This window comes from Lissotriton helveticus, chromosome 2_1, assembly GCF_964261635.1.
Source record: "Lissotriton helveticus chromosome 2_1, aLisHel1.1, whole genome shotgun sequence".
Lineage (NCBI taxonomy): Eukaryota > Metazoa > Chordata > Amphibia > Caudata > Salamandridae > Lissotriton > Lissotriton helveticus.
In genome coordinates, this window is record NC_136059.1 from 1,115,070,484 (window position 1) to 1,115,214,662 (window position 144,179).

The following is a 144,179-nucleotide window of genomic DNA, read 5'->3' on the forward strand; positions in this document are numbered from 1 at the left end:
TCACTGGGATGCATCAACCCTAACATGAAGGCAGACACTTCTAACCAATCTCCACCACAAAATGCTTCTTTAAAAAGCTTAAAACAAGCCTATCGTTGACAGGTAACAGAAGATGCATGCAAATCTAAAGTATTGTATTAAGGGCAAAAGAATGCAAAATGCAACATTTTTCAAAGGGTCACACACAATAATGTCCTCGGAGGATCTTGCCCATAAAAACATATTTTGGAATGACGCTAAGTGTTGTCCCAGGGTGCAAAAGACCAGCAAATGAACACGTGTTCTACAAAGAAATCATTTTTTTGTAAAAGGTTTTGACAAAGAAAAGTTAAGTCATGGGTATTGAAAGATAGGAAAGATTTCATCAAACGCTTTTCACACAGAAAAAAGAAACACGTACAACCAAAGGTGCCGATGTTTCAGTTTTGTAATTGGAAGTGTTCATTTCAAGACACTGATCATCAATATGTGTCCAAACAATAGGTGCTCCAAGGGAGAGCGCAGTGAGAAGTGAAAATTAGTGAGTCTTGAAAAATATTAGAAAATGGTACAAGGACAGATAAATATTTACAATACTACAAAGGGCCAATACCGATGGAGTTTAAGATTGAAACAATTACAAACACAATGATATGAGCATTTGAGTTTGGAAATCCAACAATCAATGATATGAGTAGGTCCATGCGATGCCGATGTTTTGACCCCTAATTAGATAAATCATCTGGGGTATTCATCAGGATAGACATTTGGTAGACACCTAGCCCAATCAATCTGGGGCAAGTTCAAATAAAAGAGGCTACTAAAAGTTTCTTTCAATTATGAACTGTTGGAACAATTGGCTAACTGGTCACTGCGTGCTTCATGCTTATTGCTGTATCTGCGACCATTCGTGTCATGTCCATGTATGAAATTTAATTCGATTTAATTTCATACTTGGTGTATTCGGTTGTAGATGCAGCGAGATGCATGCAGTGACTGGTCAGCCAATTATTCCAACAGGTCATAATTGAAAGAAACTTGGAGCAATGTAAATTGAACTACGGTATATTGGGTTGAGTGGGGTAGACTGGAGTGGAGTAGATTGGGGTAGAGTGGAGTAGATTGGGGTAGATTAGAGTGGGGTAGATTGGAGTGGGGTAGATAGGGGTAAGGTAGATTGGGGTATAGAGGAGTGGGATACATTGGGTGTGAGAAGTTGACCTGGCATATGATGTCCACTATTCTAGTGGGCACCTTGCACCAGTCCAAACATCCCTTATTGATGGTAGGTTTAAGACAACCTTTATAGAAAGCTATACTAGTGGTAGCTGTGGAGAGCAGCTTTCAGGCTAAGTCTTGAAGGAATATTAAGCAGCTTGTTTTACCAGTCTATAATCTCTTGAATGATCAAATGAAAGAGCACCACACCAGGTATATATATAAGATATATGTATTTATTCTAAATACAACCCCTCTAGTCTCTTTATGAGGCTAGAGGCAAAAGTACAATACAAGAACTTAAATAGCACACAGTAAACTAGCACAGTATACGTTTTGCCCTAGGGGCCTTACACACCATGTACTTAAAAAGTGGTATAAGAACCACGTGAGGGACAGAAGTGAGGCCTATGGCCTGTAGAACTGCTGGGGCAGCCAGGAACCACCGAAGATAGGGAAGCAGGAGACCCACGGGGGACGCATGCAGTGTCTAAACACAGCCGCGAACCACCATTGACTTCTATGGAAAAAGTTTAAGTTACAAAGTTACAGTTTAAGGACACTTAGGAGCAGCGGCGGTTTCTTCATTAGGGCGGCAGGGCTCCGCCCCCACTTCAATGTCTGCATCAATTGCCTTCTTATTTATTTATTTTTAACAAACAGTTAATCCGTTAAACTTAAAAAGAGTGTGACGAGGGTCAGGCAAACTCGGGTACTTTCAATATAGACACATGTGCTAAAGCGCATGTGCCGTCGCAGGATTTGGAGGGCTTACCTGGTTTCAGCCCTGATCCTCGGTGGCGGATAACACTGTGAGCCACTGCCCCCTTATGACGCACTACAGCCTCGCTGATTGAAAACAGCCTGGGCGCTTTAAGCAAAAGCCCTGGGTTTCGAAGTCTGTTTGTCAATCAGCGAGGGTGTAGCACTGCACCCCACCCATTTGGGGTGGGAACAAGCCTCCATGACCCCACCCCACTCTGGAAGAGGTTTGCAGTGAACACGAGGCTGGCTGTCCACGAAGTGACCTGTCTGCATGATAAAAGGAAACAGGTTGCTGCGAACCTCAGAGTCCCCGCAGAAATCGATTCTGACTACTTCTCTTCACGTCATTTGTGTCTACCATACCAAGACTCAGGTAACAAGTAAAAAAAAAAAATGAAAATAGCCATCACGTTACCACTGATTAATGCGCAATGTACATTTGTGGTCACATACAATCTTCGTTTGTAGAACAATAGTGAAGCTCCTTTAGGAAAGCGCCCTTTGTATATTGAAGAAACTCCTTCTCCAATGAGGTGCCGTGCGTGGACGTCATGCGTGCATAAATGCGGTTATTAGACAGGAAATGGCGGTCCGGTGTTTGGAGTTGTGTGCTTTATTAACGGTGAAGCGTGTCTTCTATACTCTTCAGAGTAGTGTGTCCATGTCGTTGGTTAACGTTTGTGAACCATGTTAGTCCTGCTGTCCTGTCTGCACTGGTGGTTTTGTTGTCAGACAGTGCACGTTTACTGTTGTGCTGGGCAGATGAACCGATCCTGGGTGTACGTGGAGGAAAGAACCAGTGTACAAGGCGGGAACACCATGTGTTCTCTATCTGCTGCTCTGCTGCACTGCAGAGTGCTGTCTGCCCAGGAAGCACCCTACTGAGTCCCTGTCTGTCCCTCCGACAGTGCTGCTTGACACATAATCCAGCTCACGGCACCCCCAAAAACCACAGGCAGACTTCAGCCATCTGAAGTGACTCCCCTACCTCACGTGCTGTCTCATCACCAAGTGCTGCCAAGAGGATTGAATCGGTGCGTAAAGCAGGTACTTTTCAGAGCAGTCAGGTCTCCAAGCTTGGGCCTAGTGCATGCTGCAATCGGCACTGCCCTGAATGTACATGGTGTTTGGGGCATCATTGTTCATGTTTAAAATGTTGTATTAACTTTCACAGAAAATGAAACCGCCACATTCTCATTTTATTTGCCTACGCCAGGGTCCACTATACAGTACCCTGTGAGCTACTGTTTTGAGGTTGTAGCATAAAAAATAATGTTCTGAGGTTTGCCTAAAGCGCTACAGTTGTTTGTGATTTTTTAAATCGTTTATGTTGGTGCACTATAAAAAGACAAAAAAGCAGTGTTTTGGAAAACTTCAGGTCATTATTTTCATAGCGCCGCCCATGACTGTGAGACTGTTCTGAAGCGGCAAAATGAATGGGCAGCTAATCACAACGGAAGGCTGCCTCAGGAGACAGTTGTTTGTCTGCACCTACCTCAGTGGACCACTAGGCTCCCTAAAGCATCCCGCAAGCTAAATCCCTGCCCTGCCAAATCATGTGTATTGTAAAGCAGGGTCGGATTTAGGGTTGTGCTACTGCTGCTGCCAAATGTTGATTGGGGTAAAAGAGGGGGAGCTATTTTTTCTCTGACCTTTCAGTATTAGCAGTATGGAATATGTGTTTATATGTTATTTCACATATGAATATTTGGAATCCCTCAACTCCCATTTAAACACCAAATCCCAAATGAGATACAAAGTGCCAGAGCTGCCTTCAACCAGATTCGAGTCCTTGCGACTGCTCAGCCTGTGATTCTGGGAAAATCACTTAATCTCCTGTATCCACCCCACACCCCCCCAAGAGAAACAAATACAACCTTGAGTGTTACTGCCAGGGTGCCCATGTAAAGTATATGTATATATAAATAGAAACTGCCTGCACTGGTGCAGCCATGTAACAAACATGCTCCAACACTGTGCGCTGCACAGCAGATAGCTCTCAGGCACTTCAAAGTCATGCAAGAGCAGCTCGCCAAGTTTTGGTGTTTTGTTGCACAGTTCTATACTTATACTTGCAGTTCTGCTATTAAAAAAGTCCAAATATATTTTCCAGCACACAACATATAGACTACAGCAACATCTACCTGCAAGAGGTGACGATTGGGGACTTCTACTGCTACTAATCTAATGGTATCTTCTATGATGGCAAGAAGCCCATAACTGCAGCAGGTGCAGTGGCACCAGGGCCCAAAAACCTGAAGGTCCGCTATGCCAGCCCCACCACTTATAAAATCCACCAGCCGCCACTGCTTAGGAGTGGACTAAGGTAAACCCTTTTCAGTACTGGACACTTCGAGAGTCAAGACCCATGGGAGCACCGAAGTACTCGTGTTACCTCACCCAGGGAAGCCGGGTGCATAGGTGTCTTTTCCTGTCTGGTTTCGTCATCGATTCCAATGGAAAGCTGCAAAGAAGTGCTGCAGGCGTCCAGGAGAAGAGTGTCCGGATGGATCCAAGGGTGGATCGGAGATCTGAAGAACCTGAAAGCAGAGGGGACAGAGTCTAGGTCATTAGCCAGTGAACAGGATGGCGACAGGAAGATGCCAGCCAATGTCGGGTGCTTTAAAGTGAATTAGGTGAAGCTTGACTCTTCAGCCAAGAGGTCCAGGAGGCGTCGATGTCAACCAGGAGCTGGATTCGAGCTGTCGCACGTCTGATGTTGAGTGCTGCAGTGTCGGTATCCGGATTGGACCCAACAAGCCTTGGCAACAGCAACCCACGCAAGATGACAAGATTGGCTTTGGTGCAGACCAGCAAGGTCTGAGGGATTCACCCTTTGGAGGGGAGTCCGGGCACATCCTGAGCAATCAGTAAAGCTCAAGAATCAAAGGATTGTCCTTTGTGGGGACCCACCAGATGACAGACTAGGGATCGCGAAGGCGCCTTGAGCGGAAATGCTGAAAGCGGGCCCACAGAACACTCGTGGAGTGTAGGCCCACAATCTTCGAGGCAAAAGGTGCTCAGGGCTTGGACCACAAGTAGCCCAATGCACAACTTCGGGAAAACTCGTGAAGTCGATGCACTAGCAAATGTGCAGGATGTCCAGGAGTTCCGGTCCCACGTTTCTCGTGATAGCTACAGGTCTCAGCTTTGCTGGGGACTCGTTTCAGCCTCGGAGATGTCTGGAAGTCTGTGTCCTGTGTCGCAGATTCTTCGGGATCCGTCTGGAACCTTGAAAATACAGACCAGCAAGATGCTTCTTTGGTGCCTGTTTGAAGAGGGGAGTCTCTCCTTGACCCTAAGGGAGATTTCTTCCGTCTTCCAGTCGATATGGAATGTCGAAGGTCCAAGATTTATGTTTCAGAGTTTCTTCCAGGGTAATCTAAAGTCTCAGTGACTGGGTTCCTATACTTATACTAAGTTTAGGGGTTGGACTAACTCTAGGGTTCCACCTATGGGAGAACCTGGGGAGGCGGTGGTTACACCCCTTCCCCTTTGTCCAGTTTTGGGCAACCGGTTTGAACTGGGAAATGCATGGGACACCTTATGTGCCCCAGGCAGTGTCTGAAAAGCATTCACTGTATCAACCCACCCATCCCCAATGCACTTAAGCCTGTCTGGGGAGGTGCTGGCACCTCCCTGGACAGGAAACCTATTGTCCAGTCCTCCCCTGCCAGAGTTTCGTCCAGCAGCAGGAGGTCAGACTCATGTCTGTGGCAGCAGCATCCATTTTGTGATGCTGAGGCTCTTTTAAACATTTCCTGGGTAAGTGTGTACATGTCTTCTCCCTCTAGAAGGGTGGAATTCTACCCCCGCCGCCAGAACTGGTGGGGGGGGGGTAGAATTCCAAAGTGTTTCACACCAATACGACATATTTTGATAAAGCCATTCCAAAGTTAGCATTAACCGCGAGGATTATAATGCACTTAAGAGTATACGGTATGGCTATATCATAGAACGGCTGTGGAGAAGCGTGGCTCAATGGTTAGAGCGGCAGACCCTGATGCAGAGGTCCGGCCCGGGACCAGGGTTCAATTGGACTCAATCTCCCTGGACCTGATAATTCTCGCCTCGGTGCCTAGTCTAATCATGGGTCCCACTCCGTGACTCTGGGCAATAGCTTGCTTAATCTCCACAACGGCCCCAGCAGTGCTTGGATGCCTGGCTTCACCTTGGGGGTGCCCAGGAGTGGACATTTCACATGGAAAAGCCAGGAAGGGTTCCACAGCGGTATGAGTGCAGCGCCGGTATGCCCCGTCACGTGGGCAGCCGTGCGCTTTACAAAAAACAACATTTTTTTTACAACATAAGGAAGGGATTCCGATAGCTGCAGAGTGGCTCAGCTCATGCTAGGGCACCCTCTCACACAAAACGAAGCACTCTGCCTTCATGATTTTTAAGGCCTGCCATAGGAGTGACTTATAGGTTAATATGTGTCTATATATATAGGTGGATATAGGTATACTTATCTAAGTAAGGGGTGTTTACACCACCTTACCCAGGCTGCAAGTGCAGACCTGTGGTGCCATTTTGGAAGGCTTCCCAGGGGTGGCATAATACATGCTTCAGCCCCTGGTAGGCCTCTGGGGTACCTATGCCTAAGGTACCATATACTAGGGACTCACAGGGGTAACCCAGTAACCAATCTGGAGTGTACCTAATGTACATGCAATCAATTAAGAGAGAGAACAGCTAGGCTGTGGTCCTGATTAGCAGGGCCACAGCCAGACTAAAGTTGAAAAACCAGTGAAACACAGCAAAAAGGGGGGGTAACCATAGGAAGCAGATCCTACTCTCCTACATTGGGGTAGAGTGGAGTGGGATATATTGATGTAAATTGCAGTGGAGTGGGGTTTATTGGAGTGAGGTGGATTGGGGAAGATTGGAGTTGGGTTGATTGGAGTGGAGTGGGGTAGATTGGAGTGAGGAAGCCTACGTGGATTATAGTAGGGTTGAATGGAATGAAGTGGGGGTAGATTGGGGTAATTTTGAGTAGAGTAGAATGGATTAGGGTAGTTTGAGGTGGGGTGAGTTTGGGTAGACTGGATTATGGTTGATTGGGGTGGAGTGGATTAAATTGGACTGGAGTGGGGTAATTTGAGTGGTAATTTAGCGTGAAGTGGAGTGAGGTAGATTGGATGGAGTGGAATGGAGTGTGATAGATTGGGGTAGAGTGGAGTGGGGTAGAGTGGAGCAGGTTGAGGTAGATTGTAGGGGAGAGGAGTGGGGTAGATTGGGGTACATTGGAGTGGAGTGGAATGGGTTAGATTGGTGTGGGGTGGAGTGGGGTAAGTGGTGTGGAGTGGAGGGGCGTAGAGTGGAGTGGTGTGTTGTTTCATGGAGTGAGTGGCACAGATTGGAGTGGCATGGAGTCAAGCAGCATGGCGTGATGTAGAATGTCAGGGTGGAGGGGCGTGGAGTGGAGTAGCATATCATAGAGTGGAGTGGAGTCACGTATAATGGAATTTCATGACATAGAGTGGATTACATTTGCACGGAAATACGGTTTTACTACACACAAACAATAATATGTGCAAATGTTATCACCTAGTGTATTGATGTGTTTTGATAGTATTCAGATATTTGTTTCCACCACACTTCAGAATAACATTTAAAAAATGTGCTTCATTTGAACTAAGTCTGATATATTCTGAAATATCAGCATAGTCTGGGCCGGCTATAGGGAGGTGCGATCGGTGCAACCGCACAGGACGTTGACTTGAGGTGGGGGCGTCATTTTTTAAAATGTGTATCATCATTTTAAAAGCACCTGCTGCCTCCTTCCTGGCCTCCAGCAACTTTCTGACATCAATTAAAATGTCAAGAGAAATCCTGTGATTAAGTGTCTTCCTCGAAAGAGACCAGAGGTTTGTCTATTGGAAATTTTGACTCATCCTAAGGTAGCGCAGAGGGTTAAAATGGCTGCTGCTAAGAAAGTGAACCATGCAGATAATGAAGTGCATATAATGTAAATAGGTCAGTGGGTTACTGCTTCTGTAGAGAGCTCCTTTTGTTACTTGTTTCTAAGTCAAAATCCTAATATAGAACCTTTGGCTATTAACTGTCACCCCGGAGATGCTGCAAACTACAAGGTATATATCAGAGCAATTTTTTTTGCCAAGTCTTTCATTATCCTAATCTTCTGTAAAGGGTATATTTGGGTAGAAAACAATTTTTATTATGAAAGAGAACCCTTAACAATGATGTTGTGTTTTAAATTCTGAAATTGTGCCTTTCCTGAATAAGAACTTTGACTATATTGCCTACCAGTATCGAATACATGCCACTCCTACACTACACCTTGTAGTACTGTCTGGTGTAACATTTCCTATACATTGATTTACACACATAGGATTGTCTTCCCGCAATGTGTGTGTGGTATAAAGTGCTCTGACACCTTACACTGGTATGAGTGGTGCTATAAAACTAAATGAATCTGAGAGACAGTGGTTATGGAGACTTGTGAAGCACTGTTATAGGGTGCTAGTGAGAGAATCCGTGGCAGAGGTGGTCATTGGAGGGGCGCCAACAAACATTGTCACACAGGGCGCCACCAGCGCTAAAGCCGGCCCTGCGCACAGTTCTTTTTTGTTGTTGTGTACTAGAAAAAAAAATCTTACACCCTCTACTCTTACATGGGTACTCAGCAGGATAGTCACAACATTCCTCTCACTTTGAAATAAGAGAACAAAAAGTAAACACCAAGCTCCTTTTGAAGAGACAGCTTGATAGAACACGATAAGAACAAGATTTAGAGGCCTGTTTACAGAAAGCGAGTTTGAGGAAGAATACAGTAAACAACATTTGGGCAAAGGGAGGGATGAACTCAAGCTGGACAACCTAAAACAAATAAAGCCAGCAAATAGAAAGCCAGAAAATGTCAGTTACAAATCAGAAAGCCAATAGTCAAAAATGGAATGCACTCCTAGGTCAATTTTATGCATGTCCCCAAGATGTCTTTAGCAAACTAGCTGTCTGATAGTCTTGGACCTAAAAAGAAGTTTGCAGCAAAAAGGTGGCTGAAATTATCATCTGTGGTGCTTTCTCATGAACACTGGTATGAAAGACGAAATATTTAGCGTAAGTTTGGAAATTTGCAATATAGAGGAGTTCTTGCTATAGTTTTATCTCATCATCTATGACAGTCTTTCGAGACTCCAGAAGGTATTTTGAATACAGTACGAAGGAAGCGCTTGTCAGTCCTGTCTTCACTCCAAATGCTCGTAGCATGCTCACCTGGGATCAACTGTGTTGTCTGCCCTCTACCATTATTTTTTTTAGAGTTTTATATAGCGCAAACTAGACCCGAGAAATCAGGTATCAGAGCCCTTTACATTAGCACCAGTTTCGTTACAGATGGACACATTCAGTTTTGTTAGGCACGGGGAGATTACGTGATTTGCCCAGAATCACAGGATGTTAAGCGTTTTTGCTGAGACTCGAACGCGGTTCCCCAGCTTCGAGGTCGACCGCTCTAGCCATAAGGCTGCATCCTCTGCCCTCTACCTTTGTTTACAGTGTCTATTAGGCAGGTTTTGATGCTACACAAAGCACAGGGCAACATGGGTGGTAGCCAGCGTCGGATTGGCAAGGCAGGCAATTGGGCATTGCCCGAGGGGCCTAAGGCCAGCTGGTGGGCAGGTTTTTCACATGGAGATAATATCACATTTGCCTGCCCATGGACTGCTGTAGCCTTAGAGGGAAGATTGGAGCCCATTACAACAAAGTGCAGACACTGTCTGGCTCATTGTCTTATGCAGTAGGACAGACATCTTCAAACTGTGGGGGTGCGCCCCCCTGGGGGTCCGTGGCGGCATTCTCAGGGGGGCGCAAATGTCTCAGACAAGAAGTGTAAATGAAGATGGCCTGGAAGCGTTAACTTATTTATTTGTCCCGTTTCCAGGCTATCTTCATTTACATGCAGCCAAAGGGCTTTAAAAAAGCATAGGGACTGTGATTTTAATTGGCATGGGGCAGAGGTCAGTCGGTGTGCTGCCAGGGTCAATCACAGGCCTACAAAGAACAAAACAACTTCACCTTAACTGCATTTAAAATAATGAACACACAAATTAATTAGTGGGAAATCTCAATTGGTTACTGCAATTGCTGCAGATGTGAGTGTGAAAGTCAGAAAATTTAATCCGGCTTGGTGCAGTGGGGAATAGTGACTTTTAAAACAAATAATGTTACATGGTCCCTGTTTTTGGCAGAAAGCACTGTGAATGTGTCATTATCTGAAAAGTTTACTACACACAGCTTAAGACAGGCTGCATCAGTGATTTAGGCTCAGATTTACAAAGACTTTGCGCAAAGTTTGTGTTACTTTTTTAAACAAACCTGACACAAAGTGTTTTGGTATTAACAATCCAGTGCAAATCACAATTTGCACTGGATTGTACCCAAATGTAATACAAGGATGTGCAGTGCCACTGTAGGGACAAGATTTACGAATGATTTGCAACAGGTTTGCATTACTTTTGGAATGCAAACCTGATTCAAAGTGTTATCCTAGGATTTTCTATCCAAAGCAAGTCAGAATTTGCATTGGATAGTTTCCCAAAGTAACACAACGTTTTGCTACATGCTGCCTTGCATTACTTTGCATCAAGGGCGCGTTTCATGGGTTGCACATGAGTGTCTTTGCAAAAGAGACATCAGGGCTTAAGGGGAGAGGTGTGGCGCCGCGGCCAGGGCGACTGACGCTGGAATCTGGGGATCACGGTTCGATCCCCGGCTCCGGCGGCAGGTTAGCCCAGCACCATGTGACTCTGGGCAATAGCTCGCTTAATCTTCCCGACGGCCCCCAGCGCCTAGAGACCCTTACGGGTGATTGTGCGCTTTACAAATGTGGATTTATTTATATTTCTTGGTAGCATTAGAGCACAGGCATCCCTTACTGCAGAAGGGACACCGTGTGGGAGCTATTTTTTCTGAAAGGTCTGGAGAGCCTATGTCAAGACTGGAGTGATGGCCAGGCACAGTGGGAAAAAGGGTGAAAGAGGTACATCCGTCGGCTTGCTACTAAGGAATGCATATTTCATTAGAGAAGAATTTTGTGTTGTACTGGGGCCCAGGAGTGTGAGGAGCTCACAACTCCCCCAACTATGGGGAGCAGTGTTTGTTGATCAATTTCTGTTTTTGTTTCAAGCATTTACTCTTTTATAAGTCTCACATTACTGTGGGTTATAAGCTACAGAAAAAGTACCCCTGAAATGGTGTTATAAGCTCAAACCTCTGTGCTAAGTCTTGTTCCTCCAGCTTTTCCAGTCCGTGCCATAAAGTTTTGGAGGGGGGCCTGACTTCAAAATATTTAGCTTAGGGGGGGCTCAGCGCAACAAAGTTTGAAGACCTCTGCAGTAGGACAATGAGCGAAACTGAGCAGGCACTGCATGTGGTGGGTTCCTCCTGTCCCGAGTTTCTCAGCATGACAGTGAGGCAATTGGGAGTGGATGTGCTCAGGCACAAAAGATGCACATGGTTCTCTGACTCATGGCCTGATATAATACAGGATATTCAGGAATCTTTGGGGGTGGGGGGAACACTGACTAAGGGACCAATAGGTGACTAACACATTCAGGCACCCAAAGTAGAGAAATGTATAGGCCTGAAGATCAGGTGAGACCTGTGGGTGAGTTGCAGTGGAATAATGGTGTGTCTAGTGGTTCGTCTAGCCTTGGCCAATGCTACTGACCCCACGAGTTTAGAACGCTTAATTTATCACAGATTACTCCTGATACTAAACACCGTTTCATGAAACATCATTGTCCACAAATGTGGGTCACTTTTTCCTTCGGTGACCGGGCCTAATTCTGTTCCCAATCCGTCCCTAGTGGTAGAAGGACGGGATACTGAGTGACCACCAAAAACAGATTAGGGATGGGCAAAATCTGTTTTTCCAATTTAGGAAATGAAGTAATTCCTGAGTTTGGATCAACGCGCAGGAATTTTGCACACATCTTTCTGGAAGCTGCTAAGCACTCTAGGCGCCTTGCAGTCCGCTGCCACATTTTCTGTGTTGATAAGCATCCTTTTTTCAGGCTTAGTTTAATTGATAAATTGAGAAAGTTTGGGTTGCTATGTTTGCTAGCCCGGCCTTCTTTTGCGGAGAGTGAATTTTATGTAACAGCTAGAGCGTGGTAAAGTCAAATCTATCGGAACTCATTTACTTGTTGAATAAAGTGCCTTCTGCCATTAAAACCGAATTATATAGGAATTTGCTCAAACGTGATAGATTTGCTGTCTGCACAAGGAGATTGAGGTAGACTTGAGCAACTCCTGTGGAGAGGCTTCCCCTGCACTCTCTCCGCCATCCTCAACTTCTGCTCAACTCTACTCTGAGAGAAGCTAACGTTAACCAACTAGCCAGCATTGGAAATAAAGTCGACGAAAGCAAAGGTAGTCGGCTGTTATTATTTAATATTGATTTATACTGTAGCACCTTTGGTTTCTAACTTAGAAGGTTCTAATCATTATGTTTTGAAACACTAAGGTGCTTTAGTGGTCATTCATGCACTCTATAAGTATTTCACAGTCAACAAGTAGATATACATATATATTGAGTTTAAATATGAATGCATACTTTGTTTACATTTGTTTACATTCAAAGATTTCATAGATACTATCATATACTTCAGCCGGTCTCGGCAATATAGAATTAGTCGCAAGTGGCAGCCATCATAAGCCCTACTGCATGCATGGGCGGACGGGCAGCTGCAAGCAGACAGCAGCGCTAAAAGAGAGAGAGCCCTGTGCCACCCACACTAGTGAGCTCCAACAGTGCCAGCTTTTCTCTCAAACTTCCCACTGTGCTGTATCAGGAGGACGTTGTAGTGAGCCACCCGGCCGCTGCAATTCTTTGTATCACAGTCAACTCCCTGGGCCAGGCTCGGACTGGGGAGTATATAATAAAGGGTGACGTCAGTGCAGTTGGCTGGCGGCACGAACTGAGCACTGGAGTAGGAGTCCTTTATTATCGCTCCGCCGTTAGCAGTTAGGCCCTTCCAGCACCACCTCCACTAGAAGACGGTTGAAGCCCCGACCGCACTCCCAGGGCCCTCCCAGTGTTAATCCCCCTAGACTGCGTGCGTCTAGCACGAGTTCTACAGACGTGACGTCTGTAACCGAGGCGCGATGGTCAATTGTATTTGAACAACGTGTCTGGGCCCTGCCCTGAGGTCAGGTTGTCTGACTGAGAGTCGTGCCGCGCCACGGAATCACCACATTAAGATAGATTGTGGCAATTGAGCCTGCCAGCGGTGCCTTAGCTCAGCTAAGAGCGCGCACACGCTGCAGCCACGGGCCGCGCTCTGCCACACACTTATATCTTCAGCCTTCACAGTGACAGCTCACAGACATATAGAAAATATGCGTGACAATGCATTTCAGTGCAGTGATGCGGAGCACCGCACTTAAATGCGTTAGTCTAACGCGTGATGCGTGGTGCTTGGCAGGACTGCGCCTGAGCATCCTGTGATTCTGGGCAAATCACTTAATCTCTAACAAGAAATGAATGTATCCTTGTGTAATGTAACTGGTGCACATGTAAAGCTCTCCAACACCTTCGGGTCGAGTTCGCGCTATATAAATTTGCACACAAAAAAAACCAGTAGGCAGCTAGGAAAAATTGTATGTCAAGAGAGAGGGTGTAAATATTACACGCAGTTTAGCAATTTCTAAACCGAGGCTGATTTGGCGCTGTTATTACTTCCCTTACTCGAACCCATCTGACGACCTCGTTTGTCACTTGTCTTCTCAAGAGTACTCACAGCTTACACCTACAGCAATCACTTTTCAATTTCTTTTGCAGTCTCACTGGATCTAACGCTGCAGTTTTCTTTCTATATGCACAGGATGCCACTAATTTGCTTGAAAAGACTGGGTTATTCCTGAGGCTCCCAGACAACCGGTCAGTCCGCGGCTCGCGTGCAGGTTTTTCAGGTACTCCGCACGCGATGCTTTTCCCCTGTATTTTACACGCAATGGGCGTGGCCAGTGTGCGGAATTGTGTTCGAGTGAATGAGGATAGGGAGGGGCCGCAGGACGAAGGGATCAGTTTCTCATACTACTGCCACTTTAGTTTTCTCACTGGGAGAGAGTAGCCAGCCTCTCCCGCCCTTCTTGACTGAAGCAACGCGGCTTTTCTCGAAGCAGAACTGATCAAAGTCCTAGACGCTTCAGGATGGCGGACTCAGCCCACGGGAAGGCCTCCCCCCAGGAGTTGCTCTTCACATACAAGGGAATTTCATACCCTAAAATGAGATGCAGCTCGGACACCTTCCAAGCCCTGCAAGACTTTGTTTCCAGGAGGGATGACTTGATGCTGGTTTCCTACCCGAAATGCGGTAAGTGAATAGGTAGGTGTGCCACAGTGCTGTCAAAGGACCCTGGCCTGAGCCATGGGCGACTCGTCTTTGAAAGACAGCCATGGTTTCTAGCCTAAATCCGTTTTTACGACACTCGTAGAAAGACATGCGTTTCGACCTTAAAGCATTTCCCAGAATGCAAAGCGCTAATAATGGATGATAGAGAGGGCTGGAAGAAGGTGTCACACATAGCAGGGAACCACGTGGCAGCCATGATGATGGTATGAGCGCAGAACCTCGGAATGTAAAAGTAGAATACATTTGTAGTTTTATGAGCATAAATGGCATCTATACAAGGAATGGGAGGCAACACTTCATGTCATGCAGTGTATACAGGGTGGCAACAGCAATTCCTACAGAGCACAGAAGGATTTATTGTGCAAAGGCCACCTGCTGATACATAGGGGGTGTGAATTTCAGATAGCTTGCCTGATGCTTCTTTGGCTACTTAATTGGTGTAACTTTGTTGCCATATAGGTGGCAGTGTCCCGCATACACATTTTTATTTCAAGCATGGCACTGCAAATACAGCAAAGGCACAACGGCGTGAGTGACAAAATAGCTGCTTCAATTCTACGGCACACAGCCACTGGTTCACTTCTTATTGCATTACTTCTGGCCGGGTGGGCCAAGCTTTCACTGTGCGTCCTGTTGCAGACTTCAGCCATTTGTGGAACTGCCCCGCTAGTCCACTATTAGCCTCGGCAGCGTTAGAAATAGATCTATAAAACAAAGATGCCCTCAAACTGACGCACCCCTGGCAAGTAACCTACTGAGTAACACGTTCTTTATTGAACTTTAAAGCATGCATACTCCCTGTAGTTGGGGTTTCTAATAAAGTTTGTTTTCTATTATAATTCCTGAGCAACAAAATGCAGAATTCAAATTGAAACCAGCGATGGACAAGCTACTCACACTACAAGTTACTCATTCTACAGATTGCAAATGCTGTATCTTTCCTGGCATTTCGTAAACTGTGAAAATCAAGTAGGTCTCAGAGCAGTGCAGTATGTAAGTCGTAGAAAGGGACAAAGCGATCGGTGCGCATTGCGCAATAGGTAGTTTCAGCGGGTGACACTGTCAATGGGAAGGGCCTCATAAGGAAATCTTTGGGCCCAGGCAGTTTTTGTGTTTTTATTAAGCACTGTCTGAAATATGCCTAGAGTGTTGTCTTAAGTCTTGGCTCCTCTAATTATTCTGGGGGCATTATTACTTCTAGCACCTACGCTGTTGCTGCTCTGGTGAACACTCTTGGGGGCTCCATTACCTTCCCGTGACACGCCGGATCCCGCTGCTGCTGCTGCCCTTCCAGTGGTCTCCCCCTGCCGCCGCTACTTATTGCCATCTTAGCGCGGCCGCAGTACGGGAGGGGACCACAACGTCCAAGTGCCTTTGGGAGGGAGGGCGAGGGGTGAGGGAGAAAAGTAGACCAGAATATTTGAGTGTGAAAAAGGCCGCTTTATTAGGAAACAGGTGCACATTACAATATTTAAAACCTGGCAAAGCCTGACAAACTAGACCTCACTAAATAAATAAATAACTTCAAGCCCCCGCCCCCACCCCCTCCCCTAAATTTCTTTGACCCCTCCCCCACCCAACAATACAGCATTAAACATTACAATAACATTATAAACATAATATCATGAATAAAGCATTACATCATCCATTAAATTATAACGTCATCACTTAACATATTACGTCATCAACAATCCCCATCACATAATGAAAACCAGGCCCTCTATAACCAAAAGCCTGCCTGACCCTTCACCCCTGTCAATACCCCCCAAAACCTGAACGGTCAAGCAATGACCAACTTCCCCTTTACCTGTCAATCAATGAATCAGACCAATACTCACCAAAACTTTACAATAAACAGCAGCGAAACAACAAAACCCCGCACCGCACCTGTTCCTAGCGACAATACAAATCAGAACCCCCTGTACACCTGTCACCCAGAAAAACAGCCTTTGGACAAAAAACAGAAATTAGAAAAAGAACCAGCTTTCGAAAACTATCAAAAATAATGGAGACGGAAAAAATTCTCCAAAACCAGTAAAAATTCCTAAATGGGCGGGAGGGAGGGACAAAAAACGCTAACAGCCCTCCTAGCCACCAGGTCACCAAACCTAAAATGGTGGCTAGGGGGTGGAGTCACCTAAATTTATATTTGGGCTGGTCGAAACCTACTAGACCAGCCCAATTCTCGAATGTTCTACTCCTTTCTAGATGGGCCCCTCGCAGCCCTCCCAAAACGCCCGGGGGAGGGGACCTCCCTTCGGTCAGCTCCCTCCCCCAAGCCCCCCTTGGGAGGGAGGGCGAGGGGTGAGGGAGAAAAGTAGACCAGAATATTTGAGTGTGAAAAAGGCCGCTTTATTAGGAAACAGGTGCACATTACAATATTTAAAACCTGGCAAAGCCTGACAAACTAGACCTCACTAAATAAGTAAATAACTTCAAGCCCCCGCCCCCACCCCCTCCCCTAAATTTCTTTGACCCCTCCCCCACCCAACAATACAGCATTAAACATTACAATAACATTATAAACATAATATCATGAATAAAGCATTACATCACCCATTAAATTATAACGTCATCACTTAACATATTACGTCATCAACAATCCCCATCACATAATGAAAACCAGGCCCTCTATAACCAAAAGCCTGCCTGACCCTTCACCCCTGTCAATACCCCCCAAAACCTGAACGGTCAAGCAATGACCAACTTCCCCTTTACCTGTCAATCAATGAATCAGACCAATACTCACCAAAACTTTACAATAAACAGCAGCGAAACAACAAAACCCCGCCACCCAGAAAGGCAGGGGGGGGGAGGAAAACTACACCACCACCCTTTCTGCCCCCCCAACTAGGAAAATAGAAGCAGAAACTAAGAAAAGTTAACGTTGCATCGACAGCGATCGTGCCAAAACTTCATGCAGCTCCAACAAATATAGGTCCATCCCAATTTTAGGAAGAGGAACCCCATCATCCCTGAAAAACCCCACTGTCTCAAAGCGTATCTCTCTATGAGAAATCCTGCTGAAACCAAGCGACCTGCAACATCTAGAAACCTCGGAATTCACTTTTTCCTGGCTCTGTCTACAGCTCTGGGGTTTACCGCTCCTCTCCAGATCCTACGCGGAATTAGTTCAGTCCAAAAAACGTGGCAACCAGCCCAACATTCTTTAAGTAAGCCCAAATCTTTTTTGATAGCCCGCAACAACGCAACACCCTTCGTGGTACAGAGGTCGTTCTCTCCTAAATGAATCACCAAAATGTCAGGACAAAGCCCACCCACCATATTGTTGTTGAGACATGGAATTAACTCTCTCCAGAGCATACCACCTTTCCCCTTCCAAACGATGTTAAACATTTGAGCATTAAAACCCAAAAGCTCTCCGAAGTAACTCTGCGCCGCCTGAACTCGGGCCCATTTCACGAAGGAATGTCCAACTATCCAGACCGTCACCACTGGAGAACGGGGCCCAGCGACAGATCCTATAAAAGAAAACACAGTTAATGCCTATGAAAAGGAAGATGACGCAAGCGCCTCCTCTGCCTGGCTTCTCACGTAACGCTGAAAACAGTTAGAAGACCAACGCCCCAACCTCATGATGTCCCTTGGCGTCCATCCTCTATTAAAAGCTTCAGTTGCAGCACCAATTCGAAAAGAATGTGTACCATATAAATTCCCATCCAGACCCAAGTGTTGTAGTGCCTTGCGCAGAACCATGCGCAATTGGTTTGCTGTAACAGGAGTGTTATTAATATGCTGGAAAACAAGAGCCCCATCACCACCCCCTGATAAAGAGCGCCAGCGCCGGGCCAACAGCAAAGGGCAAGTGATTATAGGAGAGCGCGCTTCTAACCACACTCCTTTCCCCAACTGCTTCTGATCGGTTTTGGAACTAGCTAACCAAACATGTACCCCCTCATCAGAACAAAAACATCACGCCAACAAATTCCAGGCTTACATTTGGATCCCAACAACTCCGACACCCTGAAAGCTCCAAAAAACATAAATGCCATTAACATAGAGAACAAGCAAGACTCAAAACCGAAGGCAAAATAGCTATCAACCGAGCCAGCATCTGCAAAGATAACGGGGCCCTTGCTCTGCTGGAATGACCTTGCTCCCTGGCCCATCCCTCAAGCATTCTCCTGCCAATCTCACCCGCCGAAGGAGAATAACCCCACACCAACTTACCCATGAAAGCTATTCCCGCCAGTTTTCCAGCAATAGTTACTCTAGTCAGGCCTTTATCCATGAGATCTAGAATAAATTTCACCACATCCTCAGAACGACGCCAAACCTCCTCACGCCTGCAAGCGCCGGACTCCAGAAATTCCCTCCAAGCCAGAGAATATGCTGAACGTGTAGACACAGATAGAGAACCTACCACCAATTGAAAGACCGACGTTGCCTACGTGCCACAGATGATCCGGCATCGGTGTTGGTGATCTGTCCGCCTCCCTGGCCAGTCCACGGAATCTTCCCCCACTGTGAACGAGACAAAGCATCCGCAATGTCATTGTCCACCCCAGGAATGTGCAAAGCACGAAAGTGAATGTCGTGTCTCAAACAGCCCAGCACGAAGACTCTCATGAGCTTTAACACCTGTTCATCTCTAGCAGACTGTCGATTAACAATTTCCACCACAGCCATGTTGTCCACACGAAACAGCACCTTTTTGTGTGCCAAGGCCTCCCCCCACAGAGACAAAGCCACTAGTAAAGGGAAAAGCTCCAAAAAGGTTATGCTCCGACCACCATTCAACCACTCATCCGGCCACTGTTCTGCACACCATCTGCCATTCCAGTACAAGCCAAATCCCTCACTACCTGCCGCATCAGAAAACATTTGTACATCCTACTGGAAATCAACATCCCGAACCAAAGGTACCCCATTAAAAGAAGAGAGAAAAAACTTCCACATTCTCAAATCCTCTTTGACACCAGCAGACAAGCGAACACGGTGGTGAGGCAAATGTTGGCCTGCAAGGGCCCTACCTAATCTGCGACAAAAAGTTCTCCCTGCTCTCACCACCCTGCACGCGAAATTGAGGTGACCTAGCAGCACCTGAATATCTCTCACCATTACTTTCCGTTTTGACAACATGTTTTCAAGCAACTCCAGCATCTTTACTTTCTTGTCTTCTGGCAAGCGAGCCCGCATTGCCACTGAATCTATTTCAATTCCCAAAAAGGACAAGACAGTAGCAGGACCCACAGTTTTCTCGGGAGCCAAAGGAACTCCCAGATCCTCCATAAGCCCTTGGAAGGTGTCCAGAGCAGACTGGCACTCCGTGGAGCCCGGGGACCCGACAAAGAAAAAGTCATCTAGGTAGTGCGTTACCAATGAGTGACCAGACCGATGAGTAAAGTACCATTGTAGAAAGGTGCTGAAACGCTCAAAAAGAGCACAGGATATGGAGCAACCCATCGGCAATGCCTTATCCACATACCATTTTCCTGAAAATTGTATGCCCAGCAGACACCAGTCATCTGGATGGACAGGCAGCAGCCGGAAGGCAGACTTAATGTCACACTTAGACATCTCAGCAGCTGCGCCCCCGGTCACAACAAGTGACATGGCCACGTCAACTGAGGAATAAGAGACCGAAGTAGAATCAGGGTCAATAAAATCGTTCACAGACGACCCCTCCGGCCATGACAAGTGCTGAATAAGCCTAAATTGTCCCGGATCTTTTTTAGGGACTACTCCAACCGGTGATATTATCAAATTGTGGATCGGCCAATCATGAAAAGGGCCTGCCATCCTTCCTTCACGTACTTCTTTGTTTAATTTGTCTTGTACCACTGCGCCATACTCAGACGCTGATTTCAAATTAGCAGACCATCTCCTTTGTCTGGAACCCATGTAACCCAAACGAAATCCAAATTCAAAACCTTCCAACAATTCCCCTTTCACAGCTTCATCATCATAATCCTGAAGTGCAAGGCGCAGCTTTTCCAAGTTAACCGGTGTTTGAGCCCTTGGGCCCAGCACCCCGATTACCTCTAAATCCCCTACCCCCCGAAGACTGTTGGGTCGTCCCCGAACCCCCTGCACCTGACTGTGCCCCCTGTTGACCTCCTGCTGGCTGGTTCTCCCAGCATCTCGACAAGGGGTGTCTCTTACCACAACCTGAGCATTCATGCCTGAATTTACAGTACTCTCTAGTACAGAACCCTTTATTAAACTCCCAGCACGTGCCAACTGCAGGCTGTGTGTTTGAGCTACTTCCCACCCCTCCCCTGGTGGGCTTGCCCTGAAAGGGCCGGTAAATTAAGGGGAGACCACTGGCTGTAAAAATCGTGTTACCCCCCGAAGCCGACCCCATAGTGTGCTGCCATAAATCAGTGTCCAGCTCCCCCCACTTGGCCTCCGGATCCCAAGCCATCCTGGCCCTGAACTCCTCATCATATTGGGACCAAGCAAACCCCCCCCAGTAAGCTGCGCCTTGCGTATAACATCCATGTATTTAAAAAGAGACACGCTGCGCTCTGGGAATTTTTCACAATACACACTCGCATATATAAGGAATGCAGCTGTCCAATTCTCAATGGTTAGGGGAACTCTAGGTCGTTTTGCAAGCTCAAATTCTTCTTCTTTGGACCCTTCTTTGGACCGGACTCTTCTGTGTAGCAACTTAAGAAGTTCAACATATTCACCCTTCCAAATTCTTTCTTTTGTACTCAACATTAAATGGGCACCCAAAGGCTTCGTGAGTCCCATGTATGGCAATTTTTTAATTTTCAATTCCTTGCTAGCCAATGGCTCTTTTCCGCCACCTGAGGCCTCTGTGCCAGTACTACTTTCCACTTTACCTGTAATGTCCAGAACCTCATCAGTGCCCACAGCAGTGTCTTTCACATAACGTCCCTTCAACAACCGCCCTTCCCCAACCCCAACCGCCTCGTTCCCACCTGTGCCCACAGACACCATAGTTGGTCTGGCCTGTGTAGCTAACTGCTCACCTGGTAACAAAGAGACCACTCTCGCAGGCCCAGCCTGTGGTGCCGATCCCAATGTATCTCGTCTTGGAGGCGCCCTGACTGACGGGCCGCGTTCTCGTCTCTCCTTTACTTGTCTATGCACCGCTGGAGCCTGCAAAACACTACCAGAAACATGAGAGGGTACCCCCCCCTCCACATCCCGTAACTCTCCTTCTTCGGGACTATCTTCATCATAATCCAGTACCACTGAATCGAGTTCAGCAGGAAACACCACACTACGGGTCTTACCTAACCCGGCATCAGCAACATTACATTTTAATTGTGGTAAAGAAAATCCATGAGGGGGAGCAGGCTGTACGCGCCCGTCCCCCCCTTGGCGCTGACTCTGTGGCTCCATAGCCGCCGGTAAGGCAGACCACCTATACCTGCTATTCGTCGGGGCCAGCGGGGCCACGCCGGACCCTCGTGTGCTGACCGCGTCGGGTTCCCTCGGTGGAACAGAGAGGGCCGCGCTAGGCATTCTCCTCACTTCACCTTGGCGAAATTGGACTGGACCACGCCCTACCAAGTCTGGACCGGCACACCTATCCCTGTCCTGAAAAGAAAAAGTTTGGACTGGTGTACTAGTATCCCTGGCTACAACACCTGACGCAGACCTCACCCCTCGCCTATTAGCACCCACAACCTCACCTTGCAACCTATCCAAAGAACGCCCTCTAATACTCCTCGCAGGCACCTCCCTGACCGGAGATTCGGCTATCACTTCATCATCCTCACTGCAATCTAAATTACCAACCGCCACCGCTGAAGAAGAAACCCGAAGAGGAAATCTCGCAGCCAAACCTTGACCCTCACCCTCCTTCTGTAAAACGCGCTGAGCCACACTTACAGTACCAAAATGCTCCCAACCAGGTGAGCCATACATAAAAGAGGGGCCTCCTGCACCCCCTGACCAATATGGAACAGTATCCATATGCCTCCTCACATGCCCACCACCTACCTGTCCCACACCCACATCATATTGTGATGTGGAGGCGGGAACCCCAGCCCCCAACATACCCCCTGAAACCCCCCCACCCACACCTGCAGCTGCGCCCACACCCTGCCCTGCCCTGCAAAACTCCTGAACTGCCCTGCACCACTACTATAGCAAGGAAAAGCTCCATGACCCACATGCAACACACTCCTCTCCTCCCTTTGCAAACGCTCATCCACCGACAAAAACCCCAAAGACCCAGCAGCCTCTGACCGAGACGCATCCAAACCAAAGGCAATTCCAGAACCTGTACCCCCTTCCCCCATTTGAGCCCACTCACCCTCGCCCCTGGAACTCCCCACAACAGACAATGCATCACCCACAGAAGAACCAGGGTTAGAAAATAACAAGGGACTACCAACATTACCCTCCACATCACGATAAACCAAACCCACATTGGCATCAGAAAAAACCTGACCCACCTGAGGTCCCAAACCCCCTTTATTCGTAAATATATGTGCAGACAACCTGTCAGTATCCGGTCCTACAACAAATTGAGTCCCTGCTACTGCATCTCTAGAAGGGGTTATTGAAAAACCAGTGTTTGAGTCCTGGGCCAACTGTGTCTCATTCACCACGGGCCCAAAAGGGGTTAATAATGCCTCCACCGGTTCCCCAGGAGCCTGCCCCACCCCCTGCAAGACATTAAACTGCAGAGAGCCTCTGCGCACACCTCGCGCTGCTACCGCGGTCCCAGTCTCAGGCCGACGCTCTCTCACTGGGTCCGACGCGGAGCGCTTCTTACTCCCCCTCCGCCCCCCCTCCCCCGCCTGCCCGCCGAAGCAAAATCTGAAGCGAACGCTTCAACAGAATGGACACCTCCCGCTCGAACCGCCGAAGGGACCAACAGCGAGGCTCCTGCCTCACCCGCCTGCCCGGACATAAGGCCAGAAACCGCCGGAGCTCCTTGCGCCCCAACCGCCACACGCGCTCGCGCAGCAGGGGCCGAGAGCGCCTCAGACGCGCACAGAAAGGGAGCGCCAGACGCCGCCGGAGCTCCCCCCACCCTGCCCTCCGCTCGCGCAAGCACCTGAGGGGCCGGTTTCCTCGTACGGGACCGGCCCCTTTCGCTTACCTGGCCTGAACGCCTCTTCTTAGGCGATGAACACGCCAGAACAGCAGCGGACACACCGGCGGAGGCCTGGCGCTGGGGGCGCGCCGGCCCCCCTCCCACCAACAAGTCCATGCGACCTGCTTCCGACAGCAACCTCATGGCCTCCAAAACACGATAGTCCTCCATTATATCAATATAAACAGCCACAGGAAACACTAATGAAAATACCTAAAAGCACCTAATAACTCACCAGACACAAAAAACGCTAACAGCCCTCCTAGCCACCAGGTCACCAAACCTAAAATGGTGGCTAGGGGGCGGAGTCACCTACATTTATATTTGGGCTGGTCGAAACCTACTAGACCAGCCCAATTCTCGAATGTTCTACTCCTTTCTAGATGGGCCCCTCGCAGCCCTCCCAAAACGCCCGGGGGAGGGGACCTCCCTTCGGTCAGCTCCCTCCCCCAAGCCCCCCTTGCGGCAGGAAGCCGCCGCCCTCAACATTGCGCCAGGAGGCGCTTTAAATTGCGGACAAGCCCGGTGGAGCGGGTGCTCCTCTAATTATTCTGGGGGCATTATTACTTCTAGCAGCTACGCTGTTGCTGCTCTGGTGAACACTCTTGGGGCTCCATTACCTTCCCGTGACACGCCGGATCCCGCTGCTGCTGCTGCCCTTCCAGTGGTCTCCCCCTGCCGCCGCTGCTTATTGCCATCTTAGCGCGGCTGCAGTACGGGAGGGGACCACAACGTCCAAGTGCCTTTGCGGCAGGAAGCCGCCGCCCTCAACATTGCGCCAGGAGGCGCTTTAAATAGTGGACAAGCCCCGTGTCGCAGGACGAGCCGGGCAAAGGGCGGGCCGTCTGTGGCCGTCCGAGGCCGGGCCGGGCAATACCCCCTGGCCCCACTGACTTGGACGTAAAGTAAGAGACTTCCATCTGCCCTGTAGGCTTTACTAACATCATTCCAACTGTACCATCTGTTTTATACACCACAGGTTCACGGGACACTTTGATAACAATATGTCTAAGGGCTCAAGTTCACTCAGGAACTCTCTGGTGGGCGTGACCTTTAGAGGGACTATAGACCATTTCCTAACAAAGGCTGCCAATAAGTTAGATCATGAGATAGCAGCCGCAGAACACCGTCTGTCCCTAGAGTTCCACTCTAACAAGCGTTCGTCCCTGGGCTCTATTCAAAGTGTACCACTCAACCTACATGCAACAACACCTTAAATGACCCGGGGATCCCCGACTTCTACAGGACCCCCCGGTAACATTACATCCCTCTAAGGGGGGACCCACTGTGACGGTAAATATGGATTCCTCTTTAGATTCCACACGCAAGGATTCTCACTCTTTGCTGGCAATTACCTCCAAAGTAGGGAACAAGAAAAATCTGGAGCAGCCAGTACATCTATCACAGGGGCCCTCTTCAAAGAGAAAGCGGCATGGGGATATTCATAAGGGTTGGCATGCAAAGATACCCAGACCTCGGTCACATCCCTCAAAGAAGAAAGATACTCCGGCCCCATACCCTGTGCATAAGACCCTAACCCCGCTCTAAACTCCAATGAAGCGGTATTAGAGAGTATGGAACAACTTGTAAGATCTCTCCTACTTCCACTCATAGAGAGAGTTAGGAGGCTGGGCGAACAAATGTCCCTTTTATTGGAAACAACCCATTCAAACGGTGAGGCTTTAAAGAAAAGAAACTGGCACCATCTAGTGTACCGCAAGGCCCACTAGCCACTGCAACAGATATCACAGGGGAACCACCATTATTGACACTTAATGCAATACCAGCTCCTGCTCTTAAAGAGCAACCCACAATTCCATCTAGGGAGCCGGGATTAGGGGGCACTACCAACGCGCCCAAAACTAATAATATAACATCTAGGAGGGCATGCCCCCCGTTAAGGACTCCATTAGTGCTGGCCACACATAGATTTACCACCAGAGGCAGCCCCCTATGTCATCATTCTCACCGGGGTCCCAGAGATAGGAGAAGGGAGGACAGAAGGCCACACAGATCTTAAAAATAAAGTCATTCATTGGCTTTGTAACCATAGACCTATGCCCCCTAACATCAACGGGGAAATAGTCTTTGTGAGAAGATTAACTTGGGTGGGGCCAAGACCCAAAGATATCCAGGGGGATGTGATAACCATTAACTTTAGGGATCGGAGGGTGGTCACTCATATTGTCTATTGGTATCTGGACAGGGTAGAGGGGGGCATATCCACCCGTGACCTGAGCTATTTTTACCCCCAATCCCTACTGGCCGCTCTGAATTCTACACCTATCATCGCCCCCGTGTTGCTCTTCAAAATCTTAACTGTAACTCCCGAGCTTATAACTTCAGACCCCTTTATCCTAGGGCCCCCCTCATCAATCATGGCCTTATATGGACTGACTGCCATTCCACCACTATGGCAGACAACATCAGCCAGTCCTTAACCAAAGATGGCGCATTCCCCTGGGTAATCGCTTTGAGTCCCTGGCAGGGTTAGACGAATTAGACTGACAGAAGATAGCTGCCCAGATGGGGAAGATGCAAACCCAATCCCTCAAGCCCCCTCTACATCAAATTAGTATTCAGAGCAACTTACTCCCAGTTGGAGCCCTGAACACAATCACACATAGGGAACTAATGGACCAGGGGGTCCCAGACCTCACGGCCGAGAAGAAAATGGTTAAACCTTCGTTGGACTCTAGGGCATCACTTGAATGCCAACCTATGACATTTTTATCTTGTCCCAGGGTAGCGTCAGTCAGTGAATTAGCTAAAAACACTCTTTCCAATCCGACAAATCTTATCCACAAAATCCTCTCTTGGAATGTGGCTGGCCTGGCAAACAAAGTGTGCCAACAAACATGGCTTGACCTAGTTGCCAAGTACAATATTCTTTGTTTCCAGGAAACTTGGGCACTGGACCCAGTTCACTTGTTGGGATTCCAGACCTTTCATACACCCGCTCTAACAAGCTCCCACAGCAGAAACAAAGGAGGTTTATGTATCTATGTCTCCACTACGGGTGGGATCAAAGCATTAAGGCATTTCTCCACTGATCACTACCAGATTCTTACCTTAAGGTGGGGTAATGCCAAGACCATGATTTTAGTCAATTTTTATAATAATGTGCCTTTAAATACTTTGGAAAATGTTATCCACAATTTAATGCATAGCGTCACTTCCATAAAGGACCAAACAGGAGGTGGGACACTTTTGACCTGGGTTGGTGCCTTTAATTGTACTATCTGCCCTAATAGCCCCAAGGGCATCTGTGGCCTAGGTGAGCATAAGGACGATAATACGACCCATTTCACTCACTCCAATCTGGGTGACATATTGAAAAATATGATCTTCCATTTTAACCTATCTTAGATTAATGAGCTATGCTCCCCACCCATCCAGTTCCAGCAAACTTTTCATGGGAGGGGGTGCGACTCAATTATAGATTTTACTCTTTTCTCTAAAAACAACGCCAGGCTTGTAACATCCTGGGAAACACTGCATGTTATTTACGGTGATCACTACCCGATCTCTTTTTGTGTAAAAACTGAAGGGCACGATCAAACCCGGGGGGGACACATTTTTATATCATCCAGTGATCAACTTAGCAAGAAGTAACGGATACTCTATCAAGTGGGATAAGGTGGACCCAGTGGGCCTGCTAAAAAAACTTAGTATTAACATCCAGGGAAGAAATTGATACCTGTCTGTCTCTCACACAAGAGCCATATAAAATCATCAACTCCTTTTTAAAAATTCAGGTAAAATTAAAAAAGCTTTTGACTAGGCATTTCCGCCCAGAACCTAACCGTCCAAATGGCTGGTTCGATAACAACTGCACTAAAGCGCTTAAAGTCTTAAAAAAGGCACTTCATGCCTCTCCGAGATCTCTGACGGAGATACGACGAGCCAGAAACCTATATTATACAGCTGTTAAAATTAGGAAAAAATCCCTGAAGTCAGAGGCCTGGTCGGCTCTGATTACTGCTTCAAAAAGCAGGGATACGACCGCTTTTTGGAAGGCGGTCAATGACCCCTACTTGTAGATCAAAGAGACGGACGTTATGGACATTGCTATTAATGGGGAAACCTGGGTTACTCATTTTCAACATCTTCATGACAATGTAAACCCGTCCGACCATGTAATTTCCACATCTGTAATCCTGCCAGGCCACCATGACAATAACTCCTTGAATGCATTCCCGCTGGGTATTACCTTTACTTACGAAGAGATCATAGCGGCACTCAAAGAAAGTCCCTCAGGCAAAGCTCCTGGCCCGGATGGAGTCCCAATAGATGTTTTTAAAAGCGAGATCAATCTATGGGCTCCATGTTAACCAACGTTATGAATAGTGCAAACTTCCATGGGTTCTTACCAACTTGGACTGAAGCCATAGTTGTTCCCATTTTTAAAAAAGGAGACAGGAATAACCCCACCTGCTACCGACCAATCCCGCTCCTGGATGCTTTAATAAAGGTAGCAGGTCGCATAATTTTAAATTGAATTCAATTATGGGCAGAGGAGGGTGACATCATTTCTAGCCTTCAATACGGATTCAGAGCAGGCAAGGGTACAGTAGAGCAGGGATTGAACCTGTCCCTTGTAATATCAAAGTATACTCAGGCCAAGAAAGGTAATCTTTTTATTACCTTCGTGGACCTGAGTTCGGCCTTTGATTGCATCGACCATAACACTTTAAGGTCCACCCTGTCCGACCTGGGCATTGATGATCAAATTCTTGTATTGATCAGGGAACTTTACAGAGGAGCAGGCGCCAGGGTACGCTATGGCCGACTGGGAGAATGTTCGGCCAAGTTCCCCATTAGGAGGGATGTGAGACAGGGGTGCATTTTAGCACCCCTTCTCTTCACCCTATATATAAACTCTATTGGCATTCATCTTAAGGAGTCCCAGTATGACTATCCGTCATTCAGGGGGCAACCGATGCCAATTCTTTTATATGCAGATGATGCTGCCATCTTGTCACGCACCAGGCTCGGCCTACAGAGGGCTGTCTTGAAATTCTCAAACTATATGAAAGACAGGGGGTTAAAAGTTAATACTCTGAAAACCTATACGATGTCCTGTGGGCATGGCACCAAGAAAGTTCCCTGTCCAATATTCCTTGAGCGTAGTAGGATTGAGACAACTGACCAATTCTCCTACCTTGGAATACATTTTGATAGGAAAGGCACCTGGCACACAGCAGTTAGGGCTAGAAATCCAGCATTCTACCGGGCAATAGGAGCCTTAAATAACTTTGCAGCCAAACTAGGGGGCAGACCCGTGAAGGAACTAACCCTAATTTACAAGGCCAAATGTATTTCTACGGCCATATATGGATCAGGAATTTGGGGAATAGAAAATGCACTGCCAATCCAATTAACTGAGAACCATTATCTCAGATATTTGCTAGGGGCCCCTAAAACAACAGCAACCTACCTTACACACATCGAATTGGGTTTATCTTACATATTAGATGCTATTAAAATTGCGCCCATATTACTCTGGCATAAGGTGTGGGTTACTCCTGAGACCTCTCTAAACCATAGTTTAATTTCTGATTGCCTAACTCTTGATGGAGTCAGCAACATTAAATGGTTGGCCTATGTTAAAGCACTGTTGACTGAGATTGGCCACCCGGAGTACTTTACGAGACCATCTAGTATGGAGGTGGTTGCAAGAAAGACACTGAAAAAAATTGCTCTGGACCATTTAGCCATCAAGAGATGGGCCTTGGAAAAACTCAAGAAGTCTGTCACTGACTTCCAGCAAATCACTGTTAACCAAGGGCCCCAATTGTATCTTGTAAGCGATTTAAATAGTTTTTCTAGAATGCTACTAACCCGCTTAAGGTTTGGTTCCTTTTTCCGCTTAATCCCCTTCCCAGCCTGTAACAACTGGTCAAGGGAGAAGCTTATTTGCCCGTGTGACAATATTTCCGCCCAATCCAACATTCATTGCATTCTTTTTTGCAAATTTTATACAGTACCTAGGGCGGTAATTTTAAAACCTATCTTGAGGGCATGGGGTCACCGTTCCTGTAGCACCGCTTTCGTTAGGTTGCAACAGTTAGAAAATGATACTGTTGCGCATGCTGTTTCCAATTTTTTTAAATTATTGTTCAAGTTCAGGAACTCCATGTAAAACTATGCAAATCAAATGTATCTTCAGACTTTCATGTACTCATCGGCACTAATTGATTTTTAATGTTGCTGTTTTTAATGTTGTTGATTGTAATAACTTGTATAACTTATAATTAATGTGTTATTCACTTTTTTAAACGTATGCTTTTATGATCTCACTTCTGAAGTTCGAAAAAAGCTTTTTGAAACGAAAGTCTCGGCTATTGCTTTCAGGAACCAACTGGTGCCTACAGATATTAAATAATTTGGCAGCTACAGTTTCAGGCAGTGAAGAAATTAAACCAAACTTTGACATTCTCGAATTTGGAGCTGCAGACAAATATAAGGTAGGAATGTTTACATGATTTTATCATTACAAGCAGGTTTGATTTTGTTGAAAATTGTGATTATGAAAAAAACATTCATGGGGTGTAAAATGCAATACAATGATAGCACAATTTCTTCAGGAATTTGTGTCCTAGGTAAGTAGCCAGTGCCACTGGAAGTATGCAGCAATAAACAATTCAGCTGTATATTAGTGTCAGCCAAATTATATAACAAGAGAAAGGTGTATTACGTGGCAATGAATTCACATGTACTTTTTGAGATGTCAAAGGCAAATTATATGTCACATTCTGTGCAACTGACATTTTGAAACACTTTGATACAAACGGATCCCACTATTGAAGCACAAACATAGATTTCTTTAGAAAGAAAACGAATTAAATGTAACATATCCTCTTCAAAATGTTATTCATCAAAAAGTTTCGCATGAAAGCCCTGTTTATTCTACTTTCCAGAGTAAAATAATTTATGTAAAATATACACCAATTTGCACTCGGTTGAAATTAATTAAGCATGCATCTGTACCCTACTTGTAATAAAAGGTGTCTATTTTTTATTCAGTGCATCACAGGTATGTTTAAAACTTGTCTTCAGTGTCAGTTTTGACCCACCTAGAAAGTAAAAAGTGGGGCAAACATCAATTGATGGCACCCACCCCAACCCAGCATTCTTGCATTGCTTTTGAGATGCCCCCCTGCAGAGGGTAGCGGGACTGAGCAAAAATCCATGTATTGCATGCCACAAGCTTGTAACACTGCCCAGATAATACCTTGGGTTCCTCTTGTGGGTGCTGCGCAGCTGTAACCAGTGGGTATCCTGTTCACCGCTTGGGCAGAGAGGCTTAGAAGATGTGTGTAATACGTAGCGAAAAAGGCAGACGTGAAACAGGCCAACACGAACTTGGAAAACTTGTCCTCGCTTACAACAGACTCTGGAGAAACTCCTTGTTGACCATGCTCCCACTTGAGTGCCAATCTGGCTAGGGTAAACGTTAACACCCTTATACATTATCTCTTCTAATTTTGCAAGGTCAGTCTGAAATCACTAAAATCACTAATGAGCATGACGTTAATCAGATGGAGGATGAGTTTTCTGGCATCTCTAGCTTCATAGAGAATGACTATCCATTGGTAATGCTACATTCCAACACAAAGTCACGTACAGGGACCCTCTGGAAACCCAGAAGGAAGGGTAATCACGTTAAAAATGCCAGTCTACCATTTTCAAACTTGGAAACCTGAGTGCCTAAGTAAATCATATTCCGCTTACATTTAAGGAGTCCTACTAGAGATACAGGCAAACATCTTCTGTCTCGTCTAAGACCCATATTGATAGATTCAGGATTTTTACTTCACCTGTCACCTACAGAATGGTCCAGTGGGTCATAGTGTAACAGAGTGGGAATGGGATCTCTTCCAAAAGCGCTCCTCGGGAGTTCATACACCAATCTTGGTTTATCACACCACACACACTTCTAACCACTTATTTTAAAGGTCATGTTGTTCAATATGAGTCGCAGGGAGCTCTCAGTTAAAGACATGCTAATGGCGAAGGAAGCCAGAGATAACAATGGGAAAGACACCCCAAGTTTTAGAAGTCGTCCCCAGAGCAACAGCCCAAGGCTTCAACCATGCTTTCAATAACTCAGGAATGTCTTTCTGGTGGAAGGATATTTAGAGGTCACCACCTTTAGGCAAGACTTTTTGTCTATAAGAACTCAACATGGGTATCCACGTTCTTGAGAATAGGATGAGCACATTTCTGAAGAAGGTGGATGATAGAGCAGAAGAACAGCACTATTTGGGTCCCCACATAGTCTCACCAGAACAAAAGATGGTAGATCTAATACTTTCATGTGGGGTAATCTGAAAGCCATAAAATGATATCACCCATAATGCTATGTCTTATATGCCATTGCCTAGTAATATAGAAATGGGTGAGGCCCTGTTGTGACTAGATTGAGGCGGGCCTAATGCACAGTGTTAGTAAAGTGATATGTATGGATGCCGATTTATGTATCATCTATAGATACTTTTTAGAATAGACATGGTCTAATTGTGATTATAGGGCGCTTGTTTAATCGCTCATGTTTAGGAAACAAACATTCCTAGCCTTAAAGAAAGAATACGAGACCTGGCACAAGAAGAGAAGAGAAGAGACTTTGTAACATAGGGGTTTTCATATACAAATATATATGTAAATAGATGTGTTTAAAAACTAGTGCCTTAGGACCACGAGTAGACCATGTTTCATCTAAACGTAACTCTATGTGACCAGTGAGTAGTGAGGCATATCTATGTATTCACATGATATCCCATTGCTGTCATCCCAACCCCACTACCATAGAACAGAAAATTATCAGAGCAATATTTATATTTATGGACATGAAAACCTTGCTCAGCCTTTATAGATGTACATAACCTGAAAAACCTAGGTCAGGAGAACGCTTAATATCTAACATGCTCACTTCTTAACAATTCCCTGGTATCGGGGACGGTTCCTAATGCTTTTAAATCTGCTGTTGTTTCGCCTATCCTTAAAAAACCTGGGGCTGACCCCCAGGTTCTGAGTAACTTCCGCCCAATATCTTTGCTCCCTTTCTTGGGTAAACTTCTGGAAGCCTATGTAACGGGCTGTCTTGGTTCTTTTGTAGAAAATTCTCAGTTCCTTGATCAACATCAGGCTGGTTTCAGACCACGTCATTCTACTAAGGCCGTAATGGTGGCAGTCCATGACGAACTGAGAAAGGGGGCGGACAATAACATCTCTCAAGCTTTGGTGCTCCTTGATTTGTCGGCTGCTTTCGACACCGTTGACCATACCATTCTTCCTCAACGGGTCGAGAGCGCCGGCATCAGGGGCTCTTCGCTGAGTTGGCTCTCCTCCTTTCTACAGGATCGTGAGCAAGCTGTTCGCCTCCGTCCGTTTACATCTGAACCCAAGAATTTGACTTGTGGGGTCCCGCAGGGTTCTTCTCTTTCCCCGTTATTATTTAATCTTTATATTTCCCCCCTTATTTCTAAGTTGCGTAAGCTACCAGGGGTCGTCTTCAATTACGCAGACGACCTCCAGCTCATTTTTGATATTGATTCCTCCCCCACCTCTATTGAAAGATTCCAATCCACCATGGTGTTCATCGGTAACTGGATGAATGCAAACCAACTCAAGCTGAACCCTGGAAAGACCGAGATTGTACTGACTGGGCCTTCGGCCAATCCTTGGAGTTCCAACTTTTGGCCGCCTTCGCTGGGCAGTGCTCCACGCCCTGCGAGCTCAGTCAAGAACCTTGGAGTTACCATCAGTGAGGACCTGACTATGAAACCACAAATTAAATCGGTGCTCCCAGCCTGCTTTTTCCATCTCCGCCGCATCAGGAAGATCAGCAGGTTCCTCACTCATGAGGCCCTGGTTCAGATCATGCTTGGACTGGTCATGTCCCGTATTGACTACGGAAATGCGCTTTATGTGGGGATTCCCTTCTATCAATCCCGCCAGCTCCAGCTGATCCAGAACCAAGCGGCCAGGCTGGTTTTTCGCCAGCCCAGGACAAGCTCAGCGAAGCCCCTTCTGAGGAGCTTGCACTGGCTCCCTGTGATCCAGCGCTGTCTCTTCAAGTTGGGTTGCCTTACTCACCAAGCCTCGCTCAACAAGGCCCAGCCTTTATTTTTAGTCGTCTCGACCGATACATTCCATCTCGAGTCCTGCGCTCCTCGAGCGCTAATCTTTTATCGTCATGTCCATTTAAACGGAAAAGACTGGGTGGACTGAGATTCTCTTTTCAAGCTCCCCTTTTTTGGAATTCTTTGTCCCCTGATCTTCGTCTTATTCCCTCATATCTCAACTTTAGAAAGGCTCTGAAAACTTGGTTATTTTCTCAAGCCTTTGATTAGTTGTTTTCAGCTCTATCCCCTTCTATTCCAACTTTAGAGAGCCTCGCACAATTTTTTTGTTTCCCGGAGCCCTCTATTAGTTGGTTTTCTGTTTGGGTTACTAATGAACAGCTGCCCTTCTGCTATCCGTAGCGCCAAGAAGTCGTTGGTGTACGAGCGCTTAATACATTTCTTTTTTCATTTCATTTCATTTCAATGTTTATAGTTCAAACAAAGCATTCACCTAATTCAGAGGCCACATATATATATATTTTTTAAAATATTTTTATTTGCATTTTTGTATTCAAAACTCAACAATACAGTCGTGAAAAGCACAGCACATACACTTCTACTCCCCCCCCCACCTCAAAGCTCAAAGGTTGTGTCACAGTACACAGCTTCAGGAACGCAACTCCCTCCCGCCTCATTGTGATGTTCATAACATTTCTCCTTGTCGATATTACCATCAGCTCTCCAGAGTGGGTCCATCCAGCCCCCAGATTTCCACCCCTCACAATCCCCCATCCAACCCATGGTACTGTCTCCATTTGGTCCATACTTTTCGGAAGTTTTTCGGGCACCCCCTTGCTTTATAAGTCACTCTTTCGGCCGCCATGTATAAGTCCAATCCCCTCCTCCATTCCTCTATTCCAGGTGGTTCCGCAGACCCCCAATACTTTGCTATGTCCCTTTTAGCTACTACTAATGTAAGGACCAGAAATGTGAGGAGTGGGCGTGTTAGATCCACCTCGTTTGTCATACCCAACAAGGCCAGCTTGGGTTCTTGTGGTAGGGTGACCCCCAGGACCTCCCCCAGTTCCTTGAATATGTGTGTCCAGTACGTTTGTATTTTGTCGCATGGCCAAATAGTGTGGTAGAAATCCCCTTCAAGTTGGCGGCATCTAAGACAATATGGATCGTCTCCCTTCCCCATTTTAAGGAGTCGTACCCTATCATAATAGGTCCTATGTAATACATTAAGTTGAATGAGGCGTAGTCTCGACTTAATCGCCACCTCCCGGGGGTGTATCAGTACAATCTCCCAGTCTATGTCTTCCATTTCTCCCACCTCTTCCTCCCACACCCTCCTGAGCTTCGCCAGGTCGCCTAGCATATTATTTGTTAATGTTTTGTAGGTGAGGGAGACTGCCTGTCCCATTATCTGCTCCTGAAGGAGCCTGCCTTCTAGTGGCGCATACTCCGGTATGTCCGTTAGCGGGATATTTTGGGCTCGCCACGCATGCCGCAGCTGTGTGTATTTGAAGAGTTGTGAGCGGTGCAGTCCAAATTCCGTCCTAAGTATCTGGAAGGACTTTAGCTCCCCTTTGGCGATCACATCCCCAATATTCGAGATGCCTATATCGTCCCACCTCCGGAAGCCGCGCAGTTTATTAAGTTCCTTTAACCACTGACAGTGCCATAACGGCGTCTGCCGGGTAGGCCTTTTCTCCCATCCCATGCGCCTCATCGCCTTAGTCCGCGCATTCAGAGTGAGTGCGGTTGCCGGGAGGAGAGGTGCTTGTCTAGAGGTAGTACAATAGGTTTTTGGCTGACATTTTAAGCCGTTCTAGTGCATAGGTCGGGTGGTCCGCCGGTGCGTGCAGCCAGTCATTTATCGGCGTCAAGTTTTCCGCCCAGTAGTAGGCCTCTAGGTTGGGGAGTGAGAGTCCCCCGCTATACTGATGCCGTTGGAGTGTTGAGAGGGCCACCCGTGGTTGCTTACCTAACCACAGGAACGTTCGAAGGTCAGCGTGAATTTTGGCGATTGTCATTCAGAGGCCACATATAACCTACTAGGGTTCAGGTTTCGTTTTATATTGGTTACACATATAATATCTCAAATATTAGCAATATTGGTAACTATAAGTCACAAAGAATCCCCATTGATTGCTGGAACAAAAAATACTTGTCTCGTTTTAGAAGTACCTCATAACACTGGAAATCTGAATTATTAACTCAATATTACTGTACAAAAAACCCTGTGCGAGACAAAAGCCCATTGAATTATACAAACAGCTGTCCCAAATCCATTTGAAACAAACAAAAAGGTGATGGAATCAATGTTTTAATTAATCTCAACCACTGGTGATTGATTGATTGAGGCTGCATTCCATACCATTGTTTGTCGCCCATCCAGTCACTCTAGACAAAGACTTCCCATATGTGAATCAATCTTGATCTAATAGGAACAGTACAGTCCAAACTGCTAAGCTAGGTTTCCTACAGACAGGAGCACAAGCAACCCAGAACACATTTTACCCACTTAGGTCTCATCTCTGAGGTATAGCTTGCATCTTGTGGCCCAGTGAGCAGAAAGAGCAATCTGTTATGTACCTAAAAATAAGAAAGAGACAAAATAGGAGATAAAAGACAGAAGAACAAAATTAAATAATATAAATTGAAGAAGCCAGCGTCCACAGTACCATTCTCAGCTCGTCTCAAGAGGGTATCTGCAGAGCACACAAGATGTGTCCTACCACTGCAGACCCCCGGGTGGACACTTGTTGAAGAGCCACTCAGAAATACTTGCACCAGGCAAATGTACCTCAGTCACCTACATGAAACAGAACTTCGTACCCCCATTGCCTGCCCTAAACTTCAGAGGGTAGCCAAGGGCCCTTGTAATCTGAAATAGGTGTAAACTTTTCTTGGTCTTTCGAAGTGCCTTTTCCTCACCAGGTTTTTTTGCATGAGGCAGTCTATCCTGTATGATATACTCCTATCATCTTTCTACCTCTCACTAGTAGTATTCTGTCCTGAAGTTTGGATGTTTATACAGGCCCGGCTCCATACTCAGAGGACTTGCTCCCTTTAGTGGGACTCTGGATGTCATACCAATATGTGTCTCCTTTCCGCAGTGTCCCAATCCACTCAAACATAAATAGCACCAGTTCCTTAAATTACCAGAGTTTTGTCTCAGGTATGGATGGCGGAACCCTGAGCAATCTCAATTGTGAGCCTCTCCTCAAATATTCCAAGATCTACAATTGTGAGTCAATTTTTGGAAGACTCCCAACTGCACATTATTGTGAATTCCTCAGTGCCCTCAAAAGCCCTTTACATTCTACACACTGTTGCTTCATTGATCCCTTTTCCGCTCCTGAAGTCCTGCCAACAAATTATTCAATTTTTGCCTTCAATCCTCACTACTAAGATTTTTAGAGTTTAACATTGAGGGTACTCCATCACAAATGCAACAGTCTAACCTGCCTGCCAAAACTTCGGTTCGCCTGCCTCACTTAAAGACATGTATTCAAAGAAATATGCCAGCAAGGGATTTTGTTTGAAAATTGTGAATTTGGGCCACAGTAGGAAGTGAATGAATCAATTACCCACACTAATATCAATTGGTGGCTGAGTTTGAATTGAAATTAGAACAAAGTCAATATTGTTACCACACTAACAATACAAATAAATACAAAAACCAGGGTTTCAGTCAAAAAATTATTATTTTCTTTACAGTGAGTAAAAAGGGTACTAGAAAATGCATTTGGGATAGACGAGGAGCATCCTATATACTCCTACTATAAATCTCCCAAAAAAGTCAAAACTGCTAAATATTGTTAATACAATGATTTCAAATCAACAAGATAAATGAAAATCAATGATGATAGATTAAAATCAGGCAGAATTAGACTTTGTAGTCGAGTTGGGAATGATTTCATAAGACCGTCATCAGGACTTCATTATTGTGCATCAAGAGTGATGACCCTAAAGAAAGATGCAAGATACACTGCCTAACGGTCAGTGATGCTGGTCGAAGTCTATCAACAAGGTACTACGGAACAATTGAATCCAGGCATTCAGACTGTATTTAGGCACTTGTATAGATGGTATTTGAATATAGTTATTGAAATCCAAATATCGACTGCCGATTTAGTTCCAGAAGGTGCAAGTAATCTTAACACGATTTGGACAATTTTGTAAACCGGCACGACTCGCGTTAGCAGCGTCAGGGCGACAGCAATGTGCTTACACATTGCTGTCGCCCTGACGCTGATAACGCGAGTCGTGCCGGTTTACAAAATTGTCCAAATCGATTTAGTTCCAGAAAGTGCAAGTAATCTTAACACGATTTGGACAATTTTGTAAACCGGCACGACTCGCGTTAGCAGCGTCAGGGCGACAGCAATGTGCTTACACAAAGGATGTGGGGGTCATTAGTTTTTTGATTTTTCTAAATCAAACTCCCACTTTAGGAATTTGTTTTCAACGACAAAAAAGTTAAAAATGTTTGATGTACATCTGTCAAACACCATAGTGGAATTAGACCAATCGTTTTGTAGTTTGAAAGGAACCTCTATAACAGTAGTTTTTCCAACGTACAAAGTTGTCTGCGGGACCGTCAGTGAGTTAGTAGTTGAGGACCCTGTCAGTGGCAGAGCTTCAGGTCTGCCTGTCACACAGAGGGAGAATGGTGATTCTTTATTACTAGAGGAGAATCAAGATTTAATTAAAGACACAGAGGCTAACATTATGCAATCACATCTTTTAATTGCCACTCCTGCAGAACCTTTAAAGAACCATATTACTACAATACAACAATCCAGATATGAACGCCATCAACCCGTAAATTATCCCCACCTACAATGTTCCTCCTCTTTTAAATGAACAAGAAACTCCAAGTTCCATCCACATAAACACTTCGTCTCCAAAACACACTCCAAATCGTCTTCTGTTGCTCTTTTTTCAGAATGAACATCTAAAGAGAAAAACCAAATCATATTTTAAATTCCATAGAAAACAATATATCAATTCCTTGCTGAAAATGTAACTCTTATACTTCAAAGTATTAATTCCTTAACAAACTTACTAACCTCCCTTCTCTTTCTCACCGCCTCTCTTTGTTTTTGCAATTAAACAAGCATTGGCATAGCCAATAGATCTTGCCTTTTTGACTGCATAAGTGTTTAGACATGCTGCACATTATTCTGGGTGCTGTGCCACCAGGAATTGAAGAGCTATATACTTACTACACACTGGGTCAGGCAGTCTGATTCAGAAATACATGATTGCCTCAGGAAACATTTATGAACACATTCCAAGGCTTTTTTAAGGAACAGATAGGAAGACAAGTGCCTCGATGAAAGTCAACATCACTATAACATTCAATGTGGACTGCCTCACTAGAGTATTGAACATCCTGAAGAATCAGCATCCAGGCCACTTATAAACATATTAGATGGTAAAGTAATATCTCAAGAAATGGGTGAGGATGTGGCCAGGGCTGCTGACTTGAAAAAAACATTTTTTTGATGCCTTGTGCTGCTTGCTTATCTCACCTTGTGAAGGTGACCCTCATCTACTTTTGGAATAATAGCACAGCTCAAAATAATGTATTTCCAATGAAAAATATGTACACACCCTATAACTCTATAGAGCCCCTCCATTGAAGGGCACTGATCTTATGTTTATTTTGATCCAACACAACTATTTTCCTGATGTGACCACCCTAAATGCTCAGTCCAATACATTTCAGTAGAAAGAAAAATATGCATTCTGACTTCCCAACACACTCATTACTACTTTGACAGGTTGAGTTTTGTATCGAACACATCTATCCATCTCTTCACTCTGGAGTGATACTGAAACCACAAACATTACCCAAAACATTTGAATAAACATTTGAGAAAAAGTAGCATTGGACCCGGCTTACAACATGATATCAGACGTTAGAGAAAGCCAGACATGCCATGGGATCACACAGATTGTAAAGAAAAATAAGTTTTGCCTTTCATCATGCAAAGGGCCAACGGAATTATGTGACTAGGGAGGGTCAAGTTATGTGGCAAGAAAAAAGGCAACTGATGTGGTATAATGCACATTTTTTCTAAAGCATGATCGATTTTGTTATTTTTACATATTACCAACTCACTGGGGAAATGTTTTCACCCCCCATTAGTATCAGTTTAGCACCCAAATACAGCAATAAGCAACTAAAAGGTGTTCAGTCCGCCTCTGCCAAGGGCCTTCCACTTCATGACAACATATCATCATCTTTTTTGTAAAGTTTGATCCTAGCTGGAGCTAGAAGCAAGCATTTTATTTTGTTAAAATCTGCAAATTAGGAAGCTGATAATGGATTTTGAGGCAAATCCATATCTATGCGTCAAACACTAAAGCCGCAGAATCACATAATTCGGGTGGATGATGATACTACAAGTTACGCTAAAGTTACATGGACTTAACCGCATGCGCGCTAGCGGTTTTCCCGCTGCGCGCTGCGATTTTAAAAATCCCGCGTTACGTGACAAGGTCAGCTCGTCATCCGCGTAGCGCAGGTTACGCCCATGACGAGCTGAGCTCGTCATGAGCGTAGAAGGGGTTAAAAGAGTCCTCCTTATGGCCACGGAAATGCTCGCTGTTTTGCAATGTCATATGCTGAGCCTAATTACATTAATATTAATAACAACACTAATGGGAATAACAACTATTATTTTTATCAACAGCATCAATTACATTGTTGTTGATAATTCCAAAAGTGTTTACACTGTGCAATTGACCATGGGAGATGGTTTCATAACGCATATTACAGGGGGAGGTCCACAAAATGAGTTTGGATTTACTGACATGAATATGGCTCAGTGGGTCCAGCACGCACTGCAGAAATCTGTGAAGTGTTCCACATTATCCTGGCTATTGTTTGTTAAAATAAATCATGCAATCAGCGTAGTATAAATAATCTAGGTCCATGCAGAGGACCAAATTATGGTGCAGCGTTTACTGATTAAGTGTCTTGTATTTTCTTTTATATAGCTTCTCTCCTGCCCCTTGTGAGGCTCAAAGCGCTTTAATTATGCATCAAATAAGAGCTAATTATGTGACAGAAGATGCCATTAACAATACATTTACCATATTCTCTGGCAACAATAGCAGGGGCTTATGCATGGGACATGCATAAGTTTTATAATTTTTATTAAGCAAGTATATTTCCGCATAGATCCCAATTTTTGAGCTACCAATGTATTGTGCAGTTGCTTGATTTCCTCACAGTTATGTCAACCACATACATTGTCTCTCAGGAGAGGTTGGTTTGAGCAGAAATGTCACATAACAATAACAGCTACGAGGGAAGGGTGTGTAAAATCATTTCTGCTTTAGTGTTGTTTTTTAATTTCTTAGGGGCAACTTCTTTTCTGTGGATTTTCTCACTAGTAAAGTGCGCTAGAAGCTCCATACTGCCCTCGTTTTCGTTTTTGTTGTAACTTTAAAGCCCTTGCTCAGTGTAAGCTAAGAGTTTGTTTTGTCAGACTGTTCAACTGCATGCAATGTAGCAACATCGTGTGCTTTCTTCCTTTCACCACTAGATGTCCCTGTGGGGTAACATTTTGCAGACTGTGACCACAGGCTACAAAGTACCATAATTATGTGCCTGAAAAACCAGTGTTGAATATGAACGTATGTAATGCAACTATTGCTCATGTAAAGCCTTCACCGAGAAGCAGATCACCCTCGTCGCACCAGCTCATCTTTTCTGGCTACGGGCAACTAGGAAATGAAAAGGGGCAGAGTTAAAGGCGAAGCGGAACATGAGGATTGTTAACCTCTTCAGTGCTCGTGACGGAACAACTCCGTCACCAGCCATGGACGTGCTGTGCTGGTGACGGAGTAGTTCCTTCACGGCGCGGCCGCCCCGCCCACGCTGCAGGAATTCCGCGCCTGCGCGGACGTTCTATTGAGCGGGCGGGGCCGTGACGGAACCACTCCGTCACAAGCACAGCGCGCCCATGGCTCGTGACGGAGTGGTTCCATCACGAGCATGGCGGCGCCGCGCGGACCCCCCTCCCCCAGCGCCGCGGCGGAATTACTGCCGTGGCCAAGGGGTTAAAGGAGCAAGCACTAGCAGGAAACAAAGGCAAGAAAAGTGCGAGGGGCTTGGGGGACGGGGAAATCCTCTCTCTTTAAATTCAGAGAAAGAAAATTACTTTGTGTATGGCATTTGATCTCCATCTTTGAATGCACAGCACATTTAAGGAGATAACAAGATTACAGCCCTGTTTACTTAAACAAAAGTCGGAGCATAAGGCAAACAGTAACACGAGCAGGGAAACATCGATATGGTCAAATGTTCTTAGAAAAAAAGGGAAAAGTAGTCCCTAAACAGATGTTACAATGAGGCGAGTAGAAGGGTACAAGTACTGGGGGATTGCTAAGTGGATTGAAAAGGAGGGACAAATAGGAAAGATTGACCACTAGCAAGCAAGGATTTTTAAAGGACACTGACCAATGAAAAGCAGTAAGCTCACAGAGAAATATACACTACTGTATATGAAGTATATGCTAAAATAAATACAAGAGGTCTTGAAAGCTCGACCCTAAAATGGGGAGAGGTGAGAGTTTAGTGTTAGTCTCTGTGTCTGTAATGAAATCTTGTCTCTCCTCTCATAATATTCAGAGAATCGCCATTACAAGACTTGAGGCTACCGTTATGCACGTTGAAAGCCCTTCAACACCACACTTGCTATATGCTCGATTGGCCTAAAGAAGTGCTTCAAAAATGTACTTGAATTAGTCCAATCAGCTGTTTTCAGGATCTCTTCCAATCTCTCAAAAAACCAATAAGCATCACTAGCGCTAGCACCTCTTATTGAATGTGCTTTAAATATGTCCACCCTTATGCCTGCTTGTTCCATTACGGATTTAACCCATCTAGAAATTTTAGCAGTACTCACTGCGCCATAAGGCTTAACATATGATAACAACAAATGATTTTCACCATCTTTCCTTAACTCCAGAACCCTGCTCTCATGCGCCATCAAACATTCATTCACACATAATCTCTGATACTCATCAAACCTAGAGTAAACTACTGAATAGGAGATCGTTTTGGTTATTTTCAAAATCTCAACCAATACTCCATCTGCCCCATAGATCCTATCACTTACCTCCAAAGCCTACACATCCCAAACCCTTTGACGAGAAATCAAACATAGTAATGCAGCTAACCTGAATGAAACCCTTTTAAAATACAAACACTTGTTAACCGGCCAAAACTGAAACAAACTCAACACCAGAATCATATCCCACAAGACATCATATTTCACTTTAGGTGGTCTCCTTAACCTCATACTCATCATAACCCATTTACACCATAGTATGTCATAGTATGTCATCCTACTGACGGTTGTATGACATTACAACGCGGGCTTTTACCCCGCGTGCCATTACAACGCTGTTTTTACAACGCAAGTCGTTACAACGACTTGCGCTGGATAGTGGAATAGTTTAATTTTCTATTCCAACTCCAGCCCACGTTACAGTAGGGAAGGTGTTGCAATAGAAAATTAAACTATTCCCTATCCAACAGCGCCATCCAGCGCAAGTCGTTGTAACGACTTGCGTTGTAAAAGCAGCGTTGTAATAGCAGCGCGGGGTAATGCCCGTGTTGGAATGGCTGTTTACCCCTACTGACTGCCCACAAACCCTGCAGAGACTGTTGTCTTTTTGCATGTGGAGTTCTCTGCAGTTGAAAAGATACTACATGTAAAACTACACTCATAATTTGTGAATAATGAAATAAATAGTAAACTTACATCAAAAGTGTAAGCTTCTCTTTGTGAATAAGGCCCGTAGAGTCCTCGGCAGGAAGCTGTAATGCTATATTAAGACATTCTTTTATAACACCATCCCAAGAGCCTTCAGTACCTGTGCAGATCTGACATCCGCTCCGCAGCCATTTTGTTTCTTGATCTTCAAAGATTATGGCTAGCTCTCTTAAAATCTATACAGCTAGTCAGTTGACCTAATCCAGAAGTACAGGCATCCAAAAACTGGGACTAATCAAGATCACTACATCATCATAGGTTTTTAGGGCTCGCCTGGCATTGCAGCGCAAAGCGCTGCCGCTAGCGAGCCTTATTGTCATTGTGTTGCCTCCCCAGGTGGTACAGGCCGGTGCACGAGCAGACATCGGTCTGTGAACGCGCGAGCCGCAGGGAACGCCAACGTGCACACTCACGGCGTCACGCTCCTGCCCTCCCGCGTCTCTTCCAAGGCGCGCTCCAGGCCGACTTGTTTGTCTAGCGTGATGTTTGCTATGCTATCCTCGAGGTCAGGAATGCGCTCAATCGCAGTGCGCATGAAAATGAAAGCTGCAGCACAGTGCTTTAAGATTTTAGGCACCCATCGGACTGCATTTTCGGAAAATCTCTTTGCTTTACTCTAAGCGTCCGCGCTGGAACTGCCGTTACACGCCTGGCAGACCTTCTGCTGGCAGCACGACAAGAGTCGGGGCGAACACCAAAAGCTTTTCCAGGTCAGTGTCGACGCTCTGTGCCTCTCTATCCCGTACTGGATATGGAAGTTGATCTCTTTGCTAGTAAACAATAACTCAAATTCCCTCGGAACCCGCCATCCACCCTCGCGATTTCCTGTTTATCGGCCTGTGCAGTCCATGTTGCCGGGGCTCGGGCGCTGTAATGGTTGTTGTTGTGTATGTGGGTTTATGGTTGTGTATGCGGGTTGCAGGGGAAGCGTGACATGATCCGCCGATGGTTGGCAAAAAAAGCGGCCTAGCGTGGCGCAGGCTCAAGGTGCCTTTTTTCTCGGCAACAGAGGATATTTTGGGGTGCTAATTTGGGCGAATTGCATAAGAGTGCCTTTTGTATAAGTCTGTGGGGTCACTTTGCTACTATAAGTCTGTGGGGTCACTTTGCTACAGATGGAAAAGTGACGATTGATAGCAACAATCAAGCTCCATTGGGGCGGGAGTGACGTACATAATGTAGAACTCCGAGATCAAAGATGCTGACCAGACTCGATTCAGGCGGGATGCTCGTGTTTGTGAAAAGATCATATGGTTTTCAATTAGCTTCATTCTAGCTAAAGTTGAACTCACCACAGTCCTAGCCAGTGTAAAAAACACCTCCCACTCTGTTATGTTTTTCAAAATTACACTACAGTTTTTAGGTCTCCCCACACCCCTTGTCCCGCCCACATATGGAGATTCTCAACTACAGCACTACCGTGATCAGGCCTCCTGCGAGAATGTCGGCACGGGGCTAGTATGGCGACCAGAGGCAGCTTCTAGGAGGCAATGGGCACTGCTGCCCTGTCGGGAAGCTTCGTAACAGCCCAAGAAACGGAATCTGTAAGGAGAACAAAGTACTGAAGGTAAAAGTGCCTACAAGCTAGAGCTCCCTAAAGGTTTATTATTATGCTAAGGGGCTGTCTACTGGCGGAGCAAAAGAGGCACAGGGTCCCACACAGGTAGGTGATGGTGAAAGTAGTGGTGTGCCTGCCTGACCTCTTCTAACTTTTACACACTATAAAGCACTTTGTTAAAATAATTGTGTTCATTTTCATGTTTAATGTATGTTGTCCAAATGATTGTTTTATTTTGAGTTACGTTTTACAGAAATTTGCTGAATGCTTTTTGTGTATTTTTGTTGCTAACCTGTGTAAGTCCACCTATTCTCACACAAATAGGATTGCTGCCATGGTGACCCCTAATAGCTTTTAGATTAAGTAATTTTTTAAAACATAACTTAAACAGATTGGCAGTGCCAATAGCTCTGGCTAAACACTTACAAGGTCCCAAAGGCGAGACTGATTGCATTGCAAATGCTTGTTAATTTCTCCAACCATTCCTCCCTGGTCCATGCTTCGTTTATTGTTGAGATCGGCTATCTTTGCCTTGGAGGAGGATTAAGGCCCCCTGACCTCATGGTCTTTATGAAAATGGATGTGTTTTATTTTATTGTGTTCATAAGCAATGCTCAAGTACTTGATTGTTCTGTGTCTCTCCATCTCTTCTTGCAAATATGAGTATGCTTCCCTTCGACTATAAATTAACTCATTTAATTTTCCGAATAGGGTTACGTTCTTGTAAGGCTGTGCTGGCTAGCCTTTCTGTAATGGGTAGAGGACCAGACACTACACAATCCCATTATAAATGAGTATTGTAGGGTCCAACAGAAGGCCTTTGGGTGGGATGTATGACAGTACAACGCGTACCGTTACAACACGTACCTTTACGACGCAGGTTTAACAACGCAAGTCGTTACAACGACTTGCGTTGGGGGGCGCTGGATAGTGAATAGTTGAATTTACTATTCCAACTCCAGTCCCCGTGGATAGTAGGGTAGGTGTTGGATAGTAAATTAAACTATCCCCTATCCTAGAGCGCCCTCCAGCGAAAGTCGTTGTAACGACTTTCGTTGTAAATCCTGCGTTGTAACGGTACCGCGTTCTAACGGTTCCGTTGTAAAGGATGTTTCCCTGTGGGTGTATAGAAGCCATGCAACATTCGCCAAAGGCACAATATGGGAATTGTTGTAATGCACTGATGTACTTTTCCCTTAAAGCATGCTTGCTTTGAAAGTTGCCAGTGACGTTAAAAGTGTCTTTAAAATGTTAAAATGTGGACTGTTTCTTTCCTTTTTAGAAAATGGAAACACTTCCTTCTCCAAGGGTTTATGCAACACATTTTCATCACGATAATTTGCCTAAGGCTGTCATCCAGAATGGAACAAAGGTATACAGTGGGCTTACTTCATCTTGTTTTCTATGTGCTGAGAGGATGGAATGGTTCATAAGTATAGTGGTGGTTAGTGCATTTTATCAGCAAGGGTGCCAGTTCCAAAATGGTGTTCTCGTCACTCAGCAGCGACTTTTGTGAAACTTGTTCCTGAGCCTGTAGAGTGGGTTAAATGATCATTGTAATGAAGATTAACAGTGCATTTCTAGACCTTTAGCACTGTGTCCCTCTTTCTTGTATAAGGCATCATAGTAAAGGATAAACCAAACAGTGTTACCTCTTTGACTGGTATGTCCTGCAGACACTCAAAAGTCATGTGTCATCCATGACCCACTATGGTACCATATCAGGCACAGGAAAGCAAGTGACTTGTTGATGAATCACAACAAAACACCCAAAGTAGAACTGTCACAGAGAAGCCATACAATGTTCCCACAGTACTGAAAACTCACAGGAGAACAGTGTTGCAGTGAAGGTGAGAACTAAAAACACATGAAAGACAATATAATCAATTTTAGGAATGAACGTTGTGGAGTTTTGGCCAAGGTGGTATCTAAACATTAACTAGGTATGTGGAGCTCAGACTGGGGTTAGTTCCTTCAAAAAATCTCAAGGGAGTTATAAATCACACTTTCATCCTGAGGCAGCACTGGGTCTGTGGAGCTGTAGAGGAGTAGAGCACTCACCTTGTGGGAGGGCCACAAATTCAAGGACTGTTGAGGTGAACGAAGAAGTCCAGAGTTGAGTGATGAGGAGGGACCTAGAGCCTCTGAATGGATGGAGGCGTTAGCTGGACTTTATGGTCCACTCACATTGACCACAGCAATCCATGTGCGCAGAGGAGACAGCACGACACAAATATCACAAACCAGCTGGATAACAATATATAGTGGAAAGGACTAACAATAGTGAAGGAAGTGGTCATCTCAAAAGTGAAATCAGCGGGAATACAGGCTTTGCTCACCAGAAATCCACATTATTGCCACACGAAAAATATCCTTCTCCAATACATCTCTCTAGAATAAGAAGGAAGAAAGTTATTTTATTTCTGCCTGAGGCTCAAAGGCAGATGTGAGGAGAGTGACTTTAGGGAACTTTTGCTGAACTTACTCTCACTGAACTATTCACCCGGTAGGTTAGGGACAATGGAAATTCTGCAGTGAATTGACAAAAATATCTAAATGCTAAACACTAAGGGACCTATTCACAAATTGCTCTTTGTAGTGCATTTATTAGTAGTAGAGTAGTACAACTTGTAGCGCCCTCCCCAGCCCGGTAGCATGCACATGACTACGCCACAGACTGAGCTCAGTAGAGCACATCTTTATTCTTCAGAGTGCAACTGTGAACTGTACACACTGTGTCATGAACTTTATTAACCACACCCAGACACACCCAAATGATTATGTCATTCTCCTGTTGAGTCCATCAGGGACCAGAAGGGTCTCGATATTCATATTTACAAGACACTACAGCTCCCCCTTTGTTAAATAAAAAGTACAAATATTAGATATATACATCACAGTTTCTCAAGGAGTCGTCACTGTACTTGAACTAGACATCCAGACCTAGTCATGTGAGGTTGACGAGATGGTGGAGCAGGGTTTACCTCGGGTACTAGGGATGCAGAGGTAAGGGTAGGAGTTGGGCTGTCCGGACTCTCAGGTGGGCAGGTTGCACTTCGGACATCTGTAGCCGACGAACATGGAGGCAGGTGCTTGAAGTTTGACGAGTTCTCTTGTGATGGACTTTCTTGGACGTTGAACGTTCAACATATGTCCTTTGCCCGTCACTACTCTCAGGGGTTCAGGTTCAAATGGAACATCAGACTCACGTTTCTGTTTTTCTTGACCTGGACCCAGCCTCTTTCCTTGAAAATTGTGTCCCAAATACATCAGAGTTTATCAGCATAGGTCTTCATTCTGGAGTTGTGAAAGGAATTCGTGGTACGTATCTCGCCCGCATCAGTCAACCTAAGAGTGGTCCATTGCGACAGTTTGTACCCATGGCTTGCACAAACATCAACGTGGCAGGGCTTTTACCTGTATTAGAACGGGGAGTTGATCTGTAAGCACGATGGCTGAACATTGAGCTGATTTGAGATTACCTCCATCTAGCACAGCACTCTGAACTACTCTCTTTAGGGTGCCTATGAAGCATTTGACAACACCATTGGCCTGTGGCCAGAGACGGGTACATTTCTGAAGTTTAACAATCATGTTAGTGAGAATATCTTTAAACTCTTGGCGATTAAACGTTGGGCCAATGACAAGCTTGAGAATGGAGGCGACACCCCATGTTGCAAAATGTAATTTAATGCCCCAATTACTCATGTCATGTGTAGTTGACGACAGGTTTTTCACAGGGGGAAATTGTGAGTACTCATCAAGAACTACCATGAGATAATGTCTATTGTTAAGGAGTCCAAAGAAATCAATTGCAATCCTTTTTCACACCTGATTCAGTAGGTCAGACATAACGTATGGGTGCTGGGTTGTTTTGGGAGATAAGCAGTTGCACAAATCTCAGGCCTTTATTTCTCTTTATCGAGGCGAGAAAACCACATTCGGGCTCGAAGAGCTCTCTTGGTGGCAACAATGCCACAATCACCCTCATGGGCTAGTTCAATTACTTATTGTCGCAGACTCTCTGCAATGACAATTCAAGAACCTCATAATATAATGCCTCTTGTCCCCTTGTTGGATATTTTTGCGCCCCTAGGAGGTAGAATCGATATGGTGGCATGTTGAATCTCTGCCTAGAGTGGCCGTTCATGTGTCACTTCTTTTTGCCATAGCAGACTCTACCGCAACCAATACCTGCGGCCAGTTCTTGATCTGGGACGATATTGTATTCCTGCTGTGCTGGTGCTCAGCTCGACGCAATTCTGTTTTCGGGGCTCGTAGGGCCTCTGGCAGTGGTTTGCAGACTTGTCAAGTGTTACCTCCCCGCAGTGCCCTGCTTATTTTGAATCTTGCCGGGGGGGTGGGGGGGGTTCCCTAGGGCTTTGCCCCTCTTTTGACCATTGGTATGTAGCCGGTGCTGGGTTTGACAGCCTGTTCCTAGGCCGCAAGGCCTTTCCTGGGGCGGGGTGCTGATGTTAGTCTGAGTCTTCCTTTCCTCCGGATCAGTCCCGGAGCTACCCTCGTGTCCACAGCCCCTGGGGTTGTTTGTAGGCTTTTAGAGGCCCCCTACGCCATTCCCTGAGTGCCTCCCTTCACTCCGAGCTCAGGCCCTCGCAAGATGGTATGGTAGGGCCTGCCTGGGGTGCCAGATTTGCTTCTCCGCTGACAAATTCACCCCACTCGCCCCTCTCGCTCACTGGCTGGGCAATGTTATCTCTCATGCTGGGGGGGAGAAACCACCACTGCCCGGTCCAGTCTCATCCTCTCCTCTACTCCACCCTTAGGCCCGGGCGGCCCTCCAACCTATCCGGGTTTTCGGCAGTCTGGCCTTTCGGTGTTTTCAAGGACACTGCATAGTGGTTGACCTTTTGTGGGGTAGGTAATTCTCAAGGGCTGGGGTATTTCTTCACTGGATTCCGCAGCGGCCCGGGCGAGCCTCTGACCTCCTCTCGTCTTTACCTCCAGGTGGCCCGGTTGAGCCCCAGCCCTCTCACAGCCCCCTGCAGTTCGGGTCACTAATGGAGGCCAGGGTGCCGCGGGGAGTGTCAAGAGTCACCCCCTCGGCCTCCGACACTTTTTCGTCTGGGCTCGTTGTTTCCTGGTCGGGTTGTTGGTCTCTGCTCATCCCCTCTGGTGAGCTCCAGGCGGGTCCCTTGGCCGATCAAAGCCCAGCTTCTTGGTGGCGTTCAGGCCTCGGTGTTTCTCTGCTAGGGCCCGCTGTGGTTTTTCTTTGCAAGGGCCCACTGTGGCCGGGTCAGATTTCATTCCTCCTCTCGACCTCGCCTCTAGGCCCGGATGGCTCTCAGCCCGATCACAGCCCGCCTGCAAACTGGTCCACCGACAAAAATCAGGGCACCGCTGGGTGTTTGTCGTCCATGAGGAGAGATGTCAAGAGTCATCCCCTCGTCCACAGGCTCTTCTTCGCCGGAGCTCATTGTACCGCGGTCGGGTCGTCAGCCTCTGCTCGTTCACACCTCCAGACGGGCTCTCTGTCCGATCGGAGCATCCGGCCTCACGACTCTCCGCCGACGTTGCAGGCACCACTGTGTGCTCGTCTTCTGCGAGGGGGGGGAATCGAGAGTCTCTCCCTCAATCTCTGTTATTTCTTTGGGCTTTCTAGCTAGTCCTCTGCCCGCAGGTCTTACTTACTCAGTGCGACTGCTTGGGTTTACAATATGCCACCATGTTGTCTCGAGTAGTCTCTCTCCCTCTTCCCTCCGCATTCTCGTAAGATGCAGCCTGTTTCAGATTTATAAACAGGGATAACCGCTCTGCGTTGGCTGTCGGGTCTCGGGCGTAGGCCTCTGGAGACAGTATTGCTTCTGGAGGAAAGGATTTCAACAGGATTATTGGTGGGCCATCGGTCATGGAAGACAGTCACCCACGCACTCATCACCAGCCGACTGGACTATGGTAACGCACTCTACGCCGGCATAGACAAGTCCCTACTCCGTAAACTTCAGACGATACAGAACACCGCCGCCAGACTCGTCCTCTGCATTCCTTGGTACAAGCACATCAGCCAACACCTACGAACGCTCCACTGGCTCCCCGTGGAGAAAAGAGCCACTTTCAAATTCCTCACCCATGCCTACAAATGCCTACACAACACCGGACCCAAATACCTCAACGACAGAGTCATCTTTCACGTACCCAAAAGTCACCTCCGATCAGCCAACCTCGCACTGGCCGAAACCCTGCGCATCCACAAAGCCAGAGCAGGCGGAAGACCCTTCTCCTACATCACTGTTAAAACCTGCAACGAGTTACCGGCAGACATCAGATGCACCCCCTCCTTGAACACCTTCAAGAAGACCCTCAAGCCCTGGCTCTTCGGCTAAGCAGATCGGTAGACCCCCCAGCCCACAGCGCCTTGAGACCCTCATGGGTGAGTAGCGCACTTACAATTCCCTGATTGATTGATTGATTGATCAGTGCGCCGGTCAGACACGTCTAGTCCGCCATGCTGCTGGCCACGCCCCCTCTGAGGTTTTTCATCTTTGAACACCTACAGCTTGTATGGGGGAAGCTACTTTCAGTGTAATACACACAACATGCAATGAGTAAGACAAAACTAAAGGTATTGATGACTACCAAAGTGTGAAGAACAGGAGGGTTAATGGAGTACTATGCATAATAATTCCGAGGTTCAGTCCCATAGTGTATGTGAGAAGGATGTTCTTCATTGCGATCTTCTCCCGTTCTTCTTGTAATACTATTATAAGAAATGCTAATAAAATGTACATTAAGAAATTAATGCAAAGTGTAGAAAATCTGACGAACTGCTAAATCTAGAAATAAACATGCCGAAAAATACCATATTATCGGTGCAAAAGCAGCATTTGCCAGTATACCACTACAAGACCCACAACAAGAAAAGAAATGACATCTGCTAGCAGTGCAGCAACCTGGGGAAGAACAGACAGAGAACACAGCCTCTCACACCTTACAGCCATAAAATAAGATAGCTGACTCAATGTCATAATGTAGCCTTCTACAGACTCCAGCACGACTACAGGCAGTATAGAGTTGTCACTTGGCTCACAGAGAAAAATGAATTAATTAGACTGCAAACCATGCTTACTGCATACCATGACCAAGCACATAATGATCTGATAGTGATTCAACAAAACTCAACTGATCAGACACAGAACTGATGCTTATCATACAGGCCAGACCTGGACTCATTTGAATGGCACAATCCCTGGTAGCTCATAGTTGAGCATGTGAGACACAAATTGCCAGGAAGAAGAAACACCAAAGCATGCTGCATTCAATCACTGTTGGAAACAGCCGATTTGCAGGAGATATGGAAACAGAGAATTCATAATACCTGTGCACAATTTTTCTCATGCTTAAAAGGCCAAAAGAGGAGGGAGAGAAGCATACAAAGAAGAAGTTTATACCTATGCACATCGTCTATAGAGATAAAACACTGAGCCCCTGGAGTGGACGAAACATATCCACCAGCCGAAAGTAGGCAGGAGCAACTCCTTCCATAGTCCTGACATGTCTCGGTATGCCAGGCATGGACCTTGTGTTTACTTCGCCACTGAAACCAAGCTGCACACGACTGAAGAGCCCCAACTATGGCAAAAACGGTCTTCGTTGGCTTGTGCTGCAGTTGACAGAGGGGACCTGGTTTTGCAGTTCAGTTTGGACTGTTCCTATTGTAGGCTGATTTGCATATGGCTGTGTTTAATCTGAGGTGGCAAAAAAACAAAGGACTGGGATGCAGCCCGAGTAATGTTTTGTTTACTTCAGTGTGACACGCTATTTGCGAAGGGAATGTCCAGATGTGGGTCTAGTGCTCACTTCGCCACTAAAACCAAGCTGTACCCAATTGAGGAGACCCAACAAGGGCACAACCAGTCTTTGGTTCCCTGCATTTCAGTTCAGAGGACCTGGGTTGGCGGTTCAGGCTGGTCTGGACTGTTGTAGGAGGATCAAGGCTGATTTTCACATGGTTGCGTCTAATCTGAAGTGACATTGAGGGCAAAACAACTGATGGACTGAAATGCGGCCCGAGTATTTACCAGTGGCTGAGATTAATTCAAGCTATCCACCCATCACATTTTTGTTTACTTGAATTCCTGAAAACCAACCACACTCAGAACACCGGAGATGATGATTAACCTATGTTTCAGAGGACTTCGCTAGCCTGCTTAAAAGTTACAGGTCTGTGACATTCTGAGGTAGTCTTCTATGGTCCAAATGACAAATCTAGAGGCCTGATTCACAGAACTAATTTAAGACAAAATCCTAAACTTACTACCCTTCCTTCTGTGATTACAGAAAGTCTTAAAGTTAGGATTTTTCTCGGTTTAGGAGTCCTAAAGTTAGGAGTCCTAACTTTACTACTCCTAAACTGAGAAAAATCCTAACTTTAAGACTTTTGGTATTCACAGAAGGCATTTAGGAGTCCTAAAGTTAGGAGTCCTAACTTTACTACTCCTAAACTGAGAAAAATCCTAACTTTAAGACTTTCTGTATTCACAGAAGGCATTTAGGAGACCTAAAGTTAGGACTCCTAACTTCTGTGAATACCGAAATGAGTAAGTGCCTTCTGTGAATACCAAAATGAGTAAGTGCCTTCTGTGATGGGGAAAACAGGGACACTCCCCATCCTAAATGCACCTCCTACCCTCACCATTTTCAGGTGTAAGTTTAAAAGTTTAGTTTCATGGGCAATGTTTTGCTAATGTTTGAGAGCACCTTGAACATTAGGGTAGATTTAATGTGTACCTTCAAAGAATCATTGCTCCTGTGAATTAGTCTGTCATTTGCGGGCACCATTTTCTGCACACCTTTATTTCACTTTTGAGCACAAAAGGTGTAGATAATTGGCCTCTTAGTACCAGTTGTACATGTCACTTAATGAAACCTTTCGTAGCCTATATAAAAGGACCAATGTTTGCCTATTAAAATCATGGATATTGAAAAAAAATCAAATCAGACTAATTGACACAAAAAGGAAAAATCATGTTTCTGTCTAAAATGTAATAATTGTACACATGTATAAAAGAAGTTGTTATATCCCATGTATATTCTGTGGGAAATATACATTTACAAGATTTTATAACATGTAACTTCATTTTGGATATATGCAATCAGTTGTGGTTGCAGACTGCATTATGCAGGCATGACCGAAAGACCCTTAAAACGGGGGTGGAATGAGCGTAGAGACAACGTCTGTGCTAATAGCCAAACGTCTTCAAATGCACCTCATTTCACAACAGAGAGACTCAGTAAGAACTAGATTAAATGCATTGTTTATCAAAAAATAAAGGACATGTTAAGCAGGGCCGGACTGGCTACCGGGCAGTTGTGTGTGCTGCCGAGCAGGGGGAGGATTTCTCCGTGGTGTGAGCTCATTTCGTTGATGGGGACCTGCGTGCGATTTGAAATAAAAAAAGCAAAACGAATTTCGTTTTGCACACACAGGTCCCCATCAACGAAATGACCCCCCTGCTTGTCAGTACACACAACTGCTCGGTAGCCAGTCCGGCCCTGATGTTAAGGGGTAGAAGCACCCACAACAGTGGCACAACAGGAAATGCTTCAGTTAATTGGCCCCAAGGAGGTCAAAATAAAGAGCAACATCTCATGTGTTTTGTTTAATATAAACAATAAAATAAAATGTGATAAATAAGTATGTGAAGAATAAGTAGTATATGGAGATTAGATAAGATCTCGTTTTTATCAGCAATATCATTTGTTGATCATTAATAGATATTTATAATTACTGTAGAGGATTAACTGTTTTAATGAAACTACATTTTGAGAAAGCAGCAAAAAAGAAATGCAAAAAAGCGAATATGTTTACATAACAATGGATACAAGTTTGATTCCCAGCTGCAACATTTTATTTGGCTGTTCTAACAATGATATGGACTTAACTAGCTATATTTTATAATACAAGAAGGAATTAATTTTATTCTTAAAAAATGTGTACAACAGAAATACTGAAAGAACATTAGTATTGAAGTATTGTAGGATAATCTTGGAAAAGGGACTACGTAAAGGATGTATGTTCACAATTCACTGAAATCATAATCAATGAAATAGCTGAAAAATGTATTGGCGCCACCTTTGTAAGACACCAAACACTGTGGGGCAGTAAAACTACTACTAGCAGGGCCGGACTGGCTACCGAGCAGTTGTGTGTACTGCTGAGCAGGGGGGTCATTTCGTTGATGGGGACCTGTGTGTGCAAAACGAAATTCGTTTTGCTTTTTTTATTTCAAATCGCACGCAGGTCCCCATCAACGAAATGAGCTCACACCACGGAGAAATCCTCCCCCTGCTCGGCAGCACACACAACTGCCCGGTAGCCAGTCCGGCCCTGACTACTAGTAAAATTCCTAGTAGTAACTCTCCTTTGTGAATACAGAAAAGTAATAAAGTTAGACTTTTGGTCTAACTTCACCTTTGTAAATCAAGCCCTAACTTTAGACCTAAAGTCTAAGTTTAGACCTAAGATCTAACTTTAGACCAGAGGTTTACATTTTGATTTGAAGTCTAAGGGCCTTATTCACAAAGGTAAACATAACCTGAAGTCTCAGTTTAGACCTGAAATCTAACTTTAGCCATGAAGTCTAACTTTAGACCTGAAGTCTAACTTTAGACTTCAGGTCTAAACTTGGACTTCATGTCGAAACTTAAACTTCAGTTCTAAGTTTACCTTTGTGAATCAGGCCCAAAGTTTAGATTTCAGATCCAAACTTAGACTTCACGTCTGAAGTTGGACCTTCGGTATAAACATAGACTTAAAGTCTAAATGTAGATTTCAGGTCTAAATATACCTTTGAGAATCAGGCCCTATGTTTACACCTAAAGACCTGAGGTCTAACTTTGGACCTGAAGTCTAAGTTTAGACTTCAGTTCTAAAGTTAGACTTTGGAAGTAAACTTAGACATCAGGTCTAAACTTAGACTTCAGGTCTAAGTTTACCTTTGTGAGGGGAGCGTGGCCACGGAGGCGACCAAGATGTCCGCCTCCGCCTGAAGCTCCACCGACCGGACACCCGCATCCTGCTATAATCATGTAGTTTCTTTTTTTTGATACGGACACGAGATATCATCCTGCAGCCGATCAATTGCTGCATCTGTGGGCGAAGTCTTGGCGCCTGAGGCTGCGGAGAAGTGGAGATTGGGCGGAGGGGAGCGAGGGCCTGGTGCCCTCGCGGAGGACCTCCCTGACTGCGCCCGGCTGGTGAGTGGGTTGCCGCGCTTGCTGTCCCCCTGTCGCTTGCTGTGCCGTTTGCGGCGCTTGGCACGCCCTGCTCTGTGCCCTTGTCCCTACTCCCCCCCTCTCCCCCCCCCGGTGCTGCAGCGTCGCTGTTGCGGGTCCCTCGGGCGTGCTATCGGCCCTCGGGCCTGGGGCGGCGCTGCGGGCCGGGGCCTCGGTTGCGGCCGTGTTCGCTGGGGCTCGGGTGCTGTGCTGGGCGCTCCGTGTGCTGCTCGGGTGGCCTGGGAGTGGCGATGGGCGCCGCGGGTGTCGGCGCCCCCCCCAGCGCTAAGGCGGCCCCGCCCAGATGTCGGCCTGATCCCACTATCACTGGGGGCCTGGAGTTAGAGCGTGATTTGCGACATTTCCTGCGGCCAACTACTGGAGGGTGATTAACACGCAGGCGCTGAAGCCCTGATTGAGCACACATCCCGCCTGACCCCACCATCGCGCTGCCACCCCCGGGCGCAGTTCTGGGAGCCTCGCCTCATGCCTGCTCTTTCTCTGCGGCACCATTTTGGTACCCGGGGCTACTTTTCACGACATAGCCTAAGGGCCTTTACAAGCAGCTACCCTCCCCAACAGGTGACCTTGTGGCCGGGGTGGCTCCTATCAGGCTGTGCAAAGGGGCCCACAACCTTCTCGCTGAGTGCTCACTGGGATTTGCGGGCATCCACCAGTAGCTGCTATGACTATCCCGCGTCAGCGACGCCCCGTCGCGAGTTTCATAGCACCAGTGCACCTCTTCCACTGCTGTCAGTCCTTTCCTAGTTGACTGGTAAACTTGCCCATTGCCTCGTTGCCAACTACACGCCGCTTGCCCACCTGCTTGCCCGCCATGGGAAAAAGGGACCCTAACCAACGTAAACTTAGCTTTGATAAGGCATCCCTCCTGCCCACGGACCCTCCCCCGGGCTCCTCCTTGGGCGCAATGGAGGCCACGGATCGCAACGACACCACCTCCTTGGTCACGGCCATGATGACGGAAATGAGAGAGAGCTTTAAGTCATTGGACAGCCGTTTTGAGAGCCTTGAACAGAAAATGGCGGACATGGGTTCCAAGATTCAGGCCCACGACCGTCGGCTGGACTTGGTGGAGTCCAGGGTCTCCGACATTGAAGATAATTCATCCAAGACACTGAAGCGGCTCGAACGTGTTGAAAAGATCCTTAAGGAGGTGGCCGTGAAGAACGATGACCTCGAGGCGCGTAGTCGAAGAAACAACATACGTATCCTTGGCATTGCGGAGACGACATCGATGGGACGGATGGATCTGTTCGTGAAAAAACTACTGGTCGAACTGTTTGGCAGAGAGGTGTTCAGGCAGGGGTTTGTTGTAGAGCATGCCCATGGATCCCTGGGTCCTCGGCCTCGCCCTTGTCTGCCTCCTCGCCCCATCATCGCCCGCCTCATGAACTTCAGAGATCGAGATACTGCCCTCAAGGCGGCACGTGAGAAGGGGGAGATAAAATGGCAGGGCAGCACCTTGTCATTTTTCCCGGACTTTACCTTTATGGTCCAGGAGGCGCGTAGGAAGTATAATGGTGTCAAGGCGGCGCTTCGAAACCTAGGTCTCAAGTACGGTATGCTTTACCCAGCGCGCCTCAAAGTAGACGTGGCCGGCAGATTCCGAATCTTCGAGACGTCTGCTGAGGCCCAAGAATTCTGCCAACAATACAAGAAACAGGGTTCCAGAGCGGTTTCTGCATCTGGCTCGTTTTCTCCAGCTCATGGTGATTCACAAAACAGTGTCGAACTCTTTACAGAACTTGGATCTGGCTGAAGTTCCATCATTGTAGATCCTTTTGTCTTTTTCTTAAAAGTGCATGATTAGAAATGCTATTTGTATTTGTATATTTTGATTAACGGATTGTCCGCTTGGCGCAGCGTTGCTTCCCCCATGGCGGATGCGGTTGTATCTTTGCTTCCTGGGGCTTTTTTGATTACGCTGTATCTTTCCTCTGCTAATTCAGCGACGAGTACTCTATCTATTACGGTGTTGCAATCATTAGGGGAGTGCCTCTATGGGGTTGAAGTGAGGCTGGGTGGGGGGTGGTGGGAGAGGTTTGTTTTGTTTATTGATATTGGTCATTGTTAGAGTTCGCATTATGCATCTGAGTTCTGCAAGGTTGGCACGCGATCTAAAACAGAAGATTCCCCAGATGGCCAGACTAGGTCTCCAGACTGGCCCATCGGGGCTGTCCTTGATGTCCTGGAACGTAAGAGGGCTGAACGATAATAGGAAACGCAGACAGGTCTTAAATTACATCTCTAGGCACGGGGTTGATGTTGTTTTTTTGCAGGAAACGCATTTGGCCCCTTCTGATTCATCGTCACTTGCCAGGAGTTGGGGCTCACATCGGTTTTGTTCGCACTACAGCAAATATTCCAGAGGGGTAGCAATTCTTATTCATAAGAGTGTACCATTTGCTTTATCCTCTACTATAGCGGATAGTGAGGGCCGATACCTGATTGTTTCGGGCTTCCTCTTAGGACACAGGATCACCTTAGTAGGAGTCTATGGTCCCAACGTTGACCCTCCCTCCTTCTTTCAAGACCTCCAAGTGAAACTCCTTACACTTGACCCTGGCTTGCTGATTATCGGTGGTGACTTCAACCTTTTACTGAATCCGTCCAGGGATAGTACCTCCTCCTCCCCTGACATGAAAGCTCGCTCACGTCCCATTCTACTTGATTTATGCACTCACTTTTCCCTCATTGATATCGAAGCACGATTGCACCACAACTCCCAGAGTACACGCACCACTCCGGATTCCACAACACCTGGACCAGAATTGACTATTGGCTCATTGCCCCTGGGGTCGCAGGTTGGATCGAGAACCTTCTTACCCTCCCGCGCACGCTCTAAGATCATTCTCCTATAATACTGAAATTAAAGATTTCCCGGCTGGGTGGGTACGAAAGGCAGTGGCGCTTCCCTGGGAGAGCACTGACTGACCCAGTGTTCACAGAGACAATCCGACAGGCAATAGAGGACTATTTCGAACTAAACACAGGGTCTGTGGAGTCTTGGGCAACTTTGTGGGAAGGGTTCAAAGCGACAATTTGCGGTGTTTGTATTGCCACACATGTGGGAGCATGGAGGGAGATCAGGTCCACGCTGTCCCGCATTGAAAAAGACATTTCAGCCCTAGACGACGAGCTGTTACATAACCCATCCAGAGATAGTGAGACTAGGCACCTGGCATTATTAGTAAAATTCTGTGAAGAAGCTGAAAGGGAGCTAAGGTTTTTGACCAGACAAGACACGGCGAGGCAGTACGGAGAGGGGGATGGACCCGATAAATTATTGGCACAATTACTTCGGCCCCCACACCACCCGTCTTATATCACAGAAATTGTGGGTCAGCAGGGAGAGGTGCTCCGCTCCACACCAGAGATATGCAACACATTTTTATCCTACTACAAGAGTCTATACACGTCTACCTTGTCTGGAGATCTGGGAGACCAGGGCGCATACCTAAATGAGATAGCTATGGTGTACCTCGAAAAGCATATGCAGGAGTTCTTGGCCTTACCTATTACCCCTGATAGTATAATTGAAGCCATTGATGCACTTAGGGGCTCGTCGGCTCCCGGCCTTGACAGCTTTTCCGACGACTTTTACAAGGCTTATAGAGAAGAACTTGTTTCCCGTTTGGTAGAGGCATATGAGGAGGTGCTTGAATTGGGATGTCTTCCGCCTACTTTCAGAGAGGCGGTCATAATTCTCCTTCCCAAGCCGGGGAGGGACGCCACTTTGTGTAGCTCATACAGGCCCCTTTCTCTATTGAATCTTGACTATAAGATCTTGGCCAAGGTAATTGCCATTCGGCTTTCTCTAGTCATGGAGTACATAATATCTCCTGCACAGTCAGGGTTTGTCCCACATCGCTCCACATCCCTGAATTTACGGACCTTGTTTTCGGTTTTGCACCGCATACACCCCGCTACCACGGCTGCTGCTATTCTCCTGGACGCCGAGAAGGCATTTGATTCATTAGAATGGCCATTTTTTCTTTCCATCATGAGGCGTATGGGTATGCCAGAATGCTTTGTGTCCACAGTTGCCTTATTGTATACTTTACCCACGGCCAGGTCAGCCTGAATGGCACCATAGCGGAGCAATTTATTTTAACACGCGGCACATGACAGGGGTGCCCGCTGTCCCCGTTACTTTTTATCCTGGCGATGGACCCATTGGTCCGCCACTTCCAGGAAAAACACTTATTCCGAGGCCTCCAATTTTGTACTGGCCCACTTTTGATATCGTTATTCGCAGATGACACGATTCTTTATGTCAGAATGCCCCACATCAATCTGGAACCTCTTCTTTTGGAAATAACCAGATTTGGCAAATTTTCTGGACTCCGCATAAACTGGCATAAGTCTCTTATTTTTCCACTTACCCCTGGTACCACTGAGTGAGACTGCCCGTTCCCAATAGAATGGTGCAGCGACTCGGTCAAATATCTAGGGATACATGTACACCTTGACACTGTGGCCATCATTAGACTGAACTATGGCAATGCATTGGACTTCCTGGAAGGCCAGATTGACCGCTGGATACGCCTCCCGATATCTATGGCCGGAAGGATTGCCATCATCAAAACGATTGTGCTTCCTCGCTTTTATACCTTTTTAACATCATTCCGATACCTCTCACTAAGATATTTTTCTCTCAGCTGCGTTCGCTGCTCCTGCGGTTGGTTTGGGGAGACAAGAATCCACGGGTGTCATGGCGGGTGCTCACTCTCCCATACGAAAGGGGTGGCTTAGGTGTTCCCGATTTTTACCTGTATTTCTTAGTGGCACAATGTTCGTTTGCATATTCCTGGTTCCACCCGGATGCCCGCATATTATATCTAAAACCCGAGACCGACCTGGTCCTACCCGGATCGCTATCTACGGTGCTGCCTAGAGGGTTCCCCCGAGACCCACAGGACATACAAACCGTCTCATCTACCTGTTGGGCGTGGGATAGGGTACGCAGACTTCTTGGCGTGGACCTACTGTATTCACCCTCCCTTCCTTTACCCAATGCACATTGGCTCCCTATTACCGGGGAGACAGTGGTCAAACACACTTTAACTAAATTCAACATTTGCTCTGTTGGCGAACTCTTCCCTGACGGACTTGCTTTCTCCATAGCAGATGACCCTCGTTTTTCTGACCGCTCCTTCATGAACTCCTTTGTGCTGACCAGACTGCGATCCATGATGCATGCGACTTTTTCCACATTTCCACTCGCCCCTGAAGAGGCCCCCCCCTCACACTCATAATTCAGCACCCTTTGGGAACACATCTGGTAGGTAGATTATACAGATTGTGCGGCGCTTCACTTCCTGCTCTAGACACCAAGGTTCGCACAGCTTGGGAGAACGATCTGGGGAAACCTATATCAGACGACCAGTGGGCTCAGTGCTGTAAAGTTACACGAGAAGCCTCTATAAATAGTAGGCATAAACTCATCCACTTTAAGTTCCTGCGTAGACTATATCACACCCCAGCACTAGCTCACAGGATTGACTCTGATCGGCCCCATCAGTGCCCCAAATGCACGGCCCCTCACGCCGACTTTGCCCACCTATCTTGGACCTGCCCTCTGTTACATGAATATTGGTCCCAGGTACATCAAACCTTTAGTGAAATACTGGGTGTTTACCTGACCCCCAACCCCGAAATAGCACTGTTGGGTTACGTCTCCAACTTTCCACTTAAGATTCGTAAGCTTGCGGCATTGAGTTTCCTATTCGCTAAAAGGGAGGTTGCATTGCTCTGGTGCGCCAGACAATCCCCTAGCTTGAAGTCCTGGCTTAGGGGTATGGCCTTTTGTAATATTAACTGTGTGGAGTATTCAAAGATGGTCCCTACCCCTTCCCGCCCCGTGGATATTTGGGGTCCCTACTGCGCCTACATTGATAGGATCACAGCTGATCAGCAGTCCCGGTAAGAGGGCCATATAGTTCCAACAGGAGTGGGCTGAGGGGAGATGTTTGCCTATAACATCGCGTGCATGTTCATGGATCGCTGTTGAGTCTGTACGCGACCCCATGGTCCTTCCTGATTGTATGTCGGAAGTTTGTGCACGAACACTCCACTGTAACCGTTTGGCTCTCAACCCTTTCTTTTGTTTCCTCATTTGTTGTTTGGTCCAGTCAATGTCCCTCATCATGCCCAGTCATTTTCTTTTATGGGGGTCCCAATGAGATGCAATGCTATTTGTAGTTCCTTTTCGTCATGATGCCTTTTGTTGATATGATATGTGTGCCTCCTCATACTAACGATACTATGTCCATGTTTTATTGGATAACTCATGATGCAACTGTGATCTTTCATTGTTTTTTGTCTCTTAATTTGGAAAATGATAAAGTTTAAAAAAAAATTAAAATAAGTTTACCTTTGTGAATTGGGCTCTGTGTATGGTAAGAGTAGTGGATGGATCACATATTACTATTCATGCTGAGCCATTTATGGATGAATGTGACCAGCAGATAATGTCTTGGATGCGAGCGGGCTTCGCTTTTACTAGTTGTTGATTATCTGAAAATTGAAATACTGCAAGTGAGAAATATTTAAAGGGGAATTTAATGTTGGAGAAATAAAAGTGTAAATAATACTGCTCATGAGTGTTTTTATCACAGGATAAACATCCGAAGAAGGGTTTTCAGTAACCCTAATGCATTCATTTTGATATTCAGTGAAGCACATTTTTCGTTTTTACTTTGAGAAATTCAGAATACACAATACATTTTTGTTTAATGAAATTTGTAAATGGAACAATGAATGCATGATTTCTAAATTGAATAATTGAATAAAACAAAAGATGATATTTTGAATTCTATTCAAACTCATTCGTGTTTTTGGCTTGCAAAAGTGTGATTATTGTGTAATGAAAACACAATTTATTTGATAATTTAATCACAGGAAACCAAAAGCTAGCGATATTCAGAAATAGATAAGCATTTGATTGGATTCCACTATGGGCCAATGATATATATCTGCATTAATTATCAGTTAAAAATGTACACTAATTGCCTTCCTCTCTATTTTAACAGATATTGGTGATATTTCGTAATCCGAAGGACACTGCAGTATCACTGTTTCATTTTCATGCCAAAAATCCAGCAGTGCACACCTATAATGACTGGGATGACTACTTCCGTGACTTCATAAGTGGGAATGGTACAGTGGACGCTACTCTTGTGTGAACTCCTTGTCATGCTTTTAACATCAATTCCTCATTTTCAAAGTTGGACAAATGTATTTGAAGGAGGCTGACGGACCACATGCTTGGTGGGCAGGGTCCACTATTGCTTTTGTGATGGAGTATCCTGTCTGCCAAACTCTAAATCAAACCCTCGGTCTTTCTTTGACTGAGTAAATCTGAAGACCCTTCCCTCATGATTCTCCCTCAGCCTCAACCAAAAGTATATGGAGGCTTCATCCCTTCTAGAATACTATTTTGTGATAATCTGCCATTCCTGCCTGCACAGTTTCGTCACTCAACACAAACCTGTGAAAACATGGACTCACTGGCTAAATAAACACCAACCCTGTATTTTTTTTTAGCTGTTGCTCTTGTGATCCACTCCTTGTGCTTCACATTCCACAGCTCTACCAACAGCGTACCCGACTCTGCCTCACTATTTGGAGGGCCCTTTGTAGGAAGTCTGATGAGTTTAATTATCTCACTCTTGCAGGAGGGTTCAGGTTGTACCCCTTTATCCTGCAACGGTCTGCTTGTATACACCCAATATTTGAAAATATGTACTTCTTGCCATGCTCTCCTGTAATTCCACATTATTCTAAAGCAAACTCAGTGATTTGATGTTTTTTTGTATCACCCACCTTCTCCAAGGCCAGAACGCACTGATCAAGGCAGCTCATATCTCACTTTTTTTTGGTCATCTGGGTCTTGAATTCCTCTACCATCCCCTCCCTGGTGATTGGATTCCTGTAAAACTCACAACATTTCTAACATCATAACCTCCCCAAGGGAAAATACTGCTTCTGCAGATGTTGTCCCTTCTCGTGTGCATCCAAGTCTCCTTTTCGAAGTTGACGGCTTCTGCGCAAAATAATTTTGATTGTAAGACAAACTATGTTCCTGGAAACCCATGGTCATTCACCAAGTACACTTTCACTTTCTCCAGGTACTCACCAGCACTGAGTTCCCATCCAACCCCTGCACACAATGGAAACTTTGGGAGTGAGCCACGCCAGAACACTCGCGAAAGTTGTACATCTCTCTGCCAAGCTGGTATCTATCCCCTAACCACTTTTTAAATCACCCATACATTTTTTCTTTGTGCCTGATTTTATTTTTGTATTGGGGGATAGCAAAACTACATAGCAACAAAGACAGAAGCCTGTGAAAGGTGATACATTTTACAGAAGCCTTAAAGGCTGGGTTGTACAGGTAGCTATCAAAAGAGCAAGCGGCACTGTTGGCACAGTGAGGTACTGTTTGAACTTCTCAGTTGAGCTTCTAGCTGAGTCATGAAGTGGGCACAAATACAGTGAATCTGTGTAGATTGTCACCCTGCATGAGCCACTCTGTTACAGAATCATTGATCTCTCCTATTGTGTGAGTGCACACTCTGCAGTCTGCTGGTTATTTGACTGAATGTGGCAGGCAGAGTTTCAAACACACAAAAGACAGATGGTAAACACATGTGTGAGAAGGAATGGCGAGAAGGTATGGCCCCATGCTCAGAAGGTAAAAAAAAAATAGTTTCTGCTATGATATTGGGATGTGGAGGTTAAAGGACCTTACATGAAGACACAGAAGTCAGAGGACAGATTTATATGCAGGAGACACATCCTAAATGCTTTACAAGATTTGTCTTCCTAAATACAGAGAAGTGTGGAGAGCTGATTCATACATCAAGTGGATCCAGTATACGTTATTTATGGTTAACACAGACATCACCACCCGTGCCTTCTGAGGCCTCAATTAGAATTCAAGCAGAGTAGAACTCCAGTGTAGAGTTCTCTTCTGCTCAATCATTTGCAGGCCATTTTTCTCACACCCGGATTTACCGGGTATAAGAACAAGACTCAATTATATTGGCAGGAAAACCCAGCAGTTTAAAAAATGGGAATGGGCTGCAATGCAGCCTGACACCATTTCCCTGCCTCCGCGCCGACACACTTCCAAGAGACAGGGAGAGCATGTAATTCTCCCCTTCCCAAGCAATGTCCTCTCCTTCCCTCTTCCACCCTCTACACCCCCACCCCCACTTACATTTACACCTACTTAGAGCAATTCCATTTGCTATTTTGCCATTGATATCTATGCAATTTCGCTTTAGATGCCAACCATCCATATATAACATGACCAAATTACCTCCCATTAATAATGTACAATTAATTGTTGTGGTTTCTATGTCCACCTCCACATGTCGAATGTCTTTCCTTTCGGCCTGTATAGTGATAACGAAGGGAGTTAAGATTAATAGAGTGTTGTGGAGTATAGGAGAGATCCTCAAATATGCCTTTGAGGATTTAGTAAGACCGTGAACATCTTTGTTAATTTGGACAGAACCAATTTAGCTGATAGTTACATCTACCATCTATGTTGAGTCCTAGGAGACTTACCGTTGCTGCTTAATAAGGAAGCTATCAATTTATTCATTGTGTTTCTTTATATTTGGATCCCAGTCCAAGCAATCTAACTATTATGCATATTTTTGAATGCTTTCAGTTGTCTGGGGATCCTACTTCGACCATGCAATGATCTGGAACAAGCACATAGAAGATGAAAATGTTATGCTTATAACATATGAAGACCTGAAGGAGGTAAATCACCAACAGATATTCATTGCTTTGTCCTGACCCTCAACATAAAGCTTGAGTTAATTGCCTGTCATATTGCACTGATAACACTTGACATTTGTGAAGGATTCTTGAAAAACAGTTTAAAAAGAAGTATTCTTGGAAAAAAAAGTTTAGAAAGAAAGACAGAATGGGGAGGCTAGTAGTGTCACAGCCCGTGGTAACTTTGGTGTGAACATGAGTCCTTGCTGCTGCCTAGATCAGTCATGATCTTGGAGAATGTGAGGTGGCCAACAACCGCAGCAGTAGATTTGTACGGGATGATGGTGCCTTCATGGCTTTTTCCTGAAAACAGCTTTTTCACCCCAGGATATTGCAGTGTGGTTTAAAGTGTCTCACATGTCTTGGAAGAGGAACTTTGGGTAAGGTTGGTAAGTGTGAATGAGTGGATGTCTGTGGACAATACCTGAGTTACGTGGAAATACACTCACCTTACATAAAAGTATCAGATGAAACCAATGAACTATAAAATTAATTAATATACAAAAGAAAATGCAAATAACCTTTTTACACATATTTAAAGCACCTTGAACTAAGGTGAATAAGTACACAAATGATGCTATAGACAGCTTCTTGGCTTCTCAGCAGAACTCGAATATGAAACTCAGTTCATTTGATGTCCTCCGGTCCTCTCTGGAGTACACCCCAAGTCCATGCCTTGCTTCAAGAGTGTACATTGATGTTGAGTTCAAGAGTGGTGTCCTCTCTGGTGCAGTTTGTTACTGGCAAATTAAGGTAATTAACAGGGTGACAGAATGTAATTTGTTCGGCAGCAATAATGATGCCATACTGCCTGTAAGTGTAGGGTCTCTGATGCCCCTTGGACACTTTTTGTTTCATAGGACTTTCAAGATCGCATGCAGCAAAGCAGCACTTTGTCTACTACCTCTGAAAGTTGACTCTTCCCCTCATTATAAGAGTGGATTCTACTTGGGCCTAGATGTTTTCTGGCTGATATTTATTTTGATAGCAATATCAGACCTTTCTATAGAGTCTTTCTTTAGTCATTCTACACCTTGACTTTGACCCTAACAAAGTTCCTCCTGAATGTTCCTTGAGTCTTGTCTTGTCCTGAATATTGACAAATCAAGTACAAGTGCCTTTTCTTCTGATCTCAAGGAGCGCCTTTCAAGTAAATGTGTTTCAGACTATGGGAGTGAGGAAAAATATTTCTCCTAGATATGTACTTTCTTTTTACTCTCAAAGTACAGTCTGAGAAGTGAGTCTGAGTTTGTCCTAATTTTCCATGATTCTTTCCAGCACACTATATGTTTAGTTGCATTATCATACTTAAAGTGTGTGGTATCAGAGTTAGCTGCTTCTAAGACGTCTCTAATTACAAATACCAGTACTACCAGTTGGGAAGACATTACCCCTCAGGCCCACATCTTTGGACACCTTGGAAAGACCCACTGAGGAGCTTATTTCATGAACTACAAATAGATGTTAAGGCTTTACATTACACTAGGAAAAAGTGGCAGGTTTGACCTATATACCTTCTTTATAATCCTATTCTGCCCTGCTTACACCTCTCTCTGTAATATCTATTCCTCTAAACGCCATTACTGTGCAGTGCCTTGTAGTTAGGTTCTCGCCACCATATAAATACCATACATAACTATGTTCATACCGCCTATGCAAAACATTATGTGCGTGATCCCAAAGATTATCTTTAATTTTAGATGTAATGTCTGTGGGATTACAATGGCATTCCGCACATTTACTATAGTGGGACAGCACATGTAACTTTAGTTTTGACAAATTTTAGTGAAACTCTCCTGAGCTACACTTTTCAGAAAAAAGACCATATTTTCGATGTATGATTTATTTCAAACATGTTTAATCAGAGTTATTGAAACAGTTCCTCATCAGTGGATTAGCATATAATGAGCAAAGTCCATATGATTTAATTCATATTTAGCACATTTCAGACAACTGCCAGCTGCAACATATTGCTGTAATACATAATGTTAAATTGCTGAAGACTGAAGGAATATTTTAAAACTGTGGTAATACAATATGCAAATGTATACACCTTCTCACAAAATCCTCACCTTATGATTCTTCTTCTAGACTTCAGACTGATCTAGAAATATTTCTCTAGACATGTCCCTACAGTCCCACCGGGTGGCGCCATATGGCTCCAGACTCGTTTCCGCATCCGGACATGATGACACCACAGTACGATAATGCCAACTGGTGCTCTGATGATCGTTCATGTTTTTCCACACCACTGAACGTGGGTCCAGAACTCTTTCAGTGTCTTACTGACAGCATTATGCCAGCGACTAGGTGAAAGGTCTTCCCTGAAGGTTTCAGTATTCAAGTCATTTTGCTGGTGCTGGAGGTAGATGTCTCTGTTACATCCACACATTATCTGCATGATAATTCAGACGTGTGCCTCTATGCATTCAATGGGCCATCATGGAGTGGAATGGCCAATTTATTTTTGGCTATGGACCTCAAGGAGATACCCAGGCACCCAACTTCAAGTAATGGTAAGACTCTCTTCAGGGAGCATTTTCCTAAGAGATCTTGTGAAAATAAACACAAGAAACGACATAGAAAGTCAAAGTCCTCTTTTTCTTTGAAGAAGAAATGGTCATGCAACCATTTCCATTCAGAGTTTAAGTGCTATTCCATGATGCCAAACTCTATATCATCATCGGGCAAAAAGCCAGCGCCCAAAAAAGATGAGACCAGAGTTTCTGGTCCATCAGCCTTCCCCGAGAAGGTAAAGTCCTTCCTGATGACTATGCTGGATATTTTCAGGACAGCTCCATCACCCACGGGCCTCTCCCCAAGCTGGGGCTTTTTTCTTGTATGCTTGGTGGTTCTGACTCTGACACATCCCAGTGCCTATATTGAAGTTGCAGCAGGCTAATTCACTCTCCCCTGTTTGTTTGAAACCTACTTCGGCGCCAGAGCTGAACATGACGCCCACCACATAGTTATTAGAAGACATTACCCATGTAGTGAGAGACAAAGTTAAGTCAACCTTAAAGGGTAATCCCTTCACTGAGCTCCTCCACATGGCCCAGAAATTGCCTGAATAGAAGAAATGTTTATCTACGAGAAGGTGATATTCCCTACCCACTGGAACCGTTTCAGAAGAGGTTTGCTCATTTAGAACTGTGTTTTTGAAAGTCTTAGAGGCCATAGACCTGACTTTGTCTTCTGCAGAACTAAAGTCTAGCATTCTAACAGAAAGTTTGTAATCGTTGTCAACAGGAACGCCATTATTACCATTTAATGATCCCCTTTTACATCCAGTTGTGGCTGCATGGGAGAAACCTTTTCTGGGCCCTGCAGGCCATAGGCAGGCTACCAGACTCCGTAGGCCCACTCTACCTACTTTTTGTCTTCCCTCCAATCACTGAAAAGTCTGGTTTCCAAACATCTTTCAACCTTAATCCCAGTGCCTTTCATATGGCTCCTCCTGAAAAAGAGTCAAAGAAACTTGATAATTTGGATCTCAAGGTTTTTCCTTCCAGCAACCTGAACTTTTGCGCTGCGAATATGACTTGTATTCCAGGCTGATTAATGCATGCAGTGTGAGAATTGACAACGTTTATTGTGATCAGCTTGCCTAACCATATCAAAGAGCACTTTTCTGACCTTGTTAATGTTGGAATGAATGCATTAAAGCAGATCCTAAACTGAGGACTAGACTCCGTGGACAACATTGATTGTTCTATGGGAATAGCAGTTGCAGTGCTCTGGCACACCTGGATGTGCTTCACTTCCTCCTCAGGAAACATCCAAGCTATGATTATAAACATGCCCTTTGATGGCGAGTTGATGTTCAGAGAGAAAACCATCTCCTCCTTGGAACACTTTAAGAACAGTAGAGATATGACCTGTACACTGGCCAGAGCCTCCCAAGTACAGCAGTTTCACCAATTTAACCAAATGGTCTGCGGCTAATCCAGAGCAGAACAGCCTTAACAGAGGCAACCTTTTCAACCCATTTGAACTCCCAGCAGCTATAGTGCTCCTTTTGAGGCAGGGGTGGATGTAAGAGACTGTGTCCCTGGCAGAAGCCGATTCAATCCCCACCTACCTCGGCAGGCTCTGTCGCTTCCAAACCTCACAACATCATCTTCTTTATCTTTTACACCAAATGGGAGTCACTCTTTAGATCATCAGTATTGTTCATTTTCTAGAAGGTTTGTTTTCCTTGTTTCCTCCTACTCCACTTGTGTTCTTCACTGGGATTTTAATCTTGTATTGTCCTTCTTGTTGGTGTCCCTGTTGAAACCAATGCACTGTTGCCTGGTTAGGTTTCTTAACCTGAAGACAGTTTTGTATGTTGCTATTAATGTAGCACATAGGGTCAGAGACAGTAAAGAAGGGTGGTTTCTGAAAATGGAGGAATGGAAAGTTGAGATCCAAGGTGAACATTGGAATTAGCAAGTCTGAAGTGCAAGAGTGAAGTTCACTAACTACACACCTCAGTACCTAGCTTTCTGTTGGGTCAAATCAAGTACAGAGCTCCTACCTCTGTATAGCGCTCCCTGCTCTGACCTGTACAGTGCTGATTGCTCAATATCAAGCTACTAGCTCAGCACAGATCACTGCTTTGTGCAGGACCCCAGCTCAGTAGAGTTTTCGTTGCTGAATATGAAGCTCCTCGTCAGTATAGGATTACCTTCTCAGAACAAAGCCCACTACACAGACCTTTTTCTGCTTTTGCTGGTTGCCTCATCATTTCATTTTATTGATAGTCATTAAGAACGTTTCTATGATGTTGGAGAGATTCAGATGAAAAAACAACAAAGCACTGCACTTAAGGGACTTTCAGACACCCGGGATCTACTATTCATCTGGCATGAAATGCAAGACTAATCTGCAAGAACATATACACATTCATACACTGACAATGAAGCACACACACACAAGAACAGGCATACAAACACAAAAGCACAAAGCTACACAGAAGCACACTCATACATGCAAATAATGGCTTATGCACTGATGGCAGGGTGTGTCTTTCAGGGGAGAGGAATTTCTAGCAGAGGAGACAGGAGACTGTTGGGGCCTGTATGAGATGGGAGACTGGGACAGGGAGCATCTGTCTAGCAATATAGTCTGTGTGTCCATAGAGATAGTTCATCACTCAAAGATTTTAGGCAACTACAGCGTCTGTCAGCAGGGCACCTTTGTGAAGAGGCAGAAGCAGCACGACTAGAGAGAGGGCGCTTAGGACAATAGAGCATCAACTACAGAAGACGGGTAATTACAGTGTCTGCCTTTGTGGGTTTAGGGACAGAGAGTGTGTGTCCATCAAGAGAGAATGTATCCTTTCAGTGACAGAATGGTTAAAGGAAGTGAAGACAAACAAACAGTAGAAGAGATACAGAATGTTCAATGAGAGACGCATTGTGAGGAAAGGACCTGGAACATTTCAGGCAATCACCTCCAGTCACAGATTTGGGTTGAATCCATCATCGTTCTTTAGCTCACTTCACCACCTCACTTCAGACCCAGCTATATGCAAATTCGTCTTGACCCTGTGCCTCATTGAATAATCCAGCCCGAACTGCCAAGCCAGGTCTTTCCTGAACCAGAAACAAGCATCCTAGGACCGGTTTTGGGGTAACACCCCTCATCAGCCAGTCTAGCTTAAATCCAGTGGCAAAGCGAGCAAGAGACCCATGTCTGGGCATACCCTGCAAGCTTCAGGCGAACAAAGCAAACACAAGGAGATGATGGACGGGCCGCTGAAACATTTCAGACAATCACCTCCAGTCACAGATCTGGGTTGAATCCATCATCGTTCTTTAGCTCACTTTGCCACCTCATTTCAGACCCAGCTGTGCCTCATGGGAACAGTCCAGCCTGAACTGCCAATAGACACAACAACAATTTATTAAAGAGAGTATGTGTATGAATGTATGAGACCTTGTTCATCAAAATCCACTGCAAGGTTTCTAAGATACAGATTTTACAAGTTTTTATCCCTTTTAAATGCAACTGCAAAGAAGCTTTGGTCAACAGAAAGTTTGTAAACTTTTCAAACGTTTGAAAGAGTTAGTGTGAATTCTCTGGCCCAGGTTGGGTGACCAAATTCGACTAGGGGGCCAGAGAGGATACTTAAGACAGTTGTCTGGCCACCAGAGCATTTTTAAAGCAAGTTCCAAACTTAATAGGACGACTGCCATAGAGATCAATGAAGCGATCTTGATGCTGAGGATACAGGTCGATGGGGGTGTCTCTGTGATTGTCCGTCGGTCCACAAGTGAAGAGGGGCAACTTATGCTACGTAGATAGGGGTCTCGCGAAGTCCTCTACACTGCAATAGTCAATCAGATGATGCTGCCCTACTCGACACTTTGCACTACAGTTGGGACAAAATCCTCAGGTGGTAGCTGGTGTCCCTTGAGTAAGATGAATCCGGTCTAAGATAGCACTCATGGTTCTGGCAGACATAGGTGCAACTTATGGCTATCTTTGATTTGTTCTTTTGTGCACCTGGCTGTAATTACGAGGGACTAACAAAGCTATTAACTAATCAGAGGCCAGCATTTACAAAGGACAATGACTCAAACCAAAAAAATATGAGCGGAGCTTCAAGTCCATACTCCAATACAGCATGCCTCGCAGAGCAGCACATGTGCTGCCCAGGCTCAACCTAAAAATGTGGAGGTAAACATGCAAAAAGAGGCATTTCATTAAATTTTATTTCTCTATTTTTCTCATCTAGTGTGGGGTCCTTTTTATGTGTGTTTTTCACTTTATCACTGTTTGAAGTGTTGCACAAATACTTTACGCATTGCCTCTGAATTAAACCTGACTGCTCTGTGCCAATCTCTACCAGAAAGTTGAGTACAGGTTAAAAGAGGGTTGGCTTGCGCCTCACCCTGTCAAGGATTTTGGTTGCCGCTTGACCAGGGCTCTCACCGCAGTCAACCAATAACCCAATTCCTCACACCCTGGGTACCCCTCGTACAATATACCAGGGACTTGTAAGTAATTTGTCCTATGCCATTTGAGTATAAGTCAATCAAACATGTACTTTTAAGGGTTGGAGCACTGGCACTGATGTCCGGTTAGCCGGCCTCAATACACTCTGGTAGTGATCATGCAAAAAAGACATTTCATTATACGACCCTTCTTCAGATGAAAGGTTATAGGCAACTATCCTACACTCTGGTAGTTCTCATCATCTATGTGAAAGAACCTGGAAAGGTCATCTGCATTGGCATGGTAAGTCCCAGGGCTGTGTTCCACAGTAAATCCATACCCAGTAGGGAAATGGACCACCCCAATAATTTAGGGTTCTCTCCTCTTATCTGCTTAAGCCACCTGAGAGGCCTGTGGTCAATTTGAATTCTGAAGCGAGTACCACACACACAGGGTATTAGCTTCTTCAGGGATCAAAACTCAGCAAAGGCTTTCCTGTCAATTGCACTCCAAAGCTGCTCTCTGGGGAGGAGTCATCTACTGATCAAGGCACCAGGTTGATTGTGGCCCTCATCATTTATCTGTGACAGAACTGCCCCAATCCCATGTTCAGAAGCATCTGTCTGGACAATAAACTATTTACTAAAATCAGGGGCCTTTCAGACAAGTGCTGAGCACAAGCTTCCTTGAGAGCTTCATGGTTCTTTTGACACTTTTAAGTCAAAATAACGTTTCTGGGCTGTTTATTAGAAGTACGCTCTGTCAATGGTGCCACAAAGCTACTATAAGCCTAAACAAAGCCTCTCTGAAATTATCTCCTTAGGAATTCCACCCTGGTGAAGATTCCAAGGAGGGCCCTAGCTACTTCAGGGGCAGTAACTGTCCTAATAGGTATAGCTTGTGGATACCTAGTGGTATAGCCTACCACCACTACCACCAGCTGTTTCCAGATGCTGCTTATTGGTCTAGGGGACCAACAGTGTCAATCCCCACCCCCTCAAAGGAAGTGCCCTACTACAAGTAGTGGTATCAGGGGAGACTTTGGCTTGCCACCTGTCTTGTCACTGGCTTGACCGATGATCACAGAAGCAACATAATGCCTTCACTTTCTCAGACATCTGAGAGAAAAACAAATGTTTGACTAACTATTGCCAGGTCTTGGACTGCCCCTCCAAATGTCCTGCTAAGGAGATGTCATGGGCCAGTTTGAGGAGCAACACTCTGTAATGTTGGAGGAACACCACTCTCCTGGTTGCCCCTGGTTTGGAGTCCCTTGCCTCCTTGTAAGGGATTCCTTCCTCCCAGTATACTTTATGGTTACCACTGACATCACCTTGGTTTTGCTTGATAGCCAAATGTGTCAGGCCTTCAAAAGTTGGGCAAGTCTTCTGTCCCTGGCATAAATGATCTCTGGGAGGACCTCCTGCTCCATGAAGCTCTGCCAGCTCTGGAAATTTTGCCAAAGAAGCAGGCTCCTCTTCAGGCACGAGGCCTTCCGCCTTGGGGTTAGGCTTCTTCTGGGCCTGAGGGCTTTTGGAAGTTGGCTCACCAGCCTTCCTGTACTTTATCTTGTTCCTAGGGACTTGGCCCCTTGAGTTTCCGTCAAGGCCTATGTTTGCTCTAGTGGAGACACACACACACACACACTTTGAGAGACCCAGCATTTCTGCATGAGTACCTCTCTCCACCTCTGCCTAGGCAGAAGATACAAGGTGCTTTCCCAGAAGACACTCTGCTGGAATGGCAGGGACACCGCTACCTTCTTGGACCAGCAACCACTCCCCACTCAAAGTCTGCCATAGCTATGGGACAGGACCTTCTAATATTGTCAGAGTTGGCAATCTAGTGCACCTCACCTGGGATTATTTGGTCTGAAGAAACCAGCTTAACCATGACCATGATTATGCTGATACCTATATACCACAGAGCCTGTACCTCAACCTATTTGATTTTTGGCCGCTGCCTATACTTTTCCATACTTCAAGGCCAGTGAGTCAAGGTTCAATATCCTCTCCACCTAGGGAAAGTAAGGCAACCTCTGTGTAACCTTTGGAATTCTTGAGGAACAATTTTCACCCCACCCCTACAATAACAATGCCTTTTGGGACGGTTAAATGTGGGTGACATTTTGGTGCATTCAGCATCTCTCTTCTTGTACCCTGGTTGCCAAACGTCAAAGCACACCCCAGCCTTCGAAGAGTTCGAATTCCTTCCCAGGTACACTTTTTCTTTTAATCGGGAGCTCCCACCCTTGGGCATTCTTTTGGGGCTCCATAGGAATTTCCACTCTGAAGGGGGCCTGTCCTCTTTCTTAGGCTCACCTCCATAGGACTTCTTGGGCACTGTAGTGCGTACCCATTCATCAGCTATCTTATCCAGCTCTGTAGAACTGGATAGCTAGGAATCTACTAGGTGCTGATTAACTTCCCTTAGGAACAGTTAGTTTAGTATGTGCTGCTTCACTATCAAATTGTAGAGCCCTTCAGTAGTGCACACTCTGTTACCCTTGATCCAACCTCCCAGTGATTTTACAGAAGCATCTGCAAAGTCAACCCATGTCTGTGATGCCCCCTTTTTATGTGTTCCTAAAATTGTGTATGCACGCTTCAGGACTGAGACTAAAGAGCTCAATGAGCCCCTCTTTCATGTGTGAATAGGACTCAGCCACCTCCTCTTCAGGTTTTAAGAGTCTGCCCCTCCGTACCACTGAAACAAGTTCCCACAACAAGGACCCCCTGTTTTTGGCACCCTCCGTCCTCATCCCTGGAGCCCTCTCATAATATGCTAGCCATTTGTAAATGTCATCCTCCTCAACATATTTAGAAACAATACCCTTGGGCAACCTCGGATTATAGGCTTCCCATGCAATTACCTTTGTGTCTTTGTTGCTGCCACCATGTCCTTGGGACATTAAGCCAATCATGATCCTTTTCTCCTCAAAGGCCAGTCTGTCTTGGACAACCAAAATGCACTCCACTAACTCTCCCGTGTCCAGCAGACTTGGATGCAACTTTAGAGCATCAGGATTTGGTCTCTCAGGCTGCACGGTGGGGGTCATTGGCAATCAAGCAATTGTGGCTACTGACTAGCGAAGGCGGGCTTCATCAGGTTTTGTGGTTGGTCCTGAAGCTGTAACAGGAAGTCAGTCAACTGACTCTTGGAGTTCATCTCTTCTGTCTGGGACTCTGGAGCGACTTATCCTCAAGCCTAGCACCACAGGCCTCTCTTTGTTAACCCAAGGATTACCAGGTGCAGTTCGGTCTTTAGTGCAGCCTGTCTTGTCTGGTCCAGGAAACTATTGTGATATACACTTCCAGGTGATACATTGGAAAGTAAAGGGTCTGCTGTTAGAAGCAAGTGCCCTCACTAACCAGAAGGTGGCATCCTTCATCGGGCCTTCTCCTCGTTGGGCTAGTGCTGCAATGCCTAATAGGCCCACCGAGGCCCCTCTGGTTTATTGGTAAACTTGCACTCCTACGAGTAGGTTCATAGTATTAGTGACCCTCCTATAGTAAGGATAGGGTCCCTTGGAGGTCGAAGACGTAACGCGCTCCATTATAAATTGTTCTACTTTATAGGAGACGGTATGCAGGACCGCCAAACCTCCTTGTCCCCCTATGTTGATGATATTTTAGAATGTTCGCCACCATCCATGATCCCATATAGGTTGCTCAAGAATTACTCCACTTAGTATGACAACACGTTTGTTAAGTTCAAGTCTTAAGATGTGAATTTCGCACACAGAAGTAGGATGTGTTTGGATGCATTCTCTCCTGAAGGTATATATATGTCTCCCATCTATGCATTAAGTGCTTTTGGTTTCCTCTAAGACTGGTGCTCCTCCTCTGAGAAGCCCAAATGTGTACATAGGATTCTTAATCTGTATGTGAGCCTAATTTGGGGAACAGCTCTCACACCTGTCTCTTAAAGAATTTGCTGCTAGTTGCGCCTGGAGTTCCATCCACAACTGATCACCAGCCAAACACTCTCAACAAGTCATGCCACCAGTAACATCAGCTGTGCTCTCATACACACAACACAAAGCACAGGCCTTCACCCCCTAATGTATGGGGTTTCTTAACCATGGAAAAACTAATCTGGGCGAAATTCACATACCATATGATACTAATAAAACATTCACTGAACATTGATTTTGCATACGTTTCCACCTCTTGGTAACTTTATTTTCACACATTTTCTTGTTCACGACATGAATGCTACAACTAATCCACCTCCCCAATGTATTCTCCAGTTATACTTCTTTAGCAAATGGTTGTAAAGTGGAATCCCTTTCATGAGAAAAAGGCCTATGTATTGTTTAGAATTTATTTTTGCCCTACCTTACTGACTTTGTCAATGAAATAATATGTACCGTGTCTTCCTATTTCTAGAACCTTGCTGGAGGAGTCCAAAAAATAGCTGAATTTTTTAGTCTTTCTGCAACTGAAGAACAAATCCGGCTTATTGCAGAAAGAGCCACATTTGATGCAATGAAGGCAAGGTCCCAGGAAACACATGGTGGCTTCGGCAATGCTCTTTTCAGAAAAGGTAATTGCACATGCTCTAGGGTGGGGTTGTCTGGAAGCACTATCCAGTTAAAAACATTGTGTCCTGGGGGCAGATAACACAATCCTGTGAGAAAAGTATAGTTCAATTTCATTATTTAGAGAAAAAATGTTGTAAGATTATCTCTAATATACACTACATTAGTTAGTAATTTTTTCATAAACACATTCTTTTTATTCACTCTTCACATCTTTAATCAGCACTATATTAAAATATATATATATATACATATATATACACATATATATATATATACATATATATACATATATATATATATCTATATATATATCTATATTCACTGAAAAAAACATAGGTTTTACACACGTTATAGTTAGGAACTAGCATTTACAAAACCTATGAAATTCACTGAAAAAACCATAGGTTTGACACCAGTTATAGTTAGCTGGAAATTTTATTGATATAAAACCAATGAAATTCCACGTTATAGTTAGTTGGACTCACTATAACTTGCGTGTGTAATGCACTGCTGATGACGTCACATATTACATCACTCATGACATCACTGATGACACCATCCAGTGAATGTGTGTCTTTCTGAAAAATAAATATGTATTATATATGTATATATTATTGAATATCTTAGTGAATACATATATTAGTGAGCAAAGCTTAAATATTTAAATATATGTATTAGTGTTTCACTTTGTGTATAAGTGGCTGCATGGGTTGATGAGTAGGTACATGTGTATGTATATAGGTTATTAGATGTTTTTCTTAGTATCAGTATAAGTGTTTGCATGGTTTGGTGGGGGTATTACTTACTACATAGATGCAAGAATGACTGAGTCTCTGTTTGTATGTGTTTTGAAGACAGCATATGTGCAGGACTGTATGGGTGGATTAGTGTGCATATGTCTGTGTTAGTGAGTGAATGTCTGTCTTTTTAGTGTTTTTATCAGTAACTACATTTGATTTAATGTAGTATATGTGAATATTGGTGTATATAAGTGACTATATGTGAGAGTGAAGGATTATAAGAGTTCCTCTTTAAATTAGTATGTGTTTCTATAAGTGATTTTTTAAGAGAGTAAGTATGTGTAAGTTTCCTTAGAAGTAAAGTAATAGTGTGTGTGTATAACTGTTTATTTTCAATAGTTTATTTGCATGTGTGAGTATGTGTGTGAATAATTTTTGGATGACTTTCGGTGTGTAACAGGATGTGTAGGTGTATCACTACATATGATTACTGAATATATGTATGAGTGAATATATAGAACTGTTGGTGAATTAGTGCATGTGTATATAGATGGTGGAATTATTGAATTGGTTGTTGTAACTGGTATGAGTATCTCCATTTTTTTGAACATTTTAGTTTCTATTTTTGAATATGCGTTTCAAGGGTTAGATTACAGTGAAAGGAGGTCTGTCACTGTGTCACAAGGATGGTGTCATCAGTGATGTCATGAGTGATGTAATATGTGACGTCATCAGCAGTGCATTACTCGCGCAAGTTATAGTGAGTCCAACTAACTATAACGTGGAATTTCATTGGTTTTATATCAATAAAATTTCCAGCTAACTATAACTGGTGTCAAACCTATGGTTTTTTCAGTGAATTTCATAGGTTTTGTAAATGCTAGTTCCTAACTATAACGTGTGTAAAACCTATGGTTTTTTCAGTGAATTTCATTGGTTTTTAAAATGCTAATTCCTAACTATCTCGTGTATACAACCTATACTTTTGTCAATAAAGTTCTGGCAATATTTTTTTCGAAAACAAGCCGTTTTCTTCACTGTTCAAGTTGCATAGAGACTCCTTGTAAAGCGATACAGAATTAGAAAGTCTGTACCTTGCCTTTTTTTCAACGCATTAAAATTTGTCTGTAAATAAAAATAGCCTTTCTAAACTTTCGTGCGCGACCCGGTGTGCGCACTCTCGGCAACAGTTCTCAATAAAATGGATAGCGCATTTCCAAGCTTTCGTGCGCGACCGACTGCGCGCACCCACCTATATATTTCGTGAAAACTTTGCAATTTGAACTTATTGAATTTCTTCATAGACCCATCAAAGAACTTAAAATACGTCAGAGACTAAACCTAGGCTTCTTTTTTAATATTATGAAAATTTTCATTAAATGGAGCCGAATGTCCTTTTAAACTTTTGTGCGTGACCAAATGTACACACCTTGGTATTAAAAAAAATATATAAAAGGTTTTATAGTTCAACAATTGTATGCTTGAATCAAGCTCAAAAGATATATTAAATCCGAATATGTTTGAATTTACTTCTTTTCACGTTTTGAAACTTCGCTTGTTGAAAATGGCAATGTATATACACATAAGCGGCGTTCATTTGTGTTCACTGTACCCCTTGTTGTAAGCAGAACGGATATCGCGAAACACTGACTGTGTTATCCCGCCAGCATAGACCCATGCACACACGTACACGACAGCCATTTTAGGCACCATGGCCTCTCTGCCCGTTTGTTAAACCCCCGGCACCCCTCCCCGCGCGCACTGCTCATGCATCGGCCATAAAACCCTCTCCCTCTGCGTGACCCTACTCTCGAAGTAACCCTCCTGCTCGACCCACACCCCCCCATTTCCTCCCAAGAACACCCTTCCCCTCAGCTGACGAGCCCCCCCCAGCTGCACTTGGCCTTTCGACCCGGTCCCAAGTCCTAAGACCAAGCCTCGTGGATGTACACCCCCCCTTTTTTTCTGCCCAGCATAACGAAACCGTGATACACCAACCGAAGTGCCCGATCTTATCGCCTGCCCAACCTTTGATCTGATCATCCCCTCCTGCCCTCGTGTCCTGTAGGAATGTCCGGCTGAGAGATCACAATCTCTTGTTACATTCAGGAGGGGAGGATGACATCTGAGCGACTGGTATGGGAATAGGCCTGAAGCTGGGATTCCAAGCATGCTTTTTCCTACTTCAAAGCGTCTTTATTGCAATAAGGAATGTTTGTGCATCATAAACATGTGTATAAAAGACGAAGCCTCAGAGAAACTTGTTAGAGCACCTCCTGAAGACACTATGCGAGTGTCCGAAATGACAGGCTCTCCTCATGAGAAATAAAACTCTGTTCTTGTTTTCCTGCTTCCAGCGCCCGTCTCTTTATTTGGTAATTGTTCAAGATGGGAACTAAGAGGCGTCCTGCGCCAGCAGCCTGGGCATCAGGTGCGTTATGGGCTGACTTTTCCACAATTGGCGTCCCAACGCGGGGTCCATCAGCGACATAAGGTCCGGTAAGAGAGGTCCAGACGATGGGGTGAACATCTAAACGATTGGAGTATACCTGCCTTGAGAGGGCCCTCGTCCGGCTGCTGATTGAATGAGCTTCACCGATTCCGAACGGATCTCTCTCAAGTGACCTACTGTCCTGACTGGAATCCCACAAAAATGTTGCGGTAAAAACATGGAGAAAGAGAACGATTGGGCGCTGGAAAAGGGAAGGCGAAGAATTGCCCACACGGTCCGCTCCGGGTAAGGTTAAGTAGGACGTCTTTACGTCCGATTGGTAGGATGGTTTTATCCATCTGATTGATTGATTGATTGTACTTGAAGTATTGGTTCTCTTTGAGACATTTTCTATTTGCAAACAGCGATGAATAGGAACGTTCCTCTCTCTTTGCAAATAGTGAAGGATAGGTAATGCAGACGTTTGTCCCCCATTGTAATCCGTCATGCCTATCTTTCTCCCCACTGATTGTTTGTTATCGATTTTTATCGATTATTGCTCTTTGAGATATTCCCTGTCTACAAACAGAGAAGAATAGAAATATTCTGCCCCCCTTTGCAGATAGTGAAGGATAGGTAATGCAGATTTTTGTCCCCTATTGTAATCCGTCATGCCCATTTTTTCTCCCCACTGATTGATTAATTACTTGGACATTTTATTGTTCAAGGAATAGTTCGTTCGAGGCATTCCCTGTTTGCAAATAACGCAGAAAAGAAATATTCTGTCTAATCTTTGCAAGTAGTGAAGGGTAGGTAATGTGGACCTTTGTCCCCCGTTGTAATCTCTCGTGCCTATCTACTCCCCACTGATTGGTAAACTAGTTCCACCCGGACCATTTATTAGAGGTAGGTCATCTGGCTCGACCTGAGGGCACCCCTAATAAAAAGGACATATGCAACAATAACGAAGTAATCACCGTATCCTGTTAACAGAAACTTTAGCATGAAATACGCTAGAAAGGAAAAAAAAAAAAAAGAGAGAAAGAAATAAGAAAGCAAAATCAGTAGGCCACTGATGAGTTTTTCATTTCGCTACAAATAGGAAAACGCTAGAAATAGCTCACGATAAAACACATGATTTCGCTAGAAATAAGAAACGTTAGAAATAAGCCCGTAATAAGAAACATGAAAATGGTGAGAGAAGCCAAGCTTGACATCGCGACGGCCACGAGGCAACTAGGCTTCGCCACCCCTCACTGCTCCAAACATGTCTGTCCCACCGCCTGCCACGACCCAATAACGGTAACATGAGAAAGATACACACAGCAGATACCTACCCCCATTCTGGAAACTCCCGAAGTGCAACAGGTCCGCGGCTACGCCCATCCGGAAGACGAGATCTTCGGCATGTGTAGGGCGGGTCCTGCTGCCAGCCGTCGGCCGGGGAGGTCGTCGCATAAGGTGGGCCAGAAGAGGAGCCGAGGCCGACGGGATCCGGGCGTCCCCTCCTCTTCTTTCTTCAATAATGGCTGCGACAACACGGGGGGGGGATGTCTTGCTCATGCCGTCGACCCCCCCCGTATCTCCTGGTCCAGCCCCGGCTTGGTATGAGCTCCCCGTTCGGCCCTGAAGCGGCACCTTGCAGGCCACCGGGGGGGGATGTCTTGCCTATGCCTCCGACCCCCCCCCTCTCTCATCGCCTGGTCCGGCCATCATGAATATTAACGGCGAGAAAAACGGCATGGGGTGCACTGGGAGGGAGAGGCGGCGCGAACGAGCCTCTCCCACCTCCCCAGGTGGAGGCCCTCCAGTGGCACCCCCGACGCTCCACTCACCCGACAAGGGTTCGTCTACTCTTGTGATGCAGTGACTGCTGGAACTCGTAAAATGGCGGTCGACCCTGCAGGAGCGGGCCCGGCGTGAAGGGATGGCCCGGTTGCTTGTTAGTTAAGAAATGAGTCCCACAATCAGAAGTGTTCTCCTCGACTTTGAAGATTCTATAAGAGCCACGGGGGCCCCCGACCCCCGCAAGCACCCCCGATTGGGAATGACTGCCATGATTGCCTGCGGAACGATGAAAATGTAGCCGCGAGACGTCGGCGCTCCCATGCTGGCGCCAGCCTCAGTTTGAATGACTAAAATCCTGCAGACTACAGTTCGGATCAGTTGCGGTGAAAACCCAGTATGACCCGGTAGAAAAAAATTGTTGCCTCCCTCCCCCTTTGACTGATGGTTCATACCGCCGATCCTTTCTGTTGCCCTTTAACGGAACTTTTGGACTGCCGAAAGAGGCTCTGGGCCAACCACGAGTTGGTGGAGATTTTGACTATGCCTGGATCTGCCTGGCTGCACCCAAAATGGCGCTGATACAAATGAATCTTTCAACTCCTTGTTGTACCCCGATTGCTCAGCCTTGGTGTCATGAGATATGTATGCAGTTTTTTTTTTTAAACACAATGAATTGATATGGGATGGGTACTGATTATGTGTTCGGACAATGAATTGACATGAGATGGGTACTGATTGAACATTCGGACAATGAATTGTTGTTAAGTTTTGGCGCATCATGATTATTGAAAGTTCGAATTTCAACACTTATGATACTCGCTCACACTGAAGTTTTAATATGATTTTATTGCACTTGTCGCACTTTTTATTATGAAATCAACGACCACCGACTCCATTAGGTTTTCCACTAATAAGTATCTCCACGTGTACAGTTCCAGCCTGCTCCGTGGCCGGCCCACGGGGTTGTAGGCCCGTATTTGTGCACCGACATTCTTATTAAAGATTTTTGAAAGCAAACGTAGTTGTCACGTGTAGATTGGTAAGGTTCGAATAAAAGACCACTATTTCCGATATAACTAAAATACAGGTGAAATGGCTCAGCTCGATTAGTTAAGGGTTAAAAGGTATAGTACGCAGAAATATTGCAACGGTCCAGGTTTTTGTTGTATATGTTTTTCATTTTTTGTACAGCCTAAAGCACATATGTTAATATTTTACTCCTTTTCACGTTTTGAAACTTCGCTGAATTAGACCGCTACTTCCAAATGGCGTACGTGACCAGATACTGAAGGAATGCGTCTTGAAAGTGGCTGACTGTAATGTATGATATTTCACTCAGTGACTTTCAGGCCCAGGTTGTATGTTCAGAGGAACACTTACCGTTTATTAGAGGTAGATCGTCCGACTCCACCGGAGGACACCCCTAATAAAAAAGACATATATATAAAATGCGGACTAGCCGCTGTATCGTACTAGCAAAGTTTAACTTAAAAATCGTTAGAGAAAACAAAAAGAATCGAGCAAAATCAGTAGGCCACTGATAGGATCTCTTTTTGACCTCGCTAAAATAGAAACATTAGGAACAACCCCTCATGAGAAATATGAAACTAGTGAGAGAAACCGAGCTCGACGCCATGATGGCTGCAACATAGCTCGGCGCCGCCACCCACCCCGCCCAAAATAACGACAAACCCTATGCAAATATTATAAATAAATAGAACACACCAGCAAAGTAACAGAGTAAAACGTTTTATTAAATAACTATTTACATGCCAGCCTGCTGCAATATGAAAACAACACTTCCAAAATGATCGACTACCTTTAAGAAGAAAAAAAGAATCTTTCATCTGGCAATTTTTCACTTATCCTGAAGATCAAAAGAAAGTAAATGCATCAAAAGTAACCTGCACGATATTTGACTCGTTTCTCTCAAGAAGAAATCCAACAAAAAAATATTCCTTTTCCATACATACCATGGTGCGCCATGTCAAACAAATGCACCCTGTGCAATTTGCAGAGGCATCGACAAAAGCCCTGGCCACGCTATTACCATTAGAGGTGGCCAGCACATTTTCTGATCGACGACCTGTATCTCCATCGAGTGCACAGAAGGACTTGAGATATTTAACTCTATATGGTCTATAACGCCGAAACGCGTCTGTTGCGAACTCTAAAATAAATATCTTAGAGCTACCCCGGAGTGCGTGGTTTCTTTGGTTGAAGCTTTGTGGAAACCGTGAGCTGGATATTTATGCGGATCCTGCGACCGCATCACGCACCCGTCTGAGAGTGCTCTCGGAACTTGCAGGAAATGGAGCTGGATGGTCTATAACTTATGGTTTTTTCAGTGAATTTGCTCCGCCAGCCACCCCGCCCAAAATAACCACAAACCCTATGCAAATATTAAAAATATATACAACACACCAACAAAGTAACAGGGTAAAACGTTTCATTAAATAACTATTTACATGTCAGCCTGCTGCAACATCGATCCAAATGCATGACACTGTTCCTGTCAAGGTAGCATAGCTGGCGGCCTAGGGGTGGAGGACCGTTGTGCGAATACCCCGGGGAGGACTCCGGATATGCTTGATCCCAGAGATTCTTTGATGTAACTGCCTTCCACAAATGGCATAAGTCCTGGATGTTCGGTGCCATACTTGAAGGTTTGACCTAAAGACACGTCCTGCGGTGCCCTAGTCCAACCATCACATATACCTCCGCCAGGAGACGGCGTGGGGTGCACTGGAAGGGAGAGGCGGCGCGAACGAGCCTCCCCGGGTGGAGGTTTCTCAGCTGCACCCCAGCGCTTCACTCGACAAGCTGAGTTGCGCCCGCTCCTGCAGCACATTGCCTCGCTCGGCCAGCTCAATTACGCCTGCTCTTGCTATTACAGCGTCTCACCCGCCATCCGGCTGAATTGCATCCACTCTTGCGGTACACCGACAGGCGGCTGCCACAGAGCTCAGGAAATGGCGGTCGGCTCCACAGACTTGGGCCTGGCCTGCAAGGATGGCTGTGGACAACCCTGGAACTCGGACCCTTCACTGCTACGGCATGGGCCCCATTCCCAAAAGCGTCCCATCAGCCTTGAAGATTCTACAAGAGTCACCGGGGCGCCCGACTCCCGCAGAGTTCCGGTGGGGAGCTTCTGCCATGATTGCTCGCAGAATGGCCACGACGTAGCCACGGGGTGCTCTCATGCTAATGCCAGCTTCAGTCTGAAACTTCCAGAAACACTGTAGACTACCAATTCAATCAGTTCCGGTGGAGCCCCAACGACGTATCGCGTTGTTGCATAATGCGTCATATGACACGCCGTGTTAGAGCACCCGGAAGTCCTCCGGTGCGCGAGGCGCGAAGCGCAGCTTCCCGGAAGCAATCCGGGGCGCGGAGCGCGTAACGTAAGCATAACAGGTCATGTGACTTGTTAATAAAGCTTTTCATTGGTTTAGAAATATTTTTATGAGCATATTTGACTATTTCATTAAAGACACTAGACATAACCTGTTTTTCAAGTTATGTTTAATTTTAAATGAAACAGTTTACATTTTCACTTTTTATTTCCAGTAAATTTTAAAAATAAATGTTTATAGTTCCATATGCTGAAGCACGTCAGCTTCCCACCCTATGTCATACAATTCTGACAAATCGGCATCCTCATCATGTTCTTCATCATCCTCAGGATTTAAATCATCTAAGGGATCCACTTCTACTGATGTTTCAATGACAAGTTCAACGATAAGATCGAGATCAACGGATTGCTTATTATCACTCATGGTTAATGTTGTCGTTATCTTTAAAGAAAGAGAACAACAATGAGATGTTGCAGAGTAAGAGACAAATCTCAGAGACTATAATACCACACGACAGCAAAATAAATATATTATATAATATATAATTTTATATATAATATTATATAATATAATAAAAAACAAAATAACAGGTTAAAACGTTTTTATTCTTGAACAAAAATATATTAAAACAACTATGGAGAACCATTACGCGAATAGTTTTTTTTTTTTGCAATGTCTGCACTCGTATTAGATAAGAAACTTGCCTTGAAAACAGTGCATTTCTGAATAAACATTTCAAATATACACGTTCTCTCTTTTAATCCATAATCTCAACTAAAATGATTGTATATTGAAACAGTATTTATGTGTTCCACGTAACTTCAGCTGTACTAACTTAATATTTTCTTTTGTCGACCTGATTTACTCATACTAGAACCCACAGGCCTATAACAGCCCGTGAACCCTTTCTTTTACAGTACATGACAAAACAAACAATTACAGACTTACCTTTACCAATGCTTTGTACGATGTACAACAGTGACAGTCACAAAATAGATATTCGTTTGACGGAAGTCTCAATTATGCTGCTATCACTGCAACCAAAATTCAATGGCACAGATATCCAGTCAATACAGACTCATATATGTCTCTTCAGCCAATCATATTTCCTCCCTCAAAATTTTGTATTCAAATATACATTTCAGTTCGTTGTCCCTCACAATATTTTCAATGTCACATAAAAGTCACCCATCACCCACTGCCATCTCTGACTGTTTCCATGGTAACACCTCATTCTGCACCTGGCTGAAGGCACAGGTCAAAAGTTCATATCTCAACGTTCTACAGCAAACTAACAACACTGTTTTCCCTCCAGAAACACCTGCCTATCCACAGCTCTGTTACATGTCATTTTTTTCACACCCAATACTACTTTTTCTTTTACATAACATTAACATGCAACGTAGTCTTCAATCTTTACGTATTAGAATCAACCAATCATCTTTTGTTTTTCAACCACACCAAGCCTCATCCATTTTTTATCCTGACTTTCAGCTTCTAACTGCCATTCCACTTCCAGAACCCATCGGAGTACGAGTGCATCTGCCTTGAAAATGAAGGTTTGGCTTTTAGGACACAGCTATATTCACTGGAGTGGAAAATATGCAGCAAGCAGACGAATTTCCAACCTTGATTTAGCAAATGTGCAGATAACGTGGATTGGGCAAAGAGGATTAAGATGTCACCAATTAATACCATTGGTGAAAACTTTTATGCATCTCCCAGAACCAGACCTTATAATTGTGCACTGTGGTGGGAACGATCTAGGCACATTGACTGGGGTAGGTCTGGAAATGCTTCTAAAAGACACCTTTCGACAATTGATGACACTTTTTCCTCGAACTGCCTTGGTATATTCCAATATATGCCAAAGACAGAAATGGAATTGGTCCAATCAACATTGTGCACAAATTGAGAAAGCAAGGAGACATGTAAATAAATCTGTTTCTGCTTTCCCCAGAGATTATAGCATGGGTTCTATTTACCACAACAACTTGCGTTACCACATGCAAGACATCTATAGGACAGATGGTGTTCATTTCACGGATGAGGGGAACAGAATCTTCCTCTGCAACATCAGACTCTGCATCGGTACATACTTATAAATGCAGAAACAACTCAATTAACACAAGGGCTCTTTTCAGAGCCACCTTATATCAAAGCACTCAAACTTCTGATTTATCTCCATTTTCACACTCTTGTAAATAGGTGTGCGCGCCCCGCAACTTTTTTCCCCCAAAAAAATATACGCATTTTCGCCTTTAAGGACCTTACTGCACACCCTGAGAAAACCTACGCAGCAAAACAATCTCTACCTTCTCCCCTTTCCATGTTCCAACGCTTTGAAATGACAATATATTTACTCGCAGTGACAAAATGGCGGTCAACACTTCCTGATATCCTTCGAATCGAACGTTAACAGACGTCACGCAGCAAAAAAAAATTCCGCTCGGGCGCCGCCGCTTGAGTGCGCGCACCCGTCCGCGCTTATAGATATATAATTGACTTTGACTTTAATTTTCTCAGCAACTACTGAACGGATTTACACCTTTCCACAAAAAGCGTAATCTGCGAGCCGGACTCTACAGTTTTGCCAAATTTCTTATAAATCCATTCAGCCGTTCGACCTGTAGCCGTGTCTAAACGTCCTATGGAAAATAACATGGAGAAAACACGTTTTGGGACCCCCCTTTTATCTCAGCCCCCGCTTGACGAATCCCCCCCAAACTTTCAGGGAAGGAGCGGAGCGGACCGAGCCATCTTCTTTGAGAAATTCGCAAAGATTCATCCACCAGGGCCAAAGTTAATCCAAATAGAATGTTGACGATTTCCTATGGAAACTAGGCCCTAACTATAACTACCTACTGGCGACCGCCAGTAGGTAATATATATATATATATATATATATATATATATATATATATATATATATTTATATATATATATATATATATATATATTTATATTTATATATATATATATATATAAAGAACACCGGGATTGTCAAATTTGATCCATATTTAAATATTCTGGGACATTACAGAAAACCACACACATTTCAACCAGCGAAAATGTAAAATTTGTATAAGTTCCCAGTTTCCTATACATATGACAGGAGATCAGTTAGTAGTATCTTTTCAAAATCCTCTAATATTTGACACTCAATTGAACTTTGCTACTGCAAACAATTATATAGTTACGTATGCAAGGGTGCGCCTGATATTTCATATAGTGTAACTTAACAATACTGTTTGAGTCTCTTGACTCTGTAGTGCCCACAAAGGTAATTATTGTTTAGTCCAAATGTTAAACGCGTCATTGAACATTGTTTCACTGCCTGGTTTAACAGTAGGCCTGGGAGGAGTTTGCAGAGTTCCACGTAAAAAGTCTGTTGCACTATGCAGAGTTCCACAAGCGGCTGAGTAATTTAGGTTGCGAGATTCTCTGTGATTTTTAGCGCTGGGTGTTTGTCCTACGCATGGAAAGTCAGTTCAAACAGCACCATGTGCAAGAGGGAGCTGCTTTCTTTCTGTCGCTTGAGTAGATGTTCTACTCAAGCGGCAGCTTACTCAACGCGAACAGAAGGTTTCTCAACATGAGTGGTAGCGACCATCCGCGACCGCCCGCGTTGACATATCTCGCTGGGAGGTGTCCTGGAGTAAGATTTTTATCGCTTGCACTCACCAACTTAACATTGACAAGCTCAAGGAAGGAAAAAAACTGCTACGCAGAGAAGATTTTATCGGAACTACATGCACTACCCGGAGTGGGGTAAAACTCTACAAGCGGAATTTCACACCCAGGCCTATTTGAGAGTATACTTCAGATAACTTGGTAATATAGTGCTATTGCATTCAGTTTCAAGAGCTTGTTGAGAGCCTTCATCATCAGTTTCATTGAGCAAATTCCTTTGTAGTGGGTTTAACATACTTGCTGCCCACTGTTATTCTGGAACCAGTTTTACATATTAATGTGGTTCACTAAGGGGCGACTGATAGGTGTTTTATCACCACTTTGGCTAACCTGTACAACTGAAGCAGCTTGTGTGCCACTTCACCCTAGTTAAGGATCAACCAAGTTGCAGTTGTCGTTTAATAGAGAATAGTCAGTTTTCTTATCTTTACCTCCCAAAAACAATGTATGTTATCAAAAGACCTCAGACATATAGCTTATTCCGTGTGACTACGGTTATTCTAAAGGTTTGAGAACTGAGCATTATTCTATCCATAATTAACACTTGTCTTTCTCTATTGAATCTATAATTCTTCAGTACCTAGAACACATCTATATTCTTCTTCCTGTTTTCTTCCAGATAGACCATTTCATTATCAAATAAGTGGAGTTCACTTTTGAGTTTAATCTGGGAATTCTAACTTAAAGTAAATATAAGATTTCAAAATTAAATTTTTATACAATTTAAAAATATGGTAGGGTTAGGACCTAGTTCTGTCTGACATCTTTTGTTAAGAGTTATGCCTGGGGAAACGCCTGTTCCCCCCCCTTTACCAAAACTATCCTGGCCATATTCACCACAATGCGTTTCTTGTGTAGCATCAAACAAATCTCTCTATACTGTCTTCTACAGTTTTTCCGGACCTGCAGTATTATACATGGCCATTTGGGTACCTGTAAATGTCATTTGGGACATCATTGTACAGAACAGTGATATGCAACTTAAATCGATGTTCCATATTTCCAGTCCCCTTCCCAAGTGCTGCTTTGACATGTACAAAGAAAGACACCTCTGGTAAGGACTGCCACAAACCGAAAGCAGGAGATTCCCATAGATCTTGCATATAGACATTAGGGATATAGCCTTTAATTTCGCGAAGGAGCATCAGTACTAAATTGTGCTTGCTGACCCATTCTGCGATCGGGCCATCTCTCTGCACTGCGTTTGTCATGCTACGGATGAAAGGCACCCACAGGTTAGAACGAGAGCTGCACAGGTCATCACCAGTGACGGCTCCTCTGCTAAGGCGAAGAGCGTTGACCCACTGCTTTTCAGCAGCGTAAATAAAAGAACAATTTTACTTATTTATTTTATTTGAAAGTTTTTATAGAGCGCGAACAAGACCCTTGCAGGTATCAGAGTGCTTTACAGTAGAGAAGTGTATAGGCATACAAACAATAAAAATAAGCAGGGACGTAAGTATAGCATCAAAAGCAAGGGACAAATCAAACATTTAAGGATAATCAGGACCAAAAGGGTGGCAACAGAGAACAATCAATGGTTAGAAGGGAAAGTCAGGTAAGGTGCAACGATGAAAATACATTGAAGGTAAAAACGACAAAAATAAGTGGAGCAAAGCTGTACATGTAAGATCCAACCATTAAATGGGTGGGAAAGAAGAATTGATGGTAAAAACAACAATAATACGTGGAGCAAGGCTGTACATGTAAGATCCACAGTCGTGTGAGGCAATGTTTATGTGAATTTAGCCATAAGGATGCTTTTTACTTCCAGTTTGAAGGAAGAGGAGGAGGGGTTCAGTCTTATTTCTGGTGGTAAGGCATTCCAGATCCTAGGTGCCATTCCTGAGAAGGAGCGATTATAGTATTTTTCTTTTTTAATTTTTGTGGTTTCAGAAGAGGTTGTCCGCACTTCTTGTTGATCTTGAACCTCCAGATATTGTGAGGTTTTGTGTGAGATAGCTGGGCGCATTGTGATGTAGAGCCCTGGTGGATTCTGGCTTCAAATGGCAGCCAATTTAAAGATTTTAGTTCCGGGGAGATGTGGGCCCTTTTTTTTGAGCCAGTGATTAGTCTTGCTGCTGCGTTGGTAGAGGCTCTTAGAGGAGCTGTAGTGGCCTTGGGGAGACCGCATAAAGAGACGCTTCCATAGTCCAGCCGAGGTAAAACTAGAGCCTGAACCGCTAGCTTGAAGTCATTGGGAGGTAGGAAGGGCTTTAGCTTCCTTAGAGTATTGATCTGAAAGTTTGCTCCCCTCGTTGCATTGCTAATATGCTTCTGCATGTTGAGGTTACTATCCAAAGTTATACCAAGTGATTTCGCTGAGTCCACGATGGTTGGTTGAACATCAAGTGCTGTGAGGTGTTTTATCAAATTGTGCATAGTGGGGACTTTGGCGGGTGCGGCAATAAGGAGGAATTCAGTTTTAAGGCATTCAGTTTGAGGTGATTCATTGCCAGCCATGATTTGGTGGTCTTAAGAGTATTGTTGAGTAAATTATTGTCGTCCAAGGTGTTGATTTTGAGGTAGAGTTGAGTGTCGTCTGCATACATGTGGAATTGCACGTTGGATGTTTGTAGCCGATCGGTGAGTGGTTCCATGAAGAGGTTGAAGGGTGTGGGGGATAACAAGGAGCCTTGTGGGACACCTAGCGTAACAGGAACTGGTTTGGACAGTGTGTTGTTGACCTTGAAGTTTTGAGTCCGGTTATGCAGAAAAGAGGTAAACCAGTCTAGCACTGGTCCTGAGAGACCCATTCTGTGTTTCAACAGATCTGTCAGGTGATCGTGTTTGACTGTGCCGAACGCTGAGGAGAGGTCTAATAGGATGAGGAGACATGCTTCTTTCTGCTCGAGAAGTTGTAGTGCATCATCTATGTGTGTCATGGCTGATTCCGTGCTGTGATTTGCCCGAAAGCCGGATTGGTGTTTAATTAGGAGGTTGAAGTGGTCGATATGTTTTGTCAGTTGGTGATGAACACATTTTTCCAGAAGTTTGGCCAGGGTGGGAATATTGGAGATTGGGCGGTAGTTGTTGAGGTCTGTAGGGTCAGCTGTGGGTTTCTTAAGGATGGGAGACACTTGTCCTACCTTTAATGCGTCTGGGATTTATCCTTGTTGAAGTGAGCTGTTGATGATCTTGGTCCATATGGGTAGTATCAAAGGTGTAAGAACTTTGACCGCATTTGTGGGGAGAGGGTCCGTGAGGTGATTGGAAGGCTTCAGGGCACTGAGAAATTTTTCAATAGCCTCCTCAGTGTAGGAGTAAAAGTAAGACCATGTTGCGTTGTTTTTCAAGGTAAGCTTTGATGGGATTTGTTGAGAAGCGTTAGGGGGTGGGGGGGGATTTGGGGAGGGGGCCAGAGTGAGAGATTAAGTCCTTGAGGAGATCTTTCTTGATGATCTCCGTCTTTAGGTTAAAGTGGTTAGAAAAGTAATCACAAGATGGTTGTGGGTGAGTTAATATCTTATCATTTCATTTTTTCCTGCTGCAGCAGCTTTCAGAGGAGCAGTAGGAGTGGTGGGCTCTCTGTAAGTGCGCATGAATGTTTGGCTGGCCGTCTTGGGCCGGCCAAACAGTCATGCGCACTTTGCATGTTCTTTACCCATGCTGCATTACAGCCTGGGTGGAGAACATGCCCAGGTTCCCAGTCCCCGTCTGAGCTGCGAACCACAGTGTTCAGACCAATCACGCTGCTCGATTGCAGTGTTGTGATTGGCTTAGGGGAGCCTGGGTGCTTCTTTTTCTGTCCGGAGCAGAGGGACACGGCAAGGAGGTAAGTGTAATTTTTTTCCCCTTACCCCCCGCCGTACCACGCCCGATTCGTGCCAGCTACCAATGGGCATTACAAACCCCGTTAAGTCTGAGTTTATACAGCAATACCTGTATAAGGTGGTAATCATCTTATAAAGCAAAACAATTGTAAATATGTTGATAGAGGGCTTACAATATGGTTCCTATATTGGGATAAGAAGTCTTCAAATCAAGTCTTAAAGGTTATGTGCCCAGCACCGAGATGCTCCTCTGGGAGAGAGTAACATGTGATAGCAGGTTTAAATAATAATAATAAATTTTTCATGTTACCAAACCACTAAAGATCATTTATACGCATCAGAAATAACTTTTTTTGTTCATTCAATTGTCCAAGGGTGGCACAAATGCATTATATAAGGGAGAAAAGCCATAAAATTAGAAGCATGAGTTGGAATGGACAAGCAAACCACCCAGACATAAGCAATAGACTGATTTTAAAAAGCCTGTTCTGTGGCTCTTATTATGAGCTGCAAAATTTCACCTGAAGAGATATCTTCGGGTAAAATTCCGAACCCACAATTATGAGTCACTCCAGGCCTTAAATTATCAGGTCTCATAATTTCAGGCCCTGAGACACCAGACCTGTTCCATGCTGCAAGTACTACGAGTGGCACCACATGGCCCTCTCCCATCCCCCGCAGCAGCATGGGATGAGCAGATAATGCCCTGAACCCTCACAGCTCCCCTTCGGCCCTGCCTCACACTTTCTGCCTGCCCAGAGCAGGTTGCAAATGTCAGCAGTTTTCTCTCCTGAATCAGGAAAAAACGAACAGTAAAGGACCCAGCATCTCCTGGTCCATGCTGTTATTCCCCATTCCTGCTTCTTCTCCTAAAGTCCTTATAGAAGGAGCAAAACAAAAGGAAATATGTTTCTGTTTGTAAGGAAACATTATTGCAGTGGACAATGACAAGGTGCCATCAGTGGCACATCTTTTCCGATTAGGTCAGCTGTGTTTAAAGGGGAACGTTTTAACCTAAGAAAAGTAAGCTAATGACAAGCTTGCAAATTTGTAACCACAGTTAGAGACAGTTCAGACACAAGTGTGTTCTTAAATGGTAAGTATGGCTCAACAGTGGATCTGCTAATCTGGTGGCACATTTACAATGCCACCAGAGCGTCACTTTTGTTATTCTCCGGATGCGCCAACCCATATTTACGAGACCATGCAAAGCCATTTTAAGTGGCTTTTCATGGCCTTGTAAATATGGAGTAAGGCTAAGCCTTACTCTGCTTGGAAGCGGTGTTCCATGGGTGTTGCTGTTGGTGTTCCCATGCAACACCCTTGGTTTTTGACTCCGCCAGATTTACAGGGTAGCCTAAATCTGGGACAGCGCCAAAACTAACATCTTTCCTAAGCAGGCTTAACGAGGAGAAATGTTTACATTCTGCCTCACACATAGAACGAGGAAAACGCCTCCTTTGATTGTTTTTGTGCAGAAAGGTACCCTTTCCTGCACAAAAACAATCATGCCAACAACACGGACACCCTTGCACCATGGTGCTAGAGTGCTTGTGTTGGCACACGGCTGCAGTTTCTGTGCTGGCACTGGCAGAAAGGACAGGAATGAGCCATATCTTGTAGATACGGTGCATTCCTGGTATTTCAGGGCAGCGCAGCTAGAAGGCTTGCGACACTGCCCCATTCCAAAATATTGTAAATATGCCCCCTGGTGTGACTCCCTTTCTAGTGTAATGGAGTAAAAGGAGAGTTTTGAGATATTTATCCACTGAAGTATCGGCCATTCGCAGCACCTTCGGATATATAATCTGTTGATGACATGTACTGATGTAAATATGAAGACACCAAGGAGTGACCTAGAACAGTGATAAAACTGAGGGCACTGCATATCTTCAAAAGCCACTAGCTTGAGTGCCTGTTCTTTATAGGCATTCAATCAATCAGCGTTTGCTCAAAGTGAATGCCAATACCGTTAATGTTCCAGTTAGCTTGGGATATGCATAAATTGAGTATATTTTAATGAGCATGTCAGAATGAATTGTCCTGTGGGAAAATTCAAGACCTATGTGTGACAATTTACTCTTTCAATTCCTTGCCTATAACGATAATAATAATGTTCATGTCAAGAATATAATTTTAGACTGGGGTATGATTCGTCATAAATGCGATAAAGGATTCCACCAAAGATTGTAGATCAGTGGTGTGCAGAAAAGGAGCACCCCATAGCCAGCCTAAAGCAGAATCAATAGCTACCTGGAGTGAACACGCACCCTCATCTTACCCTATGTGTCGATTGGATTAAAGAAGTTACTCTACCGCTTAGTGTAAAAAACATAAGACATACCAGGCCCATTTCCGACAAACTTCTATGTTATTTAAACCAATAATGCAAACATTGTAACTGATAAGAAATTGATAAGTGAGACTTGTCTGTAACCAGTTGCGCTCTGCCTGTCTAATTTTTTAGAATGGTGCACCACCATAGTCCTACAGAAAGGTTGCTGCTATGGCATTGCAGCCATTTGTTGGATCAAGAACCCCGCACAGAGGGCAACATTTTAAATGTTCAATTAGCCATACATGTGCCATACTTTTTACGTGGTGTCTGTGCCTGGAACACAAAGAAAACTTCCCAAAATTGTGAATTGTAGATAGGCAAATGGGGAATGATGGTGAGTAGGACGAAATCATTGTTTACATTTCTTTCTAGCAGTATAGTGGTCATAAAGTGATGTATACTGTTGTACCCATTGATCAGGTCTAATGTAAGTGTCAGCAGTTCTTCTATATCAATCACTGGAATCCCTTTAACCATCATTCTTCAGGCTGACATGACAGTCTGTCCCTGTGTGTAATTTAAAATCCCATTTTAACATAAGTAACCGAGTCCAGGTATTCCTTTTAACTTCTGAAAGGTTAAATATTAAAGAATTCTGCTTTTTAATTATGCTTGACAGCTCTAACATAGGGTAGAGGATGTAGCCTTACGGCTAGAGCGGTCGACCTCGAAGCTGGGGAACCAGGTTCGAGTCTCAGCAACGACGCTCAACATCCTATGATTCTGGGCAAATCATTTAATCTCCCTGTGCCTAGAAAAATGAATGTGTCCTCCTGTAACAAAACTGGTGCGCATGGAAAGTGCTCTGATACCCGATGTCTCGGGTCTAGTTCGCGCTATATAAAAGTCTAAAAAAAATATATGTATATAAAAATATAACATGGCCTTTCTTCAGGCATAGTCAGTTTAGCTCAACGTTGTACGTATTTGCAAAATGAAGAGGTGCCCCAGACCTGAAAGCCATATCTTGCTGCCAACACGTATTAGATCATACATTGTGGGCAGCAGTGATGTTCTACTTTGTATCTTGTCTTAGGATGTAGAGCCGTAAAGCCAAGCGTTTTCAAGAAATAGCCAAAAAAGGAGAGCTCCCCTCTTAAACATGTTTATTTTACTAAGAGCACTTCTACGGGTATTGTATTTTCCCTGTGGTGTGAATTCCTGTAATACTGCAGTGCATGTATACTCGAGAACAAACCCTACTGGAATTCACATCAAATGGCTGTGTCACCCATCCTTTGACACACTGCAGTCAGTAGGTAACAATATCCTTGCATTTCCCACTTTGCTGCACTGGAAGATGTTGGTGAAATTTAGTCAAGAACTGGATGCAATGAAAGTCTCTCTAGTATCCTTCTTGATGTCATGAAGAAAGGGCTATTCCTCCCAGTACCCAAAGCCACCCTACACAGTAATATCCATGTGAAAGATTCAAGTGCCTCATTAACAGTGTCTCAGATAGGAGGTAAAACCACAAATGGCAGAAGAAATCTTATTAGCAGCTTGGAAATTCCTGTTAGTAGGTGATTTTGAGGTTGCAAAACAAGGCACTAGAAGTAACCTGAAATCAGGTTTGAGAAAAGTCCACAATATAATCTTATAGAAGTGAGAATCTCAGATAAATCCTGCCACAGAAAAAGGGAGTCAAAGATCAGGGGCAAAAAAGTAACTGAGTGGGCAATGAACTCGATGGAAAATCAGAGAACACATCTGTTAGAACTCATTCTTCTCAAGCGCAAGCCTCCTTATGTATGTTGGGAGGAAATGACGTCACAGGAAAAGAGGCTGGCAATATTGGATTGGGAACTACCAGATAAGGCTGTTACAGGAAAGTATACCTTCTGAAAGAAAGACATCCTTCATACTTTTGCATTCTTCCACCCACCACCGGCACCCCATGCGACACAGTGCCCGCAGAACACCCTGCCGAGCAGCTGCAATCGCAGACCCACCGATGCTGGTCAGACAGAACAAGATGAAGCCTCTCACCATACACCGGGTCTGAGAATCAGTGCAGCTGTCCTTATCTATAGGGAAACTGAATTTTGCTGGTCTTTGAACTACCGAGAGAGTATAAAAGGTTATTAAGGAATAAGAAAAGGATCCGCTAAAAAAGTGTTGGAAAATCATGTTTGAAGTGGTCAAATGTAAAAGTATCAAGGCATCAAGAGATTTTGGCACTTGTTGCAAAATGGGCTAGGTATGGAACTGGGAATGCTGAGATGCTTGGAGGGAGAAGAGGCATGGGTAATGTTTTTAGAGAAATCATATAATAGGTCAATGAATAGCGCACGACCTACCGTATTTAAAACAGAAGAAGAAATAAGGGGGAGTTCTCCATAGGTCTAATAATAAAAACCATAACTGTATTAAAATTGGCAAGAGCAGCCCGTCCTGATAACTTATGTGCGGTAATAGTGAAAACAAGTGTTAATTGATGGTCTGTTTCAAAGAATTATAAAGAAAGGAATCTTTCCAGACAGTTGGAAGGGTATGGTGATCAAACCCTTTTAGAAAAAGGGAGATGCTTCAGCCCCCAAACTATAGGCAAGTTAATTTATTAGACATTGGTGGAAATATATTCTCAAAATTTTTTGGGGGGATGCTAAAAGAGTGGGCGGAATCTAAATGTATAATCCCCCATGGAGCAAGGAGGTTTCATGAAGGAACATTCAACCACTGATCATTGCTTTAGCTTGTGGGCCATTACCCAAAAATCCATAGAGGAAAGAGGAAGCCTGCACTGTTGTTTTGTGGAATTTTGTTAATCTTTTGATACTGTTGACCATGATTGTCTTTGGGAAGCATGAAGAAATTATGGAATTCGTCAGAGCCTACTTTTGATTTTACAAGAAATGCATAGAGACAACTGGTCGCAAATGGAAATAAACATCAACGTGTTACTTTCACAGAGTATACCTATTAAGAATGGCCTTAGACATAGTTGTGTTCTGGCCTCATTGTTATTCTCACTATTTTTTAGCAGATCTACCCCAAATACTAGGAATGCCAAATGGCGTCAGACCTAAGAGAAATGTCACCCATATTAGCTGCCTCCTCTATGCAGTTGACTTGGTCAACATGGACCTGACTGAAATAGGCTTGCAGAGAAAACTAGAGGTTTTTTCAAATTATTGTAAAACTAGAAAAATGATAATAAATTTTTATAAAACCAAACTGTTGCCTTTTGTGGGAAAAGAACGCAAAGTTTAAGTGGTTCCTTGATAATGCAGAAATAGAGGATGATAACTGATACAAATATTTTGAGATGTGATTTGTGGAAAAATTATTATGGAAAGACCATATAGAAGCATTGCAAGTAAAAGCCATTTCAACTCTAAGGGGTCTTAAGAAATTTGGTAAAGCGCATGTAGGGCCTTCCTTAAGACAGGCTGTTTTGGCAGCCTCGCAAGCAATGGTCGGGCTCCAATTTCAGTATGGAGTTGAGGAGCTGAGCCTAAGTGGATAAACCAACTGGGTGGGTAGATGTCTAAAACGACTTCTGTCCTTGCCATCCTCCTCTATGAGCCAGACCATGAGGATGGAGACAGGCCTAGCGACTTGTAGCTAGCTAGCATATTCTGAGGTGATTAGATGCAGGAAACATATAGACCAGGATGACTCCTCAAAACTTCAACCTTATGTCCAAGGGAGATTCTGATCAGTGAATTTAAATGGACAATTTATATTCTTGAAAGGTTTGACAATATATGTAGTAGATTAGCAATAATATATAATGTGCAACAAACATTAAGAATCAGTAAAGGTGATCTTCAAATGTTATCAAAAAATGGCAAGGGAAGGTGATGTGAGCTATTTGGAAGATAAGAGAATCTGTATACCCTTTGGGAACATGATGGATGAAAGAAGAAACATTCCCATATCTATAATATCTACCTAATCAATCCATAAGTTTGGCGCTCTTAAAATTCATATGTGCGGTAAGCCCAGTGTTACATTCGCCTGCTAAGAGGCTCTACTTAGAAGGGAATAATATTTGTGAGTGGCATGAAAACAAAATGCGATCTCATTCACATTTCATTAGATTGTGCGTGGGTGTTAGAGGAACAGAAATCATCATTGAGCCCATCTTAAGGAAATATGAGGTCAGGGATAGCAGACAAACAGCCACCCTTTTACTGGATATGAGGTTTTCTGATCTAACGTGCATTGGGGAGATATATATTCTCTGTGAAGGAAGTGTTAGTGAGGAATTGTTTTTATAAGTGGCGTTTTTATGTAGAGGTGAAATTAATTGGATTGTTCATGAGTCCGTTTTATCTAGATTTATCGTTTAAACGTATTTATTGAATATGTTTTATGATCTGTTTTATGGTGCAAAGGTATAAAAACTAATGTCGAAATAAACATAATTGCCTGACTCAAGTCTGCAGTTTATTTACAGATATTAATGTACAAAAATATCAGTGCATCTTTCTGCAATCAGGACACCTATAAAAACACTTCTGTGTGTTTCTGCACTCCTGTCTTTGTCAGAGTAATGATGCATAGTAGATTCACACTTAAATACCACATACCTGCCAGTCTGGGTTTGTTGTAAGAGTAACCAATTTAAATAATTTAGCTCATTAGAACTCAGGCGTGCACTCTTGAAAAAAATATAGTTACATTTTCTTGTGTTCAAAGTGGAGGAAACATGATCACAATATGCATTGTTGTTTGGGCAATATTGGCATATTGTACGATCCATGGCAACTCACGTTTGGCTTGTCTTTTATGTCCTTCAGATTTTATTAGAAACATTCATCCTAGCCACTAGATGGCGCCCTTCCCAACCATATAAAGTGTCTGTAATTCCGTCTGCGATGAATTCCGTTTTATACCTCATATATTTTGTATCACTCTAAAAGTATACATTTTGGTTACTGTGTTTCAAATAGAACATTATTTCTCAAAATCCTGTCGGCTGGCTAAAATATCCAGAGGATTCCACCTGCACGATCTCTAGAATGGACAGAATGTAACATTATTGAGATCTTTTGCCACGGAGTGAAAAATGTAAAGGCTAATACTGAAAAATGGCGTCCACTCTCATTATTAAAGTTCATTAAGATAACATTTACCACGATAAACAAAAACATACAGTAAACGTAACATATCCCATAAAAAATTAAAATCTTAAGAAACATGTAGCATATGTTTACGTTATTGTTTTAAATACGGTACTTGCGTATTCACGTTGTGCTTGTCTTATCTTTCTATAGACAAACAAAACACGGATAGTAATCTGTACCCTTGTTTTTTTTTATCTCTTATCATTACCCGTCCCTTTAATGGATATTTCCATTGTCTATTTTGCCTATGTGAATGTAATTTCTCTCTTTTTTTTACCCACATAAGCACTTGGGGCAACATGGAGAGGGAATTATATGGGAAAATGCCTACATTTTAGACTTTGCACATTTTGATTCTCACATTCCATTAAAAAGTATCTCTGTGGGATAATTTAGTTGTGCAAATTGCTTTAAAGTTTTTGTTGACTCATGACTTTCTGCGCTGACCTACTCCAAAACCACATAAATGAGGCCCTGGGTTTCTGGTTGACAGAGGTATGCACCCTGTCCAAGCATGAACCACAATCCCAGTCAGGGTAAGTCAGATACACACCATAAATTAACCTGTGCTCACCCTCTGCTAGCTGGGCACAGAGTGGGCAGGCTTAACTTAAGAGGCAATGTGTAAAGTATTTGTGCAACACATACAACAGTAATAGTAAAAACACCACAAAACAACTCCACACCAGTTTAGAAAAATAGATTATGATTTTAGAAATAAATCAAGACCAAAACAACAAAAATCCAACTAGTAGAAGTCAAGATATTAATTATTAAAGATTAAATGCAAAAATAGTGCTTAGAAGCAGTAGGTGTAGGAAACTTGCTTTTTATGCAGTGCACCAAAATGAGGTACGCAATGTAGAAAGGCAAGAATACCCAAATGCTCTTTTTATGGTAGTGTGGGCGAGCAGTTCATGCTTATCAGAGGGTAGTAATACGCATTTGTTGGACACACAGAGTCAATAAATTTGACACACACTCAAGAAGAAACTCAAGACCAATTTAGAAAAATAGCACAATGACAGCTGTCCGATTTGAGGCATGAGCCTCAAACGTGGTAATGCTATCCTATGAGAGAAACCTTCATTGCATAGGTACACTTACAGACGACTTACAGGACTGTTCTTTTGGACTTAAAGTAAGTAAAGGCCAAGGTGCAAGAAAACACCAACAGTTCAAGTTTACGTACCCTTGTGTGTCCGGGTGCAGAGGTGGTGTACGCGTTGGTATTCTCGAATACTACACACTAAAGTTAATGGGAAAAGCACCTGTGAGAAAAAGACTGCAAGGTGTAACTGGGGGACCAGTCCGGCAGAACCCAAGGGAGGACTGTGCTCTTGAGGGTCTCTGGACCACAGGGACACTGTCTGCTTACTTGAGCCAGGGCTGGGGAGCTCAGGTGCAGAGGTGTGTTTTTTCCGGCGGGTTGGTGAGTTAGAGGTTCTCACGATTCTTGGTGCAAATGCAAAAGAGGGAAGAGAAGCACAGCAGGGCCACTCTCGGTGTGGAGCTGGCCTCTCTCAAAGTCCCACAATGTGCATGTAAGTTTTGGTGGCATTGGTGTTCTGACTGACTACAAACAAGCCTTGGTGCTTGCAACTGGCTCCGGTACCAAAGGCTTTGAAGCCTCTGGCCTTGATATGCAGATTTACTAGCCATCCTGCTGGAGAAGGTGACACCTTCTCTGGAGCAGGCATTGTTTCCTGACCTCAGAGAGAACTGGCTGTTATCGACAAGGGGTCAGAAGCTCATCTGTGGTGGCAGGCTGGACGATACCAGTCCACCAACACACTAGAAGACTAGTAGGTTTTAGGGAGCCCCTCTAGAGGAGCCCTTTGGGTGCTTGTCATAAATCCTACACTGGAAGTAGAATGGATTTATTAAGACACGTGTTTGATACCAAGCACCATAGGTTTCAGTGATGCCATTATGAAGCTGGGTGACTCATAATGACCAGAGCCCGGTACATATCTTAGGACAGCTTCCCTGTTCATTTGCAATATCTAGTAATAGAACTAGATATCACAAGGGCATATCTGCTCATGCAGATATGTCCTTACATGAAATATAATGCACCCTGCCTTAGGGCACCAAGGCCTCCTGTAGGGGTTAATATATGCAGTGATTTTGGCATGACACACAATGAGTGTGCCATGTTGTTTTTTCACACATGATTTGCACCGTGTCAAGCAGCCTACAAAGGCAGTCTGCATGCAATTTGTATGGGGTCTCTTAGGGTAGCATAGTACATGCAACAGCCCTTAGGGACCTTTTTTAGTACCCATGCCCTAGGGACCAGTGGTACCATTTACTAGGGACTTACATTTTGAAGATGCAACACTTGCGCGAACGAAATTTTGATGACTGAACACAGCTCTATACAAATGGATGTATGCCTAAGGAGAAAGTAGTCCTTGAAGCAAGAAACGGAAGAACACAATGCAATAATTGGAATATGTTTGGAGAAAGGGTGCACTGCAGCCGCGTATGAATCACAACGAAGCGGATAATAAACTTCGCTCCACCTATTAGGAGTGAGCATGTAATATTTTGGCCCTGAAGAAGCCCATAACTGGTTGAAACACGTTGGCTGTGCAGAATTGTCTTTTTCAATCAGAAGATCCTGAATAAAGAATTTAAAAAAGCAACACTATCTACCTGTTGTTGTTGCTTATTGTTAGACCTGGCATCTTTTGGCGTGTTTCCCCTGCCTTTTTGCTTTCTGACCTCCCGGTTTTGACTATGTTTTTGCTGGTTTAGTGTCTCTGCTCACTTTCTCACTGCTGTTCAGTCTTAAAGTGCAAGTCCTCCTGTTGTAAATTGTTATTATGGATTGGTGTTTCCATGATTGGGTGATTTGATTTACTAGTCAGTACCTAATACAGTGCACCGTGTGTGCCCAGGGCCTGTAAATCAAATGCTGCTAGTGGGCTTGCAGCACGGATTGTGCCTCCCACACGAGCAGCCTGTAAATGTAACTCTGGCCTGCCATTGCAGAGCCTGTGTGCAGTCTAGTACTACTATGTTGACTTGGCAAGTATACCCACTTGCCAGGCCCTAACCTTCCCTTTTCTTACATATCAGTCAGCCCTAAGGAAGCCCCAAGGTACCCCTGTGGGCAGGGTGCAGTGTATGTGAAAGGTAAGACGTGCCCTGGACATGCCCTGGTGTGTGTGGCATGTCCTGATAGTGAATTACTGTCAATTTAGTTTTTCACTATTTCAAGTCTAACTCTCCCCATAGGACAGAACGGCAAGTTTGTTTATAACATCTTATAAACATATTTACCCCGGGGAACAAGGTAGAAAAGTAAAGTTTAGTACGCCTGAACTCAGAATCTAAAGATGCATCTTTTAGTGAAGTTGATGTTTACATTTTGTGCTTGAAAATACCACTTTTAGAAAGTAGGTATTTTCTTGCTCAGCCATCCAGTGTGCCTCGGCTGGGTTTGTGGATTGACTGTCTGGCTTGGGATGACAGGGGCTGGGGAGGAGCAGTGGCTCCAGGGAGTCTGGATGGGTCAGGGCAGGCCTGAATAGACCTGGACTGCATTTAGAGTGGGGGAGGAGATTTCCTTTCACCTACATGGGCTTGGTCTGCCTCTGACAAAGCTGTCTCCACCTCCTGCCAGGAAGTTGCACCAGAGAGGACAGAACTGGTTCTGGCTGGGCAAAGACACTCTCTGCCTGAGAGGACAAAGGAATTTGGGCTATAAAAAGTGGGTCCCAAACCCCTAAACTTTAGAACGCTTTTAGACCAAGAAGACTACCAAGAAGAAGAGCTGGAGAAGCTGTGAGGAGGAACTACCACTTTGCTGTGTGCTTTGCTATGTTGGCCTGTAATGGCTGCTTCTGTCATGGGCAGTGAAAGGACTGGAGATAACTTTCTACAAACGTCTTTATTGAGTTTCTCAAAGGGCTTGAGGTGGTGCTTGCCCCCTGTTCAAGAAGTCTCAATAACAGCAAAAACTTCAAGTTTTTCTACCATCAGCACTGGGGACTTTGTGTTTTGTGCTGCAACAGAAGAAAAGCAATCCGACACCATCTACAACGGCGCTTCTGACTCCATGTCCTGAAGGCACCACTGCACCACAATCCTGGTCTCACCGACGACACCACCTGATGCCGCCACTGAGCCGCTGCTTGCAATGCGACCTGTGGGCACCACACTTCGCACCGCCCCCCTTCACGCCGTTGCCCTGGTATCCCCGAAGATGACGCTCCACACCGACATCGACGCCCCGGCTTGCATCGTAGTTTTCGAGGGAACTGCTCGTAAGCTACGCGACGCACCATCCTCATCCCGCACCGCAGCCTTGGCCTACCGATGCTGGCGCCATCGACGCCAGTTCGTCAGCCGACGACAGTGCTTCAGCAACATTGACGCCGCTGCTTACACCATGACATGCAAGCACTGCGATGAGCACCGCATCACTTTGTACTACAGCCCTGGTCTCACCGACACCGCTGGACGATTGTCAGGGAGCCGCTGCCTGCTCCGTGACCTGAGGGCACCACACCGCTGCATTTCACACCACGGCACCTGATGCCTGCCGGCGCTTCCGACTTCAACCGCGAGGAGCTCGTTCTGCAACACGTCTGACTTCAAGGGCCCAACGACTCCAGCACCAACCTCAGGAACCGACGCCGACCTTTCGGGGCTTAGTCAGAAGTTGCTGATGCCCTGCATTTCTAAAGGTACTGTTTTGCGGGTCTTCCCGACACCGTAGCTGGCCCGCGATGCCGCGGTCAGCCAGAACTTTTTGGATTTGTTGTTTAACGACACAGTGATAGCCCCAGACGGAACTATCAACTTCAAGGAACTATATTTCAAATCAATTTTGATGACTGAAGATTTCTAAGTACTGTATTGTGGATTTTTATCGTTTTTGGTCTTGTTTGAGTATATAAAAATATTGGATATTTTTCTAAACTGGTGTGGTATCCTTTTGTAGTGCTTTCACTGTGTTACTGTTGGTTACGTGCAAATGCTTTACACACTGCCTCTAAGATAAGCCTGACTGCTCTTGCCAAGCTACCAAAGGGGTGAGCAGGGGTCATTTTAGGAGTGTAACTCCCTTATCCTGACTAGAATGACGGGTTCCTACTTGGACAAAGGTGCAAACCCTTGCCAACTAGAGACACTTAACACTTATCTGCTTATTATATATTTGTTCTTGACTAAACGTTGCCTCTCTACAGTGTCCAAATATGATTAATTAAGGGCTTAATTGGTGGCTAGCCATTTGAGGTGGGCAACAACTAATTTATATCGATGAATAAATAACACACGTAGTGGTGTGGCAAACAGGTCCCCTGGCTGCCAATACTTGTTCAAATCTGAGTTGAGTCGAGTCGATTTAGCCTCAAAGATGATTTGTATCTGATGATTTAGAGGATCATCTTGCAGACTGAATATGTTCTAAATGTAATAATGGGTCATTGTAGTTAATAGTTGCCTCCATTATCTCACGGTCCTTGTGTGGCAAGGAAGGTACACTGAAATGCATAAACGCAAGGTTGCTGAGTTTTATATTTCTGGTGTCCCAAATCCAGATTTTCAATATTTTAGGTTGATTAATACGTTTTTATTTGGAGAAGGACCTAAAAAGGGAATTTGAGAGTGACCTTATCATCCACTCGCGAAAGGGTCATTTGAATTTGAATTTAAAAACATTTCTACAGCGCACGCTTACCCAACGGTTTCATGGCGCTAGTGAAAGATCAGTGGATGGCAGCGGCAACGGATTTAGGGGAAGGCTTGAGTGAACAGGAAAGTTTTAAGGTTTTTACGGAACAGGGAATACGAAAGGGAGGTGCGTAGAGCGATTGGGAGGGAGTTCCAAAACGTTGGGGCCAGGACAGCGAATCTCACTCCGCCCGACCTCTGCTTTTTAAAGCGAGGGATGGTAAGAAGGGCCAAGTGAGCCGAGCGGAGTTCTCTGCCTGGGCAATAAGGTTTGATAAGAGAGCAGATGAATTTAGGAGCAGTGCCCGCTCTGGCTTGATAAGTAAGACAGCCGAGCTTAAACAGGGCGCGCTCTCTTATCGGGAGCCAATGCAGGGTCTTTAGTAGTGGGGTGACCCGATGATATCTGGGAAGGCCATGGATCAGACGGGCCGCCTGGTTCTGCACCAGTTGCAGACGGTGGATCATATATGCAGGGGCTCCGTTATAGACTATGTTGCCATAGTCTATCCGAGATAACACCATGGCCATCATGATGATTTTTAAGGCAGGGGGGGAAAAGAAGCGGGAGACCTTCCTAATCACTCTAAGGGAGAAGAAGGATGAGGAGACCACAGAGTTAACTTGAGGGAGAACCGAGAGCTGGGAGTTAAGAAAAATACCCAGGGTCTTCACTTTAGGAACCGGGAGTGGAGGGACACCAAGGGAAGGGGGCCAAAAGGAAGGAGACCAGGGACTGCAGCCACCTCCGGTCAAGACCAGTTCAGTCTTGTCCGGATTGAGTTTGAGGTGGCTGCAGTTCATCCAATCTTGGATAAGGGTCATGGTGGTTTGAACATTCAAAGCGGATGCAGATGAATGGGATAGATTGAAGATTAACTGGAGATCATCCGCATAATTAAATACGGTGACCTCCAGTTGCTGTAACATAAAAATGAGAGGGAAAATATAAAGGTTAAACAAAAGAGGGGAAAGTGATGAACCTTGGGGGACCCCGCACTCTACCTTGCGGGTGGCTGCACATTGACTGACTGACCGTCATAAGTGATGACACCATTCTGAGTACTTTTTGTCAAATTCTGTTGGTGATTTGGTTAATTTCTTCTTATTGTGAAATGGCAAGTTTCAAATCACAATTAACAAAATCAACGGTGTGAATAAATCCCAAATATTGAAAATGTTGTTCATACTACTGTTTAACAAATGCTGTTCATTCCGCTGCTACAATTCCATCATTATGAGATCCATGGTTGCCTCTCAAGAAAATGTGTGCTCTAGTTCTGTATTAAAACTCTGTTGTCTGAATCGTATGAGGAAAAAAGTCTAAAGATCCAATAGTTGAGTTAACCATGATTGTGTTGTCGGTACTGGTTATGCTCACTCATGTGTTCTGTCTAGACTTCAGTTGAGTATCCTGCAGGATGAGCGTGGTAATGAATGGTGCATGCTCCCAGAGGTGAACCATTTTTGATCACAAAAATGTAGTACGTGTAAAAACATTCGACAACATTCACCTGATACTGAAAGCAGCAAGGTGCTCATGAACTACATAACCAGATCCCAAAACTGTTCTAACATTGACATATTGCATTTTCACGTAATGTTAATGGTGGTGATAGATTCCCACTACACATAAGTCTAAAAGGTGTCTAATAGGAAATGTATTGGTAATTACGTTTGCTCATATCCATGCTTACATTTGGGTTACTCACCAACCGGCTGGATGCGAAACTACTTTGTTTAACAAATGCATTGTCTGAAGCAATGTAATAAAATAAGCTATGTATGCACCACCCAGCAATACTGGCTTACAGTTAAGTATCCTTGGCTCATTCTATCATTTTGTTTGTCAAATCTCCATGGGATATTGAATGGATTATCAAGGCCCACAAACCAAGTCTCATAGGCATTGATTACGCGTTGCGTTATTCCTCCCTGAGTGCTAACACTGGGTAGGATACTGCTCTGGCAATTACAGATAGCTTGTGGTCTCTGGAATGGATAATTCCAGGTCTGGAGATACTGGATCTCATTTCACCAGGTGCGGCTCTACACTGCTCAGTAGAGGAGAGGTGTGGTGCAGCAGCCATGGCAGCTGCCTTCGGAGCACAGGGTTCACGGTTTGATCCCCGACTCCGGCGGCAGCTCAGCTCAGCTCAGCACCATGTGACTCTGGTCAATAGCTCACTTAATTTCCACGACGGCACTCAGAGCCTTGAGACCTGTAAGGGTGAGTAGTTCGCGCTTTACAAATACGGGTTTACATTTACATGCACAGGGGCGGTGGGCAGGAGCTCAGCCCAGCCCCTAACTTACCTTTGCGACACTATGGCGGGAGTAGATAATGGTCCCTTGGGCCTACACCCAGCCCTTCTCTGGCTTTGGTGAAGCACCGCCCCCACTACATGCGCCCGACTCCATGTAGCTTCTTCCAGAAATGTTCCACCCACTCTGAGAAGGCACCAAACGTCGCCGATTGGTCTCTGAAATCGGGAAAAATCCAATGGAAATGGATTGCCATTCCAGGGACCAAAGTGTAATTGCCTGGTTTTGGTTGCTTTATTCAGAGATTCCGAAAACACATCCGAAAATTCCCTGCCACCACCCCCTGTTTACCAACATTGAGATACATGTAACTTGTAATCAGGGACTCGGAGGTTAAAGTCTAACTTATTTATATGTCATATATTTCATATGGCACTTTGGTGCTGATGGCAAATGTGGAAAACTATGTAAGTATCTACGCCTGTTTGATTTAACTGATTGTTTTGTGAGCGGACCCTTCAGTTTCACCTATATAAATTAAAGAAGGTTCAACCCAAATCGTGTGGTTCGATTAAGGAAACTAAATTTGCATACATTTTTTCTGTTGTAAATATGACACATATACCAATAAGTAATGTTGATATTTTACTGCGAACTTATCTATGTCTTTTTTTCAGGTGATGTGGGGGACTGGAAAAATTATTTCTCGGAAGCACAGAACCGTGAAATGGATGCAAAATTTGAAGAGTGCTTAGCAGGAACTAAACTTGGAAAAATGCTGAATTATGACACACACTGTAAATCCTAATATTATGATTAAATAATATTTTTCTAATAAAAAAACTATGAAAAGTGGCCTAGTAAAAAAAAAATATGAATCCAATGAACTCGTTTGTCTTTTATGCATTGTCACTGTTCATTTTGGATATGCTGTTGGAATCATGATTTTTCTCAAACTTTCATTACATTACTTGCACCGAACATCCTGATTTGGGGGCATTCGCTTACACTGTGGGATGAAAGAGAATAGACACTGTTAAATATGTTTGTAATGCTTTATCCAATATATTTTGTGTGGCCTGACTTTTGGCTGGGTGGGACCTGATCACCCACTTGCATGCAAAGTCGAAGGCCCTTCCCTGGCCGGGGCTATTTTAATGAGTTAAGTTTTGGACAGGGGAACCGTAATAATTTGAATTAGAAATGATTTCTTAAAAATGTGGTTTTCTTGGAGGAAGGTGTTTAAAGGTTCTAATACGAGTCAAAAGGTTGGGTTGGAATCTAAAAGCAGATTCAGGGGGATATTTACAATAAAATGTAAGAGCGCAGCATTACCAATTTTGGCGTAACGCCGCGCTCCGCCATTTTTTAAACAGGAATGCTCCGTATTTACAAAAATACAGCGAACCCCTACATTTTCCCTAGCACTGGCGCTAAAAAAGCTCCCTAGCGCAGGGGAGGCACCCTTGCCCCATGTTGCAAGGGTTCCTGCGCTGCAAGTGCGATTGTTTATGTGCAGGATGGGACACCTTCCTGCACATAAACTATCTTGAAAGGCGACTTGCTGTTACTATGTGTGCTGCAGGATACTAAAAGTGATGTTCTGGAGGCGACATCCCCTTGTAAATATGCCCCTCAGTTTGTTTTAATGTTAACGGCACTAAGGGCTGTGTTCACCACTGTGACCAAACCTCTGCTGGTGGAACTGCTTTTAATACGAGGATCTGTAGTTGTGAGGTGGTGCAACAGATTTGGGGCATGATAGGTACCTTAGTTGGTTGTGAAAATTACTTGTGTGCTGATTGCCCACCTAGAGTGAATTTGGATTATGAAATTTAGAATGTTCACAACCGTAATTGATTTTTCCCTACGTACCTGACCAAAATTTCAAATCAGATCTGTTGTCTTGATTAAAATGAAGTCTGTTTTACTGTGGCAGCCACTTTTGATACATTTCTCTAAATGTGTTTTGAATTACCTTTTATTTTTGAGAATTCTCAGGTTGACACCGACTTTTTGCTTGGATTGTGCCTGTTGTCTGTGCCACTTTATCAAGGTGCTAGTTTGCCAGCAGTTGATAAATAAAGATTGTTGTAATCCTATATTGTACTTAGATTTATAGGGTGAGCGGAAGGAGGAAGCATTTTGAGAATTGTTTTCCTGATATCCATGAACCTTTCCCACACATTTTCATTTTTACTCCAGCAAAACTGAAAACGACCTAATTTAACTTACCACACCTTCCACTAGCCCTGCTTTTTCGCATTGGTGAATTAGTAGCAGCCACAGGCTCTAACTACGAATTATTTCATTGGTTAGAGATGTGGGATCTCAAAAGACATGGGCTCCTTCATCTTCCTCCATCATTAGGATTCACACATCCTGTTTCATGTCTCTGCTCTGGTTTACCCTCCTCTGTCAGCACAAAAGGAGCATACCTCTGTCGTTCCCGCCATTCCCCAGTTGAAACGGGTGCCATCAGATCTACCAGAGGGGCACCCACACTGACTGTCAAAGTCATACCGGAGCACCACAGGTCAGATTGGGCTGAAATAAGCAGATGACTAAGAGGGACTCCAAAGAAGCCACACATTTAGCACCTGGACTCAGTCATCTCAGTAAAGCAATATTGTTACTGAAACCAACATTAATCCGAAGGAAGCTAAAACTTTTCTACTCATTAGTGTATGTATGTTGGTATTTGTGAAGTACAAACTTAACGAGATGTAACAGAGCGCTATACATAGGCAGGCCAAGAACATGCACAAGGATCAATTGCATAGGTAAGGGAGGGCTACTGAAATTAGTGAAGGTTGAGGGTCTTTCTATGGTGTTGAGATGTCTGGTTCTTCCAAGATGTGACAAGTATTTAGAGGATGGTTGAGGCAGTTCCAGATTGAGATACTGAACCTCATACATGGAGAACCCCTATTTCTGATGTTTATCTTCCTACATGTCTTTGTCTCCAGTCTGGCGGTGAGTGTGTGGTGTTGTGCCAGGGATGGTAAGGTTTCTGGCCATCTAGGAGTGATGCAGTTCATCTTGTCCTTGTAAGCAATATAACAGATTTTGAAGATGTGGGCATTCAGGAAGAATTCCTTCAGGCCCTTGATAAGGTGTTCTCGGGTGTGTAGGATGACTTTCAGGGGGCCACTGTATTGTCTGAAGAGCTGTGTAGCGTGTTATTGCCTCCATACGGACTCAAGTCGCTTTCATGGAGGAAAGGTTTCACATTTTTCAAGAGGGAGAGTACCAGGCCATCTTGGCAATGTATTTTGGAGTCAATATCAGTGCTGAATATGGAAATTATTGATTTGGCATCGGTTGGTAGATGAGGGTGAAGCTGTCTAAACCCATGTTGTTCAAGTAGATGTGAACTAGTCATTGTTTGTTGTTCTGCTAAATGAAGTTTAGATTGGTGGTAGACACCTAGGTCTGAATGAAGGTGAGGCAGTGTTGAAACGCTGGAGGTGGAGGAGATTGTCAAGTAGGCTTGCATGCCATTGGCATATTGGTGAATTTTGAAGTTTCAGTCAATGAGCAAAGTTCTCAGGGACTCTATGTAGAAGATGAAGCTCATGGGGGCAGGATGGAGGACTGGGCTACTGTGCAGGTGATGGAGAGGTTGTCGTTTAAAAAAAATATATATCTAGCTGGATGACCAGATAGGGTTGCTCTCTATGAGGAGAACCAGTGCAGGCCTGATGGTGAATCCCAATTGATATGTCAGGGCATGGAGGAAAGAAGGCTGGTCAACTCTGCAGTAGTCAACCTAGAGGCCCTGGAGTATTGTGAGGAAGAGATTATTTTGTCTGTGGTCATAATGGAAGTGTAGTATCGCTACGCACAAAAAGAGGTGGAGACAGTGCGGGACAAGCGCGGTTCGGTTCCTCTCCTCTCCTGCTCCAACGAGGTCCTGTTAACTGCCAAATCGCAGTCCGTGTGCATTATCAGTGATTGCTCAACTCTAACGGGATTCTGTGCAGTGTGGTGGGGAAAGTGCATGACAAGTGTGGCCACCGCTAGCTGGTGTCCGCTGAGTGTGAGACTCAGCAGTCTGCGGAGGTGGCCCGTCTAGGATCAGATGTGGCCTGCGGACGCGCTGCAGAGTCCCCACTTGTCGGCCTTCTCATCTAGGGTGTGTGAGAGGCTGCTTAGCCAATCGCCTGGATTTAATTCAAGAGGTCGCCTTCCCAGAATTCACAGGATGTCACTACTAAAGGGGTGTAGCAGACTGCAAGCCGGATGCTTTGGACTTGGTGCATTAGTGTTTGGCCCAGCCCTGCGGTTACCTCCCCATCTACTTGGGTAATCTCTCCAACATGGGACACCTGTCTTGAAGGTGCTCCGAATGTACTGGGCGCCATTGGTTGCCAGGAGCATATGAATACGCAAGACGACTGCACCACTGTACCATTGCACTCTGGGAGCTTGATGTATATTCAGTCATCTGTGCCACAGGCTCCACTAACTGTCAATTAACTATTGTCCAACGTGGAAGAACCTTGAAAAGTATGGATCAAATGACGCTTTGGGATTGCTGCATCAATAACACATTTTCTAGGTGAGCACTTCATTATATCCCATTACATCTCCCTTATATCCCACATTGCTGTTGCTCCCTCTACCTGTGCCTGTGTCTGTGTCTGAGGCCCAGCTTCCTCCTTACTGTACTGCACACCTGCCCCACTGCCCCACCGAGTCCTGGCCTTCATTATTGCGTCTCTATTACCGGCCACCGATTGGGTCAGGCTATGTAAAACAAGAACAGACTACAGATTACAGATTACGGGATTTTCATGGGGTTTCACTTCCAGTCCGTTGTCTATTTCTCTTTTCTTTCATGCCAAACACGCATTCCATGGAATCTCCCACACCTGAAATACCTTCTTCGTCTCTATGGCGGTAAGATCCTTTGTATTTGGTGTTACAACTTGGGCATTTGTTTTTAGTGTTGAGGCACTACTTGTGACACGCACAATAATAACATTTACCACAACCACGTAACTCTACCTTGATCCTATTCAGGTTATTAACCTCACCATATATATATTTGTTTGTAAGCTCGGCGTTCCACAGCTCGAATCAGTTTCATTCACCAGTTTTATTCACCCATAAGACTCTTCTTAAAACACAGGGTCATTATCATTCTCGGGTTACTCTTGTGTCTCACAGTTTCTATCCACCCGTTAGCGCATGTCCTTGTCAATAGAAGTTTTTTTCTTCACTTTTCACTGTTTTTGATTATTCCTCACCGATTTATTGTTCCTGTATTTAGTACACATTGTTGATTTGTACCGTACATCACGTGAAACAGCATTTACAACGCCGTCTCCACAACATGGTATCACTACAACGCGGTCGTTACAACAACCGCGTTGTTACCAGGCATACAATTACATTGCAAGTTATTACTACGACTTGCTGTAGGGGGCGCACTGGTGTTGGATTTAGAATCCAACACCTTCCTTGTTTTTGCACAAATTGGAGTAGGATTAGTAAATAATACTATTCCTAAATCCAGCGCCCCCCTTACAGTAAGTCATAGTAATGACTTGCGATATAATTGTATGCATGGTAACAACGCGGTTATTGTAACAACCACGTTGTAATGGCATGCGATGTATTCGCATGCATAGTAACAGTATATAGTCTACATCACTGCTAATCCTCAGATTTACTCCTGGGTATTTTTCTACATCCGTGCTTTCCGCTCCATTAATTACAGATTGAATTTCCCCTGACGAAGGACTCGCCCGAAATGCATTGGGTCCGGATGACTTGACTTATTCATTTCTATGATGAGATTATTCTTTAAGGGAATTTGAACTTGACCACCACTACCGTGTTGAATAAATACCACATAATTTTAACCTACTGTTCTTCTGCTGATGAGCATTCGATGAACCTCCTTCAGGAGTTTGGCTGTGCAATCGGGGGACCTTTCCAGGTGGGACAACGCCTTCCACTGTTGTAAGCTTTTGTCAGGCCCAATATTGAACGCCTATTCTTTGGCTTCGTCCAGTCTGACTCCTTCCAGTCTGGTACGTTTAGTGAAGAAGACCTATATAAAGCATGCAGGCTTACTTAACCCATACACATAGCTTCTAGCAGTGTCTGAAATCAGGTTCGGATTGATAAGGCAGGCAAACTGGCATTGGTCGATGGGCCGGTGCCTCAGAGTCACCTGTGGGCTGGTTTTTTTAGGCCTCTGTAACCCGGCCCAAGAGACTAACTTTCTTTTCCTGTCCCCACCAAGCCACATTAACGTGGTCCCAGTATCTAGGTCACTCCCCTGCTGTAAATTGAGGCTGGGGGCCAGGTGTTGCTTTATCTTAAGCCCTTGGTGCATGCACACCTTGGCACCCTGCCTCGATTGCCCTTCCAGAAGCAGTGTTATCCCCTGCCGGCCAGTAACTTTTAGGCCATGGCAGATGCGCGGAGGGTGGGCTGTATGCAAAAGCCTCACAGGGGGGACAGGTTTTATTGGGACATTCTCACCTACCCTTCCCCTCATTGAGCAGCAGCAATGTGCCTTTGACACCTCCCTTGCTTGGTAAATGCCCTGAGGCTATAATGGGCTGGGGTGGAGGTGAATTGGAGAAGTGGCCTTCGTAGCAGCTAGGTGTTGTGATCTCATCCCCAGTGTCTATTAGGACTTGTTGGGGGAGAGGAGAGGGTTGCATAAAATTGCGCTATGGTCAGAGTTACAGACCTTGACACTAGGTTTGAGTCCCAGTGCCATCTCAACATCCTGTGGTTCTGGGCAAATCACTTAATTAATGTAACTGGTGCTCATGTACATTGCTCCAATGACTTTGGGCCGAGTTCACACTATACAAAACTATAACCAGCCAGATTCCACTGAGACAAAACAGATGGTGATCCATGAAAGGGATGATCAGGGAATGTGGGCCACTTTTTTGAGAGTGCCCGGGCCTAATTGTGAACCCAATCTGGCCCTGCCTGAAATGATACGGGAATACACACCAGTTAACAAATGTACATCCCATTTTTTTGCCTCCATCCACATTGTTTGGCAGGAGATGGTAGATCACATCTTTCCTGTATTTAGATGTTCTGCAAGCAAAACGATCACAATGTTTGGCAACCAAACACGGTGTGCCTCATCATGTCGGACAAACATAACAGAGAAATTGCACAGTGCATGCAATATAAAGCATGAAACACATAGCATTGCAAGCTTAAAGTGATTAGAAAACTGTGACATTACAAGTCAGGTCAGTTTCTCAGTTTAGTATCATCCTATTGCGCTTCCTAGCAACAAGCGGTGACATGCACCTGTAATCGCACACTGTGCCCGGCAGCGGGTACAGAAAGAAGGTTGGGCTCTTCAAAAGTGTTAGCAGGGGAGGAAGCGTTTCCTAGGTCTATATTATTCCGTTGTTATAATGGCCCCTCATTTCCTTCTTCAAGGATGCCATAATGAGGATTTACCTACTATTCAACATCAATGTTCCCCGCTGCGATCACCAAATGTTTAGAGCTGCGGAATTTAAGGGATTTCTCTGCCCAGAAATGCATCCATGATTGGAAACCCAAACGTCTCCCGAAGTATGTGCATGAACTGAAGGATTGTGGGATGTGCAGTCCTATCTAAACCTACACACATACTTGCTACTTCGTTGCTACTTCGTCTCATCATCGGTCCAGTGGATATTAGAGGCAGATTTACAAGCCCCCTGCGACACTTTGCAGCAGCGGAGTAAACAATGCACCATGTTGCGGACCATTTACAACCTGATGCATCTTGGAGATGCGTCCCGTTGTAAAGCCCTGCGCCACATTATACCTGCGTCAGGTATTATGTATGCAGGGTGAGCGGTCCCATGCAAACAGACATGTAGAACTGACTCAGTGAAATTTACAACATTCCACTGTGTCACTCTACACCTTCACTACGTCTAAATTCCTACGCCTGCTTAGCAGGCGTAAGGAATGATGCAGGGCTTTTTAAATGGGACTCGCCTATCTGTTGTGGAGCAGTTCTGAATTTGCATCACTTTCATGAGCAATTCTAGCGATGTGTCACTTTTGTGCCAACAGATGCGTCACACATCTGTTAATCCTTGCGCCATGGAGCACTGTATTGTAAATACAGCGCATCCATAATGGCGCAAGGACATTTAGCTCTGGCACAAGAAAATTGACGCATCTAGGCAGATGCGTCAGTTCCTTGTAAATGAAGCCCCATATCTTTTGAAAATTGGTATAAACATCCATTCACAATTTGGGCAAGAGTGGAAAATTAACTATCCAATTAAGTTTCAGAAATCACATCTTTAAAAATGGATGCTCATCCACTTTTGCATTTGGGGTCAAGATCGGGTAATGAATTATCCTAACATTAATTGGATCTTAATGACTCATATTTGATTAAAGCATGACATTTATATGTTTTTTTAAACTTCTTTTATGTATTTGTTCCGTCGGTCTTATCTTAGTATTTAGAAAAGAGGGACCCATTGTTAAATAGTCGTATTGTTTACAGCCTGGTACATTTCAAAAGTGCACCTTCTTCACTCATGGAAAGTCTACCGTTCGGCCAGTTCTTGATGATTCATTATACAATCTTGGCCAAATAAACTTGACTGCCTCCTGAAATGGGTTTAGTACATAAGGAAATCCTTTTAGCAGTCACAACCGCACCAGTTTAGTGAATTTAATAATTTGCTCCTACCGACAAGTTTTGTACTTCTGGCCCGTGGTTCTGTGTTTCACTGCCAGTGGGCCTGGCCACAGATTCAAGAAGAGGAGGATGTTACATCTGCATACGGATTCAATGATTGACTGCACCCACATACTGGGTGGTTGCTGAGACCTATTTGTTGCTCTCCCAAACAACGTGTTCATAGGCACTTCATATGTGGTGCACAGTCAATGCAACTCACTCTGTCCACTCTTCCCCCTCTGCTCCAGAGTGCAAGCCCAGTGCTTAATTTGAGCTGGTGGTTTCCAGTGCTCAGCACCATTTAATTTGTTTCTGGTGCTCGGCACCGGCACTTAATTATCAACACTGCACTTATGATAGTCGCCACATGGTGGCGCTGCTCATCTAATTTAGAGATGAGCAGAACAATGGTTCTTTATGAATATAATATACATTAAAAATTACTAATACCTGACTCCCCAGCTATTCCTTTAGCTTTGGGGACCTGGAATAATCTGGACTGTCCCACTTGCAGGCGAGAGAGATGGTTAGTAGTTGTTTTGGCAGTGATGACCGGGCGATGGGTGGTACAAGCTGCTGTGGAATCCTGGTCAGGGCCCTGGCACTTATTATTTTACAAATTAAGCACTGGCCCAAAGGCAGGGGTACACAAGCCAGATTACTGAAGGTACTACATAAAAGTTGGTGGTCCCTTTAGCAATACTGAAGTATCTGTGGCACAAAACCTGGCACACCTCTTTTCCAGCCTCAGCGCACTTTCTGTAAAACAACCTCTGTGGAGCTAGGAGGCGGATGGCAAGGAAATATGCTTGCTTGTCCTTTTTCCCACAAAAGCCCAGGCTTGTCTCCTTTCCTGTCCAACTCACAGTGAGTTGGCAAGCATGAAGTTGTTGACTTTTAAGCGTGTGTGTTTATTGGGCTCGAAAGAGGAAGGCACCTAAGGCACACAAATTACAAAACTTCCTTCCCCAAAAAGTTACTCACAGGGCTCGCCCCCTCTATTTCAAAATCCTGCTCCAGCTTCACCTTTTTAAGCACCTCCTTCTTACCTGAGGATCATTTCCTCCTAATATTCGGTCCCACTGCCTATTTTGCATTGAAAGTAATTAGGCAATAAAAAGCACAGTCTGCGACAGTATGCAGTTAAGCAGTCATTAAATTCATTTGTTCATATTTATACATAACACCTATTTGATATTTTCAGCAAACAAAATGTGGATTGTGCATTTTTGTTCTAACCGTAGCAGTTAAGCAAAAGCACGTGTGCCCACCGGTGCGCTCTGACCGGTACCCTGTTTCCACAGATTCATGGAAAGCGATGACAGACTTGCACAAACAGGAAAGTCCAATCTGCTCTGTACCCCACACATTTAAACACCTGTAACTGTTCTAGGGTGACCAGATTCTCAAAACAAAAAACCGGGACAGGTGTCATAGACATAGAAGTAGGGCTGACAGAAGTACCCATGGCTTTAAGTGGGATGAAAAAACATGAGGGGGGTTGTCTCTCAAGGGGCGTGGCCGATTTAATTAAGGACGTGGCTTAAAACACATAAACTAAAAAAAATCTGTACCTAGCATAGCGTCCCGCCCAAAAAATGTGCTACTTCTGTCATTGTATCCAGATAAATAATAAAACGAGTAACATCCCACCTAGAACAAGCCTGGACTATTGGCTTTGCCAACAATATAACAAGTAACATCACACCTAGAACAAGCCTGGACTATTGGGTTTGTCAACGGTTTTTAGCTGCATAAGAGAAATAAGCAACAACTTTGGCTTCTCTGTACATAACATTGAAAATGCCTCAGTACTGGAATGAAGAGACAGACTGTGAAAGAAGTATAACGGGTCTCTTTAAAATCAGTGAAGGGTAGTACTACTGCAGCAGTTTTTAGGTCTCGCCTGTCGATGCGCATGCGCATCGAGCAAGCGAGACTATAGGGGCTCATCCAGACTTTATCTAACTTTCAAGGAATCGTGGCGATTCCTTGCAGTGCCCGTGACTTTTAAGCTCAATACGCATGTGCATTGAGCTTAAAAGCGCGTGCACAGCCGCCCGCATTCCTCCGACACCTTTGAAGTGAAACTTAGCTTCACTTCAAAGGCCCGGCTTGTTCACACCCACATGCCGCTCTGCCCCGCTCCGCCCCCTCCCCTGAGTCATCCTGCCTGCCCCTTCCCGCCGTGTCGCATTTCTCCTCCCCCCTCCCCTCTCCCCTCTCCCCTCTCTTCCCTCCGTCTTGTTTTCTTTGATGCTGGTATTGCTGGCAGCGGCATTGCGCTTGGAGGGACAGCAACAACATAAAACTGACCATGAAGTTAATCACAGGACCCTGCAGCCGAAGGCTTCGTGCACTGAGCCCTCCCGGCATACACATAATTTTATCGCTCTCTTTCTCTCGCGCTCTCCCTACATCTATAGCTCCCCCTCCCTCTCTCCTGTCTTCCTCTGTCTCACTCTAACTGTGTTCCTCCCTCTGTCTCACTCCCCCTCTCTTTTTCCTCCTCTCTCCCTCCCTCTCCGTCTCGCAGCTTAGATTCACGTTTCTGCCTGTTTCACTCTCTCTTCCAACTCTCACCCCCCTCTCCATTTACTTACACAAATCTCGCAGATACCCCAAGCAGCGGTGCACGCAGTACCAATCCTTCTGTTATGCCACATCTCGCAGCTTAGATTCTTTCGCTCTTTCTTTTAACTCTCCACGTTTCTGCCTGTTTCACTCTCTCTTTTAACTCTCACCCCCCTCTCCATTTACTTACACAAATCTCGCAGATACCCCAAGCAGCGGTGCACGCAGTACCAATCCTTCTGTTATGCCACATCTCGCAGCTTAGATTCATTCGCTCTTTCTTTTAACTCTCCACGTTTCTTCCTGTTTCACTCTCTCTTTTAACTCTCACCCCCCTCTCCATTTACTTACACATATCTCGCAGATACCCCAAGCAGCGGTGCACGCAGTACCAATCCTTCTGTTATGCCACATCTCGCAGCTTAGATTCATTCCCTCTTTCTTTTAACTCCCCACGTTTCTGCCTGTTTCACTCTCTCTTCCAACTCTCACCCCCCTCTCCATTTACTTACACAAATCTCGCAGATACCCCAAGCAGCGGTGCACGCAGTACCAATCCTTCTGTTATGCCACATCTCGCAGCTTAGATTCATTTGCTTTTTTTTTTAACTCTCCACGTTTCTGCCTGTTTCACTCTCTCTTTTAACTCTCACCCCCCTCTCCATTTACGTTTCTGCCTGTTTCACTCAGCCACGCAACGCCACTCAGGCACGCAACGCCACTCACGCACGCAACGCCACTCAGCCACGCAACGCCACTCAGCCACGCAACGCCACTCACCCACGCAACGCCACTCAGCCACGCAACGCCACTCACCCACGCAACGCCACTCACCCACGCAACGCCACTCATGCACGCCACTCACACACGCAACGCCACGCACACATGCAACGCCACTCAGCCACTCACTGCCACTCTGCCACGCAACGCCACTCAGCCACGCAACGCCACTCAGCCACGCAACGCCACTCAGCCACGCAACGCCACTCAGCCACGCAACGCCATTCAGCCACGCAACGCCACTCACCCACGCAATGCCACTCACCCACGCAACGCCACTCACCCACGCAACGCCACTCACCCACGCAATGCCACTCACCCACGCAACGCCACTCAGCCACGCAACGCCACTCAGCCACGCAACGCCACTCAGCCACGCAACGCCACTCACCCATGCAACGCCACTCACCCACGCAACGCCACTCACCCACGCAACGCCACTCACCCACGCAACGCCACTCACCCACGCAACGCCACTCACCCACGCAACGCCACTCTGGCACGCAACGCCACTCTGGCACGCAACGCCACTCTGGCACGCAACGCCACTCTGGCACGCAACGCCACTCTGGCACGCAACGCCACTCACCCACGCAACGCCACTCAGCCACGCAACGCCACTCACCCACGCAACGCCACTCAGCCACGCAACGCCACTCACCCACGCAACGCCACTCACCCACGCAATGCCACTCACCCACGCAACGTCACTCACCCACGCAACGCCACTCACCCACGCAACGCCACTCAGCCACGCAACGCCACTCAGCCACGCAACGCCACTCAGCCACGCAACGCCACTCACCCATGCAACGCCACTCACCCACGCAACGCCACTCACCCACGCAACGCCACTCACCCACGCAACGCCACTCACCCACGCAACGCCACTCACCCACGCAACGCCACTCTGGCACGCAACGCCACTCTGGCACGCAACGCCACTCTGGCACGCAACGCCACTCTGGCACGCAACGCCACTCACCCACGCAACGCCACTCAGCCACGCAACGCCACTCAGCCACGCAACGCCACTCAGCCACGCAACGCCACTCACCCACGCAACGCCACTCACCCACGCAACGCCACTCACCCACGCAACGCCACTCACCCACGCAACGCCACTCTGGCACGCAACGCCACTCTGGCACGCAACGCCACTCTGGCACGCAACGCCACTCTGGCACGCAACGCCACTCACCCACGCAACGCCACTCACCCACGCAACGCCACTCCCCCACGCAACGCCACTCCCCCACGCAACGCCACTCACCCACGCAACGCCACTCAGCCACGCAACGCCACTCAGCCACGCAACGCCACTCAGCCATGCAACGCCACTCAGCCACGCAACGCCACTCACCCACGCAACGCCACTCACCCACTCAACGCCACTCACCCACGCAACGCCACTCTGGCACGCAACGCCACTCTGGCACGCAACGCCACTCTGGCACGCAACGCCACTCACCCACGCAACGCCACTCACCCACGCAACGCCACTCACCCACGCAACGCCACTCACCCACGCAACGCCACTCACCCACGCAACGCCACTCAGCCACGCAACGCCACTCAGCCACGCAACGCCACTCACCCACGCAACGCCACTCACACACGCAACGCCACTCACACGCAACGCCACTCACCCACGCAACGCCACTCAGCCACGCAACGCCACTCAGCCACGCAACGCCACTCAGCCACGCAACGCCACTCACCCACGCAACGCCACTCACCCACGCAACGCCACTCACCCACGCAACGCCACTCACCCACGCAACGCCACTCACCCACGCAACGCCACTCACCCACGCAACGCCACTCAGCCACGCAACGCCACTCAGCCACGCAACGCCACTCAGCCACGCAACGCCACTCACCCACGCAACGCCACTCACCCACGCAACGCCACTCACTCACGCAACGCCACTCACCCACGCAACGCCACTCACCCACGCAACGCCACTCAGCCACGCAACGCCACTCACACACGCCACTCACACACGCAACGCCACGCACACATGCAACGCCACTCAGCCACGCACTGCCACTCTGCCACGCAACGCCACTCAGCCACGCAACGCCACTCAGCCACGCAACGCCACTCACACACGCAACGCCACTCACACGCAACGCCACTCACACACGCAACGCCACTCACCCACGCAACGCCACTCACCCACGCAACGCCACTCACCCACGCAATGCCACTCTGGCACGCAACGCCACTCTGGCACGCAACGCCACTCACCCACGCAACGCCACTCACCCACGCAACGCCACTCACCCACACAACGCCACTCACCCACGCAACGCCACTCACCCACGCAACGCCACTCAGCCACGCAACGCCACTCAGCCACGCAACGCCACTCAGCCACGCAACGCCACTCACCCACGCAACGCCACTCACACACGCAACGCCACTCACACGCAACGCCACTCACCCACGCAACGCCACTCAGCCACGCAACGCCACTCAGCCACGCAACGCCACTCAGCCACGCAACGCCACTCAGCCACGCAACGCCACTCACCCACGCAACGCCACTCACCCACGCAACGCCACTCACCCACGCAACGCCACTCACCCACGCAACGCCACTCACCCACGCAACGCCACTCACCCACGCAACGCCACTCACCCACGCAACGCCACTCAGCCACGCAACGCCACTCAGCCACGCAACGCCACTCAGCCACGCAACGCCACTCACCCACGCAACGCCACTCACCCACGCAACGCCACTCACCCACGCAACGCCACTCACCCACGCAATGCCACTCACCCACGCAACGCCACTCAGCCACGCAACGCCACTCACACACGCCACTCACACACGCAACGACGCAGCAACAAACACGGAGGAATAACACACCTTTACCGCACGAACATTCACATCAATTTGGAAAAAGCCCCGTTGACGCATGTCAAATGCAACGCTACGTCACACAACGTAGAGCTGCGATTGGCTAAAAATTACGTAACGCTCATAATTACATCACCATCAATTAAAAAATAGAACGCTAACATCCCTTACGTAACAAACGTAAAGGGAATACATTGCGTAATACCCTTTACTAGAACAGAAAAAAAAAAACTTTTAATTACATACACTAAATAATTTTAGAAACGTATACACAAGCCAAGTGCGACCAAAAAACACGTACGGCAAAACGGAACACAATCCATGGCAACAAATACACCGAAATAGCAGCCATTGATAAAATAAAAATCAAATGCAAGAAGCCAGGCAGAAAGTACATGCGAGCAGAGAGACCTAATAAAATAATTACATTAGCTTTACAATAAGCAAATCAATAAACAAAAGTATAAAAGTCACAAAGACACGCTTCAATATTATGCAAATTAATTTGTCATTACCTGTCCATCGTAGCAGCTCATTCCCTGAAATAAAGAAAATATAAAAAAGAAAACACACAAAGAGAACATACACAGTGCATACATAAAACTTTTCACTACAACAATAAACAAACAAAAAAAAAAACTGTGCACGCACTACCAATCCTTCCGTTATGCCAGATCTCACAATCTTCCATCACACACGGAGCTGCTCCAGCACAGGCAACGGCAATGCAAGCTTCACTCAAACACGGAGCAGGTACAGCACAGGCAACAGCATTCCCTTACACATGGAACAGGTACAGCACCGAGAGCTGCAGTGCAATCTTCCCTCACACATACATCAGGTACAGCACAGCCGGCAGCAGTGCAAGCTTCCCTCACACACAGAGCAGGTACAGCACAGGCAGCAGCAGTGCAAGCTTCCCTCACACATAGATCAGGTACAGCACAGGCGGCAGCAGTGCAAGCTTCTCTTACACATGCAACAGGTACAGCACCGACAGCAGCAGTGCAAGCTTCCATCACACACGGAGCAGGTATAGCACAGGCAACGGCAATGCAAGCTTCACTCAAACACGGAGCAGGTACAGCACAGCCAACAGCAGTGCAAGCTTCCCTTACACATGGAACAGGTACAGCACCGACAGCAGCAGTGCAAGCTTCCCTCACACATACATCAGGTACAGCACAGGCAGCTGCAGTGCAAGCTTCCATCACACACGGAGCAGGTATAGCACAGGCAACGGCAATGCAAGCTTCACTCAAACACGGAGCAGGTACAGCACAGGCAACCGCAGTGCAAGCTTCCCTTACACATGGAACAGGTACAGCACCGACAGCAGCAGTGCAAGCTTCCCTCACACATACATCAGGTACAGCACAGGCAGCTGCAGTGCAAGCTTCCATCACACACGGAGCAGGTACTGCACAGGCAACGGCAATGCAAGCTTCACTCAAACACGGAGCAGGTACAGCACAGCCAACAGCAGTGCAAGCTTCCCTTACACATGGAACAGGTACAGCACCGACAGCAGCAGTGCAAGCTTTCATCACACATACATCAGGTACAGCACAGGCGGCAACAGTGCAAGCTTCCCTCACACACGGAGCAGGTACAGCACAGCATACCCTCAGACCCTCACCCTCAACACCTCACCCTCACTAACTTCACCCTTATCACCTCACCCACAATTCCACACCCTCACTCACCCTCACCATCACTCACCCTCACTCACACTCAACACATCACCCTCATCTACACTCAACATCACCATCACTCACCCTCAACATCTCATCCTTAACACCTCACTCTTAACACCTCACTCACCCTCACTCATCCTCAACAAGTCACACTCACTCACCCTTAACACCTCACCCTCACCCTCAATACCATTCAACACCTCACCCTCACCTTCACTCAACATCACCCTCACTCACCCTCAATGACTCACCCTCAGTTACACACACTAACACTCAAAAACGCAACAGCACTCTGCCTCTCCATCATTCACACTCTATCCATCATTCACACACTATCCATCTTTCAGAAACTCTGCATCATTCACCCACTCACCATCATTCACCCAATCTCCATCATTCACCCAATCTCCATCATTCACCCAATCTACAGCATTCACCCAATCTACAGCATTCACCCAATAGACAGCATTCACCCAATAGACAGCATTCACCCAATCTGCAGCATTCACCCAATCTGCAGCATTCACCCAATCTGCAGCATTCACCCAATCTGCAGCATTCACCCAATCTGCAGCATTCACCCAATCTGCAGCATTCACCCAATCTGCAGCATTCACCCACTCTGCAGCATTCACCCACTCTGCAGCATTCACCCACTCTGCAGCATTCACCCACTCTGCAGCATTCACCCACTCTGCAGCATTCACCCACTCTGCAGCATTCACCCACTCTGCAGCATTCACCCACTCTGCAGCATTCACCCACTCTGCAGCATTCACCCACTCTGCAGCATTCACCCACTCTGCAGCATACACCCACTCTGCAGCATTCACCCACTCTGCAGCATTCACCCACTCTGCAGCATTCACCCACTCTGCAGCATTCACCCACTCTGCAATTTGAGGAATGTTAGGCCATTTTCTTACACATAAAGAAATTTCAGGACGGAAAACAAGGGGGTCGACGGAGTATAGCATCAGATACGTTAGACACAAAAAAAACTTAACATCATTGACCTAAAAGGATGCAAGGATGTTAATCAGTCTTCGGGCCAAAAAGTAAATTTAATTCGTACGATATTACAACAATATTACACAAAGGAAACAAATACAAATATGTGGCAGGAAGCGAGGACGAGGAGATACAAAGACACAAGTGAAACAGGCAACTTTTTCGCCGGGCAATAAACAAGCACTATTCATCCGGAGAATGGGACGGTTTAAAGACAGTAGTCAACAGTTACACAAAAAACCGGACGCATACAACAATAGCACTTCTTCTCACGGAATTCCGTCTAATATAAAGCAAATATGACGAAATAAACAAAAATTCAGAAACAATCAAATTTTTCAGAGGGAAATAAACAAGAACGATTCATCCGGAAAATGGGACGCATTGAATACAATAGTCGAGATTTACACAAAAAAAGAAACGCTTAACACAATAGCATTTATCCAGACGGAATTAGTTCAAATACAATAAAACATATTACGAACATAGAAAGAGTCAGTCACAAAAATCTAACGAAAAATACATTAGTTCACTGTACATGTCGTTCATACATTGCTAAAAATACTACAGTCAGAAAAGACACAAAGTTTCATTTCATACTTCAAGTACGTCAATAACAAATTATCCGACTACTTCAGCATCACACAAAAAAATAATAAAAAAACAACTTACATCAATATATTACAACACATTTACCACTTCGAAATGAAACAAACCCCTTTTGTATGTCAAATTACCAAAAAAAGGACATTAATACATTACATTACAGTTTAACAAAACATATGCATTACACATCGCCAATAAAAAACACTACTTTATGTTACATTACAAACATTTACAAATATTACGAGTGAATTAAATAAATTTAGCAAGTATTTAAATTTTACATAGTATATATACTACATTACATTACATTAAAATAAACTTAGGAATACATTCTTACCTGTCAAACGACGCAGCAACACCACCGGGACAAGAACACGCCTTCCGCGCACCAACATTCTCGATCAATGGGGAATTCAACGGTTGACGTATGCAAATCGGAACGCTACGTCAAAAACGTCGCGCTCCGATTGGCTAGAAAAATACGTAAACAAAAAACACACACAACTCAAAAATAAACTAGACCGCTAAACATAGCAGACGTCGACGTGACGCTATACGTCGGCCATTTTAAAAAAAAAATAAAAACGAGACTACACAAACATGTTACAAAACATACACATAGTTAGTACAATACATACACATTTAAAATTACATACTAATATACACATAAGACTGAAGTAATACAAAGGGGACACCTTTAGTTACAAACAACACATTACTTAATTATTATTAACATATACACACACTCTTAACATCACCCTCACACAACAAAACTATCACACTCTTTCACACACGCTCAGTAACGCTAAAACAACCACGCAACGCCACTCAGGCACGCAACGCCACTCACGCACGCAACGCCACTCAGCCACGCAACGCCACTCAGCCACGCAACGCCACTCACCCACGCAACGCCACTCATGCACGCCACTCACGCACGCAACGCCACGCACACATGCAACGCCACTCAGCCACTCACTGCCACTCTGCCACGCAACGCCACTCAGCCACGCAACGCCACTCAGCCACGCAACGCCACTCAGCCACGCAACGCCACTCACCCACGCAACGCCACTCAGCCACGCAACGCCACTCACCCACGCAACGCCACTCACCCACGCAATGCCACTCACCCACACAACGCCACTCACCCACGCAACGCCACTCACCCACGCAACGCCACTCAGCCACGCAACGCCACTCAGCCACGCAACGCCACTCAGCCACGCAACGCCACTCACCCATGCAACGCCACTCACCCACGCAACGCCACTCACCCACGCAACGCCACTCAGCCACGCAACGCCACTCACCCACGCAACGCCACTCACCCACGCAACGCCACTCACCCACGCAACGCCACTCACCCACGCAACGCCACTCACCCACGCAACGCCACTCACCCACGCAACGCCACTCACCCACGCAACGCCACTCAGCCACGCAACGCCACTCAGCCACGCAACGCCACTCAGCCACGCAACGCCACTCACCCACGCAACGCCACTCACCCACGCAACGCCACTCACTCACGCAACGCCACTCACCCACGCAACGCCACTCACCCACGCAACGCCACTCAGCCACGCAACGCCACTCACACACGCCACTCACACACGCAACGCCACGCACACATGCAACGCCACTCAGCCACGCACTGCCACTCTGCCACGCAACGCCACTCAGCCACACAACGCCACTCAGCCACGCAACGCCACTCACACACGCAACGCCACTCACACGCAACGCCACTCACACACGCAACGCCACTCACCCACGCAACGCCACTCACCCACGCAACGCCACTCACCCACGCAATGCCACTCTGGCACGCAACGCCACTCTGGCACGCAACGCCACTCACCCACGCAACGCCACTCACCCACGCAACGCCACTCACCCACACAACGCCACTCACCCACGCAACGCCACTCACCCACGCAACGCCACTCAGCCACGCAACGCCACTCAGCCACGCAACGCCACTCAGCCACGCAACGCCACTCACCCACGCAACGCCACTCACACACGCAACGCCACTCACACGCAACGCCACTCACCCACGCAACGCCACTCAGCCACGCAACGCCACTCAGCCACGCAACGCCACTCACCCACGCAACGCCACTCACCCACGCAACGCCACTCACCCACGCAACGCCACTCACCCACGCAACGCCACTCACCCACGCAACGCCACTCACCCACGCAACGCCACTCAGCCACGCAACGCCACTCAGCCACGCAACGCCACTCAGCCACGCAACGCCACTCACCCACGCAACGCCACTCACCCACGCAACGCCACTCACCCACGCAACGCCACTCACCCACGCAATGCCACTCACCCACGCAACGCCACTCAGCCACGCAACGCCACTCACACACGCCACTCACACACGCAACGACGCAGCAACAAACACGGAGGAATAACACACCTTTACCGCACGAACATTCACATCAATTTGGAAAAAGCCCCGTTGACGCATGTCAAATGCAACGCTACGTCACACAACGTAGAGCTGCGATTGGCTAAAAATTACGTAACGCTCATAATTACATCACCATCAATTAAAAAATAGAACGCTAACATCCCTTACGTAACAAACGTAAAGGGAATACATTGCGTAATACCCTTTACTAGAACAGAAAAAAAAAAACTTTTAATTACATACACTAAATAATTTTAGAAACGTATACACAAGCCAAGTGCGACCAAAAAACACGTACGGCAAAACGGAACACAATCCATGGCAACAAATACACCGAAATAGCAGCCATTGATAAAATAAAAATCAAATGCAAGAAGCCAGGCAGAAAGTACATGCGAGCAGAGAGACCTAATAAAATAATTACATTAGCTTTACAATAAGCAAATCAATAAACAAAAGTATAAAAGTCACAAAGACACGCTTCAATATTATGCAAATTAATTTGTCATTACCTGTCCATCGTAGCAGCTCATTCCCTGAAATAAAGAAAATATAAAAAAGAAAACACACAAAGAGAACATACACAGTGCATACATAAAACTTTTCACTACAACAATAAACAAACAAAAAAAAAAACTGTGCACGCACTACCAATCCTTCCGTTATGCCAGATCTCACAATCTTCCATCACACACGGAGCTGCTCCAGCACAGGCAACGGCAATGCAAGCTTCACTCAAACACGGAGCAGGTACAGCACAGGCAACAGCATTCCCTTACACATGGAACAGGTACAGCACCGAGAGCTGCAGTGCAATCTTCCCTCACACATACATCAGGTACAGCACAGCCGGCAGCAGTGCAAGCTTCCCTCACACACAGAGCAGGTACAGCACAGGCAGCAGCAGTGCAAGCTTCCCTCACACATAGATCAGGTACAGCACAGGCGGCAGCAGTGCAAGCTTCTCTTACACATGCAACAGGTACAGCACCGACAGCAGCAGTGCAAGCTTCCATCACACACGGAGCAGGTATAGCACAGGCAACGGCAATGCAAGCTTCACTCAAACACGGAGCAGGTACAGCACAGCCAACAGCAGTGCAAGCTTCCCTTACACATGGAACAGGTACAGCACCGACAGCAGCAGTGCAAGCTTCCCTCACACATACATCAGGTACAGCACAGGCAGCTGCACTGCAAGCTTCCATCACACACGGAGCAGGTATAGCACAGGCAACGGCAATGCAAGCTTCACTCAAACACGGAGCAGGTACAGCACAGGCAACAGCAGTGCAAGCTTCCCTTACACATGGAACAGGTACAGCACCGACAGCAGCAGTGCAAGCTTCCCTCACACATACATCAGGTACAGCACAGGCAGCTGCAGTGCAAGCTTCCATCACACACGGAGCAGGTACTGCACAGGCAACGGCAATGCAAGCTTCACTCAAACACGGAGCAGGTACAGCACAGCCAACAGCAGTGCAAGCTTCCCTTACACATGGAACAGGTACAGCACCGACAGCAGCAGTGCAAGCTTTCATCACACATACATCAGGTACAGCACAGGCGGCAACAGTGCAAGCTTCCCTCACACACGGAGCAGGTACAGCACAGCATACCCTCAGACCCTCACCCTCAACACCTCACCCTCACTAACTTCACCCTTATCACCTCACCCACAATTCCACACCCTCACTCACCCTCACCATCACTCACCCTCACTCACACTCAACACATCACCCTCATCTACACTCAACATCACCATCACTCACCCTCAACATCTCATCCTTAACACCTCACTCTTAACACCTCACTCACCCTCACTCATCCTCAACAAGTCACACTCACTCACCCTTAACACCTCACCCTCACCCTCAATACCATTCAACACCTCACCCTCACCTTCACTCAACATCACCCTCACTCACCCTCAACGACTCACCCTCAGTTACACACACTAACACTCAAAAACGCAACAGCACTCTGCCTCTCCATCATTCACACTCTATCCATCATTCACACACTATCCATCTTTCAGAAACTCTGCATCATTCACCCACTCACCATCATTCACCCAATCTCCATCATTCACCCAATCTCCATCATTCACCCAATCTACAGCATTCACCCAATCTACAGCATTCACCCAATAGACAGCATTCACCCAATAGACAGCATTCACCCAATCTGCAGCATTCACCCAATCTGCAGCATTCACCCAATCTGCAGCATTCACCCAATCTGCAGCATTCACCCAATCTGCAGCATTCACCCAATCTGCAGCATTCACCCAATCTGCAGCATTCACCCACTCTGCAGCATTCACCCACTCTGCAGCATTCACCCACTCTGCAGCATTCACCCACTCTGCAGCATTCACCCACTCTGCAGCATTCACCCACTCTGCAGCATTCACCCACTCTGCAGCATTCACCCACTCTGCAGCATACACCCACTCTGCAGCATTCACCCACTCTGCAGCATTCACCCACTCTGCAGCATTCACCCACTCTGCAGCATTCACCCACTCTGCAGCATTCACCCACTCTGCAATTTGAGGAATGTTAGGCCATTTTCTTACACATAAAGAAATTTCAGGACGGAAAACAAGGGGGTCGACGGAGTATAGCATCAGATACGTTAGACACAAAAAAAACTTAACATCATTGACCTAAAAGGATGCAAGGATGTTAATCAGTCTTCGGGCCAAAAAGTAAATTTAATTCGTACGATATTACAACAATATTACACAAAGGAAACAAATACAAATATGTGGCAGGAAGCGAGGACGAGGAGATACAAAGACACAAGTGAAACAGGCAACTTTTTCGCCGGGCAATAAACAAGCACTATTCATCCGGAGAATGGGACGGTTTAAAGACAGTAGTCAACAGTTACACAAAAAAACGGACGCATACAACAATAGCACTTCTTCTCACGGAATTCCGTCTAATATAAAGCAAATATGACGAAATAAACAAAAATTCAGAAACAATCAAATTTTTCAGAGGGAAATAAACAAGAACGATTCATCCGGAAAATGGGACGCATTGAATACAATAGTCGAGATTTACACAAAAAAAGAAACGCTTAACACAATAGCATTTATCCAGACGGAATTAGTTCAAATACAATAAAACATATTACGAACATAGAAAGAGTCAGTCACAAAAATCTAACGAAAAATACATTAGTTCACTGTACATGTCGTTCATACATTGCTAAAAATACTACAGTCAGCAAAGACACAAAGTTTCATTTCATACTTCAAGTACGTCAATAACAAATTATCCGACTACTTCAGCATCACACAAAAAAATAATAAAAAAACAACTTACATCAATATATTACAACACATTTACCACTTCGAAATGAAACAAACCCCTTTTGTATGTCAAATTACCAAAAAAAGGACATTAATACATTACATTACAGTTTAACAAAACATATGCATTACACATCGCCAATAAAAAACACTACTTTATGTTACATTACAAACATTTACAAATATTACGAGTGAATTAAATAAATTTAGCAAGTATTTAAATTTTACATAGTATATATACTACATTACATTACATTAAAATAAACTTAGGAATACATTCTTACCTGTCAAACGACGCAGCAACACCACCGGGACAAGAACACGCCTTCCGCGCACCAACATTCTCGATCAATGGGGAATTCAACGGTTGACGTATGCAAATCGGAACGCTACGTCAAAAACGTCGCGCTCCGATTGGCTAGAAAAATACGTAAACAAAAAACACACACAACTCAAAAATAAACTAGACCGCTAAACATAGCAGACGTCGACGTGACGCTATACGTCGGCCATTTTAAAAAAAAAATAAAAACGAGACTACACAAACATGTTACAAAACATACACATAGTTAGTACAATACATACACATTTAAAATTACATACTAATATACACATAAGACTGAAGTAATACAAAGGGGACACCTTTAGTTACAAACAACACATTACTTAATTATTATTAACATATACACACACTCTTAACATCACCCTCACACAACAAAACTATCACACTCTTTCACACACGCTCAGTAACGCTAAAACAACATCTCCCTCATACACCATCACACACCTTCAGCCTCACACACACTTACTCACCCTCACACTAACACACTCACACACTCTCTTACGCAAATAACTTCACTCATCCTCCCCCCCTCACACCCCCTAACACTCTACGCGATTGCAGCCTGGAATCCCTGATAAATTTTCTTGTATCCGTGGCTGGCATTCAGTCATCCCAACGTAAACTGGTGCATTTGTCTTTTCTTTGCTGAAAATAATTTTCTATACTTCTATTGCATGATTGATTGAAATACTTTATCGGACAATCGTTCACATTCTAGATAGGCAACTTGTACATCACACCCCTCGATGCATTTCGGGTTCGCGCCTTGTCCTTCCTCAAATGGTAAATACTTTTAGGGATGAAAAGGCGCCGGGTCCTGCTGCGTTGTTTTCATTTATATTTCAGACTCGTGCTGTCAATGTCTCAACTACGCTTAAACACACAGGACAAAAAATGACAGTTTATTAAATGTATAATTCTGTTTTTATCAGCTCTGAAGTAGCCTCCCTACCGAGCGAGTGCTATTTTATAACAATAAATACAACACATAAGCTCACAATTTTTTTTGTAAAATGTACCTATCGCATTTCATTCTTTTTCACATATAAGAAGATAATTGGGCTTTTCACGGGCAATCAGTAAGACGCTACCTCACCCTCACTGACACTCACTCACACTCAATCACTCTCACCCTCACTCACCAGCAACACCTCACCCTCAACGCCTCACCCTCAAATCCTCACTCACCCTCACTCTCACTCATCCTCAATCACCCTCAACATCACACACTCACTCACCCTCACTCACCCTCAACACCTCACCCTCACTCACCCTCAACTCCTCACTCACCCTCATTCTCACTCATCCTCACTCAACCACCCTCAACTTCAATGACCCTCAACGCCTCACCCAACACCTCACCTTCACTCACCATCAACATCTCACCCTCACTCACCCACAAAACATCAGCCTCAACACCTCACCCTCAATCACTCACCCTCAACAATTCACCCACACTCACCCTCCCTCACCCTCAATTCCTCACCCACACCCTCAACACTTCACCCTAAACACGTCACTCATCCTCAACGCCTCCCCCTCCCCCTCACTCACCCTCACCCTCACTCACCCTCAACACCTCACCATCACTAACACTCAACACCTCACCCTCACTAACTCACACTCAATCACCCTCAACACCTCACCCTCAACACCTCACCCTCAACACCTCACCCTCAACACCTCACCTTCAAAACCTCAACCTCAACAACTCACCCTCAACACCTCACCCTCACTCACTCTCACTCACCCTCACTCACCCTCACTCACACTCACTCACACTCAGTCACCCTCACTCACCCTCACTCACCCTCACTCACCCTCACTCACCCTCAACTCCTCATTCACCCTCACTCATCCTCACTCACCCTCAACACCTCACCCTCACCATCACCCACCCTCAACCCCTCATCCTAACTCGCAATAACCCTCCCTCACCCTCACCCTCACTCACTCTCACTCTCACTCACCCTCAACACCTCACTCACCCTCAACACCTCACTCACACTCAACTCCTCACTCATCCCCACCCTCACTCACCCTCAACACCTCACCCTCACACAGTGCAATAGGTCTCGTAGGATTTTTAGTTACAGCTTTTACAATTGTTTATTGCTTTTTTGATTTGTAATTCTTTAGCATTGGCAAAAAAAAATAAAAATGCAAAAGATTTACAACAAAAAACCCATAAACAATTCTAAATGCACTAACTCTAATGCTGCGAGACCTATTGCATTTCCAATGCTTGTTCTCTGTGAGGGCAAAAATAGAGACCGGTCTCAGTACCTGTGAGAAGTAAAGCAAGTGCACCGAGCGAGACACTATTTAAAAACTGAGGGCCAGATGTAGGTAGGCATTTACCGGTCGGTAACGGCCGAATTCGGCCGTTACCGACCGGTAAATGCAATTTGAGATGTAGGGCCCTGTATTTTACAGACCGATTATGTAAAATACCGAGTTGGTATTTTTACGGAATCGGGAAAATTGATATGTAGGTGGGACTCTTCTGAGTCCCACAAGCATTAAAAAATCGGTATTTTGAGGGGGGCGTGGCTACGAGCCGACCGTGATGGCCGCGTAGTGAGAGTGCTCTGACACCGAGGCAGCTCCTTCGCAATAATCCGCCACAGAATCCGAGCTAAGTGTATCACCGGCGACGGATTCGACTTGTGACTCTTCAGCGACGCCGGCTGGCGCTTCCCCGGTCGGAATTGGACCCGGATACCTGGTGCGACGAGTGCGGTCCGGTGGCGGCCCTGCCGGGTGAAAAAGCACCGGCCTGACGTATTGCTGCTCCCCGCCCGGAAGTGGCCGCGAGGCGGACGGCTGTGCCGGATGTGGGCGCTGTTGACGGCGATCCTCCCCTGAAGTGTCTGATGGTCCCTGAAGGTGCAGAGCCGTGACGGGCGGGGGTTTCGCGACGGAGTGTCCCTCCTGAACGTCCAAACTGCCTGGGGGCGTGGAGGCTCCGTGTGCGCGCTGTGACCATCCCGGCGGAAGGTACGAGGCCAGGACAGGGAGAGCGTGGGCGGAGTGCGCCATTAACTGTAGGAGCGGTGGGGCTGAGTGCTCGGTGGGCACTGGGCGCACTGCCATACCTACATCATAAACTGCCTACGACGGAGGGTGCAATTGCCTGGCAGTACGGAGGTGCGTGGGGGGCCCCTGACCCCCAGGACTGTGTGTGAAGACCGTCCCTGGCGCTGAGCCGGAGTCCCGAACTTTTGGCAGCGAGAGCAGCACCCTCTGACCCGCGCCGCAGGACTTGGTGCGTCCCCGAGGCTTCAGCACCTGTAACTCTGGCCGTGTGGGGGAGAAGGCCGCGCCGCCGTTTGCCACCTAGAGCGACACAGGAGCCTGAGTTTTGAGGTCCTCTTGGGGCCCTCGCACGCCGGAGGAGGCCGCTCTGACCGCTGCCCCCTACCCGACGGCGTTCTTGTGTAGTCTACCCAGAGGAGTGAGGGAGCTTTCAGTTCGGCGCCATTTTCTGACTCGAGGGTCCTCTGGAGCGGCCCCCCCGCGGGCTGAAGACCTGAAGTTATGGCAAACAGAGGTAACAGAAGCGCGGCTGCACAGGCGAAGCTGGAAAAATACGCCTTCGAAAAAAGTGCCGCAAATCTCTCGGAGGGTCGTCCCTCGGGGGGCAAGAGTCCGGTGGGTGAGGGCACCAAGAAAGTGACGTTGGAGGACCTGATGAAGATGCTCACGAGTGTGCAGGCGACTGTGGGGGCGATCTCTACTGACGTTGGGCTGCTGAGGGCGGATTTCCACAAAATGACGGAACGGGTGGCCCAGGTGGAAGTAGTCACTAAAGCGCTGGTAGAGGACACCTCTGAACTGCAGCTAGCCACTGAACGATTGGAAACGATTGCCAAGAAGCTACAGGACCGCCTGGATGATCAAGAAGGGCGGTCATGACGGAACAACGTCCGTATCTTGGGCATTCCGGAATCTGAAGGCAAGCGCTCAATGGATCTATATGTGGAGGAGCTCATCACGACGAAACTGCAGCCGAAGGGCCTCTCCCGATTCTTCTCTGTCGAAAGGGCGCATAGAGTCCCGGGGGGGACGCCGAAACCTGGGGCGGCGCCTCGGCCAGTGCTGGCTAGACTCTTTAACTATAGGGACAGGGATGCCATACTCCAGTCGGCCAGAAATTCCGCCCCAATCAAGGTGCTGAACTCCACTATAGCGTTCTTCCCTGATTACACAGCTGAGGTGGCCCGAAGACGTAAGACATTTATCGATGTCAAAAAGAGCCTGCGGGACAAGGACATACCATACTCTATGTTATTTCCGGCACGATTGAGGGTCGTAGACAATCACAGGGCATGGTTCTTCGACACACCTGAGGCGGCGAGGGAGTGGCTGGACGGATGGAGACGTGTGGAGGCACCTAGGCGAGATGGCAGATTTCATCGCGACAGAGGCTCGCAGCAACAACCGGACCAGGAGCCATCCCAGGGCCATAGCCAAGACCTATTTGCTGAACCGGGACTGGAGGAGAGAGAGTATTCCGAGGAGTGAGGGCCGGCGTTCGTGTATCAAGCATTGCCCGTGGACACTTGGGCCCTGCACACGGCCGGGCGACTGAGGTCGTTTGGAGCTGCCGTCGGGTTGCAGAGCTACACACCCCCGACAAGCAAGTACTCTGGGATGGGACTAAGCGCTCTGCTAAGTTGGGGGAGGCGGGCGGTTTCAGACCCGTACAGCAGGGAGGCAGGGAGGGGGTGGGGGGGATTGGATGGTTGTTTTGGCTCTAGGTTTTTTGTTTATTTGTTGTTATGTTTGGCACAGCACAAGCTTCACTGCACTGAATGAGGGTGACCTCGTCATAGGTGACGTTGCTCCACTACGTTCCTTCCTCTTGGACTCATACCTCACCCTGACAGATGGCGACACACTCACAGGATACACCTGAGTTCCACATGACAAGCCCCTCCCGCTCTATGACACTGACGGCACTTACATGGAATGTTCGGGGATTGGGTGATAAGGTGAAGCGAGGCCTAGTGTTACAATATTTGAAACGCTGTAAACCGGCGATAGTTATGCTGCAGGAGACCCATTTAGTGGGCACGGCCTCTAGAGCGATGGACAGGTGGGGATACAAATTTGTCACCCATGCGGACTTCTCGTCCGGTTCTAGAGGGACTGGAATCCTTATACGGAAAAATTTCCCATTGGTATGCACACACACGAGGGTGGACACTCAGGGCCGCTTCGCAGCGGTAACGGTACAGTGGGAAGGCCAGCTCTTTAATTTCGTGTCAGTATACATCCCGCCTAATTTGCACACCGAAGCTCACACTGCTCTAGCCTCCTTCCTCCTCGCATTGCCGACAGCGACACTGGTTGTAGGGGGAGATTTCAATGACGTGGTGGACCATACCCTTGACAGACACCCTCAGGCTGCGACGGTGCGGGGAGGCGGGCGACTCTCCGGCCTGTTGGACGCCTTGGGACTGACGGACTGCTGGCGCTACAAACACCCCCTCGACAGAAATTACACATACTACTCGGCAACACATAATTGCCTCTCACGGATTGACCATGTGCTCATGTCCGGTGAAGGGCTTGGTGGGGTCGAAGAAGTGGCCATCTGCCCCAGAGGTATCTCCGACCACTCCCCTCTCCTGCTCACGTACACGAGTCGCCGCGCGCACAGGTGCCATACGTTCCCGATCCATGCAAGTTATTTACAACATGCCCCTTTGAAAAAATCACTCACCACTACTGCCGAGCACTATTTTCGGGAGAATGTGGGCTCAGTGGCCTCCCAGAGTACTCTGTGGGAAGCGTTTAAAACAGTGCTGCGGGGGCAAGCGATTGCGTCGGTGACGGCACACAGGAGAACACAACAGCAAGAACTCAGCGCCCTGGAGGAGGCCCTCACGGTGGCCATCTCTAGACAGGAATCCAATCCATCTCTGGGAGCTGCCCAAGCGGTCCGGCTGTGCCGAGTAGAATGGATGGCGTACCAGCGGGAATCGGTTAGGACGTCACTCCAGGCCACCCGCCATAGAGTGTACGAACTGGGCGATAAAGCGGGAAAGATGTTGGCCTGGCTCGATAAAAAGGAGAGGGCTGGCAGGGTTATTGCCCAACTGACACTGCCTGACGGACGGGCGACCTCTGACCCCGGGGTTATTGTCGACCTGCTGGCGGATCATTACGAAGCTATCTACGCTCCTCAGGCGGGGTTCACGACGGAGGAGGCCTATGACTACATCAAGGATCTGACGATCCCCTGTCTCTCACCGGAAGAGGCACTCTTGTTGGAGGCCGATGTTACCGTGCAGGAAGTAAGGGACGCGACTGAGGCGTTGGCGTCTGGGAAAGCCCTGGGACCCAACGGCATCCCGGTGGAATTGTACAAACAAACGTCCCAGACGACGGCCCCCCATCTTCTTACCATGCTCGAGGACAGCCTAGAATTGGGAATGCTGCCGAGTGAACAGCGCCTGACCGCTATCATCCCGATCCATAAACCCGGTAAGGCGGCGGAGGAATGTACTTCCTACCGCCCCATTTCCCTGCTCAACGCGGAGCCAAAGATACTTGCCAAGTTATTGGCGTTGCGATTGACCCCCCACCTTGCCACTCTAATTCACCCGGACCAGTCCGGCTTCATGCAGAATCGCAATACCTCGCATAATTTGCGGCGTTTACAGGCGGTCCTGGCTCGCAGGGAGAGTATACGGGAACCAGCGGTACTGCTCTCCCTGGACGCCACTATGGCGTTCGATACGGTGGAGTGGCCTTATCTCTTCGCGGTGCTCCGACGCATGGGCTTTGGGCCCCGCTTTTGTGCGTGGGTCCGCCTTCTGTATACTAGCCCCCTCGCGCAGGTTGTGGCAAATGGCCACATCTCTCGGACCTTCCCGCTTGGGCGTGGGACGAGACAAGGTTGTCCGTTGTCTCCTCTATTGTTTACGTTAGTCCTTGAGCCGTTGGCGATTTGGGTGAGATGGGAACCCTCAATTAAGGGTATCCGGTGGTCACCAACGTGGGAAGATCGGATATCGCTGTACGCCGACGATGTCCTGCTCTACCTCACCGCCCCGCGGAAATCTGTCGCGGAACTGCTCAATGTCTGCGAGAAGTTCGGGAGGGTATCCGGCTATAGGATTAACTGGGCGAAGTCGGTGCTGTTCGTTCTTGCTGGCCACCCCCCCCCACTTCCGAGGGGCTGTCCGTTAGCGTACACTGCTGCCCCCTTTAAATATCTGGGGGTCTACATTACTCCTAGTCCGGACGTATTCCACACTCTGAACCTGAGACCCCCCCTGGAGCGGTTTGTTCGGGATGTCAGGGTGTGGCGCTCCCTTCCACTTACTCTTTTGGGCAAAGCTGCCCTGTTTAAAATGATGGCTCTGCCTCGTTTTTTGTACCTCCTGGAGAATACGCCGTTTCCTGTGCCCCCCGCCTACTTTAAGGCCATCTCGGCGGCAATTTCTAATCTGCTCTGGGATGGAAAGCCAGCCCGCATTGCGCAGAGCTAGCTGGTGCGGGACTGGTACGATGGGGGGATAGCGCTCCCTAGTATTGAACTGTATTACTGGGCTGCCCACCTTAAACAGATCAACTACTGGTTACATGTCCCACACACAGACCCAGCCTACATGGCGGACAGGCAGAATATCGAACCCAGAGGTCTGCTGAGGAACCTCTATAGCCGCACCGTCCCGTCGGGGCTACAGGGCCCGACACGTCACACGATCCAACTCTGGTATAAAGCACACAGGCACCTGCACTGCGCACACACTGTTACACAGATGACGCCCCTATGGGACTCACACAGGTTGGGTTACATGGGCAATACCAAAGGGTTTAAGGCATGGGACGACATTGGAATTTCAGTGGTGGGGGACCTCTGGAAAAATCACAGAATCGTGGATTTTGGGTTCTTGCAGGCCAAATATGGTATGGGAGAGTCCGAACGATACAGATTCATGCAGATACGGCACGCACTGAGGGCGGCCATTCCGGCAGATGCAACTCTGCAGGAATCTACCCCTCTTGAGGACCGCCTGCTGACCGAGCACATGCCCCAAAAAGCCACTTCATACACATACAGGAAACTAGTTAACAATCTCCCTGACTTGTTGTCCAAATTGCGCTCCAGTTGGGTAGCGGACATAGGGGACCTTGATGACTCGGAGTGGCAGGAGGCTCTCTCATCACCTTGCGAATCGGCGATTCCGTCCAGGCTTAAGCTGGTGCAGTTGAAAGTCCCGGACGGTTCTGTACAAAATAGGAAGAGCTGATCAGGAGTACTGCCTCCGCGGATGCGGAGAACGGGGGACATTCTTTCACACCATTTGGGATTGCGGGAGGCTGGCAGGGTATTGGACGGCAGTGTTCCGCACTATTTAAGACTGTGAATGTTTCCCTGCGGTTAGACCCGCACTGCTGCTTGCTGAACATTTGGGAGGCCACGGACTTGACCCATCGGCAGCGGGACTGGGTGGTGTTGGGCCTGATGGTTGCGAAGCGTAATGTGGCTAAATTGTGGGGATCACCTGTGGTGCCCAGGCTGAGAGATTGGTGCAGCGATATGGATGACGCAATGGTGGCGGAGAAGGCGGTGTTTGTCCGGAGAGGTTGCCCCAGGAAATGGGGTCTGATCTGGGGGGCGTGGAACAAGTACAGGGGAGACATCTGCGAACCTCCGGGAGAAGATTTGGATGAGGGTTTGTCGGATTGAGTTTTAGAATTTTAACGAGGGAGTGTGTGCTGATGAGTTCGCTAGCCTTGGTGGACGCCTGCTGTTGCTTAAAAGGGGGGAGCCGGGAGGGGTCATGGACTACGTCACTAATGTTCGGATGATTTGCTGACGCCTATGGATCTGTCTACCCTCTGGGTACACTTTGTGGTTGTATTTGATGGCTGTGCTCTTGTTGTTTGCTATTGTTTGGTTCTACGGTTAAAATGCAGACCTTTGTGACTTCCGACAAAATTGCCAACGTAAAGATGCACACATGGAATGGTTGCCGCCGGGCCTCAGGGATGCCGGCTAAACGGCTGTGTAAATTTCCACTTTCCATCATTGTCGCTGAAATGTTTGAGGCCGGCCCCAGAGGTTGTAGGCATTCAACTGTGTCTTGATTTGAGTGTGCAATAAAGGTCTTTTAAAAATTAAAAAAAAATAAAAATAAAAATCGGTATTTTACCATCAAATACTATTTGATGGTAAAATACCGATTCTGGTGTGCATGCACACCTATGCCATATGACAGGCAGACCTGCCCTTAGGGCAGGTATGCCTGCCACATGGCACCCGAGCCTCTTTTGGGGGTGCCAGAGGGTGTCAAAGTGACACCCCCCTGCACCCTTGTGTCAATCGGTATTTACCGATGCGGTAAATACCGACCGGTAAATGCCCAATCATTCCTATGGGCTTCAAAGCCCATAGGAATGAATGGGCATTTACCGGTCGGTATTTACCGCATCGGTAAATACCGATTGTTTCCGAATCGGTAAATGCACATCTGTATTTACCTACATCTCGGTACTTTTATTTTACCACTTCTTAACTACCGAGTCGGTATGATGCGGTATTTAAGAGGTGGTAAAATAAAATTTACCTACATCTGGCCCCGAGACATTTATCTGTTTAACCCGGACACTATGCAAAAACCGGGACATTTCTTTAATTTGCAGCAAAGTGTCGGGACACCGGGACACTGCTCCAAAACCGAGACCGTCTGGGGAAAACCGGGATATGTGGTCACCCTAAACTGTTCTGCTTAGCTGCATATGTGACATCCAAGTCATAATAATTTCAGTTCAGACAGACATTGTCTAAAGGTTTTGGACTGAGTTACACTAAAGACATTTGGCTCTAAAAGATGCCCTGGCAACCCAGGTCGTTATTTACCTATAAACTGAACCAGTCATATCTAGTTAGCAAAAGTGTTGGTTGCTTTATGCTTGAAAGCAGATTATTTTTCATAGTCTTGGTTGGTAGACCACTAGTATTTTATTGTAATTGCATTTGTAAGGCGCTTCATACACCTGTCGGGGGTACTAAAGCGCATTCTCTGATGGGCATCAGGCTACTCCATGAGGGAGCGTTTTGTGGCCTATGTGGGAAGTGTTTTGGTGTTGTGCATGAGTGACACAAGTGGTGGTCTCAGCCCTGTCTTAGGTCACTGTGCTTAGGCATCTAATGACAGGAAAAGGAACAACAGAATGCATATACTTTGTCTACATTTATTTTGGTGTCTCCTTGAGGGATCTCTATAGGATCCACCCAGTAGTAATAGATGAGGCAATGGCATGTCTTGGATGCAGGTATTTTTGATCATGGATGTCAATTAGGGGGTGCAACGCTGACCCATGTCTTGTGGCCCCTGGCACGGACTTTGCAATCCCTGGCCCCAAGATTGGCAAAATCAGTGCCAAGAACACGCGATGACTCTGCATTCCTTATTGTCTGCTTGTTTTTCATTATACTAATAGTGAATAATATCCCATTATTCACTATTAGTGTAATGAAAAATGGAACACACTTGGGACCTATGTTGGCAGCTGTGGAAACTAGAATTAGTTTTAAATATATGCTTTATTCATGCTTGTTTAAGTGTGAGAGAGCGTGCGTATGTGTGAGAAAACTTTACTTTATATGTAAGCATGTGTGTGTGTGAGTGAAAGTGCATGAGTCAAGTGACAGGTAGTGAGTGAGACTGTGTGAGATTGTGGCCCAGGTTTACTATTCTTTGACACAAGGCAACGCTGCACCAACGTTGTGTGAAAGGGGGGAGATAAAAAAATTGCCATTTATAATAAGATATAGTGTATTTTTTCTCTCACAGTGTGTTTGCAGCCATGCGCCAAAGCACATTCCCTTGTGACAGGGGTCACTTCCAGTACAAAAACTATGCTTTAATGCATTTCCCACTTTCATGTGTGTTGTACCATACAGCACACATGCAAAGTTGGAATAACAAAAAGAAATGAAAAAAAATTCCTTGAGGAGATATAGGATTTTGGCACAAATTCCTGTCTACCAATGGTTGTAGACAGGGATTTCCATCAAACCCCATGGGTGGTAGCATGGGAACCCCCATACACCATCCGTAGACTGCCCCCTTGATACAGAGCAATGCAAAGCAGCATATAGTGCAACTTTGCGCTACTTTGTGATACTATCCAAACAGCACATCCTCAATCGTTCTGATGTTAGATCTGGTGTCATTGCTTCCTGGAAAAAATCAGGGTAGGGGTCATATGATGAAACTTCCTGTGATGTCATTGAGGTCAAAGGGTGTGATGTCACTTCTGCTACACCTGCCATTTTGGTGAATCGACTCCCATGGTTATGATTGATGCTCAA

At 45.8% G+C, this 144,179-nt stretch overlaps 1 protein-coding gene across 1 annotated transcript; it reads left to right on the forward strand.

Annotated features, from left to right (window-relative positions):
- The first annotated feature begins 13,926 nt into the window (after nt 1-13,926).
- On the forward strand, nt 13,927-109,345 carry SULT6B1 (sulfotransferase family 6B member 1). The gene is made up of 7 exons (XM_078677441.1): nt 13,927-14,303; nt 29,749-29,861; nt 46,114-46,203; nt 63,119-63,245; nt 65,770-65,864; nt 77,198-77,354; nt 109,180-109,345. The coding sequence occupies exons 1-7, from the start codon at nt 14,141-14,143 to the stop codon at nt 109,308-109,310; spliced, it is 876 nt and encodes a 291-aa protein (XP_078533567.1). The 5' UTR covers nt 13,927-14,140; the 3' UTR covers nt 109,311-109,345.
- The last annotated feature ends 34,834 nt before the right edge of the window (nt 109,346-144,179 follow it).

Coding starts and splice junctions, on each gene's coding strand:
- SULT6B1 (XM_078677441.1), top strand. CDS start 14,141: ATGGCGGACTCAGCCCACGGGAAGGCCTCCCCCCAGGAGTTGCTCTTC. Junction 29,862..46,113: donor GAGCTGCAGACAAATATAAG/GTAGGAATGTTT, acceptor TTTCCTTTTTAG/AAAATGGAAACACTTCCTTC. Junction 77,355..109,179: donor CAATGCTCTTTTCAGAAAAG/GTAATTGCACAT, acceptor TCTTTTTTTCAG/GTGATGTGGGGGACTGGAAA.